This window comes from Bufo gargarizans, chromosome 11, assembly GCF_014858855.1.
Source record: "Bufo gargarizans isolate SCDJY-AF-19 chromosome 11, ASM1485885v1, whole genome shotgun sequence".
In the NCBI taxonomy this organism is placed as follows: Eukaryota; Metazoa; Chordata; class Amphibia; order Anura; family Bufonidae; genus Bufo; species Bufo gargarizans.
The window spans coordinates 76,993,123-77,137,301 of record NC_058090.1 but is presented as its reverse complement, the minus strand read 5'-3'; the positions used below and the strand labels follow the sequence as shown (position 1 = coordinate 77,137,301).

At 45.5% G+C, this 144,179-nt stretch overlaps 5 protein-coding genes across 8 annotated transcripts; 2 read left to right on the top strand and 3 right to left on the bottom strand.

Annotated features, from left to right (window-relative positions):
- Nucleotides 1-34,431: 34,431 nt before the first annotated feature.
- On the bottom strand, nt 34,432-47,758 carry LOC122921703 (zinc finger protein 41-like). Its single transcript, XM_044271882.1, has 5 exons — nt 47,629-47,758; nt 44,922-44,999; nt 43,130-43,256; nt 40,246-40,359; nt 34,432-37,094 (listed from the first exon to the last, which is right to left on the bottom strand). Exons 2-5 carry the CDS (start codon nt 44,982-44,984, stop codon nt 36,196-36,198), a joined length of 1,203 nt encoding a protein of 400 aa, XP_044127817.1. The 5' UTR covers nt 44,985-44,999; nt 47,629-47,758; the 3' UTR covers nt 34,432-36,195.
- Nucleotides 47,759-50,097: 2,339 nt separating this feature from the next.
- On the top strand, nt 50,098-89,826 carry LOC122921918 (acyl-coenzyme A thioesterase THEM4-like). The gene is made up of 7 exons (XM_044272243.1): nt 50,098-50,151; nt 71,070-71,179; nt 71,266-71,428; nt 71,587-71,740; nt 72,198-72,308; nt 86,906-87,030; nt 89,605-89,826. Exons 2-7 carry the CDS (start codon nt 71,081-71,083, stop codon nt 89,628-89,630), a joined length of 678 nt encoding a protein of 225 aa, XP_044128178.1. The 5' UTR covers nt 50,098-50,151; nt 71,070-71,080; the 3' UTR covers nt 89,631-89,826.
- Nucleotides 53,916-74,359, bottom strand: LOC122921917 (intelectin-1-like). Of its 4 annotated transcripts, none has more exons than XM_044272240.1 (8): nt 74,252-74,359; nt 60,106-60,195; nt 59,787-59,954; nt 59,183-59,430; nt 58,462-58,620; nt 57,852-57,972; nt 55,804-55,907; nt 53,916-54,540 (listed from the first exon to the last, which is right to left on the bottom strand). In XM_044272240.1, exons 2-8 carry the CDS (start codon nt 60,173-60,175, stop codon nt 54,388-54,390), a joined length of 1,023 nt encoding a protein of 340 aa, XP_044128175.1. In that variant the 5' UTR covers nt 60,176-60,195; nt 74,252-74,359; the 3' UTR covers nt 53,916-54,387. The 4 variants fall into 4 exon arrangements, with proteins under 4 accessions (XP_044128175.1, XP_044128176.1, XP_044128177.1 ...); XM_044272241.1 differs by having other exon boundaries at nt 74,247-74,341; XM_044272242.1 differs by lacking the exon at nt 74,252-74,359 and adding an exon at nt 74,021-74,227.
- Nucleotides 89,827-92,390: 2,564 nt separating the features above from the next.
- Nucleotides 92,391-93,311, top strand: LOC122921304 (olfactory receptor 998-like). Its single transcript, XM_044271283.1, has one exon. It carries the CDS (start codon nt 92,391-92,393, stop codon nt 93,309-93,311), a length of 921 nt encoding a protein of 306 aa, XP_044127218.1.
- A 9,854-nt stretch (nt 93,312-103,165) lies between these two features.
- Nucleotides 103,166-124,874, bottom strand: STX7 (syntaxin 7). Its single transcript, XM_044271977.1, has 10 exons — nt 124,774-124,874; nt 120,515-120,653; nt 118,471-118,540; nt 115,490-115,580; nt 113,792-113,929; nt 112,419-112,471; nt 110,047-110,143; nt 109,139-109,211; nt 108,680-108,762; nt 103,166-106,002 (listed from the first exon to the last, which is right to left on the bottom strand). Exons 2-10 carry the CDS (start codon nt 120,591-120,593, stop codon nt 105,907-105,909), a joined length of 780 nt encoding a protein of 259 aa, XP_044127912.1. The 5' UTR covers nt 120,594-120,653; nt 124,774-124,874; the 3' UTR covers nt 103,166-105,906.
- Between the last annotated feature and the right edge of the window lie 19,305 nt (nt 124,875-144,179).

Genomic DNA, 144,179 nt, shown 5'->3' with positions numbered 1-144,179 from the left:
AGCACAGCCAGGGGTTAACGTCAGCAGGCCGACTGAAACTGATGTGTTTGGGGGACAGGCCCCACACCACGCAGGAGTTGTGGCGGGGTATAGAACAACAGACCGACGAGTGGTTGCTGCCAGTGAGCCTTAAGCCCAGCCTGGTGGTGTGCGATAATGGGCGAAATCTCGCTGCAGCTCTGGGACTAGCCGGTTTTACGCACATTCCTTGCCTGGTGCATGTGCTGAATTTGGTGGTGCATAAATTAATTCACAACTACCCCGACATGTCAGAGCTGCTGCATAAAGTGCGGGCCGTCTGTGCACGCTTCCGGCGTTCTCATCCTGCTCGGCTGTCTGCTCTACAGCGTAACTTCGGCCTTCACACGCACGGGTGAGTCGCACTGCGGAACAGCACCACTTCACCACCAATGTCTGGGCCTCCATGCGAGGCCTGTGTGCCCTGTTGCGCTGTTTCGAGTACTCCACCAACATGGCCAGTGGCAATGACGCCGTTATCAGCCTTACCATACCACTTCTATGTCTCCTTTAGAAAACACTTAGGGCGATGATGGAAGAGGATGTGGACCAGGACGAGGAGGGGGAAGAGAGGTCATCTCTAACACTTTCAGGCCATTCTTTTAGAAGTGGCTCAGAAAGAGGATTTTTGCAACAGCAGAGGCCAGGTACAAATTTGGCCAGCCAGGGCCCACTACTGGAGGACGGAGGAGGAGGATGAAGCATGTTCACAGTGGGGTGGCATCCAACGCAGCTCGGGCCCATCAGTGGTGTGTGGCTGGGGGGATACGGAGCATGCAGACGATACGCCTCCCACAGAGGACAGCTTGTCCTCACACATGAGCTACTACATGCTGCAGTGCCTGCGCAACGACAGCAGAGTTGCCCACATTTTAACATGTGCTGACTACTGGGTGGCCACCCTGTTGGATCCCCATTACAAAGACAATGTGCCGTCCTTAATTCCCTCACTGGAGCGTGATCGGAAGATGCGCAACTACAGGCGCACAATGGTAGATGCGCTCTTGAGAGCATTCCCGACTGACGCCTAGGGACAAGTGGAAGCACAAGGCGAAGGCAGGGGAGGAGGAAGAGGTCGCCAACGCAGCTGTGTCAGCGCCAGCACCTCAGAAGGCAGGGTTAGCATGGCCGACATGTGGAATAGCTTTGTCACCTCGCCGCAACAACCGACCCCAACTGCTGATATGGAGCGTGTTCGCAGGAGGCAGCATTTGAACAACATGTACCTGCACACACGACTACACGTACTGACTGATGGTTCTGCCCCATTCAATTACTGGGTCTTCAAATTGTCCACATGGCCAGAGCTTGCCCTGTATGCCTTGGAGGTGCTGGCCTGCCCTGCAGCCAGTGTATTATCTGAACGTGTATTCAGCACGGCAGGAGGCATCATTACAGACAAACGCAGCCGCCTGTCCACAGCCAACGTGGACAAGCTCACGTTCATTAAAATGAACCAGGCTTGGATCCCACAAGACTTGTCTATACCTTGTGCAGAATAGACATTTATACCATCATCAAACATACATTCTTGTACTCAAGTCAAGTGCAATGATTCTTTGTTTTATTTTTATTTTTTATTTATCTTAATATTTTGGGGGCTACCTACCCCAATAAAAAATAAAAAAAAACATTGTTGGCTACCTCCTCCATTGCTGCCTCCACCTACAACACCACATTCACCGCCTCCTCATCCTCCGACTCCATATCCACCTCCTTCTCTGAGTTGCAGGTTAATAATTTGTAATTTTTTGTTATTTTATTTTAAGTTATTTCCCTATTGACATTTGTTTGCAGAGCAGTTGTCATGCTCTTAAGCACATTTTACTGCCTTTTACATCCCTCTAGCCTTTTCAAGGACTATTTTAGAGCCATTTTAATGCAAAAAAGCCAATGACAATTTTAGGGCTCTAAATTGAAAAAATTCTTATTTTCAATTGTCGGGTGACATTTTACCATTTTTGGCGTATACAAACCCCTGCTGTGCCTGGGTGACAGGGGCCTAAATCTCTCAAAATCCTCTGTTCTATTACTGGGTGACATGAACCCCCTTTTGCCGTGAATGAACCCCTGCTCTGCATTGCTGACAGGGGCTTAAATCTCTCAAAATCCTCTGTTCTATTGCAAAAATCTCTATGGTAGATAATTGCATACCCTCGTTCCTCGACTGTATGACACCTGAACACCCTATAATAGTGAGGGGACACGACCACCGGCTCCCTACACTAAACACGGAGGGAGTCAGGGTCACCTAGAATCAGGACCACAGGAAAACAGAAATAAAGGAACAGACTTATCTTGTGGATGCAGCAGTAGCAGCTTCTAGCATCAGCACAGTCCAGGAAGTTGTATAAACCGCAAGGTGAGGCAGTATGGGGAGGAGATATATAGGGAGGCAATCACTGCTAAACAAAAGAAGATCATAAGCAAAACAAAAGAAGATCATGCAGGAAGTACTGAAGAACATCTATCAGAACTTCTCAAAAGATCTGGTGGTGACAGTTTTATTTTGTTATATGTCCCAATATTTTGGGGGATACCCCATTTAAAAATAAAAAACAACACAAATCAGTGTTGGCTACCTATTCCTCCTTCACCGCCGCTTCTACCTACACCGCCATGTTAACCTACACCGCCACATCCACCCATCCACCGCCTCCTCAACCCCCTACTCCTAGATCCAGATTGTTATTTTAAATTTTTCTGTATTTTATGTTATTTTAAGTCATTTCCCTATCCACATTTGTTTGCAGAACAGTTGTCATGCTCTTAAGCACATTTTGATGCCTTTTGCAGCCCTCTAACCCTTTCCAGGACTATTTTAGAGCCATTGTAGTGCCCAAAAGTTCAGGTCCCCATTGACTTCAAACTTTTTTTTCAAGTTCAGCCGAACTTTTTTCCGTTTACGGGCCGTTTTTTCCGTTCCGTATACGGTCGTATACGGAACCATTCATTTCAATGGTTCCGCAAAAAAAATAAAAAATGAATGCATTCCGTTTCCGTATTTCCGTTAAAAGATAGAACATGTCCTATTATTGCCAGAAAATCACGTTCCATGGCTCCATTCAAGTCAATGGGTCCGCAAAAAAAACGGAACACATAGGGAAATGCATCCGTATGTCTTCCATATTCGTTCCGTTTTTGCAAAACTATCTATTGAAAATTTTTTGCCCAGACCAATTTTTTCTATGTAAATACTGTATACTGTATATGCCATACAGAAAAACGGAACGGAAAAACTGAACCGAAACGGAAACAAAAAACGGAACAATGGATCCGTGAAAAACAGACTGCAAAACACTGAAAAAGCCATACGGTCATGTGAAAGAGGCCTAACACTCATGTAACAAGCGTAACACTCTAGAGTGTAGCCCCACAGTATGCGGGAGAAGTATACGTAGTATGGCTTGTACTTCCCAACCCCACAGTTATTAGTGGAATGTCGGAGGACGTAATACTTCTACACTCTACAAAAGTCATAGCACTGATAATTTTAGTGTTGGTCTCAGTGCTACTATAGGACATAGACCAAGATGCCTCCTGTAATGCCTGGTGGACACCTTGTCCACTCTCTTCAAACTGCCAGAACAGAGCTAAAAGGCCAGGGCAGCCAAGGAGTATGTCTGTCCAAAGTATACTGCAGCTCACTACGGACAGAGCTAGTTAGCTACTTGAGGCATACTTCCTAGGTGGTAATCTCCCTGCCTGTGTGCCCTCTGCATTTCCGTGTGGTGGTGGACCCGCACTTCATAAGGAGAAGAGCAGATAGCGAGGTAGGTGATTGTCACATAATATCCCCGGTTGCTATCAATGTACTGTGAATATATATATATATATATATATATATATATACAGTACAGACCAAAAGTTTGGACACACCTTCTCATTCAAAGAGATTTCTTTATTTTCATGACTATGAAAATTGTAGATTCACACTGAAGGCATCAAAACTATGAATTAACACATGTGGAATTATATACATAACAAAAAAGTGTGAAACAACTGAAAATATGTCATATTCTAGGTTCTTCAAAGTAGCCACCTTTTGCTTTGAATACTGCTTTGCACACTCTTGGCATTCTCTTCATGAGCTTCAAGAGGTAGTCACCTGAAATGGTCTTCCAACAGTCTTGAAGGAGTTCCTAGAGATGCTTAGCACTTGTTGGCCCTTTTGCCTTCACTCTGCGGTCCAGCTCACCCCAAACCATCTCGATTGGGTTCAGGTCCGGTGACTGTGGAGGCCAGGTCATCTGGCGCAGCACCCCATCACTCTCCTTCATGGTCAAATAGCCTTTACACAGCCTGGAGGTGTGTTTGGGGTCATTGTCCTGTTGAAAAATAAATGATGGACCAACTAAACGCAAACCGGATGGAATAGCATGCCGCTGCAAGATGCTGTGGTAGCCATTCTGGTTCAGTATGCCTTCAATTTTGAATAAATCCCCAACAGTGTCACCAGAAAAGCACCCCCACACCATCACACCTCCTCCTCCATGCTTCACGGTGGGAACCAGGAATGTAGAGTCCATCCGTTCACCAAAGATCTCAAATTTGGACTCATCAGACCAAAGCACAGATTTCCACTGGTCTAATGTTCATTCCTTGTGTTCTTTAGCCCAAACAAGTCTCTTCTGCTTGTTGCCTGTCCTTAGCAGTGGTTTCCTAGCAGATATTCTACCATGGAGGCCTGATTCACACAGTCTCCTCATAACAGTTGTTCAAGAGATGTGTCTGCTGCTAGAACTCTGTGTGGCATTGACCTGGTCTCTAATCTGAGCTGCTGTTAACCTGCGATTTCTGAGGCTGGTGACTCGGATGAACTTATCCTCCGCAGCAGAGGTGACTCTTGGTCTTCCTTTCCTGGGGCGGTCCGCATGTGAGCCAGTTTCTTTGTAGCGCTTGATGGTTTTTGTGACTGCACTTGGGGACACTTTCTAAGTTTTCCCAATTTTTCCGACTGACTGACCTTCATTTCTTAAAGTAATGATGGCCACTCGTTTTTCTTTACTTAGAATTCGTATTATGGCAATAAAAAAGCAGCTAACAGTCTATTCAGTAGGACTATCAGCTGTGTATCCACCTGACTTCTCCACAACGCAACTGATGGTCCCAACCCCATTTATAAGGCAAGAAATCCCACTTATTAAACCTGACAGGGCACACCTGTGAAGTGAAAACCATTTCAGGTGACTACCTCTTGAAGCTCATCAAGAGAATGCCAAGAGTGTGCAAAGCAGTAATCAAATCAAAAGGTGGCTACTTTGAAGAACCTAGAATATGACATATTTTCTGTTGTTTCATACTTTTTTGATTAGTATATAATTCCACATGTGTTAATTCATAGTTTTGATGCCTTTAGTGTGAATCTACAATTTTCATAGTCATGAAAATAAAGAAAACTCTTTGAATGAGAAGGTGTGTCCAAACTTTTGGTCTGTACTGTATATATTGTCCTCAGCTGGCATCCAGTGTATTTTGTTGCAATATACAATCACTGGCTTATTAGCCGCCTCTTTGTCCCCCATACATTTAGTTGCCAATATCAATTGAATGGCAACATTACTCAACAGCGCTACATCTTACCTATGAAGACACCGCGCAGCGGGAGGAGAGGTGAGACACACCTCCGCTGTGATTGGTTGCCCTCAGCGACCGTGCCTACTGAGGGAGGAGTCTCAGCTATTTAGAGTCAGCGGTCGGGCTGCACACCACTCTGTGCAGTGAGCATATTATGTGACAATAACTTACCTCGCTATCTGCTCTGCTCCTGATGAAGTGCGGATCCACCACCGCTCGGAAACGCGCCAATTGGGGACAGTGATGAGAGAGGGCACACAGGCAGGGAGATTACCACCTAGGAAGTATGCCTCAAGTAGCTAACTAGCGCTGTCCATAGTGAGCTGCAGTATAATTTGGACAGACATACTCCTTGTCTGCCCATAGATTTTTTATTTTATTTTTAACGTTCCAATCAGCAGTTCTTTAGAGAAGAAGAAGTCCTCAGCAGAGCCCATATATATTGACCGCATATTATAAACGAAGTTTTGAAACGAATCGGGTTCATAAAGAGCAGCCAGGACCAGATTCGTTCAAGACTAATAGAAATGGTTATTGTTCCATAGGATGGGTGTTTTGGAGGGCATGGGAGCATTTATTAAACTAAATTGGGTTTGCTATCACTACTTTTTTCATAGTCCTCAGGTTTTGATTTATTAAAGGGGTTGTCCATGATTAGAAAAACATGGCTGTTTTTCCCCAGAAAAAGCACCACATGCTGAGTCAGAAATTAACCTTATTATTAGATATGGGGTGGACGGATAGATAGATGATAGATATGATATTACTCCATCAGCCTGTACATCATATACATAGCGCACGTGGATTGTACAGAGCTGTGAGTTGTTTTTGACTTCTATAATTTGCCCAGAAGTGGCCTTGTGCCAAGAAGTTCTCAGCGCCTGCAGCTGACGTCAGCCCTCCCTGCCCACCGGCAGTGTCCTCATTATTTAATACACTAAACATTGTGCTGGCTCAGCATTTTACAACATTAACCTTTCAGGACCGGGCCATTTTTCGCCTTCTTGCCAAGGCCATATTTAGCAAATCTGACCAGTGTCACTTTATGTGGTAACAACTTTAAAACGCTTTGACTTATCCAGGCCGTTCTGAGATTGTTTTCTCCTCACATATTGTACTTCATGACACTGGTAAAATTGAGTCAATAAATTTCCTTTTTTTTTATTTAAAAAAAATACCAAATTTACCAAAAATTTGCAAATTTCAATTTCTCTACTTTTATAATATATATTAACAACTCCAAATATACTTATTACTTTACATTCCCCATATTTCTACTTCATGTTTGGATCATTTTGAAAATGACATTTTATTTTATAGAGACGTTAGAAGGCTTGGGAGTTTAGAAGCAAATCTTAAAATTTTTAAAAACATTTTTCAAACCCCAATTTTTTTAGGACCAGTTCAGTTATGAAGTCACTTTCTGGGGCTTACATGTTAGAAACCACCCATAAATCACCCCATTTTAGAAACTACACCCCTCAAGGTATTTAAAATGATTTTACTAACTTTGTTAACCGTTTAGGTGTTTCACGAGAATTAAATGAAAATGGGAATTCAATTTCAAAATTTCGCTTTTTTTTTTGCAAATTTAAAATTTTTATCTATTTTTTTCTGCAATACATCAAGTATTAACAGCTAAACAAAACCCAAAATCTATTACCCTGAATCTGGACTTTACAGAAACACCCCATGTGTGCTCAAAAACTGATGAATGGGCGCACAGCAGGCTTCAGAGTGGAAGGAGCACCATATGGCTTTTGGAGAGCGGATTTAGCTGGAATGGTAATTGGGAGCTATGTCGAATATGAAGACGACCTGAGGTGGCCCTATAGTAGGAACCCACTCAAAGGTGATTCATGGAATTGGCTGTGAAAATGAAAACAAAGTTTTCCAGAAAAATTTACTTTAGGTCCAAATTTTTCACTTTCACAAAGGGGAAGTAGAGAAAGTGAACCCCCTAATTTTTTGCCCATTTTCTCCTGATTACAGCAATACCCCATATGTGCTTGTATACTGCTATATGGGCGTACCACAGGGGTCAGAAGGAAAGGAGCACCAAATGGCTTCTGGAAGGCAGATTTCAGTGGAATAATTGACAGGTGCCATCTTGCAATTGAGTGGAAACCCCTAAAAAGTGACCCCATTACGGAAACGACCCCCCTCAAGGAATATTTCAAGGTGTGTAGTGAGCACTTTGAGCCATCAGACGTTTTTCGCAGAATTAGGAACTGCTTGACTGTGAAAATGAAAAATTAAAATTTGTTCCAGAAAAAGTTGCTTTACACCCAGATTTTTCACTTTCACAAGGGGTAACAGTACAAAATGCACCCCACATTTTGTTCCCCATTTCCCTCTAAATACGCCAACAACCCATATGTGCTAAAACAATGATGTATGGCGCACAGCAGGGCTCTAGAGTCAAACCGCTAAATATGGATTTTGCTGACTTGATTTGGCAGACATGTATTATAGGTGCCATGTCGCATTAAATAAATTTCTGAGGTCCCCAGAAATAATAAAACCCCAACAAGTGACCTCATTTTGGAAAGAGCACCCTTGTACGAACATTTTAAGTGGTGGAAAGGGCATTTTTCAGCAAACAGGTGTCTCACAGAAGACAGAAATACTGATGAAAGAATTTCAAAGCACACATTTGTAAAAATTAAAAATTACTAGCAGACCTCAATTTCTCACTTTCACATAAGGTTAAAGGAGAAAATGCACCCCAGTATATGTTCCCCATTTTCTCCCATTTTTGCAAAAACCCCAGATGTGCTTATAGCCTGCTGTATGGGCGCATAGCAGGTCTCTAGAGGCAAAGTGCAAAATATGGTTTTTGCAGGCCTGAATAAACAGACATGGATTTTAGCTGCCATGTCGCATTAAATAAATTCCTGAGGTCCCCAGAAATGAAACCCCAAGAAGTGACCCCATTTCGGAAAGAGCACCCCTGTACGATCATTTTAAGGGGTGGAAAGGGCACTTTTGACCTAATAGGTGTTTGACAGAAATGAATATGTAGTGGTTGGTGAAAAGTGGATCTGTAAGCTATGCGGACTAAATCAGAGATATAAGGTGGTAAAACTACAGGGTACATCATTGATGAAATTAAATTAATACTCCATGGATGAGTGGTAGATTCTGAAACACTCCTGAGTGCATAGGCCAGGTTTTTAGGGCAGGTTTCACAGTGGTAAATGGGGTCTTTCCTTATCCCCCTTTTTGAACACACTGCATCTTTTTTGGGTCCTTCTCTTCCTTGCTGTCTGGGAGACTTGACTTGGAAAATGTTGCCTTGGTACAACACGGGCACCGTAACTTCCTGAAGTACGGGACCCTCCCCGGCCTGGGTTTGAAAAATTAGGGCCTTCATATCCACCTCTTGGAACTGAAGGAAAGTTCCTCTGTGGCCTGCAGAATGAAACAGCACATACGCATTGCACATTGCCATCTGTACAATGTGTACGGCCAGATTTCTGTACCACACTTGTTTTTCGTGCGGCACTGTAAGGCTCCATTCACACGTCCGCAAAATGGGTCCGCATCCTGTCCGCAATTTTGCGGAAAGGGTGCGGACCCATTCATTCTCTATGGGGACGGAATGTGCTGTCCGCATCCACATTTGCGGATCCGCACTTCCGCATCCGTGCTTCCGTTTCCGCAAAAAAATAGAACATGTCCTATTCTTGTCCGCAATTGCGGACAAGAACAGGCATATTCTATTATGTCTGCAATGTGCGGTCCGCAAAATGAGGAAAGCACATTGCCGCTTTCCGTGTTTTGCGGATCCGTGTCTCCGTGTATCCGCAAAACACATTGCGGACGTGTGAATACAGCCTAAGGCTTCAGAAGTTGATCTGAAAGTCCAGGTTAAAAACTGGTTTGGGCGTAGTGGTTGTGGTAACTCGTACAGTCACATAATAGACTCACCGTGCAGCATGGCAGCATTGGCGCTATGACAGCCATGCCGGCCGCCAACTCTAATTAGCTAAAACTCCTCCCCTCAGTAGGCGCGGTCGCTGAGGGCAACCAATCGCAGCGGAGGTGTGTCTCACCTTTCCTCCCGCTGTGCAGTGTCCTCATAGGTAAGATGTAGCGCTGTTGAGTAATGTTGCCATTCATTTGATATTAGCAACTAAATGTATGGGGGACATAAAGGCGGCTAATAAGACAGCAATATATATTGCAACAAAATACACTGGACAATATATATATTCACAGTACATTGATAACAACCAGGGATATTATGTGACAATCACCCACCTCGCTATCTGCTCTGCTCCCGATGAAGTGCGGGTCCACCACCGCACGGAAACACGCCAATCGGGGACAGTGATGAGAGAGGGCACACAGGCAGGGAGATTACCACCTAGGAAGTATGCCTCAAGTAGCTAACTAGCGCTGTCCATAGTGAGCTGCAGTATACTTTGGACAGACATACTCCTTGGCTGCCCTGGCCTTTTAGCCCTGTTCTGGCAGTTTGTGGAGAGTGGACAAGGTGTCTGCCAGGCATTACAGGAGGCATCTCGGTCCACGTCCTATAGTAGCACTGAGACCAACACTAAAATTATCAGTGCTACGACTTTTGTAGAGTGTAGAAGTATTACGTCCTCTGACACTCCACTAATAACTGAGGGGTTAGGAAGTACAAGCCATACGACGTATACTTCTCCCGCATACTGTGGGGCTACACTCTAGACTGTTACGCTCGTTACATGAGAGTTAGGCCTTTTTTTTTTTCGTTTACGTTCCGTTTTTTGCATTCCGTATACGGTCCGTATATGGAACCATTCATTTCCATGGGTCTGCAAAAAGAAAACTGAATGTATTCCGTATGCATTCCGTTTCCATATTTCCGTTCCAAGATAGAACTTGTCCTATTATTGTCCGCATAATGGACAAGGATAGTACTGTTCTATTAGGGGCCAGATGTTCCGTTCCGCAAAGAACGGAATGCACACGGATGTCATCCGTGTTTTTTGCGGACCGCAAAATACTGAAAAAGCCATACGGTCGTGTGGTAGTCTTTGATTTCTGTTTTTATCAATTAATATTATAATAAAGATTTATTATTTTATTTCTAACGTTCCAATCAGGCAGTTCTTTAGTTACCGTATATATTGAGGGACGTATACATACATATATTTGTTGAGGATATTGACTTCTTCTTCTCGCCACATTTTGGAGGCCTTTTTTGCCGAGAGTGCAGTTCATTTATCCTTGTTGGTTGCACCTTTTTTTTTTGTCTAAGGCCTCATGCAACTCTATGTATTTTGCAGTCCGTAAAAATTACAGATGACATCCATGTGTATTCCGTATTTAGCGGAACATAACAGCTGGCCCCTAATAGAACAGTACTATCCTTGTCCGTAATGCGGACAATTATAGGACATGTTCTATTTTTTTGCGGAACGGAATACAGAAAAGGAATGCACACGGAGTAACTTCTGGTTTATTTTTGCGGACCCATTGAAAAAAAAACGGAACGGACACGGAAAGAAATTACGTTTGTGTGCATGAGGCCTAATTTTGTGTGTTTTCAGCTGTCTTTATTTTTGAACAAAAATCTCCAGTAGTAAAAAATATCTGCATGTCCTGTGGTTCATATTTTCCATAGACCTTTAGCTTACATCTGGGGTTACGGTTTTTACAAAAAAATTAAATAAAAAAACAGGTGCAAAAAAAGACTTTGGGCAACTTTGGGTTGCTTTGGGCAACTAAGCCAGTTTTCCTTTACACCAGTTTTGATAAACCTCCCCATATGTGTGAACCAACCCTGAAACCTCATTCACACTGCTGTAGCTTGTAGTCCAAAACCAGAGGGAAACCTACTCAAAAAGTATGACGGAGAGATTTGTAACCCTCCTTGCTTTTGGGCCCTGGTTTTGGAAGGACTTTTTATTCTAGTTCTTCCGCTATTTGTAAGATGTTGCTCGTCTTTTCACCACTTTTGCAGATGGAAACCTGTCTACAAAATGTTATATCTAAAATAAATTGCCCTCAGTAGATAGTCATGACTGCTAGATGGAGAGCTCCTCTCTACCATCTTACAAATACCTCAAGGAACCTTACATGAGGTTCACATCCCATAAACATTGCTCCTTCTGACTGAGCCATCATCGTTTTTAAAGAAGACGCACACCTGATCTTCAATTACACCTGATGGACAGAACAAAACCTGGACTGGCATAAGGGAATAGAGACCAACCTTCTCTACTAACTCCAGAAACCAGCCAGCTCTTCCATGAGGGCAACCCAGGAGAAACAACTCATTCTCTGATGAAACGTTTGGGCTCGTCCACACGTAATGGAGTTGCTGCAGATCTTTCCGTCCAGATTTGTGGTGGTCTATAAGAGTACAGCCACATGGTCAGGTTTCTGGATGCAGTTTTGAAAGCCAAAATCAGGAGAACGTATACAGGACAGATACAACTTCTCTTTTTTGAATTCACTCTTGGTTTTGGCTACCAAAACTGCATCCAGAAACCTGACAATGTGGCCAAACCCCAAAGTTCTTCCAGACGCTGTGTAAAAACCCTGTGCAGAAAATGAACTGCTGTCATATTCTGCCTTGGAATGTTTCTGGGTGTGTTGCAAATTTTCCTAATTGAGTTCAATGGGGAAGTCTAAATCCGCAAACATGTTCTGCAGAATTTTAAAGAAAAACAGTAACCCTCAAAATTTTAAAATAAAAAAAATAAAAACACCATGCGCCTCCCCAATCACAGGCTGTAGCAGTTACATAAAATAAGGCGTCATTACTTGAGGCCGGATTCATATTCACTAAAACTGGTCTCATTAGTATGTGCATGAAAATGTGGCACAAGTGAGCTGAATTTTGGCGCACGTCTCCATGAAAGTAGGCAAATTGTGGCGCAACTCACCACTCAAAACAGAGACAGAAAAGTACACCAGCCCTGGGGTGTAGTAGACATTAGGGTGGGTTCACACTAGCGTTATGGAGTCCGTTATGGCTTTCCGTTATAACGGAACATAACGGAATCCATAGGATGGAATGCTCTCCGTCCTAATAGAAGTCTATGGGAATCAAAACAGATCCGTCTGGTTCCCGTTATGCAAGACGTAAAACACTCTGTGTGCTGTCCGCATCCTTTGCTCTGTTCCGTGGCCCCGTAAAAAAATATAGCATGTCCTATTCTTGTCTGTTTTGCGGACAAGAATAGGCATTTCTACAATGGGCCGCCCGTTCCGTAAATTGCGGAAGGCACACGGGTGGCTTCTGTTTTTTGCGGCACCTCCAAGGTGTAAAATAAATTCAGGCTTTATTCATTAGACACGCGACGTTTCGATCCGCTCCCTGGGATCCTTCTCACTGCGAGAAAGATCCCAGGGAGCGGATCGAAACGTCGCGTGTCTGGTGAATAAAGCCTGAATTTATTTTACACCTTGGAGGTGCAGTGGAATTTTTTTCTGCTTATTACCTGAAGGGGGATCGCCTTCTCAGCCGCTGGCACTCCGTCTACACTTGATATATAGCGGTGCTGCCCCAATCTTTTTTTTTTTTTCTGTTTTTTGCGGACCGCGTGTGCATGTAGCCTTAGGATGCCTGCACACATGGTGGATTATGCACGTGTTTTTTTACCCCTAGGGCAGGGATCAGCAACCTTCGGCACTCTAGCTGCTGTGAAACTACAACTCCCAGCATGCTCCTTTCACTTCTGTGGGAGTTCAGAGAACAGCCAAGCAAATGTGCATGATGGGAGATGTAGTTTCACAACATATGGAGTGCCGGAGGTTGGTGATCCCCGCCACGGTTGGAGGTTTACAAACGGGAATTCCGCAGAGATTTCATGGCGGATTTTTGTGCGTTTCCGCACCACATCCACTCTGATAACTGCACAAACAATCGACATTCTGCAGATATCTAAATCCGCATGGCAGGCTGATTTCGAAATGAAAAGAAAAGGCAAAGTGTACATGAGGTTTGTCTAATCCGATTTACTTCGCTGCTCCTGTATTACGCTACGTTTTTTTCTGCATGAAATCCACGCAGAAGAACTGCAAGTAATCCACTACGTATGCAGAGAGCCACTGGGGGATATTTATCAAAACTATTGTAAAGGAAAACTGGTTTAGATGCCCCTAGCAAACAATCAGATCGAACCTTTCATTTTCTAAAGTAGCTCTGGAAAATGAAAGGTGGAATCTGGTTGGTTGCTATGGGCCAGTTTTCCTTGATAAATATCCCCCAGTGGCTTTTGACAGTGGAATTTGGGGCCGAAAAAGCCACCAGCTGCAATGCGAAATCCACCTCCAATGGGACACCATGGTTACAGCCACACCAAGAAAGGACATTGGCCTCGGCTATACACCACGAGCATGACCTTCCTTTGACAACAATAGGAGGCAGGTTCCATGCGTCTGCTGGCGGCTTTTGACCACTTCAAATGCCCCTGTCAAAAGCCACCTTGTGAACATCTCCTTAAAGTGACAAGGTAGTAATGATTGAACCGTAAAGTGACAAGGTAGACCATGGTCGTTGCTTAAAGGGGAAGGAACTGTACGATATTGATATGTGAAACAAGCCTTCATCAGTGTCTTTTGTAGACATTTTTAAATGGTTGTGCAATAATAGAGAGGGGGTGGCAGAACCTTTAAAGTAAAGCTTACTTACCTGCAAGACTCCCAGAGCGGCTGACCCCTGGTGGTGATCATACTTACTGCTGCTCCTGTGATTGGCTGCAGCGGTCACGTCTACTCCCATGAGCGGAAGTTCATTTCAGCATTGAAGGGAGAGAAAGAACTAAGCCCAGGGGCCACAGAAACTGAACCCAGTGGCAGGGACCAGGTAAGTATGATCATTAGCATGGGTCAGCCACTCTAGGAGGTCTGTATTAAGTTTGGATAAGGTGGGTTAATGGGTCCTGCTGGGTCCCTGAAATTCCATTTAACAAGACTGGCAAGGGTTCCAGTAGTCAGACCCCCCACTGATCAAGCTAATATTTCATACCCTACATAGTCTATATGCTATGGTAACAGTTTGTCAATTGTCATTGGGGGGAAAAAAAAGCCCTTGAGATGTCCCTAGAGGACCTTGACACCTTGATAACCCACATCCAAACAATGGAAAATCAGTAATCTGGATAGATGTAATATTTAAAAAACGATTTCGACTGTAAAGTAGACCCAGGACAATTAGTGACACTAAGCCAAGAAGCTCCACCTAGATGACACAGAATTAATCTTCTCATGTTCCTCCAGATTGCTTTAGGGAATGGAACACCCAGGAAAGACTTGAAAGTTAACATAATGATCTATTTGTCTTACAACTGATAACATCCCCATTGTTTCATCACAGAAAGTTTATTTATTTATTTATTCGGGAGAGACTTGACTAGGCTTATCATCTAGGCCACAAATTACAGACCTAACAATCATTAACTTCACACTAATAACACATTCCATAAACAACTGCAGCAAATGTTAAGTTGACTTTCAGCCATAATAATGAGACCTATATGTGAAATTCCTATTTAGGATTGATACGGTATATATACCATTGATAAGATAATCCTTTAATAGTCCTGCCTATGGAAAATTGACAGTGTTACCGCAGCAAAAAGAGTACAAAAACTCCAAAATAAAGGCATTACAGTGACAGTAAAGTACAGATAAAAAGTAAAAATTAAGGGATATTGATATCACAGCTTAAAAAATTCAGTCTCTGGATGGAATGATATCCACAGGAACCCAGTAGGCGATGAGTGCAGTCTATCTCCACTTGGGTCGGTGTTGGTTGTGCAGTCTAACAGCAGCAGAGAGGAATGTCTTCTGATAGTGCTCCTTTTCACACTTGAGGAGAAGCAGTTGGTCACTGACGGTACTGCCCAGTGCTATCACAGTCTTATGCATGGCATGGGAGTTATTCTTCAACATGGAGAACAACTTGGATAATATCCTTCTCTCACCTACCACCTGCACTAGGTCTAGGGGGCCCCCCTAGGACGGAGCTGGCCTTTCTAATCAGTTTGTCAAGTCTCTTCCTGGTTGAGATGCTGCAACCCTAGCAGGCCACACCGAAAAAGATGTCTGATGCCACTGCAGAATTGAAAAAGCCCCTAAGAAGTGCCCACTGCACTCCAAAAAATCTCAGCCTCCTAAGCAGGTAGAGCTTGCTGTGACCCTTTCTGTATAGTGCGTCCATGTTATCTGCCCAGTCCAGCTTATTATTGAGAAGTACACCTAGGTACTTATAAGTGTTCACTATCTAAATGTCCAGTCCTCTGGATGTCCACTGGTTTAGGAGGATGTCTGTGCTTGTGGAAGTCCACCACCATCAGGCTGATTTCACATGAGCGAGTTCAACATTATTTCAGTGTTATACAATACATTCCAGGCCTCTAAGGGGTACATAGCATCATAAATCTATATAATGCTATGCCACCCCTCTGTGCTAGGGAGGTCAGGACGGGTGCTCTCGCTGACCCACTCTGTGAGTTGAATATGTTAAACCCGCTCGTGTGAAATTAGCCTTAGACTTCACAGCATTGATCCTAAGGTGGTTCTGCTGGCACCAATCCACAAATTCCCAGGTCAACTCTCTATTATTTTTTGTCCATTGTCCTACATGGGACTTTAAACTATATGAGATATATGAGGGACACTAATAGGCCCCATTATTGTCTGAGGGATACTTTACTGTGTTAAGGGGGCTAAGGAGGCTTTTTTTTTTTGGACGGGGGGCACTAAGGCAGTGAAGGCAAACCTCCGGCACTCCAGCTGTGGTGAAACTACGACTTCCAGCATGCTCCATCCATTTCTATGGAGTCGTAGTTTTAAGACAGCTGGAGTGCTGGAGGTTAGACATCACAGCACTAAGGAGACATCTTTACGGTGTGGAGGCACAAAGGGCACTGGGCAGAATAGGGTGTAAAATAAGTAGCTGCGACACATGTAGTGCACTGCTAGTGTTGTTGCTCTTTACATTTTTTAAAAGTTAGCGGTACAGAGCTTGCACCCCAGAGTACCTGGCACAAATGTGCTTGGCACAGATCCTCAAGAGCGTGTCTACATATCCTTACCCCAGAGGAACTTCTTTGGTTGATATGTGACTCGAGGGAGAACAACTCTGGTCACATCAGCAGTAAGTTGAACCTAATGCCACACACTACTGTACGTGTGATATCAAGTCCTGCTCATCTGTAGTCCTGTATCCACCTTCTCCCCAAAAAAAAAGCCACTCCTCTCGGTGGGCTATATTTGGTATTACATTTATGTGAATGGGACAGAGCTGCAATACCTCACACAGTCCAAAGTCAAGAGTGGGGCTACCACATTTAAGGCATTTTGTTAATGAATATACACAGCAGCAAAGCCGTCTGTTATCCTTGTTTCTTATTTGTAACCACCTAGATCAATGTCAACTTGGAAATTAATCAAGAGAGGTAGAAGCATTTCATGATCTTTCATTCATACAGAACTAGTTCATACACATAATAAATTTATTGTCACTGGTGTGGCACTTTTAATTAGTTGTGCTCTGTGGTAACATTCACTTTTTTGTACTGGCAGCAAGCCCAAGACCTAACCCAAGTCCTACCAGTCCTATTGTGCCCTCTAGTGCTGCAAAAGACTTCTGAACCTTTAAAAATGAAGCAAAATATATTATGGTAAAAATTAAATGAAAAAAAAAAGAGCAAGTACTTAGTTGAGCATGAGAGAGAGAAAGCTGCTGCCAGGATTGTCTAGCAGCAGTCTATTACCCGGGGGTAGTTAGGAATGTTGAAATCTGACATGGCATGCTTGATCTTTTTTTCTCTCAGGTTGTGCAGTTGTCGAGTTATTGATTTCCCCATACATTAGATAATTGGCCAAACCACCAAAAGTCCAACTTGAGGGGGCTCTCCAGGCTACAAATAATGATGACCTATCCTAGAGGTAGTCTAATACCCGGCACCACCATTGGTCAGCTGTTTATCAGGCTGTACAGTGTAGGAAGTATATGGCAGACAGCCCAGTTGACCATGCAGTGGTCATACTCAACTGAACTAGAGTATACCGGCAACTACACAGTGTATGCAGCCTTCTGCTCCCAACACTTTCCGATGAAACAGCTGGGTGCCTGGTGTCGTTCCACCACCGATCTGATTATGATGACCTATCCTTAGTATAGGTCATCATTATCTGTAGCCAAGAGAAGCCTTTTATAGTGGTTCAGTTTGATTTGGAAAACTAATTTTAAAATATCATGCGTCAATGAAAACCACCCACAAAGAACACCCTCAATCTATCAGCCAGGGTCTCAGCTCACTGTGAAGGACCAGGTATTAAGTGGACAGCTCACTGATGAGAATGGCTATTTGGGTTCACCAATCAGGCAGAATGGAGAACAACCTCATAGAGTTCCTCTTGTTCTGGACGACCAAACGTGTTTGTGTATTACATGGATGGTACATTAGTTTCATTGGACACCCACACAAACTGTTCCTGATATGGACACTAATGACTTCTCTGCCTCTACTAATTCTTCTTAAAGGGGTATTTCAGCCATAAATTTATCACCTCTCCACTAGACAGGTGGTATTAGATTGATGGTATTCGAACTGCTGGAGTGTTTCTGTCACTCCCATAATTTAAATGGAGCAGCATCATGCATGCACGACCATTGCTCCATTCAGACTTCTCCACCACCTCTGGCATGTGATTGAGATAGACTCCAGTCCTCCATTCTAGCCATCGGTGGAGGTGTCAATGTTCAGATACCATCAATCTAAAATGGATCATGCATCCAGTGGAAAGTGTTAAAATATTAGACTGATCCAGTATTATTCTGTATTCTATGACAAGAACAGGGAACAAAACTAGAAAAAAATCTTCTTTTGAGTTTACGATTTCCCATTATTATGTTCAAAGAATTCAGGGCATACCAAATAGAGGTAAAAATATATGTATAATGTGTCCATTGAGAGTCATTCCCGTTTATATGCAGTGACTGCAAAACTATAGCAGAAAAAAAAATTGATGATGAGTAATAAAGCTATAGTCTTGGTGGCTCTGATGTGAACATCTAGATTAAGGTTTCGGAAATTATCACCACTCTTTTGCATCTGCTCCATGTGTCTGTAGATAGATTTCACTATGGTCCCCAGTGATACTAAAGACAGAAGAAAGCCAAAAGAAATAAAAACAACAAAAGCTTCATTGCAAGCAGACACATCTTTTTGGAACGGATGAGGCAGATACATTTTTGGGGGAATCTTTGAGGGTCTCATTTGACCAATGGGTCTCTGACACATCCCAAGAGAAAGTAAGGCTCAATAAGAAGGAAACAAGAACTGATGGAAGAAGAAGCCATATCATCATCTTGGGGAATCTTCTTTGGAGATGCATGTAAAACTGGTGTTGGATATTCACAATTTTGAAGCAAAAAATTACAGATAGCCAAGTGGAAATCCAGATGTTACAAGACATTATTGAAAGACACACAACTGTGCTAACCCTTTGTATTTCATACGTGACCACTAAATTGATAAGTGGTAACTGCAAAATGTAGCCACAAAATTTAAGGACTTCATACAACGAGCTGAAGAAGCTGATGCCACAAATAAGCTTATCCGATGCATTAATGGCCTTGGTTTTCATCCATTCCAGGGAATTTGCAACAAGAATGAATGTGTTGCCAAAAAAGGAGCTTACTAGAAGCAATAATATCAAGGGTTGTTAGCAGAATGATCAGCATATTGGTCCTGTCTGCTTCTGAACCCTTTCACAGAAGCGTCCTTGATGATCCTTGTAGACAGGAGAGAAGATATGTTGTGAGTGAAAATGAAGTTGAGAACGATGCAAAATACTGTCTCTGTGCAACTGGACACCTAGCACTTCTGTTGTGCTTAACACACTCCAGGGCAGTCATGACAAAAAAAAATGAAAATACCCCAAAAAATAATTTAACTGAACAAGATGATGACTAGTAGAGCAGTCAACATATTGGTTATGTCTTGTTCTGACCAATTTAGCAAAAGCATGCAAATGACAGACTGTAAAAGGTCTATAAACAGGACATAAGAATAGACGTCATGGGTGAAAAGTGGTTGTCTTGGAATGGCGAAAAGCAGGAAAGTTGATGGAATAAAAAAAAAAAAAAAAAGATACTCACCTGTTCAACCCTAGTGACTCCGGAGCTGTCAGTCCAGTGGTTCCCTCTTGCCTCGGTTTACTCTTCCCTGCAGCGATTTTAGGGCTATACATGCTTTTGACCACAGCACTCACTGGACTCAGCAGTGATGTTCACATGGATGTACGTGATGTAACATTTGAGTGGGTGGCTGACTCACAAAGTCCGGACAAACTTTAACTTGGAAGCAGCAAGCGACAGAATGTAAGCTCTCAACTTCCCACCCATATCCAAGTATATCACAGGGGTGGAATACTGTTGCCCCATTGGGATGATGGTTGACTAGTGGACCCTAATAAATTACTAGGAGACAGGAGGCAATTGAACACATGCTTACATGTTTCAGTTGTAATGGTTAGACATCTACGTGGCAAAGGCAAAAAGTCTTTATGGACATATTTCTATTACACATTGGTTCAGTACTTCATGACAAGCACGGAGCAACTGATGCTGGCTCTATCTTTTTCCATCTTGGGTTACTTTAGGAAGTGGTCTCAATCACACTTGCCTTGTTACGTGGCACCTGTTTAACATTTGTGGACACCCTCTAGTGCCCCTTGTTACATAACTGGCTATATTTTGCCAGGCTCACTATTAATTTCTGAGTATTATAAGAAGAACGGATGACCCCAAATTATATGGTGTCTAACAAGGGTTCCTTTCCATGTCTCCACATGGTTCTTGGAAAAAGACAAGAGCACCCTAGCTTATTAAGATGTGGTTGCAAATGCCTGACTAATGCAAGGCAACCTCCCATATGTGTAATGTCCAGTTGTTCACATCAAATTGACTCACCTGGGCTCTACCCACCATAAAGGGCCATGGCACTTTGGTAGATCTGGCCTTAGGGCCACTCAACCCTGCATCAAACTGCCCCTGGAGGAGAGTAAACAGCCATCTTTTACAAACATGCAACGACATTCTCACACACAATGAACCCAGTGGCTCACACCTCACCTATTAATGTCCTCACTGCATCACAAGTTAACAGAGACTGGTGGGATGACCGAAGTAGAGATGGGGCAATGAGGAGTTGAGGTTTTTTTTCTTCTCATCAACTTACTTGCTCTGTCATTTTTTTTAATTCCTGGACAACTCATTTAGGAACAATGCAAATTTTTTCTTTATGCAAGTGGACACCTAACACATCTGTTTTGCTTAAGAAGGTATCAAGTCATTCCCTAGCCACGGGATAGGGGATAACTGTTAGATCAATGTAGGTCCCACCACCGACCTCATACCCCGCAGGCACCCCCCTGAAATAAATGCAGCATCAGTTCAGGAATGCAAACTACTGCTCCTTTCAGCTCTATGGGACTGCGGGAGATAGTACAGTTCTTAGCTGATAGAGATGAATAGAAATAAAGTGTGCACTGGGCAAACTGCCGCTCCTTCTTTTCAGGGAGGCTTGCCGAGTATAGGGCCCCATTCTCGTGATCAGTGGGAGTCCAGTGGTAGGACTCCCATCGATCGAGCAGTTACCCCCTATTCTGTGGATATGCGATAACTTGAAATTACTGGAATACCCCTTTAACTTGTGACTCACACTGAAAAGAAAGTATTATTCAAAAATGAGCTCAAGTGAATGGTAAGACGAATTGTCCTTGGCAGAATACTGTTTCTATGAAATTGCAAACCTAACACTTCTATTGTGCTTAACCAAGATCTTCAACCCAAAAACAGACGTTATGGACTAAAAACGAACTCAACTGAGCAATAGGATGAATTGACGTTAGAACGTTCAATGTTTTGGTTCCTTCTGTCCTCTGACCATTTTATAGAAGCATCTTCCTTGACAAAAAAAAATTAGAAAGGTCTACATAGACAGGGCAGAAAATAGTCATCATGAGTGAAAACTGACCTGAGAGCAATGCAAATATAGTCTCTATGTAACTGGACACCTAACACTTTTGTGTTGTCCTTGACTCTTTCACATCAAAAAGAAGGTATTGCCCAAAAATCTACTCAGTTGGTAAATGAGATGAATAGTCGTTGGCAGCTGGTCAACTCACTGGTTCTTTGATTGTTTCTACAAAAGCATTGATGAAGACTGAATAAAATGGTCTATAGACAAGAAAGATAATAGACATGATGTATGAGAAACTGAATTGAGAGCAATGCAAATAATGTCTCTATGTAACCCGACTCCTTACACATCTGCTGTGCTTAACCCATTCCAGGGCATTTAGCTCAAGAAAGAACATACTGTCCGAAAATGAATTCAACTGAGCAATAAGGATGAATTGTCTTTAGTAGGGTGGTCAACATATTGGTTCTGTCTGGTCCTGACTGTGGCCACAGAAGCATCCAAGATCGTAGAAGGTCTATAGAGGAGCAAGCAGTAGACTTGGGGGTAAGCACCGACATCAGAACCATGCAAATACTGTCTCTGTGCATCTGTTCACCTAACCCATCTGTTGTTGTTGACACACAAAAATAAGGTACAGAAACGGACTAGACAAGTTCAGGAGTCCTATAGAAGGTGCCTCTAACCAATCAAGCCTAAACCTAAGTTCAGCTGTGTGACATAATGTGACATTTTAGCTTTACTGTGAAATGGGGGGGGAAATGACCCCATATTGCACTACAGTTAGGCACAATATCTAGTATTCTCAAATGAGTTCATCACTGACTCATGAAAGGCGTTGTCCCCCTAGAAAAACGTATCACCTATCCACTAGAGAGGTGATATGTTTCTGATAATGGGGGTCCAACAGCAAGCAACAAACATGCTGGCTGCTGGGGCACATCCCTCTACTCTTCATCCTGTTTATCCAGTCATAGCCGGTATGTTTGCCATCAGTAGAACTAGGATTAGGATTGTTTTTTCCTCAAGCTGTAGAACAGCATCAAAACACACATCTGCTCCATATAGTGTGATGCCACCATTAATAGTGTGGTGACTCTTCTTTCAAATTGTATATTTTGTCCAGCAGGTGGAAATATCACCAGCAGAGACCTTCTTCCAGTATTGGACCTGCTAAAGTGTCTTGTTAAAATAGTACTCAGAGGCAAGGGCGTAGCTAAAGGCTCATGGGCCCTGGTGCAAGAGTTCCGCTTGGGCCCCCTTCCCTCAGTACCATGATGATTTCTTTCAGCCGCTTGTCTCTGCCGTTTGACAAGCAGACATCTTAGTTTCCTACATTCATCCTTCCATCTTCTCATCACCGCATCCTGCCACCCTCAATACTGTGCCCACTGTGCTCCCCAATACTAAACTGCACAGATAAGGCCCCCTTTAATCATTATTGGCACCTAAAAAATTGTGTCACTAATAGTGTAAACATAATGTCCCCCAAAAATAATTTTGCAATGCTGATAATGTGCCAGGGTACCCTCCACAATAACAGTGCTCCCTAAAGTCCCAACAATATAAATTATCTGCCGTAGTGCACCAACAGTGCCACTAGTAGCAATAATGTCCCCATAAAGCCTATACTAGTAATCATATTCCCCATAGTCTCACAGTAGTAATAATTCTCCTTAAAATGTGTGCCAGTACAAAAAATACCCCTTAGGCATCATGCACACGACCGTTGTGTGCATCCGTGGCCGTTGTGCCGTTTTCCGTTTTTTTTCGCGGACCCATTGACTTTCAATGGGTCCGTGGAAAAATCGGAAAATGCACCGTTTTGCAGCCGAGGCCGTGATCCGTGTATCCTGTCCGTCAAAAAAATAGGACCTGTCCTATTTTTTGGACGGACAACGGTTCACGGACCCATTCAAGTCAATGGGTCCGTGAAAGAACACGGATGCACACAAGATTGGCATCCGTGTCCGTGATCCGTGGCCGTAGGTTGCTTTCATACAGACTGATCCGAAGATCCGTCTGCATAAAAGCTTTTTCTGATCTAAGTTTTCACTTCGTGAAAACTCATTTCTGACAGTATATTCTAACACAGAAGCGTTCCCATGGTGATGGGGACGCTTCTAGTTAGAATACACTGCAAACTTTGTACAAGACTGCCCCCTGCTGCCTGGCAGCACCCGATCTCTTACAGGGGGATATGATAGCACACTTCAGGTGCGGCACCTAAAGGGGTTAATTGTACTATCATATTCCCCTGTAAGAGATCAGGGCTGCCAGGCAGCAGGGGGCAGACCCCCCCCCCTCCCCAGTTTGAATATCGTTGGTGGCACAGTGTGCACCCACCATCACCCCCCCCTCCCTCCCTCTATTGTAATAAATCGTTGGTGGCACAGTGTGCCCCCACCATCGCCCCCCCTCCCTCTCTCTATTGTATTAAATCGTTGGTTGCACAGTGTGCCCCCACCATCGCCCCCCCCTCCCTCCCTCTATTGTATTAAATCATTGGTGGCACAGTGTGCCAACCACCATCGCCCCCCCCCCCTCCCTCTATAGCAGTAACATTGGTGGCAGTGTGCGGTCTCCCATTCCCCCCCCCCCCATCATTGGTGGCAGCGGAGTTCCGATCGGAGTCCCAGTTTAATCGCTGGGGCTCCGATCGGTAACCATGGCAACTAGGAAGCTACTGCAGCCCTGGTTGCCATGGTTACTTAGCAATAGTACAACAGTAGAAGATTCATACTTACCTGCTTGCTGCTGCGATGTCTGTGAACGGCCGGGAGCTCCTCCTACTGGTAAGTGACAGTTCTTTAGCAATGCGCCGCACAGACCTTTCACTTACCAGTAGGAGGAGCTCCCGGCCGGACACAGACATCGCAGCAGCAAGCAGGTAAGTATGAATCTTCTACAATTGTACTATTGCTAAGTAACCATGGCAACCAGGGCTGCAGTAGCGTCCTGGTTGCCATGGTTACCGATCGGAGCCCCAGCGATTAAACTGGGACTCCGATCGGAACTCCGCTGCCACCAATGATGGGGGGGGGGGGAATGGGAGACCGCACACTGCCACCAATGTTACTGCTATAGAGGGAGGGGGGGGGCGATGGTGGTCGGCACACTGTGCCACCAACGATTTAATACAATAGAGGGAGGGGGGGGGCGATGGTGGGCGCACACTGTGCCACCAACGATTTATTACAATAGAGGGAGGGAGGGGGGGCGATGGTGGGCGCACACTGTGCCACCAACGATTTATTACAACTGCCCCCTGCTGCCTGGCAGCCCTGATCTCTTACAGGGGAATATGATAGTACAATTAACCCCTTTAGGTGCCGCACCTGAAGGGGTTAATTGTGCTATCATATCCCCCTGTAAGAGATCGGGTGCTGCCAGGCAGCAGGGGGCAGTCTTGTACAAAGTTTGTAGTGTATTCTAACCTGAAGCGTCCCCATCACCATGGGAACGCCTCTGTGTTAGAATATACTGTCGGATCTGAGGTTCACGAAGTAGCTCATATCCGACAGTATATTCTAACATAGAGGCGTTCCCATGGTGATGGGGACGCTTCAAGTTAAAATATACCATCGGATTGGAGAAAACTCCAATCCGATGGTATAAAAGAACTCCAGACTTTACATTGAAAGTCAATGGGGACGGATCCGTTTGAAATGGCACCATATTGTGTCAACATCAAACGGATCCGTCCCCATTGACTTGCATTGTAATTCAGGACGGATCCGTTTGGCTCCGCACGGCCAGGCGGACACCAAATTTTTTTTTTCATGTCCGTGGATCCTCCAAAAATCAAGGAAGACCCACGGACGAAAAAACGGTCACGGATCACGGATGAGGTCATGGCTACAAAATGGGAAGCCTCACGAGATTAAACAAATACTATGAATGCAGCAGAAGCTTGAAAAGTCTAACAACCCCTACAAAGTGTGCCAGTACAAAAAATGCTCCCTCGTAGTGGCCCCCATAATGTGTGCCAGTACGAGAACATACCCCTTTTATGTGTGATATTCCTGTATCCCAGAAACGTCTGAATATTTTTAATAAAGACCAGTTGAAAAAAAGATTTTTAGCCCAAAATGAGTAAAATGAAATCATAAACTGACCGAAAGGTCTCCAAAGCTTTTCACGTATTATTCATCAGGTTGTAGGAATGGTATATATTTTGCAAAAAACAAGAAAACCTTTCCTTAATGTAATTCAGTTGAGGCCTTCCTGGCTGCTCTTTGAGTAGTTGACCTTGTTGTCTTAGTGTGCGAGACAGGAAGTTCAGTTCTTGGATCTATAGGGCCACATTGTTTCTATCTTCACATCTTGATGGTGCTGTTAGTCTTAGTCCAGGTGCTGATAGTTCTATTACTGGGTGTCATTCATGCTGGTGATGAATGAGGTGTACAGCAGAAATCTTTCTGGACATCACCAGGACCTTTTGGCTCAGACCATACACAATAATAACCAACTGAAAAAAAGAATCTTTTTCAACTCAAAATGCGTAAAATGCATTCATAAATAATGCCCCTGAAGAGATACATATCCTTTAAAGATTATTTTTCACAGGTTATATATCTCACAGTATAAGATAGGTCATCAATATCAAATCATCAGGGGTCCAACACCTGGCATCCCCAACGATCAGCGGTTTTTAGCAACCACCAGAAAGGGTAAATTACTCTTACCGGTAATTGGATTTTCCAATAGCCTCCACAACGGCATTCACAGGAGGGTGTCCCCGCCTCCAGGACAGGAAACAACGAGGAAGCACAGGATTTAAGGAGCCTCCTCCCCTTACCTTACCAGTCAATAAGAGAGGACACAGAAGTGATGCATAACAAATTATATATTATAGTAAACAAATTACATCATTCATTTACATTTAAAGAGGACCTTTCACTACTCTACAAACGAAAAACTAACTATACCTGTGGGCAGAGCGGCGCCCAGGGGTCCCCCTGCACTTACTAGCAAGTCTGGGCGCCGCTCCGTTCGCCCGGTATAGGCTCCGGTGCCTGCGCTCCCTCTGACTATTTTCTTGTAGGAGGCGTGTCCCTTGCTGCACTGCTGGCCAATCGCAGCGCACAGCTCATAGCCAGGCTATGAGCTGTGCGCTGCGATTGGCCAGCAGTGCAGCAAGGGACACGCCTCCTACAAGAAAACAGTCAGAGGGAGCGCAGGCACCGGAGCCTATACCGGGCGAACGGAGCGGCGCCCAGACTTACTAGTAAGTGCAGGGGGACCCCTGGGCGCCGCTCTGCCCACAGGTATAGTTAGTTTTTTGTTTGTAGAGTAGTGAAAGGTCCTCTTTAAAGCTTGGGAGGGAACCCAATGCCGTTGTGGAGGCTATTGGAAAATCCAATTACCGGTAAGAGTAATTTACCCTTTTCCCCGGCGCCTCCACAACGGCATTCACAGGAGGATTAACAGAGTAATCAAAATTAGGGGGGGGGGCCACAATAGATAGGACCTCACGACCAAAGGACAAGTCCTGATCCCTTACTACATCTAGCTTATAGTGCCGAAAAAAAGTCATAGGGTTGGCCAATGTGGCGGCCCTGCAGATCTGTTCCAGAGGGACTGCTTTCGTTTCTGCCCAGGATGAGGCTACTGCCCTTGTAGAATGAGCCTTTAGTACCTCTGGTGGCTGACAGTTCTTGGTAACATAGGCAGAGGATATTATGTTCCTAATCCACCTAGCTATGGTTGATTTGCTAGCCGCTTGCCCCTTATTAGGGCCCTGAAATTGCAAAAAGAGGTGGTCCGATTTTCTAAGCAGTTTAGTGGCTTGAAGGTAAGAAAGGACTGATCTCCTGACGTCCAGATTATGGAGAGTACCCTCCGAATCATTAGAAGGAGACTGGAAAAAAGAAGGTAGGGAGACTTCCTGCTCACGATGAAATCTGGATACCACCTTTGGGAGAAAGGCCGGACAGTGCCTGAGGATTATACGATCATCCAGAATTGTAAGATAGGGAGGCTTGCAAGAGAATGCTTGAATTTCCCCCACTCTTCTGGCAGAGGTTATGGCAACTAAAAAAACCGTCTTCATGGTGAGGAGCCTTAGAGGGATATCATCAATTGGCTCAAACGGAGGAGTAGTGAGAGCAGAAAGAACCAGGCCCAAATCCCAGGGAGGAATCACCGGACGAGGGAGGATCGAAGTTCTTCCTGCCCCCCTCAAAAAACGTTTGATCAGAGGGGAATCTGCTAGTTTTACGTCCAGGAAGGCGCTGAGCGCGGAAATCTGAACCTTTAGAGTTGATGGGCGGAGGCCTTTTTCTAGTCCCGCTTGCAGGAACTGGAGGACCTGAGGAACATCAGGAAAATCTACACTTCCCAAGAAGGACAAAAAAGCATTCCAGGTTCTCAGGTAGATCCGGGAAGTTACGGGTTTCCGGCTTTTGAGCATCGTGGAGATAACTGCGTCCGACAGGCCCTTCCGTTTTAGCAGGAGGCGTTCAGATTCCAGGCCGTCAAACTGAGTTGATTTACACTGGGGTGATTTATTGGTCCCTGGTGGAGTAGGTCCGGGATTGATGGCAGTGTCCAATAAACACCGGCTGACAGTCTGAGCAGGAGTGGAAACCAAGCCCTTCTTGGCCAGAAGGGGGCCACCATAATTACATGGACCCCTTCTTCCTGAGCCTTTACCAGGACTTTTGAAATGAGGCTGAATGGAGGGAAGGCATAAAGGAGCTGTTTTGGCCACGGCCTGGAGAGGGCGTCTAGCCATACCGGATGATCCATTTGCGAGAGGGAACAGAACTTTCTGACCTGCTTGTTGCTTTTGGTGGCGAACAGATCTAACACTGGGGTCCCCCACATTTGGCAGATCTGGCTGAAGACGTGGTGATTTAAGGACCATTCGGCCTCCCTTAAGAGGTGTCGGCTGAGATAATCGGCCACCACATTTTTTTCCCCTTTGATATGTACCGCCGAAAGGGACAGAAGGTTTCTTTCTGCCCAACAAAAAATGCCCTTTGACACTTCCGCCAGTGAGCGACTTCTGGTTCCCCCTTGTTTGTTTATGTACGCCACGACTGTAGTGTTGTCTGTTAATATTTTTACGTGTCTTGGAGAGGGAACTTTGTAAAGGGAAAGGAGAACTCTGTGGACAGCTGACAGCTCTCTTAAATTTGAGGAGGCGTCCTGCATGACTTTTCCCCAGGATCCTTGAACTACCGCTCCTGAAGAATGACCTCCCCACCCTGAGTTGTTGGCGTCTGTTGTAATGACCATGACATCTCTTGGGCGCCAGTGAACCCCTACGCTCAGGTTCCCTTTTACTCTCCACCAAGTTAGTGACTGTTTTACCTGTCTGGGAACGTGAACCTTTCTGTCTAGAGATGAGTTCTTTCCGTCCCATGAAGATAGGAGAAAGGCCTGAAGGACTCTTGTGTGACTCTGGGCCCACCTTACCGACGAGATTGCGGCTGTTAGCAGTCCCAGCACCGTCATGATGTCTCTTATCGAGGACCGACCTTTGCTGGAAAAAAGCGACACTGTCTGGATTAAGTGAGACTGTTTGTCTTGAGGAAGAAAAGACATTAGACGTCTTGAGTCCAACAACACCCCTAAAAACACTTTTTCCTGACTGGGGATAAGGTCTGATTTTTTGGGATTTATTATCCACCCTAGAGTTGTAAGACAGTCCTGGATTTGTTTGAGGCGTGAATGTAGAAGTTGGCGCGACTCCGCAAACACCAGAAAGTCGTCCAGGTATGGGACGATCTGTACCCCCTGAAGGTGAAGGTATTTCATGACGTCTGACATTATTTTTGAAAAAACTCTGGGGGCAGAGGATAGGCCGAAAGGAAGGGCTGTGAACTGAAAATGAGACAATCTTCCCTGATAATAAATTGCGATCCTCAGGAAACACTGGTGCCTGTGGTATATTGGGACGTGGTAGTAAGCGTCCTGAAGGTCGACGGTAGCCATAAAGCAGTCCTGCGGAAGGATCTGAGTGGTAGATTTTATGGTCTCCATTTTGAATCTTTTGTAAACGATGGACCTGTTTAAGGACTTCAAATTTATTATTAGGCGAAAGGAGCCGTTTGGCTTTCTTATCAAAAATATAGGGGAATAGAAGCCTTTGCCGTGTTGTTCTTCCGGAACAGGGATGAGCACTCCTTTGAGGATTAAAGTAGTTATTTCTGACTCTAGGGATGCCTGTTTGTCGGGCTGTTGCCTTTGGTTGATACAAAACAGACTTGGGGGTGGGGAAACAAATTCTAACTTTAGGCCTTCTCTTACGGTACGAGTGACCCAAGGGGAGGCGTGAATTTCTTGCCAGGCGGAGGAGAATTGCTTTAGTCTGCCTCCTACCTGGGTCAGCGTGTCACTGGGTAGGGCGGGTAGAGACTTCTGGCTTAGAAAGGTATCCTCTTCCTCTACCCCTAGAAGGTTGCCATCTTCTTGAGCCGTCCCTTTTACTTTGATCAGATCTTGCCCTTTTTTGAGTTTGAAAGGAGCGTCTCTGTTGGTAATAACGGTTATCAGAGGGGAAACCTTTTTTCCTATCGGAGGCCTTCTCCAGAATGTCGTCCAGAGCGGAGCCAAACAATCTATCCCCCTCACATGGGATGGAGCACAGGCGGTTTTTAGAACCTGCGTCCCCAGTCCATGAACGGAGCCATACCGCCCTACGGGTCGCATTGGCCAGAGCACTGCTTCTTGCAGAGAGTCTAACCAAGTCGGCCGAGGCGTCTGCTAAAAAATTGGATGCTCTTTTCAGGGAGGGAAGGGAGTTTAAGATCTCCTCCCTGGACGTACCCCCTGACAGATTGCTTTCAAGCTGGTCTAGCCAAACCGAGAGGGTTCTGGCCGTACAAGTGGACGCTATGCTGGGGCGCAACATCGCTGCATTTGTCTCCCAGGATTTCCTTAATAGGTTTTCACATTTTTTGTCCATTGGGTCTTTCAGGAGACCCATATCCTCAAAGGGCAGCGAGGATTTTTTTTGAAATACGGGCCACTGGCGCATCTATTCTGGGAGTCTTGTCCCACAAATCAGAGTCAGTTTCTGAAAAGGGGTACTTGCGCTTAAAGGCGGCCGAGACAGTCCACCTTTTATCAGGATCCCTCCATTCCCTGGAAATAAGGGCTTTGATGTTATTGTGGATGGGGAAGAATCTCTTCTTTTTCTCCCCCAAGCCCTGAAAGATTTGATCGTGAAGGGACTGGGTCTCTTTAACATCTTCTAATCCCAGGGTAGATTTAATATCCTTCAGTAGGGACTGTGTTTCCTCGGGAATGCACATAGGCTTCCCTGCGGCCTCCTCAGAGGATAAGGAGACCTGATCATCCTGCAACTCCCCTTCATCCAGATCCACTTGTTCTGATATTTCCAGATTTAGGGAACGGGAAGGCCCAGTTGTCTAGAGTCAGCTGCAGCCTTAATCTCCTCTCTAATGAGGGTTCGCATGGACTCCACGAAGGAAGGGGATTCTTCAGCGATAACCCTTTCAATACATTTAGGGCAGAGGGACTTCTTTGGGTCCGACACCAGGCCCTTACGGCAACCACCACACTTCCTGCGCCCCGAATCCCCTTTGGCTTTAAGCTTCCTGGACTCACTGTCCTAAAGGGAATAAAACAAACTTTATATAGGCCAAAGAGGGACCCGGAGTAAGGGTGGTGAGGGGTCAGTATAGTAAAACTACGGACACCCAGCGTGTAGGGATGGGGGGGGGGGAGAGGTACGGGATCCCCCTGTACATACCTATTGCTAGAAAAGACATAAGGAATAGGGATTACTCCCCCCCCCCGGGAGGAGGCTTACCGGGCTGAGGGCCGAGACAGCGGGATCACCGGAGCGCTTGGACGACTCTCTGTCGCTGGAAGGCATCTCTGCAGATCACCAGCGTAGGTAGGATGAGATGCTTCTTTTTAAATCTCCCGCCGCGCGCAGGAGCGTCCCGCGAGAACCTCTTGCCCAAGGAGATCTCGCTCCGCTGACGTCACCACGCCAGATCCCGCGCGAGTTCCGACGGACTCGCAAGCCCGGGGATGCCTGAAGACAGGGCTTACTCCGCAGGATTGAGGAGGGGAGGCAATGCGTCCCCGGAGTCCCCCAATCCCTGCACCGACCCTCCTGAACAACAGGGAAAGGACCAGGCCGGTGCGGTATCTAATCTCCTGGATACCCCAGGAGCGGCTTCCACGCACGTCCGAGGACAGGAAACGACTGGTAAGGTAAGGGGAGGAGGCTCCTTAAATCCTGTGCTTCCTCGTTGTTTCCTGTCATGGAGGCGGGGACACCCTCCTGTGAATGCCGTTGTGGAGGCGCCGGGGAAAACAAAATGTCCAAAACCAGAAGGACAAAGTGCCATCCACTATGCAGTCAGACCCCCACTGATCTGATGAGGATAGATCAATATCTAAAACTGTGGAAAACCTATTTACTGGGGTGATCCTTATTTTGAGGGCCAATCCCTTTGGCTAAATTTATACTTGGTAGATAATTAGCACCGCAGATTTGGCAGAAAATCGATGTGGAAACTGTGATGAATTGTCATGATCGGCTGTTCGAGAGACATCATCATGGCAGACCAGAGCCAAGGAAGGAAGATTGAGACTGTAGAACTGACATCACATTTTTCAAGAAAATGAATGAGACGCCTGAGATTGCCCATTCATTCTCCATAATCTGTACTATAAACATTAAAAATAACCCCAAAATGCCCATGGGTCCCTCATGTAAACAAATTGTTGTCAAAATTTGATGACAGCTGTCTCCTCTACTGCTCAGGAGCAGAGACGGGAGGTTCTGATGCTTGTTTCTGCACCTGTGCTGAATATTTTCAATGGAGGACACATCCACCAACTTGAGATGCTATGGACTTTATGGCTTGGGGGAGTCCAACTGCTGGGACCTCCAGCAATACTAAAAATAATCATGCCGTGTCCTTTTGCAGAGAAGAGGTTGCCACACAAATAGGTGCTCTCCATGGGCTGCAAAAAGAGCAAAATCTGCCTGGAGTTTGAGCATTCTTCCCGATTTTACATTGGTTTTCTCCACTATCCACTGTGACACAGTGAGAGGTTTGGTCTGGGAAAACCGTTATTTTCCTCCCAGCACGTGCTGCTGGGCTGATTTACAGGCAGGTGAGGTCAAATACCAGACCGGATATTAAATGCCGGTCCGGGTTTTGGCAGCACCTAGCTGTCCTTAAATAGGCAGCTGGGCTCAGAAGCCAGGTCTCTGTGTTGGGAGCCCTGTGTCTGGATAAAGGCTTGCTACCTGTTTGGCGTGAAAATAGGTTGGTGCTGCTATCAGCAAGGACTCTGAGGCAGAATTGCTGCATGGTGTGAATTACCACCAACACCGCAAGGTGACTTTTTGTTTGATTATGACTGTTTGTTTTGTCACTTGCCTAAAGTGTGAATAAAACACTGAACTCTTTGATCCAAAAGAACATGTTGCCTCTATACTGCGTCCACTAATCCTATCTACCAGAGCGTGTTCCCATACAACAAAAATGGTTGAATGGGCTACACGGACACTTCTTGTAGCGCTAATGATTGATTTTAAAGGGGATTTTCCAGGCTTTTAATATCAGAACACCAAGCAGGAAGAGAGACAGGAGACGGCATGGTGCCTTCTCTTGATACAGCTGATTGCTTTGGTTGCCGGGTGTCAAACCCCCGCCGATCTGATATTGATGACCTACTGTATCCTGAGGATAGGTCATCAATATTAAAAGCCTGGAAAAACCCTTTAACTCTTGAGCCACGTGAACCGCATTTATCACTAAATACTTAAAACGATATAAAAAGTCTCAGTGTCCTTGGATGGGCCTGTGTCCACTACTTCAAAACAGCCCCAGGTTGAGACCCATTCTATTTTGGGAACGGTAAGTGTCAGCCTTCAGATCCCCCATAGATGTCACAGCAGAAAAGCACCTTTAGGCCCTGCTTACACATTAAGAAATGCTGTAGATTCTCCATCACCCTTTAAAATGCTGGGGAAAAGAATCCACAGCAAAATCGGCGAATACATGCAAAACATGCACATGTGGCCGTACCCTGTTAAAGGGCTTTGACGATGGTTTGATACTGATGGCCTATCCTCAGGATAGGTCATCAATATCAGATCAGTCCCACACTCGGCACCCCCAACGATCAGCTCTTTCGGGCAGTCGACTGGGAAACTACAGTCAACGGAACCGGAAGCAGAAGGTTCCATCCACTGTCTAACAGTTGTGCCAGAGTACTGCAGCTCAACTCCCATTTTCACATTCCTTTTTCTTTACGATTCTGACAAGAAGTCGGAAACAAAACTACTGTACATGGCAGTCTATAACAGGCAACTGCTGGTAGAAACAACAGATACACAACACGAATCACTGCTGAACCTTCAGGACCCCATATACATAACCTAACTTCCCACTCACGCTGTACAGACGGAGTAGAGTTAAATTTTACATCTTGGAGGCTTTGTACTTCTTGAGTAGTAGCTGAACCTCAAGTTGATGAAGATAGGCTAAATCTATAAGTAATCAAGGCAGCATTCCACCTTTCCTCTTAAAACGATATAAAAAGTCTCAGTGTCCTAGGATAGGGCCTGCTTCATGGGGCACTATATACTCTAATAAAGTATGTATGGGCCTTCACATGACCAGGATGGAGGTTTATCCACTGGAGGTGAACCATGAAGGTTCCTATTGAATGGAGATATTTGCTGCATGCTGTCTGAGTAGGTAAGGTTCTTCTTGATATCAAGAGAGTTGTGCTGTGTGCTCTCCCCCTCCCCTCTCCGAGCATAATGTCACATACAAACAATGTAGGAGCGATTGTCCTGAAGCCACATCCCCCTCCTCCCTGTCTAGACAGAGTTTTTGGTGACCGAGAAGGCTTCTGAAAATGTATAGAGATCATACAGGCATGGACAGGAGAACTAGATTTCGACTTTTATTAACAAGGGAGACCAATCAGCCATAACATTAAGATAATATTGTGGATGCATCCCCCCCAAGACATAAAGATGAGATGCACTGTGTGCCCCGATGCCGTTCTATCATGGCCTTCCTGCTACAGCAGCTCTTCTGTAGGACTGGAGCAGGCAGGCTAGATTTTGCTCCCCGAATGCACCCTGGAGTCTGTCGACAGTCCAGCGGGTGTCCTTTCTTGGACCACTCTGGGTAGGTGCTACCCATTGCGTACTGAAAAAACTTACCAATACCTGTCGATTTGAAGATACTCTGATCCAGTTTTTTAGCCACTGTCTCCTGTCAAAGTCACTCAGATCCTTACGCTTGCCCATTTTTAGAGCATGACTGTTCATTACAGGTTTAGATGGCACCATATTTCGGCTGGAAAAAAAACACATTAAATTTCCAGATTTCCTCTATGAATTTACCACTGTATTACCTTACTTTCTTTTAGAAGTATTACTTTGCAATGAATAGGACATTTTAAATGATTAATATATACATTCAATATAAAAAAATATATATTAAATTAAAAAAAACACCCCTGCTTTTTATCTTTCTGGTCCACTTTCTCCTGCACCGAGTGGTGGACTGACATGTTCTGTAGCTTCCCACTTCTCAGTGCCGACGTCCTGGACACTTTTCATTCACACCTTCAAAATTCTTAAAAGGTATATAACTGTATCTCTCACTAGACAGTAGATAGAGGAATTGCATTACATGCTATTTATTAGTGAAATCACAAGGACTGTGAGTGAGGGCCTACTTTCGATGTAGGAAAGTGAGAGGTTAACAAGAGCTCACCACATTGCACTCCTGGAAGATGCAGGTGCTTGATGGTCACATGGGACAAGCTGATGCCCACCCACAGAAAGCGAAGAGACCAGAGCAGCAGAGAGGTTTTAATTCATGGCATAACCCCGTTAAGGTCATGGCTACAAAATGGGAAGCCTCACGAGATTAAACAAATACTATGAATGCAGCAGAAGCTTGAAAAGTCTACCCTCCTGGCAAAAAAACAGCCATATAACATATATAGATAAGGAAGTGAGCCAGGACTACCAAACAGATGGCCTATGCTAGGATATCAAAAAGTGATCAGTTGGGCTCTAACTCCCGCCAATCAGCTGTTTGAAAGGGCCTCGGCTCTCGAGTGAGAATTACAGCTCTATCAAACAGCTGATCATGGGGTTGTTGAAAGCTGGACCCCCACAGACCTAATATTGATGGCTGAGATCCTAAGGGTGGCTCATCCATTTTGACTTACTGGAAAACCCATTTAATAATTATGGGCAAGAGGGAATTTGGTTGAGCATCGGTGTCATGAAAGTGGTTGTCCACCAAGACAAGATCCTCTTTCTAGAAGCAGGCTCTCCACAAGGAGATGCCAGTACATGCATGTCCCCCTGTAATAACATGGGTATGCCAAGTTATTCAGAACAAGTGCTTTTCTTTTGAGCCCTGGGCAGGGGACTTCCTTATAAGAGGGTACATGGACATGAGACATCCTAAACAAATAGTTGGCGCCAACATGTATTTCATCTCAGTCAGCTTGTCAAGGGTTATAGATGGTATCTCAAGGTCAAAATGTTCTGTCTATGTGGATCGAGCACATAAACGTCTTTAGATACTGCAAGACAATGACAAATATACAACTGAAAAGTAATCCATAATACAGTCTACAATCAGTTTCTCAAGAAACCTGTGTTGGAAGGAGGTCACACAGCTGGGTTTGCAGGACCTCTCATGTGAATGGTCTGATGTCTGACCAAATGTGAACTTCGAGAGAAGGACTTTCCACATTCGGCGCAAGTGAAAGGCCGCTCTCCTGTGTGGACCTTCTGGTGTCTCACCAAATGTGAGCTGTGGCCAAAGCATTTGCCACATTCAGTGCAGAGATACGGCTTCTCCCCAGTGTGGACCCTCTGGTGGATAATGAGATTTGAGCTGCTGATAAACCGTTTACCACAGTCGCTACAGACATATGGCTTCTCCCCCGTGTGGACTCTTTGGTGCATGACCAAGTATGACCCACTGATGAAGCTTTTTAGGCAAATTTTGCAGGTATGAGGTTTTTCTCCTGTATGGGTCCGTCTGTGGACAATGAGGCTGGCATTTTGGGTAAAGCTCTTGCCACACTCTTTGCATGTGTAAGTTTTTGGTTCTGTCGGAGTCCTTTTTGACACAATTTTGTCTGGAGTGTATGAGACATGCTTTCTATGCCGGAGACGGCTGCCAGTATGTTCACCTGTCTGGACTCCATGATGTCTAGTAGGAGTCAGGCTCCTATCGTGTTTGGTTGAGTTATTTTCCTCAGTGTGAGCTGCTTTGTGCACCAGTAAAGCTGCCTGCTCCTCAAAGCAGTCCCCACACTCACTACATGTGTATTCTTTGGGTGCTGGGTTACTCTTGGTCTCCACAGTGTCTGTGTTATCATCCTCATTGGATGGTAGGTCTTCAGTATCTGCTTTGCTCTCCGTTTTACTAGGCCTTGACCCCTCAGCTAAACCGGCTGTATATCTGCCCTGTTTTCTCCGGGCTCTTGATGAAGTTCTCCGTGTATCTGCAGTGGACTGGCTCGGAGAGTGGCACCCATCGTCTTTACCTAAGGGTTCCCCTGGACCAAAGAAAAAAAGATAAAGCCACATTTTTATACTGGTTCTTTACAACTTTTTGGTCAAAACATTTATCTAGAGAAAAATTCATGCCAAGATTACTGCAGAAACAACTGGTAGGCACCTGCTGCCCAAGCAGATGAGATTGTGGGATGCATACGACAAAATGGTGGTAAAATGAGAAGTTGTGCCACTTTCTAACATGGATTGTTAGTCATTTCCTCACTATGTGCAAAGTCTCTGCTTGGAGCACTCTTGCTTACAAACCTTGTCACATAGCTACAGAGAGAGCTTTGACCAGTGGCGTACCTCCAATAGATTTTTTGTAGTGTGGACGTGACTAGAGCTCGAAGAAGGGGGCGCACAATAGGGTATTATTAGAGTAATAGGGGATTATTAATGTTAACCTGAGGAAGGAGACTATAGCCTCCCCGAAACACATTGTTCCTATCCAGTGCGTATTTTAACTAAATAAAGAAGATTTTATATTCAAGATTGTCCATACTGGTTTTGAAGCTCCGGAGCAGGAATCAGTTTTTACGCTCTCGTACCTCCAATAGAGGCAGACCATGCAGCTGCTATAAGGGCCCGTGGGGAAAAGAAGCCTGCAATGGACCAAAGGCACAGATATATAGTATATACAGCAGTGTACTGATATGTGAGGTACGAGGTATAAGAGATGCAATGTATACAGATATATAGTATATACAACAGTGTACTGACATGTGAGATACGAGCTGTAATTTATACCTCATATCAGTACACTGTTGTATATACTATATATCTGTATACATTGCATCTCTTATACCTCGTACCTCACATATCAGTACACTGCTGTATATACTATATATCTGTACACATTGCACCCATTATACCTCATATCTCACATATCAGTACTCTGCTGTATATACTGGCCTGGAACGGGTAGTGGGAGGGGCTATGAATGGGGCAAGGGGGCCCAATTTAGATTCTTTCTATAGGGCTTATTAATTTCTATGTACGCCCCTGGCTTTGAAATTCTGTTACAAGCCAGGTCACGGTGAGTTTTTAATCTCAGGATGATTGTTTTTGTTCACCGACAGCATATACAGCACTGCATTGAAATGTGAGGTATGAGGTATAATATATGCAGTGTGTACAGCTATATAGTATATACAGCAGTGTACTGATATGTGAGGTATAACAGATGCAGTGTGTACAAATATATAGTATATACCAGGCATGGCCAACCTGCGGCTCTCCAGCTGTTGTAAAACTACAACTCCCACCATGCCCTGCTGTAGGCGGATAGCTGTAGACTGTCCGGGCATGATGGGAATTGTAGTTTTGCAACAGCTGGAGAGCCTCAGGTTGGCCATCCCTGGTATATACACAACAGTGTACTGATATGTGAGGTATAATAGATGCAGTGTGTACAGCTATATAGTATATACAGCAGTGTACTGATATGTGAGGTATAATAGATGCAGTGTACAGATACATAGTATATACAGCAGTGTACTGATATGTGAGGTATAATAGATGCAGTGTGTACAGATACATAGTATATACAGCAGTGTACTGATATGTGAGGTATAATAGATGCAGTGTGTACAGATATATAGTATATACAGCAGTGTACTGATATGTGAGGTATAATAGATGCAGTGTACAGATACATAGTATATACAGCAGTGTACTGATATGTGAGGTATAATAGATGCAGTGTGTACAGCTATATAGTATATACAGCAGTGTACTGATATGTGAGGTATAATAGATGCAGTGTGTACAGATATATAGTATATACAGCAGTGTACTGATATGTGAGGTATAATAGATGCAGTGTACAGATACATAGTATATACAGCAGTGTACTGATATGTGAGGTATAATAGATGCAGTGTACAGATACATAGTATATACAGCAGTGTACTGATATGTGAGGTATAATAGATGCAGTGTGTACAGATACATAGTATATACAGCAGTGTACTGATATGTGAGGTATAATAGATGCAGTGTGTACAGGTATATAGTATATACAGCAGTGTACTGATATGTGAGGTATAATAGATGCAGTGTACAGATACATAGTATATACAGCAGTGTACTGATATGTGAGGTATGAGGTATAATAGATGCAGTGTGTACAGATATATAGTATATACAGCAGTGTACTGATATGTGAGGTACGGGGTATAACAGATGCAATGTATACAGATATATAGTATATACAGCAGTGTACTGATATGTGAGGTATGAGGTATAACAGATGCAGTGTGTACAGATATATAGTATATACAGCAGTGTACTGATATGTGAGGTACAGGGTATAACAGATGCAATGTATACAGATATATAGTATATACAGCAGTGTACTGATATGTGAGGTATGAGGTATAACAGATGCAGTGTGTACAGATACATAGTATATACAGCAGTGTACTGATATGTGAGGTACGAGGTATAATAGATGCAGTGTGTACAGATATCAGTACACTGCTGTATATACTATATATCTGTACACACTGCATCTATTATACCTCGTACCTCACATATCAGTACACTGCTGTATATACTATATATCTGTACACACTGCATCTGTTATACCTCATACCTCACATATCAGTACACTGCTGTATATACTATATATCTGTACACACTGCATCTGTTATACCTCATACCTCACATATCAGTACACTGCTGTATATACTATATATGTGAGGTACGAGGTATAATAGATGCAGTGTGTACAGATATATAGTATATACAGCAGTGTACTAACATGTGAGGTACGAAGTATAATAGTGTATAATGCAGTGTGTACAGATATATAGTATATACAGCAGTGTACTGATATGTGAGGTACGAGGTATAAGAAATGCAATGTGTACAGATACATAGTATATACAGCAGTAATTTATACCTCATATCAGTACACTGCTGCATATACTGGCCAGGAACAGGTAGTGGGAGGGGCTATGAATGGGGCATGGGGGCCCAATTTAAATTATTTTTATGGGGTCCAGTGATTTCTATGTACGCCCCTGGCTTTGACATTCTGTTACAAGCCAGGTCACGGTTTCTAACCTCGGGATGATTGTTTTAGTTCACTGACAGAAAGCAGAGATATTGAAAACAGCCAGAAATTGTTGCTGTGCATTTCTATACCTGAGGAGGGCAGGACGCTCCTTTTTCTCCGATGTGTGTACAAGTCACTGCTCACACACAGCTCTTCTCCGCGGTGGATTTTGGGAACCGTCTCTGGCTTCACATACAGGTAACCTGAGAAAACATTAATTAGATGGGGTTTAACTTAGAAACATGGCAAATGCTGCTGTGCCACTGGCAGAGCCCGATTCCCCCTGTGTGAACGGCTAAGCATTGGCGAGATAGAGGCGAGTTGTCTAGGTAGTGCCCAGACGGGCATCCAAAAAAGTGAGGCCCCATTTAGAATTATAACTCCCCGCCTGGTGGTAAGATGTCTGGCGGTGATACTGAGAGTGCAAAGTGAAGGAAAGAATAACTGTTAATCAGCCAGATAATCACTAGATGGCGCCAACCCTCCAAATATAAAACAGACGCTTTAGTGAAACACGAGAGCAAAGAACTAAAGAGATGCATAAACAAACAGGTGAATACATAACTAAACAATCCATACACCCGTGCTGCACCTGCACTAAGACAAACAGAAGGGGCGCATGAACAAATGGTGCTTATTAGCATAAATAATTAACGCTAGGAGGCACACTGTACTTTACGTTTTTATTATTTCATGTTCCTATTATTTTTAGACACTTCACCTTTGCATTAAATTTTGAACACTCTAGTGATTGGGAAATTAAGTGATACAATACAAAAGTGTATTTGGCGCATGCGCGGTCAGTATCGTAGTACCCCAATCTGCGTGCCTGCTGATCAGCTGCTTAATACCAAACACTATACCGCCAGACATTATGACTCCAGATGTCAAACCTCCAGAGACCAGACATTACACATATACTTCCAGACACTAGACGTAACACCTCCAGACAATATACCACCAGACATTAGACCTTCAAACATTATACCTCAAGATGTTACACCTCCAGTGACCAGACATTACCCCACCAAACACTATACCGCCAGACATTATGACTCCAGATGTCAAACCTCCAGAGACCAGACATTACACATATACTTCCAGACACTAGACGTAACACCTCCAGACAATATACCACCAGACATTAGACCTTCAAACATTATACCTCAAGATGTTACACCTCCAGTGACCAGACATTACCCCACCAAACACTATACCGCCAGACATTATGACTCCAGATGTCAAACCTCCAGAGACCAGACATTACACATATACTTCCAGACACTAGACGTAACACCTCCAGACAATATACCACCAGACATTAGACCTTCAAACATTATACCTCAAGATGTTACACCTCCAGTGACCAGACATTACCCCACCAAACACTATACCGCCAGACATTATGACTCCAGATGTCAAACCTCCAGAGACCAGACATTACACATTTAGACATTATACCGCCAGACTTTACACCTCTCAATGTTATACTTCCAAACACTAGACGTAACACCTCCAGGCACTATACCACCAGACATTAGACCTTCAAACATTATACCTCAAGATGTTACACCTCCAGTAACCAGACATTACCCCACCGGGCACTATACCTCCAGACATTACCCCACCGGGCACTATACCTCCAGGCATTACCCCACCGGGCACTATACCTCCAGGCATTACCCCACCGGGCACTATACCTCCAGACATTACCCCACCGGGCACTATACCTCCAGACATTACCCCACCGGGCACTATACCTCCAGACATTACCCCACCGGGCACTATACCTCCAGACATTACCCCACCGGGCACTATACCTCCAGACATTACCCCACCGGGCACTATACCTCCAGACATTACCCCACCGGGCACTATACCTCCAGACATTACCCCACCGGGCACTATACCTCCAGACATTACCCCACCGGGCACTATACCTCCAGACATTACCCCACCGGGCACTATACCTCCAGACATTACCCCACCGGGCACTATACCTCCAGACATTACCCCACCGGGCACTATACCTCCAGACATTACCCCACCGGGCACTATACCTCCAGACATTACCCCACCGGGCACTATACCTCCAGACATTACCCCACCGGGCACTATACCTCCAGACATTACCCCACCGGGCACTATACCTCCAGACATTACCCCACCGGGCACTATACCTCCAGACATTACCCCACCGGGCACTATACCTCCAGACATTACCCCACCGGGCACTATACCTCCAGACATTACCCCACCGGGCACTATACCTCCAGACATTACCCCTGGTATCTAGGCTGGTTCTAGCTTTGTTAGAAGGATATTGTCATGTACTATATGATGTCTGGTATTTATTTTTTACATAAATCATGGAACAACCCCTTTAAGTCTTTTTCAATGTGGGGGTGTAATTTACGATCTAATGGAGTATACTCCTGGTTATAACTTTCTGTCATGACTACATACAAGTGTGCCTCTTTCATGTCCCCATCCGAGGTACAGAATTTTGGAAACATACCATTCTGGTCATTGACAAATGAGCTCAAAAGTTCCCAGTAAGCGGTCCCAAGAATGGCGAGTGCTCAGGGTATCCTCAGTAAACCCTGCCCTATGCCTACTCCTTTGGGTTGATTGATGGTTCCAGTGTTGATCCAGCCTTGTTCTATTAAAACCTTTTGAGAAAATGAAATTTCATGCCTGCCCCACGCAAACCTGTGAGTGGCGCATGCACAGTAGTCTGCCCCCAGGATTGCACGGTGCTGGAACAATACTGGACTCATCAATCGACAAGAAAGGGGATGGCATAAGGCAGGGAGTTTAAGGAGGAGTGCTGGAGCATTTGCCAGGCTTAGGACCACCCACTGGTGAAGCAGAAGTGATAAAAGTTCACGGGGCCGAAAGCCCCCGGTTTCCATATGGTGCCCTCCTCCAAAAAATATAATGAAGGGGTTGCATATTCCTCGTTCATCTCACCTACTAAGTTTGGACGCTGATGAATCTTCGTCTCTGCACTTTTGTAACGCTCCTTTTCACGATCTTCCAAGGAGTCTAGCTCTTCTACTGAGAAGCAGACTGTGGCCTCCTCCGGTTTCATGGTTTCCTGAAAGCAAAACCACAATATATATAATATATAGTGCCACCGTATTCTACAGCGCCATATAATTCAGAGGTACAAATATGTAAGCTGTGCCATGGCACCCTGACATTCTTCACAGAAGTCCCATGGCAATCATAATGCTGGGAGTTGTAGTCTTACTACTGCTGGAGAGGAACTGGATGGAAACCTCTCATTTACACAATAGCAGAGGCTCCCTCATTACACTACTGGCAGCCATTTCTGCTCATCCTGCCCCTCACCCTGGACAAATACTGATGACCTATCCTCAGGACAGGTCATAAATTCCAGCACCAGCACCCTCAACGATCAGCAGTTGTCTTCAGGAGTGGACAGAGCCAGAAGCAGAAGGCACCATCCACTGTAGTGGCCATGCCAGGGTACTGCAGCTCATCTCCCAATAAACAAGTCTGTCACTACACGGTGAAAGATGCCTTCTGGCACCTGACAAAAACAGCTGATCAGCGGGGGTCTTGGGAGTCGGACCCCCACTGATCTGATACTGATGACAAATGGCATCAATACTCTAGACACTGAAGACCCATTTTAAGCTCATTATCCCATTCATTACACTCATAGAGGTCCAGAAAGCTGAGATGTCAGGTGCTGTTTGGTGTGGCTACGATCGGTTCCTGTCGCCTCTGTTTCTGCTATGAAACAGCTCAGGATAAAGGGGTTCTCAGGGATTTACATATTAATGAAGGTTCCTCAGTTTAGGCCATCAATATGATATCAGTGGGGGTCTGACTCCTGTATCCACCAATAATCATCTGTACCAAGTGGCCTCACCTCTCCTTAAGGCCTCTTCACCAGAGCACCAAGGTCTCCTCAATCAGGGAAACCAATCCTTTGTACCAAGAAGCCTCACCTGTCCATAAGGCCTCTTCATCAGAGTACCAAGGTCTCCTCAATCAGGGAAACCAATCCTCTGTACCAAGAAGCCTCACCTGTCCATAAGGCCTCTTCACCAGAGCACCAAGGTCTCCTCAATCAGGGACACCAATCCTCTGTACCAAGAAGCCTCACCTCTCCATAAGGCCTTTTCACCAGAGCACCAAGGTCTCCTCAATCAGGGAAACCAATCCTCTGTACCAAGAAGCCTCACCTGTCCATAAGGCCTCTTCATCAGAGTACCAAGGTCTCCTCAATCAGGGACACCAATCCTCTGTACCAAGAAGCCTCACCTGTCCATAAGGCCTTTTCACCAGAGCACCAATGTGTCATCAATCAGGTAGTCGAATCCCCACGAATCTCATATTGATGGCCCATCCTGAGGACAGGCCTTCAGTATGTAAGTCTCAGAGAACCTCTTTAGGTATACAGGACCCCTGCACACTGATAGGGAATATCGGCACTAATACTTTGCCTGTTTGCTGGAGACCCACATTTTAGTCATTTTTTGGCAAAAAATCCACACATGACAAGTAGTGTCCTCTTTTAGTGGGACCCCGGCAACTATAACTTTCGGCAACACATAAGCTTCATGCCTATGTTTTACCTCCCCTGTAATGAAAGAGGGCATTACCAGGACCAGATGATGTGGGGGCCAGCCTGCAATGGCCACCACCCTGTGTTTCCAGACCCAGACCCCGTGAGACTGAGCTCATTATATTTTAGTGGAATATTCTGATCCTACAGAAGAAGTGTTACCTCCATGGCAGCAGGGGGCGTCCGCTTGACGTCAGAGGCAGCACTCTTATTACATTTCTCCATTAGAACGCCAGGTCCCTTTAAAACAAAAATGCATGCATTACATAGGGAAGGTTACATATTGCTAGTGCCCTGGAGCCACCACTAGGAGGAGCCATTGTAGACAATACATTGCAGTCAGTCACTATAAGGGAGAGGGGTCGGTGCAGTGATCAGAGCTGCTGCCGCAACCTTCATTTTCGGATGCTGGGGGTTGTGTGCCGCATCATACCTGAGAGGTGTCGGATTATCAAATATTCCGGATCATAGAAAACTGTAGTACATGAACGTCCGAATTAACATGACGCCAGCCTGATGCCCCCATAACATTAGCCGGCCTGCACCGGCGCCCCCCATAACAGAGCCGGCCTGCACCGGCGCCCCCCCCATAACAGAGCCGGCTTGCACCGGCGCCCCCCCCATAACAGAGCCGGCTTGCACCGGCGCCCCCCCCATAACAGAGCCGGCTTGCACCGGCGCCCCCCCCATAACAGAGCCGGCTTGCACCGGCGCCCCCCCCATAACAGAGCCGGCCTGCACCGGCGCCCCCCCATAACAGAGCCCGCCTGCACCGGCGCCCCCCATAACAGAGCCCGCCTGCACCGGCGCCCCCCATAACAGAGCCCGCCTGCACCGGCGCCCCCCATAACAGAGCCCGCCTGCACCGGCGCCCCCCATAACAGAGCCCGCCTGCACCGGCGCCCCCCATAACAGAGCCCGCCTGCACCGGCGCCCCCCATAACAGAGCCCGCCTGCACCGGCGCCCCCCATAACAGAGCCCGCCTGCACCGGCGCCCCCCATAACAGAGCCCGCCTGCACCGGCGCCCCCCCATAACAGAGCCGGCCTGCACCGGCGCCCCCCCATAACAGAGCCCGCCTGCACCGGCACCCCCCATAACAGAGCCCGCCTGCACCGGCGCCCCCCATAACAGAGCCCGCCTGCACCAGCGCCCCCATAACAGAGCCGGCCTACACCAGCGCCCCCCCATAACAGAGCCCGCCTGCACCGGCTCCCCCCATAACAGAGCCGGCCTGCACCGGCGCCCCCCCATAACAGAGCCGGCCTGCACCGGCGCCCCCCCATAACAGAGCCGGCCTGCACCGGCGCCCCCATAACAGAGCCGGCCTGCACCTGCGCCCCCATAACAGAGCCGGCCTGCACCTGCGCCCCCATAACAGAGCCGGCCTGCACCAGCGCCCCCATAACAGAGCCGGCCTGCACCAGCGCCCCCATAACAGAGCCGGCCTGCACCAGCGCCCCCATAACAGAGCCGGCCTACACCAGCGCCCCCATAACAGAGCCGGCCTGCACCAGCGCCCCCCCATAACAGAGCCGGCCTGCACCAGCGCCCCCCCATAACAGAGACCGGCCTGCACCAGCGCCCCATAACAGAGCCGGCCTGCACCAGCGCCCCCCCATAACAGAGCCGGCCTGCACCGGCGCCCCCCCCATAACAGAGCCGGCTTGCACCGGCGCCCCCCCCATAACAGAGCCGGCTTGCACCGGCGCCCCCCCCATAACAGAGCCGGCTTGCACCGGCGCCCCCCCCATAACAGAGCCGGCTTGCACCGGCGCCCCCCCCATAACAGAGCCCGCCTGCACCGGCGCCCCCCCATAACAGAGCCCGCCTGCACCGGCGCCCCCCATAACAGAGCCCGCCTGCACCGGCGCCCCCCATAACAGAGCCCGCCTGCACCGGCGCCCCCCATAACAGAGCCCGCCTGCACCGGCGCCCCCCATAACAGAGCCCGCCTGCACCGGCGCCCCCCATAACAGAGCCCGCCTGCACCGGCGCCCCCCATAACAGAGCCCGCCTGCACCGGCGCCCCCCATAACAGAGCCCGCCTGCACCGGCGCCCCCCCATAACAGAGCCGGCCTGCACCGGCGCCCCCCCATAACAGAGCCCGCCTGCACCGGCGCCCCCCATAACAGAGCCCGCCTGCACCGGCGCCCCCCATAACAGAGCCCGCCTGCACCAGCGCCCCCATAACAGAGCCGGCCTACACCAGCGCCCCCCCATAACAGAGCCCGCCTGCACCGGCTCCCCCCATAACAGAGCCGGCCTGCACCGGCGCCCCCCCATAACAGAGCCGGCCTGCACCGGCGCCCCCCCATAACAGAGCCGGCCTGCACCGGCGCCCCCATAACAGAGCCGGCCTGCACCTGCGCCCCCATAACAGAGCCGGCCTGCACCTGCGCCCCCATAACAGAGCCGGCCTGCACCAGCGCCCCCATAACAGAGCCGGCCTGCACCAGCGCCCCCATAACAGAGCCGGCCTGCACCGGCGCCCCCATAACAGAGCCGGCCTACACCAGCGCCCCCATAACAGAGCCGGCCTGCACCAGCGCCCCCCCATAACAGAGCCGGCTTGCACCAGCGCCCCCCCATAACAGAGCAGTCAGAGAAATGTCTTAGCAGAACCCAAGGGGTTAACACCCTGGAGATGAGAGGTGGCCACTGAGATCACAGACGTCACCCTGGAGCTCCTGATACGTTAGATGTGCGAGGGGTTTACAGACAAAGTTCTGACTACAGGAGACGTCGTGTCCCTCACCTGCAGCTCCTGCACCCACCCACCTGTGAGCACCCAGCAGCACCCTATTGTCCCCCCCATATGGACACGTACCTGCCCCCCTCCAGCAGCACTGCCCACACGTCCACTACCTGTGCGACCACCGTGTGCAGCCCCTCAGATGTCTGCAGCCGGGAGCAGGACGCCCGGAAGTCTGCGGAGGCCACCGAATCTCTCCGCCACCGACTGCCAGAGCCCCGAGTCAGGACCTGGAGAAGACGGCGGCCGCGCCTGGGGATTGTAGTTCTACTCTCATAGAGCACACAGCGATCGGGGAAGCAAAGGAACTACCAGTCCCAGGGTGCAGTGCGGCGAAACACGTGACCGGCCTCAGCCCTGTATACTGAATGTGAGGGGGGGGGGGGGGGGGGGGAGAGAAACTTCTATATGTCACTGAGGGCAGGATGGATGATAGATAGATAGATAGATAGATAGATAGATATGAGATAGATAGATGGATAAATATTAGATAGATAGATAGATGATAGATAGATAGATAGATAGATAAATATGAGATAGATAGATAGATATTAGATAGATAGATAGATAGATAGATAGATAGATATGAGATAGATAGATAGATAGATAGATATGAGATAGATAGATACGAGATAGATAGATAATAGATATGAGATAATAGATAGATATAATAGGAGATAGATAATAGATATTACATAGACAGATAGATCCATAGAGCGAACACGGCCATTGAGGTGGTCCCACAGATGCTCATATGTATTTGGGTCTGGGGGATTAGGGGTCCGGGTAGTACCTGGAATTTGCCGATGTAACTTTGTTCTCCAGATGGTAGAGGCTCAGGTTCCAGTCAGACCCCTCACTGATTGTACCCAAAGCGAAGGGACATCTGTAGTGGCGTCGCTAGAGGGGGGCGAGGGGGGGCAATTGCCCCCCCTATGTTGTCCCTTGCCCCCCCGGGTGCCCCCCCGCTGATTCCCCAGAGTGAATACTAATGAGCGCTTCCATTATGGAAGCGCTCATTAGTACCGAAGGACCAGGAAGTGGTGAACGCTCTGTACTCACCACTTCCTGGTCCTCGGCTGTCGGCTGTGCAGGGCTGCGCACAGCGTGAGGGCGCTCTGTGACCTCACGCTGTGCGCGCCAGTTTAGAGCACAGTCGACTGAGGAGAAAATGGCAGGCGGCGTCCGTCCAGGAACAGGAGAGGTAAGTGTTTTTATTTTTTATTTTATAAAAAATGTGGCTGCTGGGGGCATTATGGGGGCTAATAGGAGGCATATAAGGGCTAATTGGAGCCATATGGGGCATTTGGAGGCATATTTGGGGGCTAATAGGAGGCATATGGGGGCTAATTGGAGGCATATATGGGGGCTAATTGGAGGCATATTTGGGGCTAATTGGAGGCATATTTGGGGCTAATTGGAGGCATATTTGGGGCTAATTGGAGGCATATTTGGGGCTAATAGGAGGCATATGGGGCTAATAGGAGGCATATGGGGCTGATAGGAGGCATATGGGGCTGATAGGAGGCATATGGGGGCTAATTGGAGGCATATGGGGGCTAATTGGAGGCCTATGGGGGCCTATGGGGCTAATAGGAGGCATATGGGGGCTAATTGGAGGCATATGGGGGCTAATTGGAGGCATATGGGGGCTAATTGGAGGCATATGGGGCTAATTGGAGGCATATGGGGCTAATTGGAGGCATATGGGGGCTAATTGGAGGCATATGGGGGCTAATAGGAGGCATATGGGGGCTAATTGGAGGCATATGGGGGCTAATTGGAGGCAAATGGGGGCATATGGGGCTAATAGGAGGCATATGGGGGCTGATAGGAGGCATATGGGGGCTGATAGGAGGCATATGGGGGCTAATAGGAGGCATATGGGGGCTAATAGGAGGCATATGGGGGCTAATAGGAGGCATATGGGGGCTAATAGGAGGCATATGGGGGCTAATAGGAGGCATATCGGGGCTAATTGGAGGCATATGGGGGCATATGGGGCTAATAGGAGGCATATGGGGGCTAATAGGAGGCATATGGGGGCTAATAGGAGGCATATAGGGGCTAATAGGAGGCATATGGGGGCTAATAGGAGGCATATGGGGGCTAATAGGAGGCATATGGGGGCTAATTGGAGGCATATGGGGGCATATGGGGGCTAATAGGAGGCATATGGGGGCTAATAGGCATATGGGGGCTAATTGGAGGCATATGGGGGCTAATAGGAGGCATATGGGGGCTAATTGGAGGCATATGGGGGCTAATAAGAGGCATATGGGGGCTAATAAGAGGCATAATGGGGCTAATAAGAGGCATAATGGGGACTAATAAGAGGCATAATGGCTGATATGGGGGCTAATGAGGCATAAGGGCTGATATGGGGGCTAATGAGGCATAAGGGCTGATATGGGAGCTAATGAGGCATAAGGGCTGATATGGGGGCTGATATGAGAGGCATAATGAGGGCTAATGAGAGGCATAATGTGTCATCCACAGATGCCCCCATAACAGTGTGTCTTCCACAGATCCACCATAACAGTGTGCCTGTGCACTGACGAGAGACAGAAAGAAGGGGAAAGAATACGTGGAAGCAAGCAGAGGACGGCACAGCAGACGACTGAGTAGCTTCTTTTGTAAGTAAATTGCTTTATTATAACTGTATCCCTGCATATCGCAATTCACTCGTATTTTGTAATCTTATTGATATATACTTATTTTGTTTGTGCCCCCCCATTTTTGACTGTGGTATCTTTGTGCCCCCCCTATATATTGTTCCTAGAGTCGCCACTGGACATCTGTGTAGGACACCCTGAGATCTTCACGGACTCATTTTTCTCTCTAGTCTCTTTGCTTTTTAAAAATTCTTTATTAAAGGGGTATTTGTGTCTGGGACACGGGTGATATGCCACCAATGTCAGATAGGTGCACGTCTCACCCATGAGACCTGGTCATAGCTCCAGAATGGGTCCCCAAAAGTGAAGGAGAGCACACCGCACAAGTGCGACCACCCTCCACTAATCACCATGGCAGTGCTGGCTCCGTCCTCTAGCGGTGAGGTGGTCGCCCGTGCTCAGTGCACTCTACCGTCACCGATACGGGACTTCTGAAAATAGCCAGCGCTCTCTAAACTAGAACTCCCAGAGCAATACACGGAGAGCACGTAGCACATGCGCAGTCTGCTCTCCTGCACTTTTCTGCACCGTTCTGCAGATAGGTCCCACTATCTCACATTGATGGCCTATCCTATCCTGACAAAACTATATGTGAGCAAAAACATCATAAAGTCATAGGAAAGGGTTATTGTCAGCAGTGATGTCACAGTATAGAAATAATGTGCATGGTGATGTCACAGTATAGGAATGATGTGTACGGTGATGTCACAGTATAGAAATAATGTGCATGGTGATGTCACAGTATAGGAATGATGTGTACGGTGATGTCACAGTATAGGAATGATGTGTACGGTGATGTCACAGTATAGGAATGATGTGTACGGTGATGTCACAGTATAGGAATAATGTGCATGATGATGTCACAGTATAGGAATGATGTGCACGGTGATGTCACAGTATAGGAATGATGTGCACGGTGATGTCACAGTATAGGAATGATGTGCACGGTGATGTCACAGTATAGGAATGATGTGTACGGTGATGTCACAGTATAGAAATAATGTGCATGGTGATGTCACAGTATAGGAATGATGTGCATGGTGATGTCACAGTATAGGAATGATGTGTACGGTGATGTCACAGTATAGGAATAATGTGCATGATGATGTCACAGTATAGGAATGATGTGCACGGTGATGTCACAGTATAGGAATGATGTGCACGGTGATGTCACAGTATAGGAATGATGTGCACGGTGATGTCACAGTATAGGAATGATGTGTACGGTGATGTCACAGTATAGAAATAATGTGCATGGTGATGTCACAGTATAGGAATGATGTGCACGGTGATGTCACAGTATAGGAATGATGTGCACGGTGATGTCACAGTATAGGAATGAGGTGCACGGTGATGTCACAGTATAAGAATGATGTGCATGGTGATGTCACAGTATAGGAATGATGTGCATGGTGATGTCACAGTATAGGAATAATGTGCATGATGATGTCACAGTATAGGAATGATGTGCATGGTGATGTCACAGTATAGGAATAATGTGCATGATGATGTCACAGTATAGGAATGATGTGCATGGTGATGTCACAGTATAGGAATAATGTACATGGTGATGTCACAGTATAGGAATGATGTGTATGGTGATGTCACAGTATAGGAATGATGTGCACGGTGATGTCACAGTATAGGAATGATGTGCATGGTGATGTCACAGTATAGGAATGATGTGTATGGTGATGTCACAGTATAGGAATGATGTGCACGGTGATGTCACAGTATAGGAATGATGTGCATGATGATGTCACAGTATAGGAATGATGTGTATGGTGATGTCACAGTATAGGAATGATGTGCACGGTGATGTCACAGTATAGGAATGATGTACATGGTGATGTCACAGTATAGGAATGATGTGCATGGTGATGTCACAGTATAGGAATGATGTGCATGGTGATGTCACAGTATAGGAATGATGTGCATGGTGATGTCACAGTATAGGAATGATGTGCACGGTGATGTCACAGTATAGGAATGATGTGCAAAGTGCATGATGATGTCACAGTATAGGAAAGATGTGCATGGTGATGTCACAGTATAGGAATAATGTGCACGGTGATGTCACAGTATAGGCGCATGGTGATGTCACAGAGCAGAAATAATAAATGTTAGATGCCATAGCCAAATGTTAAGGGCCACAGTGATGTCACAGTGCAGGGGCAAAAGCTCCACATCATAATACAAGAATAATGCACACAGTAATATCACAATACACATATAATAATCACAACACCATAAGACAAGGGTTATGTAAACTGTAATGATGTCATATTACATAGATAAACAGCATCATATCAGAATAATGACACAGCACATGAGAATAAACAGCAACGTGACAGTAAATGTATAATGCATACAGTGATGTCACAGAACATAGGAAATAAACATAGTGATGTCACTGTACATAGGAAATAAACATAGTGATGTCACAGTACACAGGAAATAAACATAGTGATGTCACTGTACACAGGAAATAAACATAGTGATGTCACAGTACACAGGAAATAAACATAGTGATGTCACTGTACATAGGAAATAAACACAGTGATGTCACTGTACATAGGAAATAAACACAGTGATGTCACTGTACATAGGAAATAAACACAGTGATGTCACTGTACATAGGAAATAAACATAGTGATGTCACTGTACATAGGAAATAAACACAGTGATGTCACTGTACATAGGAAATAAACACAGTGATGTCACAGTACATAGGAAATAAACATAGTGATGTCACTGTACATAAGAAATAAACATAGTGATGTCACTGTACACAGGAAATAAACACAGTGATGTCACTGTACATAAGAAATAAACATAGTGATGTCACTGTACATAGGAAATAAACACAGTGATGTCACTGTACATAGGAAATAAACATAGTGATGTCACTGTACATAGGAAATAAACAGTGATGTCACTGTACATAGGAAATAAACACAGTGATGTCACAGTATATAGGAAATAAACACAGTGATGTCACTGTACATAGGAAATAAACATAGTGATGTCACTGTACATAAGAAATAAACATAGTGATGTCACTGTACATAAGAAATAAACATAGTGATGTCACTGTACATAGGAAATAAACATAGTGATGTCACTGTAGATAGGAAATAAACATAGTGATGTCACTGTACATATGAAATAAGGTGATGTCACTGTAAAGGAATAAAGTCTTAGTGCATTTAAAAAATAAGGCACCGATATTAGTGTTGGGTACGAATATTCGAATTGCGAATATTAATTGTGAATAATCGGCACTTCGAGAATTCGCGAATATTTAGAAAATAGTGATATATATTCGTATTTTTGAATATTCTAGATTTTTTTCCATCAGTAACCTCCCTTCTTGCTTGTGGACCAATGAGAAGGCTGCAATGTCTTTGTCAAAGCTTAGCAACATCCCTAGCAACCAATAGGAAAGCTGCCTCCCCCTTACTATATAAGAACCTCCCCAGCAGAAATTTCTTGCAGTTCTGAGACAGACAGCGGTGTTATTGCCGTGCTCTGTGCTTTCCACTCTACATTAGATAGCTCATATATATATATATAATACAGATAGTCGGTGTAGGTTATATCCTGATAAGTGTAGCTGATATGTTCTGCTGTCCATACATACATGCAGACCTGCTAAAATGTGAAGTTTCACGCATTGCGCCAAAATATTTGCATCATTAGTGCCGATTTCGCAATCGCGAATATATCGGAGCACTCTAACTGCATATAAAGCTATTGTAATGTTCTGCCGTGCCAACCATTGTCTCCAGTCTCAGGAAACTTCTAGCAGCTTGGAAAATGTAGCAAAAGTGACCCACGCCTGTACTGCGCGCGCTTTACGCAAATATTACGTAGCCGATTTTCACAATCAAGAAAATAATCTTGAATCCTTGATTCCGCGAATATATGACTAATATTCTACAAAATATTGCAAATTCGAATATTGCCCCTGCTGCTCACCACTGATAGGATATATGTCCTCTGCACCCGGTGGATATAAGCCTGTTCAGAGAAGACTACAACCACTATGAGCTCTAACAACTATCACTGAGCGAAGACAAGGCCCTAAAATATAACCTTTAATACAGACATTAAAAGATCGAACAAGCCCCAGACATAGATAGTGATAAGATAATACACACATGACTACGAGCTTGGGCAGTAATCTTTAGATGACTAACGGTAGAAGACCAGGACGGCCGCGTCTGTTATTTCTTTGCTGGAACTCCATCCGGTATGTGTGCCATATCCATCCCAGTCATAAGAAGTGAAGTCTCCGCATTGTCTGGTGAGCCCCTCGCCTACATATCCTCCCCCTCCAATACAATGCTGCAACAATAAAAACAATCACACTTACTTCTGAGATACTTAGTCACCATACCCTGGAGAAACGTTCACATCTGGAACTGCAGAGCCTTCGTAACTATACCTACATATGGAAACCTCAGCAGCTGGACCATGCTGCCTGCATGTACATAATAGTAAAGTCATCCAAACCTGATGATTCAGAGGATTGTCCATCTATCTTATGTGTATGGTGGTGTGCCAATTGTTCACCAATAGACAATGTCAGGAGAAAGTAGGTTCTCCATGTTCCCCAGCTGTTGCAAAAGTACAGCCCCCAGCATTGACCACTGCTGTACATGATAGCTGGACAAAGCTGATGGCCAGGAAAACTACGAAATCAACCCTGGTGACCATGTTTTGATCAAGCCAAAACCGGCCAAGGGCTTTCACCCATTGTCAAATGCATGGAGCAAGAAGCTATCTCTAAATGCCGGTGTTGACAAATGGCAGGAAAAGTCTAAGGCATATTGGTACACTATAGACTTTTTCCAGGGTTCGGGTGCCCACAAAGAGGGCTCAGCCATAGGTGCGCCACCACTGGTCTAGGCCGTAAATCTCAAGAGCTGGGAATCTAAGTTACTGGAAAACCTATAATAGGTCATAGGCTTGTAGCCTTCTTAATGTCTGTTGAGGGTGATCAAAGGTACGCATCATGTTTCAAGTTCCTGCTGTAGTGTCTGTGTATGGGTTGATATCCTTCTTGTATCCAGTTTTTATATCTATCCCATGGATCAATGTGGAGCTGTCTGGGTCTTCACGCTATACATTTTGGGAGGGTGGTAGATCTGCTATACCAGGAATGGCCAACCTGCGGCTCTCCAGCTCTTAAATAACTAAAACAACCAGCATGCAAAGACTGCCTACAGCAGGGCATGGTGGGAATTGTAGTTTTACAACATCTGGACAGCTGCAGGTTGGCCATCTCTGTGCTATATCTTGTAAACACAGGTTTTTGGCTATTTTTGAGTTTACTGGTTTAGTCTTTAGGTTTATTAGGGTTTTATGTAGTCTGCAGAGTTGGATTTCTCTTGTTTGGACTGTTGCAGTTTTCTAGTTTATTTATATTATTTTTGAGTTATATCCATGGTTGTGTCTGTATATTGCAGAATGAGCATGGCATCTAGGGACCCGTGCAGGGGACCTGCCCTTGTGTCACTGCTAGGGGCCTTACAAGCTAAATTAGCGCAAATATACAGTGGAATCTACATAGTATGTAAAGAAAAAGTAAAAAAATATGCTACATACTTGTTCTGCATCACAGCCGGTCACCTTCATTCCAGGGCAGAGCGCCAGGGCAGCCCCCTCGTTGTTGATGGCACGGAATTGAATGAAGCCAGCAATAAATTGCGCTGTGAATATAACACACTATCATTCAACAAGATCTGCTTAGTTCCTTCGTTGAACCCTAATGTCATGGTCTTACCTTCTTGCTGTTCTCCTTCGTTTGACATGTGCTGGCGGCCATCTTGGTTTCTGGGTTTCTTGTAGCCTCCCACCCTGCGGCTTCTCCTTCCCACTGGGAGGAGCTGGATGCCTAGCTCATATATATAGGAGGTCTGTGGCTTCAGTTCCCTGCTTGGTCCTCCTGTGTTCACATGCTTCTAAGACTGCTGCTGCTTCTGGTTCCTGATCCTGGCTTCGTCTGACTACCCTTCTAGTTCCTGATCCTGGCTTCGTCTGACTACCCTTCTGGTTCCTGATCCTGGCTTCGTCTGACTACCCTGCTGGTTCCTGATCCTGGCTTCGTCTGACTACCCTTCTGGTTCCTGACTTCTGGCTTCGCAAGACCCTGCTTCGGTTTAGCCATCCGCTTGGACTTTTGCCTTACAGCTTTATTTTCAATAAAGCCTTCTTATTCCCACCTATCTCTTGTTGTACGTCTGGTTCATGGTTCCATGACACCTAAGCTTAGAGTTATGTCAAGAAGACCAGCCATGGCCACGTAGACATTTTTTGAGGCATAAAGAATTGATATGAAGTTGCTATCCATGAATGACCAGAGAGATTCACTGACTTCTACATGAATACATTTATCACACCTTTAGGCAGTCTACTACCATATAATTATGGTTGCCAGTGGGCACATACGGGCCTCAGTGGAGCTTTTGAGAAGATATTTCCTTATATGAGACATGTGTTCCTCTCCATTATCATATCATCCAGTGTGACTTTGAACCAGGTGGGGTTTCTCGGCTGTAGATTGTGACCACCGTGTGGCTCTGAAACCTACAGGCTTCTGACCAATTAACCTCCACCCATCAAGTGCCTAGGATTCAATGGCGCAGTCCCAGATTCGATGAGACCCCAATTCATATCACTGTCCTCTTCTGCCCTACTATTTTTCATTGACTGCAGAGGTTGGCACCAAGAGCTTGGATGCACAAATGTATGTTGTTATCAGTAGAGCAGAAAGAAGGGAAATATGTTATATTATAGGATCGGTGTCTGGGGCGCTAGCATGGGCACTATTGTTGATGAAGATAATTAGTGTGGTCACTGTTTTGTGGCATATTCAGATGTCGGGCACAATAATGTCCTATTTGGATGTCATTACTAAGTTGGTACTTCTGATTGGCCTAAACTACATGTGCACCATGTATTGTGAAATACTGTACATTGTAAGTCCTAGGCTTGGAAAGCTCTCTGATACCTACAATGTGGAACAGCAGCGGCATCATGTCACAGCAATAGCCACCGCTGCTTCACTCACCAGTCCTGGGTTTCTGTATCCCAGTGGAGCGGACCTGTCTCCTGCTCTACCCTTCCCGGTGGGCCTAACGGGGTCGCTCTGTTCCGCCACTGCTTGCCAGCTAGGCCTCTCTTCCTGTGCCCGTAGGGTGCGTGCATATTCCCATCAGCTTTTAAATGGCTAGTACGGCTGGCTACCTTGGGGTACTTAAGGGAGGGTGCCTGAGCAATAGATTTACTAGTCTGTTAGTATCCTGCTAAGGTGTCTGTTCTGTTGCCCATGTACTCACTGTGTTCTGGTATATTGTATTCTGACCCTTCGCTTCCAAAAATGAGGGTCCTGTCTGCAGGTAGCCATTATTATGGCTACCTATGGGTAGCTAGCTGGACAAAACATGGAGTGTGTAAAAATAAAGTTCTATTGTCTGTGCAATAGGCTACATAGGATAGGTTCATACTGTAGATCCATGCTAATCACATTTGCACATCTTTACCAAACCAACAGAAAACATTCACCTTAGCATCAATGACACATTTGTAGAAAAGTATATTTGTGTGATTTTACATGCTTGTTAGGCAAACAGTAAGACATTTAAAAAGTTTACCTCTTCCATTGGGTGAGTAAAACTTGGCTGTCTTTTCGGCATATCCATAGTCATATACTATGGGAATAGCTGGTCCATTATGTTGTAAACAGGTCCCTGCTTTGAATGTTACTGGGTATTTCTAAGGAATAATAGAAGTAAACATTATGTGACAGTGTACAACATACAAGAAAATAGGGATCAACTGATCCTTCCACCATTAGATCTTTGTCTAACATGATACAGTTCATTCCTGTGTAGAAACTATACATCTGCAAGAAAATTGCTCATCATGGTGTCTTATGTTGAATAACCTTCACCAAACATCTACCTCAAAGTATTTACTCATCTCTACTCTCGGTTGAACTTGGAAAATTTAAAGGCTACTAAACCCAGAGCAGGACCTCTCCAAGCCAACTAGCTAAATTTTTGGAGATTTTGTAACGTTATTTCCATAGAGCTAGTTTTCATCCTGACAGATAAGGTCCTGCTTTATGTCCACCCCAGTGATCTCCTACCATTGTCAGACCTTCTAGATTTAACAGTTGTTAATTTGAATAGAATATGTAATTAATAGAGTGCATGATGGAGATTGAGCTGTCTCAGGAAAGAATTATTGGGCAAATGTTACCTTGTATAAAAAGAATAAGTTTCCACCTTCATGCTCTAGGAAGCCAGTGTCTGTCCGATACCTCTGTAATGATGAGTGCCTCCATAACTCTAGTGGGGTATCATTAGGCACATGCCAGACACTCACATCTTTGGTGAAGATGTCATAATATCCAGGGTTCTGGGGATTCAATAGGAAATTCATTATTACAAATTACATACACAGGTTGCTACTTATTCAGAGGAATGGATAGGAATGTATAGAGACCTACACAAAGGCCTTTGCCTGATGACTCTTAATCCGTGAAGCTTAAACCATTATGATCCTTGATCCATCTTTACATTATAATCATCCTTGATCCATGGACCTTACACCATGAGAGCCCTTGATCCATGAAGCTTGCACTATGATGATCCCTGATCATCCTTTCACCATGATGAACCTTGATCCATGAACCTTACATCATGATGACACTTGCTCTACGATCCTTATACCATAATAAACCTTTTGTCTATGAACCTTGGTTTTATAATAATTCTAGATGGCACTAGAAAGTTAAAGTTAGCCAATCTTGCAAACCTAAGCTTTGGATCATGTGGAACACAATACTATACTATTTTGAAATGTTTACATACCAGTAAAAGTCATTGTAAAAAAAGTTTTGTAACTAGAAACACATGCAATGCTTGCCCCCTCGTGAGGCATCATAGTTTCTACGGTGAAACAAATTCAGCTACCATACCTTGTAATCATCACTTGTGGCTCCTTCTGGTGTCCCAAACGTAGCGTAATTATCCCAGTTACCCTCACCCTTTGGATTGTTTGCATTATTCCCTTGTTGACTTGTCCAGCGATCTCCCAAAGTACATTTACCATGTATATTATTCTCATGAATGCTTGCCACTAAAGTCCAACCTCCACCATTAGTTGTCATGTCACAGAACGTCTGGTAGGTCATTCCATTTTTTGTGGTCAAAGTATAGATTCCATCTATGGGATAAAAATTAGATCAGTGTATGATTGATTCATTTTGTATCTAGCAAGGCTGTACATACCATACAGGCAGACCATGCAGCTGCTATGGGACCTTTGAAGGACGGGAGCCCTGTCCTGGTTGGTCCCATCCTGTTTGGGACCCACCTGAGTAGCTGAATTGGTAGCAATCAAGATGGGAGATTGATCTAGGGGTCACAGAACGGAGGCTGAAGGACCCCAACACCATGCCCTTCACTATAATGTTGGACCAAATTTTGATAGTTGTTCTGGGGACACTTCTTTGTAAGCATCTAGCTTCTAGTTTGCCTGTAACATGCTGTAAATCACATATTATTGGAATGGATTTTCACCTTTGACATCATTAAAGGCATCTCGGATCTCTTTACAGCTTCTATATTTGATAGCATGTTCACGGCTCTCACTGTAATTATCAATCTTATATGTAGATTTCTTATCATCTCCCCAGCAGGACAGTAGATTCAGGATCTTCTCTTTCTTTGATGACACAGATGTGTCTTCTACACAAAAAACAAGGATAAAAATGTATGTAGTCCTAAGTACAAAAAGTTGCCTATACCAAGCCGGTAGAATGCATTTTTATGAAGTTAACCATGCAAAACTGTTTCATAAGTTTATATTATGATAGTTTCTATAGAAAGATCTACTCACTGCAAAAGGAGGTGTCTTCTGTAAGAGCCAAGGGTACTAGTATCTGCAGCAACATCAGCTGAATCAACATCTTGATCCTAAGACGACAACCTGGAATAAGATGGAACGAGATAACGCAAGGGTTGCTAACCTATGGTCCCCCAGTTATGATTAGACTACCCAGCATATAGATATTAAACTAGTTTTAACTTTTCTTCTACTCAACACTCCCCCTAATACAGTTTGTATGACCTACTGAGGGGTGTGACAACTATTCTCAGCTTAATCTTGCTCTGGAAAACTGGTTGTCACTGTTCAACCCATTTAGGCATTGGTCACACCAACAAAATTTAATCTCACTGCTTTGCCAGTACTGGCTAGTACATCCCTGCATTCACATCCCGGTACATTAGAGACCCCTTAAGCGCCTGTAAAGTAATAGTACATGGTGCTATTGTAAACAAAGGCTTCAATATATCCATCAGCATCCCCCACAACACCATGGTGGCCAACAGTCCTGAATTTGCAGGCACTGTCCCTAATTTTCGGAGACAGTCCGGGCTAATTCAGGCTGTCGTTGGCCAAAAATAGATAGGTCTTATGTAAGATCCACCCAGAAGTGGGCATGCCAAGGGCAGGGTTTAAATGCCTTGAATTTACTAACTTCAAGTATTCAACACAATTACAAAGCACCCATGGTTGTTATAGTAGCAGGGGACTAACAAAAGCCTCCCAGGACCCTGCCCTCACTATGTGCCTATTAGTCCCCGCCTTAGGCTGGGCCTAATAGATTGCCTGTCAAATATATGCCAGTGTATCATAAAAGTAATCAAACCATTGGTCTCCTAGGTGGGACATACAAAGTAAAATAAAACTGTATGATTGACAACTACCCAGGAGGCACCAGTGCAAAGCACCGAAGAATCAGGCAAAACTAGTCAGTGACAGGCTGAAGTCAGGGCAAATGGAGTATGTGCAGTAAACGGTCTGAGGTCAGGGCAGGAAGTGAAGGCTCAATACAGAGGTCAGGCACAAGTAAAGTCAGGCAGTGGAGGGTCAATATCCAGAAAACGGACATAAGTCGGTACACAAGCAGACAAATGAATAAAGCACACCTTAGCAAGAACTAGCACACTAGGAATCTCTTGTTCAGGCACTTACAAGGTGGCCAGCTATTGGCTGGTGTGGATTAGGATGCGCACGCTCAGGCGTTTTATGAGCAAGAGTAAGTATGCGCTCTACATGCAAAGGAGGAGGAGGAGAGGCTTTGCTGCGTGGAGTGACAGAGCAACCCCAGTAGCCGGACCTGGTGGAAAGAAGGGAATAACAAAATGCAGGTCCGTGCCACCGGGTCACAGACCAGGACAGGTAAGCAGAACAAATGTAGCCCGCAGCTGCCACTGTAACGAATTTCAATCGTGCAAAAAATAGAAACCACAAAAACAATTATATACATTTGGTTTTGCAACATACCATAAAGTAAAGTCTTATTATTTTTTTTCAATGCAGTTAACAGTGTAAAAATCTGGAAAAACAATGGAGGAATAGAGATTTTACGGAACATACCCCAACCACCCACACTTGTAAAAAATAAGAGCAGATACAGACTGTGTGTAAGCCATACAACCACATTACTAGGGCCATCTCTATAGACCTTATTTAGTCTCCTGTCCAGCCTGGCCCGTAACACCTAAGCTTGGTGTTTAGGACTCATGTTCTTACCCATTATGCTCCCCTTCCTCCTTGCTTCAAGCTCAGTCTGGATAAATATGAACAGCGAGGGTTTATCTTGCAGCAAATGATATTTAAATTACGCTGTAGACACGTCATCCTTAAAATATTTTGAGAGAGGTTGTGCGTATCTCATGAATTCAGAGCAGATGTTAAGACCACCCATTGCTATCTGGAGGGTGGAGGCAAAGAGAGGGAAAGGTACTGGGATTTAAGTGGTGAGTCACAACCTAAGCTGTAAGACACTGCTGGAAAGCACAGTGATATGGGCACTATTACGGCCACCAAAATGCATTGCCATAGAACAGTATGGTGCCGCTAAGGGTGTGGCCTCCTGGGTTCAAAATGACCAAGGGCAACATCTTCACAGAGTTTGGATGTTCTTCACATGTTTGTGTGGGTTTCCTCAATTTTCTTCCCACTCTTGAATTGTTCCCAAGGTTCTGCGTGGAGGAGAAACTATTGTGAGGGGATAGAGACTAATGTGAGTGATGGCAATCTGCGCTGTGGAATATGTTGGCACTGTGTGAACAAAGACCAGGTTAGCAAGAAGCAGGGGACAGATGTTGAAGGAGTTGTCCATTGCCGTAGGATGACAGCTTACCACTAGTGATGGACGATCAAATGTTTGCGAACCGCAAGTTTGGAGCCTAGAAAATGTTTATTTTAGGCCACGGGGGTACGGGCCTTAAAAATTAGACATTCACCTGACATGAAAGAAATTCTGATTAAGTGGCTCAAGGCATTGGCAGATCCAGGGGGAGGGGGGTATCTATGTGGGGCAGTCTATAGGGGCATTTTATACTGCCACATTATGAAGGGCACAGTGGGGACGGGGGAGGAGCACTATGTGGGCATCTTCTGGGTGCACTATATAGGACGGGGAGGAGCACTATGGGGGCATCTTCTGGGGGCACTATATAGGATGGGAGAAGCACTGTGGGGGCATCTTGGGGCACTATATAGGACTATTTTATACTGGCACAAATTATAGGGGCACTATGGGCACCTTAGCTCAACTGGGGGCACTAAGTGTTTTTTGTAGTGGCACACAGTAGGGGTCATTGGATCACATGAGGGCACTTTGGGGACATTGACTCTACTGGGGGCACTAACAGGAGGTTTTTAGTTTTTTTTACTGCCACACAACGGAGCATTTTTTGTACTGGCGCACATTATAAGGGGGCTTTATTACAACTGGGGGACTATGGGAGCATTATTACTTCTGGGACACAAATAATGTTGGGGGCACTGTAGGAGCACTATTACTACTGCAAGTGCACTCTGGCACAGAATTATTACTATTGTTGGGATTTTGGGGAGCACTATTACTGTGGGGGCGCCCTGGCACAGTATCAGCTTAGCACAGTTATTTTGGGGGGACATTATGGTTACACTATTAGTGTCAGGGGCACTATTTGCTGGGTGCAGTTATTTTCTTAGAGCATTGTGTTCCAATAATTATTGAAGGGGACTCTATCTGTGTGTAACTAGTATTTTCAGGGGGTTTATCTTTTTCTACAGTATAGTTTTGGGGGGCACAGCGTCTCAGTATTGGGGGTGCATGATGGTATGTTGAGAAGGTGGAAGGAAAAGTAGGAAACTAAGATGTCTGTCAAACTCTGCAGAGATGAGAGATGGCTGAAATAAATCATCATGGTGGTCTGGTCTGAATGGAAAAGATGAAGAAAGAGAACATCTACATCAAAGGAGACGTCACTGGATGTTAGAGGTATGGGCGTGATATATGGGTGGGGCTGTGTGTGGGTGTGGCTTGAGGGTGTGTGGGGACACAGGGAAGTGCCCCTCCCGAGACCAGACTCTGGATCCGCCACTAGCTCGAGGTACATTATGCGGTCAATGGATAAAAATGTTACTGTAGGCCACTGGACTACAGGCCCCAAACTTTAGGCATTCACCGGACAGAAAAGATCAAGTGATTATGTGGCCGTAGGTATATTACACTGTCAATGGATATCAATTTTACTGCAGGCCAGTACAAATACAGGTTAAATACATATGTTTAAAAGAACAAAAAATATAAATTTGGTTTAAAAACATGGCTAACAAAATCCCCCCTCTTGAAATAAAAACCTATTGATAATAGTTGAAATTCGATAACACATTGTCGTCACTGGTGTTGAATTCCTCTGAGGCCCCAACAATTATTCATTCACTGTACAGAAAAGAACAAGTAAGTATGTGGCTGGAGGTAGATTACATGGTCATTGAATATCAATTTTACTGCAGGCCAGTGTATTACAGGCCCAAAAAATGATGCATTCACCGTACAGAAAAGATCAAGTGATTATGTGGCTGGAGGTCTATTAGACGGTCAATGGATATCAATTTTACTGAAGGCCAGTTCAAATACAGGTCAAAAACAGATGTTTAAAAGAACTGAAAATATAACATGGCTAACGAAATCCTCCCTCTTGAAAAAAAGCCTAATGATAATAGTTGAAACACGTGGTCGTCACAGGTGTTAAATTCCTCCGAGGCCAAAAACATTAGGCATTCACCGGACAGAAAAGGCCTTTTATGCCGCTGTATTTACCTAAGACAGGGACTATTCTTTGTTCTGGGTGGTGGCGGATATTTCTGGGCTGTCATGAGGAAATTCAATTATACGTGGTCGTCACATGTGTTGAATTCCTCCGAGATCCATGCCTCATTCGTTTTTAGAAATGTGAGGTAGTCCACACTGTCGCGAGCTAGGCGAGTGCGCTTATTGGTCACGATCCCTCCTGCTGCGCTGAACGTCCTTTCGGACAGGACACTGGACGAGGGGCAAGCCAAGAGTTCCAGCTCTGGCCACAGGTCAAGCCTGCACACCCAGTAGTCCAGGGGTTCCTCGCTTCTCAGAGCATCCACATCGTCCGTTATTCCGATGTAGTCGGACACCTGTCAGTCTAGGCGTTCCTAAAGCTGAATCCGGGGGTCGGCTGTCGATGGGTTGGCTGCAAGAATGATCTCATATCCGAAGTAACCAACACATCTTCAAACCGCCCTCTTCTTGCATGTGCCGTTGGATTGGTACCCGTAACTGTTTCTCTGTGAGTGGAAATTCCTCTGCCAGCACCTGCAAAAGCAGAATGCAGCATTTCTCGAAGCAAGGCCTGGAAGTACTGCATTCTGCCTTCTGTAATGCTGGTACCATGTCCGCCACTTTGTGTTTGTACCGGGGGTCTAAGTACATTGCCACCCAGCACTGGTCCTTGCCCTTTATGCTTTTTATACGGGGGTCCCTCTTCAAACACTGGAGCATGAAGGCCCCCATTTGCACTAAACTGGAAGCAGTGGAGTGGCCTGGCTCCTGCTCATCGTTCAGGATAATGTCAACCACCGATCTCCTCCCCCCAGCCACGGACAACACCAGCGATCCGCAAAAAGTTTAAAGCATGCTCTTCTTGCTACTCCTCCGCCCCGTCACCATCCTCCTCTGACTCCTCTTCAGACTTCTGTTGACTTGTCTCAGATGAAGTAGACCCCCCTGGGAATTCATCCAGCATTGCGACTTCCTCATCTTCCTGCTCCTCGACGGCTTGATCAATGACAAGACGCAATGCACGCTCCAGAAAGAAGGCGTAAGGTACGATGTCACTGATGGCTCCCTGGCTGCGACTGACCAGTTTGGTGATCTCATCAAATGGCCGCAGAAGCCACTGGCGCGGTGAAAAAAAACAAGCTCTCCAGAACCTGTCCTGCCACAGAGTTCATACAGGTAGTCGTTAACTGCACGTTTCTGTTGGAGCAGCCTATCAAGCATGTACAAGGTGGAGTTCCATCGCGTCAGGCAGTCACAAATCAGACATCCGACGGGCAGGCGGTGTCGCCGCTGAATGTCAGCAAGGAGAGCCATGGCTGTGTAAAATCTAAAATGGCCAGAGATTTTTCCTGGCCTGCCGCAAGACGTCCTGGACCCCGGGGTATTTGGCAACGAATTGCTGAACGACTAAGTTCAGGACACGTGCCATGCACGGCACATGTGTCATTTTGCCATGTTTCAGCGAGGTCAGCAGATTGGCACCGTTGTCACACACCACTTTACCAACTGTAAAATTGAGTGGGGTTAGCCACTGATCGGTCTGTGACTGCAAAGCTGAAAGGAGTGCAGGACCGGTGTGGCTCTTGGCTTACAGGCACAACACCCACAGCACAGCATGGCAACGTCTCACCTGGCACGTCGAATAGGTTCTGGGGAGCTTGGGGGGGGGGGGACGCAGCAGAAGAGGCGGTAGCAGTAGAAAAGGAGGAGTCAGCCGAGGAGGAGACGGAGGATGGAGTAGAAGGAGGAGAAGAAGAGGCAGGCCTGTATGCAATCCGTGGCGGTAACACCAAATCCACATGCATGCTTGACGGCCGTCAGAAGGTTCACCCAGTGGGCAGTAAAAGTTATGTACCTTCCTTGCCCATGTTTGCTAGACCACGTGTCTGTGGTCAGATGTATCTTGGCACCGACACTGTGATAACTTCACTTGCTGCTGAACATGGCCATATAGCCCCGGGATACCCTTCTGGGAGAAATATTTCCTTACGGGGACCTTCCATTGCGGTGTGCCAATGGCCACAAATTTTCTAAAGGCTTCCGAGTCCACCAATTTATTTGGCAGTAGTTGGGGGGCTAGCAGTTCCGACAAGCCAGCGGTCAGCCATTGGGCAAGAGGGTTATCCGGCGTCATCAACTTTTTATGCTCGAACATTGGGCCACGGAAGCCTGCCTTTTTCCAGATGAACGCCGGCACGATGGATGGTGGAGTGGAGGACAAATGGGAGGAGAGAGGAGAAGAGGCAGGACGTGAAGCGCCGGGAGTGTGGCTTTGTGGGTTCTGACGGTGTTGCTCCCACTGAGCTCGGTGATGGGAGGCCAGGTGCCTTCTTAAAGGGAACCTGTCAGCGGGATTTTGTGTATAGAGCTGAGGACATGGCCGCTAGCACATCCGCAATACCCAGTCCCCATAGCTCTGTGTGCTTTTATTGTGTAAAAAAAAGATATGATACATATGCAAATTAACCTGAGATGAGTCCTGTATGTGAGATGAGTCAGGGACATCTAGCAACCCATGTCCTCAGCTCTATACCCAAAATCCCGGTGACAGGTTCCCTTTAAGGCGGTCATCCCTAGGTGAGTGTTGGACTTACCGTGACTTATGCGTTGACAGCACAGGCTGCAGATGGCAACACTATTATCAGCAGAGGACACGTTAAAAAAAGCCCGCACTGCGGAGCCATGTGCCACAGTCCTGGGAGCGCCAGATGTGACCGTGCATGCTGGATGTTTCGTTCCAGATACATTAGCAGTCTGCTTTTTGCCTCCTGTGCACTGTAAGTTCTGCCTGCTTCTCCTCCCTATCTGCTGCTCCGTCTCTCCCTTTGAACTCCCCTCCTCTTCCTCTCTTGTTGGCACCCACGTGAGGTCCATCGACACGTCATCATCGTCACCTTCACCACCACTAACCACTGACATTAGAGATCTCGGAGTAGGCAGCAACAGCGGGGACCACCCTCCTTGGGCTGATCTGGGTACTGTCGTCAGACTGCTGGGTGGCGACCGTTGATACCTCGAATGCCAGGACCACTAATGATCCTAATAGCTGGGATCCAGAGTTCCCCATCTAAATGGAAGGGTGGTCATCAGTGATAGTCAGTTCGCAGTGTTCGCCAGTGAACACATGCGGGCTGCCATCTTTAGTAAGGTAGACTCACCCATCCGGCGATGCACAGGTAAGCCTTTACCTGTGCCTGTGCCGCGAGCCGGTCTGAAATCAAATGCAGTCACCGGTAGCAGGCAGAACTGACCATCACTGATGACCACCACTCCATTCAGATGGGGAACTCTGGATCCCAGCTATTAAGATCATTAGTGGTCCTGGCATTTGGGTCCCACCAATAACACTCATCCCTTGTGATGTGGATAGATGGTACAACAGCTTCAAGGTTTGTAGTTTGTAACCATGGAGACACATAGGTCTGCATAGGACTACATACATAAAATTACAGGTCATCAGTATCAGGCTAACTCCTGGGCCTGAAATCCCCACCGATCAGTTGTGCCATGAGCTCCTCCTAGGCCGAGACGTCATTTGATGTCACATGGCTTAGTTGCAGCTCAGTGAAGAGGCCTGACTAAAATGCCAAGCACAGCCAGTATACAATGTACGACGCTGCGCTTGGTATGCTGTGAGGAGGCTGAAGTGCTCAGCAGTCCACCCCATCCTCTTCAAACCACTGATCTGCAGGGAAGTCGGGTGTCGGAGAGATATTGATGAAATATGGGGCTCCTGGAAACTGCTTTAATATTACTGATGTGGGATTTTAGTATATATGAATGTATTATATGTTTATTATTAGTCTCATATGGGTTAAAACTGAAGCTCATAGCCACTTAGACCACAGACTCCCATGTGGCCACCAGCAGAACAGCCATAGTCCTCCTACCATGGCTTGCAATCCACGACTAAGAGGATATGACACTTACATGATCCTAATCTTCATAAAGCTCTAGCTGGCAATCATCATTCCTGTCAGTCCTACAAGGTAAGCAGGATCAGACCTATAGACCTCCTGTCACTGCAGAAGCTGCTACCTGGCAGTAAGTAAGTGATTATGCTTTATCATACGTTTTCTATGCAGTATTTTCATTATTTTCCTATCTATGTGATATACAATGTACCCACATGCCTTGTACAGCAGTAGACAGAGTCCTTACAGTTGTCCTGTCTTATGGTGCCTCGGTAAAGAACCGCAATCGACCCTACAATGTCTATAATGTGTTATACCTCCATAATAGGATGGCGTATGGCACAATATACTGTATTATACAATTATAGGTCCATAGAGGTACAGTATGGACATAAGCAGACTATGTACGCCGTATTATACTCTATAAGCACTGTGCTTGGGGGCCATATTATGCTTCTCATGGTTCTTTGATCTCTGATGATTTGTTAAGGACCTAATTTTAAAGCAGGAACATCCTCGGGTCATCAGAGATTCCATAAATGCATGTGCAAATACTGTCAAATGAAATTTTGCCATTCTGATCACCACTTGGGGGTCAGGTTGGAAATTTGCTGATTATGAGGTTTGCAAATTTTAAAGGAGTTTGTCCCATTAGGGTAATTTAATGTCATAAATATCTGATCGATGCGGGTTAGGGTTAGGGTCGGACTTGCATCTACCTAAACAATGGGGCCTCACAGTAAATGGAGTCCAAGGTGCGCATGCACAGCTTTCTCCATTCATTGGTATGGGACTTCTGAACATAGCCGAGTACTGGCTTGCTAGTTTCAGCAGTCCCATAGTGCTGAATTGAAAGGTGGCCATGCAGGCGTGGTGTCCTCACCATTCACTTCTATGGGACTTCCAAAAATAGCCAAGCCCAATTACTCAGCTGTTTTTCGAAAGCCCATAGCATTGAATCAGGAAATGGCTGTGCTTGCAAAACGTGCTCGTCATTTATGGTGGGGCCCCGTTTATGACCTAGGTGCAGGTCCCTGAGGTGGAACCGTCACCTATCAGACAAATTTTGGCATATCTTATTGATGGGAATACCCCTTTAAAAGGAGTTTTTCATGAAGACAACACCTATCCATATGCACTAGTAGGGAATATAGATGTTCCCCACTCTGGACACCCCTCCATGAGGCAACATGGAAAGCTGCTTTGTAAGAGTGGCCCCTATTCTGGCAGACTTAAGCAGTCCTTGTATTACAAGGATGGCCATTCATCAGGTAGGCCGTCTTGTGATACTACATTTGCCATGCAGAGGAATGCCTGGTCAGACACACCTTTTACTTTCAAAATTAGCTGTTTGCTGGGGGTGCGGATCCCCTGGAGACACATTTTGAGAGGTGGTTGTCTCTGATGAGATGTCATCCTCAAACTTCCATTAATCAGCATCCTCTCCCTTTCCCTGGCTGGGCCGATGGACCTGTCTCCTTTCTTTTTTTTCACAGTACTAACCATGTATGTAAGTTATGTTGCATTGGTCTGAGAGACGGCCTGATGCAAACTAAGTCTAGTGCTGAAGTTTAGCCGATCAGTGTTAGGCTTTTATCACTCCAGGTAGCAGGTTATTTCTGTGTTCAGGCCTCCATCACTCTGCACTGGCTCCTCTCACTGAGGAGAATAAGGTTGGCGAGCCACAGGTGAGCATGAGCTATGGGTTGGAGACCACTGCCTCATGGCATAACTGTATTTGTTCATATTCTGCAGAACTGTACAGAGATTGTCCTCACTCACATCAGAACCTGACACCATTGAGGCTCACCATCTAAATTCCATATCAACCTATTTGTATGTTTTTGAGTGTAGAAGAAACCTATAAAAACACAAGGAAAATGTACAAATTCTATGTAAATGCCTTTGGTCGGATTCAAACCCAGGACACTAGTGTGGTAAAGCAACGGTGCTAATTAACCACTGAAGATTCAGTTATGGCCCCTCTTTCTCTAATTTTCTCAAGCTAATACAAGTTACATTTTGAAAGTTCCTCCTATGCTAAATGATCACAGTAGTATCAAGACCTTTGTCCTTCTAGTGAACATGACCCTAGTGTGTTATGAATACCACAATATTCATGGTGTCTGAATAATTTTAAGGTTGTTATACCACTTTGCCAGTCATGAAGCCATTGGAATCACAAGGTTCGTTTGACTCATTTGGTCATTCGGCCTATTAGAAACTAGTCATAGACATTAGACTAGCAATTTCCCATGGCATTGTCTCTTTCATGTTGACCCTAGTTCACTCTTTGATGGACCAAATAAAGATACTATCTTTACCCACAACCTGTGGACACTGTGCACTCATTGGAAAGTATATTTTCATCATAAAAATAATCAATTTGATATTCCAATTGTGTCAGTGATAGACAATCTCAAAATGCAACTAATAAATATGAGATGTTCATTTCAAGGTTCAGACCAATATAGTAAGATGTCTGTTTCCTGAATACCACAATATTCATGGTGTCTGAATAATTTGAGGTTGTTATACCACTTTGCCAGTCATGACATTGGAATCCCAAGGTCCATTTGACTTATTTAGTCATTCGGCCTATGAGAAACTAGTAATAGACACTAGACTAGCGATTTCCAATGGTATTGTCTCTTTCGTGTTGACCCTCGTTCACTCTTTGGTTGCAGTCTCATCGCCCCTTGCACGTAGAGCACAGTTCAGAACTGTCCAGAATTGATTGTCATGGATGGATATGAAGATGTAGACTTTATTTTCTATTTTATTACTAACAGGGGTAATAACTATGCTAAGAGGATGTGGCAGGTTCATCCACAAGGCCAAGGTTCTGTGTGATCTCCCCATTCAGCTGCCAGGAACCACCACCTCTTCCTACTACTTCTCCGTGAGTAATGGTCGTGATACACACAAAAGCTCCCTGGCACCAAAATATAACCTTTGAAATTATACTGGCTTCTTACTTTCTTCCAGGTCAGACGGCAATGTCCTACTGAGGAACTGCGAGATTTTGCATTGCCTAATGCCACATGGAGCCAGAGCCTGAAGGATCTATACAACAAATTCATGGACCTCAGCAAACATGGCAGCTGGAGACGGATCCCTTCCCACAACACCATTGCTCATCATTTAGAAGGTGGGGATGTTTGGAAATGTGTCTAAAGGATGGAGCCCCAGAGCAATTTTAATACCTAGGGTTTGACCCTTTGGAAGAGTTTAAAGAAACAGTTGGTCTTTGCTTCTGATTCATCATTCATGGTATTTTCCTAGCTCACTTTTGCCATTCATTTGCAGGTGACCCTCTTGCAACTGGGATAGACAAACGGATGTTCCTCAGAAACTTAGACGATGATGGTCTCGGATTTGAGTACTGCATGTTTTATAACAAGGATGAGAGGAGAATGGTCTGTCTTTTCCAGCCTGGCCCCTACCTTGAAGGCCCCCCAGGGTAAACTATTAAATATCAAAAATATATAAAAACTTCTTTTAAAGGTCTTATACAAGAATTCAAAAATATGGCTGCTTTCTTTGAGAAACAGAATCACACCTTTCCATGGGTTGTATCTGGCATTACAACTCCGCTCCATGATTGGGGTTGAGCTGCTATACCGCACACAACCTGTGGAAGAATGTTCCTCTACAAACCCTTTAAAGCGATGGCCCTCTTTGATGGGCCCCCCCACTCATGCCTTGCACTAGACATTATGTAGTATATCAGCGGTGTTCGGGCCGTTCCTTTAAAGCACTTTGTAGGATCACTTATAATTTATTTGAGTAGCTACAATGCCACAATACCACCTATATATGAGATTGTCTACCTTCCATGCAGGCACCTGACTGTTCTGAGACCTATGGATAGAGCCTTTTTCACCGGCCTCCCATTAAACTGTAATATTCTCTTACAGGTATGCCCATGGAGGCTGCATTGCCACCATTATTGACAGTACAGCTGGAGCAGGAGCCGTATATACATGTGGTAGCGTCATGACAGCTAATCTCAACATCACCTACCACAAGTAGGTAATAGGCTGGATAGATTGATGGATGGATGGAGAAATAGATAATGAGATGGACAGATCAGCAGCAGCAGATCTAGAGCGCAGGGACAGAAGGCAAGGCAAGATGAGATGTCTTGCCTTGTCAATTTGCAGATATATAACAGTAATGATTTCTTGGCATTAGTATTACCTATAAAATAAAGAAATATATCATGTTATCAGCATGGTCAACAATACCAGGCACTATGCCTGATTTGGTAGGGTTGATCATGCTGACAGGGCTGCTTTAACTGACTAAAACTCACCTGTGATGTCACAGCTGCTTATTTGACCGAAATTAGCTATAATGTCAGAGCTGCTCCTCACTAAAACCCATTTACTGTATGATGTCACAGCTGCTTACCTGACTGACACTAGCTATGATGTCACAGCTGCTTTCCTGACTGACACTGGCTGTGATGTCACAGCTGCTTTCCTGACTGACACTACCTGTGATGTCACAGCTGCTTACCTGACTGACACTAGCTGTGATGTCACAGCTGCTTACCTGACTGACACTAGCTGTGATGTCACAGCTGCTTTCCTGACTGACACTAGCTGTGATGTCACAGCTGCTTACCTGACTGGCACTAGCTGTGATGTCACAGGTGCTTACCTGACTGACACTAGCTATGATGTCACAGCTACTTTCCTGACTGACACTACCTGTGATGTAACAGCTGCTTTCCTGACTGACACTAGCTGTGATGTCACAGCTGCTTTCCTGACTGACACTAGCTATGATGTCACAGCTGCTTTCCTGACTGACACTAACTGTGATGTCACAGCTGCTTACCTGACTGACACTAGCTATGATGTCACAGCTGCTTACCTGACTGACACTAGCTGTGATGTCACAGCTGCTTTCCTGACTGACACTAGCTGTGATGTCACAGCTGCTTACCTGACTGACACTAGCTGTGATGTCACAGCTGCTTTCCTGACTGACACTAGCTGTGATGTCACAGCTGCTTTCCTGACTGACACTAGCTGTGATGTCACAGCTGCTTTCCTGACTGACACTAGCTGTGATGTCACAGCTGCTTTCCTGACTGACACTACCTGTGATGTCACAGCTGCTTTCCTGACTGACACTAGCTGTGATGTCACAGCTGCTTTCCTGACTGACACTAGCTGTGATGTCACAGCTGCTTACCTGACTGACACTAGCTGTGATGTCACAGCTGCTTTCCTGACTGACACTACCTGTGATGTCACAGCTGCTTACCTGACTCACACTAGCTGTGATGTCACAGCTGCTTTCCTGACTGACACTACCTGTGATGTCACAGCTGCTTACCTGACTCACACTAGCTGTGATGTCACAGCTGCTTACCTGACTGACACTAGCTGTGATGTCACAGCTGCTTACCTGACTGACACTAGCTGTGATGTCACAGCTGCTTTCCTGACTGACACTAGCTATGATGTCACAGCTGCTTTTCTGACTGACACTAGCTGTGATGTCACAGCTGCTTTCCTGACTGACACTAGCTGTGATGTCACAGCTGCTTTCCTGACTGACACTAGCTGTGATGTCACAGCTGCTTTTCTGACTGACACTAGCTGTGATGTCACAGCTGTTTTCCTGACTAAAATTAGCTGTGATGTCAGAGCTGCTCCTCACTAAAACCCATTTACTGTATGCTGCTTACCTGACTGAAAGTAGATGTGATGTCACAGCTACTTACCTGACTTAAGTTAGCTGTGATGTCACCAGGACTGTCTTTAACGCAGGGCAAAAGGGCAGTTGCCCTGGGCCCAGTTGCTCATGGTGGGCCCAAGGCAGCTGCCTCTTGAGCCCCGCTGGCCACTGCCCACAAGTCTGTACCAGTACATGGGCGTTGTAGTGTGTGTAACAAGAGCCATAGAGGCAGCTCACTAGCGCTTGTAATGATAAAAGCGGCAGCCATTTACCGCACCCTCAGCACCGCAGCCAGTCACACGCAGGGCTCTGCTTCTGAGGGGATTCTTCAGCCTCCACAAACTATCCGTCAAGACTGGGAATTTACAACAAGGAAGTGAGCAAGAAGAGAAATGACAGCCCGGACAGCCAATCGGAGACAAGGAAGGGTTGTGAGAACCAATGGAGGAGCAGAAGGGGCGGGTGGGAAAGTCCCAACTTGTAACAGAACGGAGAAGTATGCACATTGGACTGAGGAGTGTGTGTATGTCCTGTGTGTACTGAGGAGTGTGTATATAGCTGTCCTGTGTGTACTGTATCCTATGTATATAGCTGTCCTGTGTGTACTGTATCCTAAGTATATAGCTGTCCTGTGTGTACTGAGAAGTGTGTATATAGCTGTCCTGTGTGGACTGTATCATATGTATATAGCTGTCCTGTGTGTACTGAGGAGTGTGTGTAGCTGTCCTGTGTGTACTGTATCTTATGTGTATAGCTGTCCTGTGTGTACTGAGGAGTGTGTGTAGCTGTCCTGTGTGTACTGAGGAGTGTGTGTAGCTGTCCTGTGTGTACTGAGGAGTGTGTGTAGCTGTCCTGTGTGTACTGAGGAGTGTGTGTATATGTCCTGTGTGTACTGAGGAGTGTGTGTAGCCGTCCTGTGTGGACTGAGGAGTGTGTATAGCTGTCCTGTGTGTACTGAGGAGTGTGTGTAGCTGTCCTGTGTGTACTGAGGAGTGTGTGTAGCTGTCCTGTGTGTACTGAGGAGTGTGTATATGTCCTGTGTGTACTGAGGAGTGTGTATATAGCTGTCCTGTGTGTACTGAGGAGTGTGTATATGTCCTGTGTGTACTGAGGAGTGTGTAGCTGTCCTGTGTGTACTGAGGAGTGTGTATATAGCTGTCCTGTGTGTACTGTATCCTATGTGTATAGCTGTCCTGTGTGTACTGAGGAGTGTGTATATAGCTGTCCTGTGTGTACTGTATCCTATGTATGTAGCTGTCCTGTGTGTACTGTATCTTATGTGTATAGCTGTCCTGTGTGTACTGAGGAGTGTGTATATAGCTGTCCTGTGTGTACTGTATCCTATGTGTATAGCTGTCCTGTGTGTACTGAGGAGTGTGTGTAGCTGTCCTGTGTGTACTTAGGAGTGTGTGTAGCTGTCCTGTGTGTACTGAGGAGTGTGTGTAGCTGTCCTGTGTGTACTTAGGAGTGTGTATAGCTGTCCTGTGTGTACTGAGGAGTGTGTAGCTGTCCTGTGTGTACTGTATCATATGTGTATATAGCTGTCCTGTGTGTACTGAGGAGTGTGTGTATATGTCCTGTGTGTACTGAGGAGTGTGTGTAGCTGTCCTGTGTGTACTGAGGAGTGTGTGTATATGTCCTGTGTGCACTGAGGAGTGTGTATAGCTGTCCTGTGTGTACTGAGGAGTGTGTATAGCTGTCCTGTGTGTATTGAGGAGTGTGTATATGTCTTGTGTGAACTGAGGAGTGTGTATAGCTGTCCTGTGTGTACAGAGGAGTGTGTATAGCTGTCCTGTGTGTACTGAGGAGTGTGTATAGCTGTCCTGTGTGTATTGAGGAGTGTGTATATGTCCTGTGTGTACTGAGGAGTGTGTAGCTGTCCTGTGTGGACTGAAGAGTGTGTAGCTGTCCTGTGTGTACTGTATCATATGTATATAGCTGTCCTGTGTGTACTGAGGAGTGTGTATAGCTGTCCTGTGTGTACTGAAGAGTGTGTAGCTGTCCTGTGTGAACTGTATCCTATGTATATAGCTGTCCTGTGTGTACTGAGAAGTGTGTGTAGCTGTCCTGTGTGTACTGAGGAGTGTGTATAGCTGTCCTGTGTGGACTGTGTCATATGTATATAGCTGTCCTGTGTGTACTGGGGAGTGTGTATATAGCTGTCCTGTGTGTACTGAGGAGTGTGTATATGTCCTGTGTGTACTGTATCATATGTATATAGCTGTCCTGTGTGTACTGAGGAGTGCGTATAGCTGTCCTGTGTGGACTGTATCCTATGTATATAGCTCTCCTGTGTGTATTGAGAAGTGTGTGTAGCTGTCCTGTGTGTACTGAGGAGTGTGTGTATATGTCCTGTGTGTACTGAGGAGTGTGTGTAGCTGGCCTGTGTGTACTGAGGAGTGTGTGTAGCTGGCCTGTGTGTACTGAGGAGTGTGTGTAGCGGTCCTGTGTGTACTGAGGAGTGTGTGTATATGTCCTGTGTGTACTGAGGAGTGTGTGTATATGTCCTGTGTGTACTGAGGAGTGTGTGTAGCTGTCCTGTGTGGACTGAGTGTGTATATGTCCTGTGTGAACTGAGGAGTGTGTGTATATGTCCTGTGTGTACTGAGGAGTGTGTGTAGCTGTCCTGTGTGTATTGAGGAGTGTGTATATGTCCTGTGTGAACTGAGGAGTGTGTGTATATGTCCTGTGTGTACTGAGGAGTGTGTGTAGCTGTCCTGTGTGGACTGAGTGTGTATATGTCCTGTGGGAACTGAGGAGTGTGTGTATATGTCCTGTGTGGACTGAGCAGTGTGTGTAGCTGTCCTGTGTGTACTGAGGAGTGTGTGTAGCTGTTCTGTGTGTACTGAGGAGCGTGTATATGTCCTGTGTGTACTGAGGAGTGTGTGTAGCTGTCCTGTGTGGACTGAGGAGTGTGTATAGCTGTCCTGTGTGGACTGAGGAGTGTGTATATGTCACGGCTGAGGATGGGGAACACGCTCAGCCGTGCGATGCCAGGAGATGGATGGTCAATGCAAGGGCAGGACAGGAATCAGGGAGCAGATCACCTCCTATCAATCCCTAATTCTGACCCTGTCTCCTAGCCGTATGAGCCAACCCTGATGGTAGGAGGGCTCATACACCGGAACCTTATATTCCTGCTAGCCCTCAGGGTGGCCCTGGACTAGGAGCAGGGTAAGACTAACTGTTCCTCCTAGATACGGACGAACAGGAGTCTCACTGGCCAAGCTATAAAGAAAGGGGAAACATGAAGCTATGACCACAAGGGTGGCCCCCACTGGCAGATGGTATAAGAGACCAGGAGGGTGCCTCCAGCTTACTACAAGGCTGGAGTACCCCTCAGCTTCTGAAACACAGCTATATAGGCACAAGTAGCCACACCCACACACAGACACACCCAGTGCACACACACTAGGAAGGAAGTTAACCCTTCCAACACAAGGCAAGGGAAGACGGCCACTTAAAGGGGAAGTACACACATAAACACACACTTCACCTGTTGCCGCGGGCAACGGCATGCATAGCAACCATTTCCTGGGGATCAGCCAGAAGGCCGAGACACAGCCACCACATGCATACAACACCAAACGTAGTCACGGGCAACCAAGTGAAGGAAAGTGTCACAACGCACACCATAGGCCGTGACAGTATATGTCCTGTGTGTACTGAGCAGTCTGTGTAGCTGTCCTGTGTGGACTGAGCAGTGTGTGTAGCTGTCCTGTGTGGACTGAGCAGTGTGTGTAGCTGTCCTGTGTGGACTGAAGAGTGTGTGTAGCTGTCCTGTGTGTACTGAGGAGTGTGTATATATCCTGTGTGTACTGAGGAGTGTGTGTAGCTGTCCTGTGTGGACAGAGGAGTGTGTATAGCTGTCCTGTGTGTACTGAGGAGTGTGTGTAGCTGTCCTGTGTGTACTGAGGAGTGTGTGTATATGTCCTGTGTGTACTGAGGAGTGTGTGTATATGTCCTGTGTGTACTGAGGAGTGTGTGTAGCTGTCCTGTGTGTACTGAGGAGTGTGTGTAGCTGTCCTGTGTGGACAGAGGAGTGTGTGTAGCTGTCCTGTGTGTACTGAGGAGTGTGTGTATATGTCCTGTGTGTACTGAGGAGTGTGTATATGTCCTGTGTGTACTGAGGAGTGTGTGTAGCTGTTCTGTGTGTACTGAGGAGTGTGTGTAGCTGTCCTGTGTGTACTGAGGAGTGTGTGTAGCTGTCCTGTGTGTACTGAGAAGTGTGTGTAGCTGTCCTGTGTGTACTGAGGAGTGTGTGTAGCTGTCCTGTGTGTACTGAGGAGTGTGTGTAGCTGTCCTGTGTGTACTGAGGAGTGTGTGTAGCTGTCCTGTGTGTACTGAGGAGTGTGTGTATATGTCCTGTGTGTACTGAGGAGTGTGTGTAGCTGTCCTGTGTGTACTGAGGAGTGTGTATATGTCCTGTGTGTACTGAGGAGTGTGTGTATATGTCCTGTGTGGACAGAGGAGTGTGTATAGCTGTCCTGTGTGTACTGAGGAGTGTGTGTATATGTCCTGTGTGTACTGAGGAGTGTGTGTAGCTGGCCTGTGTGTACTGAGGAGTGTGTGTAGCGGTCCTGTGTGTACTGAGGAGTGTGTGTATATGTCCTGTGTGTACTGAGGAGTGTGTGTATATGTCCTGTGTGTACTGAGGAGTGTGTGTAGCGGTCCTGTGTGTACTGAGGAGTGTGTGTATATGTCCTGTGTGAACTGAGGAGTGTGTGTATATGTCCTGTGTGTACTGAGGAGTGTGTGTAGCTGTCCTGTGTGTATTGAGGAGTGTGTATATGTCCTGTGTGAACTGAGGAGTGTGTGTATATGTCCTGTGTGTACTGAGGTGTGTGTGTAGCTGTCCTGTGTGGACTGAGTGTGTATATGTCCTGTGGGAACTGAGGAGTGTGTGTATATGTCCTGTGTGGACTGAGCAGTGTGTGTAGCTGTCCTGTGTGTACTGAGGAGTGTGTGTAGCTGTTCTGTGTGTACTGAGGAGCGTGTATATGTCCTGTGTGTACTGAGGAGTGTGTGTAGCTGTCCTGTGTGGACTGAGGAGTGTGTATAGCTGTCCTGTGTGGACTGAGGAGTGTGTATATGTCACGGCTGAGGATGGGGAACACGCTCAGCCGTGCGATGCCAGGAGATGGATGGTCAATGCAAGGGCAGGACAGGAATCAGGGAGCAGATCACCTCCTATCAATCCCTAATTCTGACCCTGTCTCCTAGCCGTATGAGCCAACCCTGATGGTAGGAGGGCTCATACACCGGAACCTTATATTCCTGCTAGCCCTCAGGGTGGCCCTGGACTAGGAGCAGGGTAAGACTAACTGTTCCTCCTAGATACGGACGAACAGGAGTCTCACTGGCCAAGCTATAAAGAAAGGGGAAACATGAAGCTATGACCACAAGGGTGGCCCCCACTGGCAGATGGTATAAGAGACCAGGAGGGTGCCTCCAGCTTACTACAAGGCTGGAGTACCCCTCAGCTTCTGAAACACAGCTATATAGGCACAAGTAGCCACACCCACACACAGACACACCCAGTGCACACACACTAGGAAGGAAGTTAACCCTTCCAACACAAGGCAAGGGAAGACGGCCACTTAAAGGGGAAGTACACACATAAACACACACTTCACCTGTTGCCGCGGGCAACGGCATGCATAGCAACCATTTCCTGGGGATCAGCCAGAAGGCCGAGACACAGCCACCACATGCATACAACACCAAACGTAGTCACGGGCAACCAAGTGAAGGAAAGTGTCACAACGCACACCATAGGCCGTGACAGTATATGTCCTGTGTGTACTGAGCAGTCTGTGTAGCTGTCCTGTGTGTACTGAGGAGTGTGTGTATATGTCCTGTGTGTACTGAGGAGTGTGTGTATATGTCCTGTGTGTACTGAGGAGTGTGTGTATAAGTCCTGTGTGTACTGAGGAGTGTGTGTAGCTGTCCTGTGTGTACTGAGGAGTGTGTGTAGCTGTCCTGTGTGTACTGAGGAGTGTGTATATGTCCTGTGTGTACTGAGGAGTGTGTGTAGCTGTTCTGTGTGTACTGAGGAGTGTGTGTAGCTGTCCTGTGTGTACTGAGGAGTGTGTGTAGCTGTCCTGTGTGTACTGAGAAGTGTGTGTAGCTGTCCTGTGTGTACTGAGGAGTGTGTGTAGCTGTCCTGTGTGTACTGAGGAGTGTGTGTAGCTGTCCTGTGTGTACTGAGGAGTGTGTGTAGCTGTCCTGTGTGTACTGAGGAGTGTGTGTATATGTCCTGTGTGTACTGAGGAGTGTGTGTAGCTGTCCTGTGTGAACTGAGGAGTGTGTGTATATGTCCTGTGTGGACAGAGGAGTGTGTATAGCTGTCCTGTGTGTACTGAGGAGTGTGTGTATATGTCCTGTGTGTACTGAGGAGTGTGTGTATATGTCCTGTGTGTACTGAGGAGTGTGTGTATATGTCCTGTGTGTACTGAGGAGTGTGTGTATATGTCCTGTGTGTACTGAGGAGTGTGTGTAGCTGTCCTGTGTGTACTTAGGAGTGTGTGTAGCTGTCCTGTGTGTACTGAGGAGTGTGTGTAGCTGTCCTGTGTGTACTGAGGAGTGTGTGTAGCTGTCCTGTGTGTACTGAGGAGTGTGTGTATATGTCCTGTGTGTACTGAGGAGTGTGTGTATATGTCCTGTGTGTACTGAGGAGTGTGTGTAGCTGTCCTGTGTGGACTGAGGAGTGTGTGTAGCTGTCCTGTGTGGACAGAGGTGTGTGTGTAGCTGTCCTGTGTGTAATGAGGAGTGTGTGTATATGTCCTGTGTGTACTGAGGAGTGTGTGTATATGTCCTGTGTGTACTGAGGAGTGTGTGTATATGTCCTGTGTGTACTGAGGAGTGTGTGTAGCTGTCCTGTGTGTACTGAGGAGTGTGTATATGTCCTGTGTGTACTGAGGAGTGTGTGTATATGTCCTGTGTGGACAGAGGAGTGTGTATAGCTGTCCTGTGTGTACTGAGGAGTGTGTGTATATGTCCTGTGTGGACTGAGGAGTGTGTGTATATGTCCTGTGTGTACTGAGGAGTGTGTGTATATGTCCTGTGTGTACTGAGGAGTGTGTGTAGCTGTCCTGTGTGTACTGAGGAGTGTTGTGTAGCTGTCCTGTGTGTACTGAGGAGTGTGTGTAGCTGTCCTGTGTGTACTGAGGAGTGTGTGTAGCTGTCCTGTGTGTACTGAGGAGTGTGTGTATATGTCCTGTGTGTACTGAGGAGTGTGTGTAGCTGTCCTGTGTGGACTGAGGAGTGTGTGTAGCTGTCCTGTGTGGACAGAGGAGTGTGTATAGCTGTCCTGTGTGTACTGAGGAGTGTGTGTATATGTCCTGTGTGTACTGAGGAGTGTGTGTATATGTCCTGTGTGTACTGAGGAGTGTGTGTATATGTCCTGTGTGTACTGAGGAGTGTGTGTATATGTCCTGTGTGTACTGAGGAGTGTGTGTAGCTGTCCTGTGTGTACTGAGGAGTGTGTGTAGCTGTCCTGTGTGTACTGAGGAGTGTGTGTAGCTGTCCTGTGTGTACTGAGGAGTGTGTGTATATGTCCTGTGTGTACTGAGGAGTGTGTGTATATGTCCTGTGTGTACTGAGGAGTGTGTGTAGCTGTCCTGTGTGTATTGAGGAGAGTGTGTATATGTCCTGTGTGTACTGAGGAGTGTGTGTATATGTCCTGTGTGGACTGAGGAGTGTGTGTAGCTGTCCTGTGTGGACTGAGGAGTGTGTGTAGCTGTCCTGTGTGTACTGAGGAGTGTGTGTATATGTCCTGTGTGTACTGAGGAGTGTGTGTATATGTCCTGTGTGGACTGAGGAGTGTGTGTATATGTCCTGTGTGGACTGAGGAGTGTATATAGCTGTCCTGTGTGGACTGAGGAGTGTGTATATGTCCTGTGTGGACTGAGGAGTGTATATAGCTGTCCTGTGTGGACTGAGGAGTGTGTATAGCTGTTCTGTGTGGACAGAGGAGTGTGTGTAGCTGTCCTGTGTGGACTGAGGAGTGTATGTAGCTGTCCTGTGTGTACTGAGGAGTGTGTATAGCTGTTCTGTGTGGACTGAGGAGTGTGTGTATATGTCCTGTGTGTACTGAGGAGTGTGTGTAGCTGTCCTGTGTGTACTGAGGAGTGTGTGTATCTGTCCTGTGTGGACTGAGGAGTGTGTGTAGCCGTCCTGTGTGGACTGAGGAGTGTGTGTAGCTGTCCTGTGTGTACTGAGGAGTGTGTGTAGCTGTCCTGTGTGTACTGAGGAGTGTGTGTATATGTCCTGTGTGTACTGAGGAGTGTGTATAGCTGTCCTGTGTGGACTGAGGAGTGTGTGTATATGTCCTGTGTGTACTGAGGAGTGTGTGTATATGTCCTGTGTGTACTGAGGAGTGTGTGTAGCTGTCCTGTGTGTACTGAGGAGTGTATGTCCTGTGTGTACTGAGGAGTGTGTGTATATGTCCTGTGTGGACAGAGGAGTGTGTATAGCTGTCCTGTGTGTACTGAGGAGTGTGTGTATATGTCCTGTGTGTACTGAGGAGTGTGTGTATATGTCCTGTGTGTACTGAGGAGTGTGTGTATATGTCCTGTGTGTACTGAGGAGTGTGTGTATAAGTCCTGTGTGTACTGAGGAGTGTGTGTAGCTGTCCTGTGTGTACTGAGGAGTGTGTGTAGCTGTCCTGTGTGTACTGAGGAGTGTGTGTAGCTGTCCTGTGTGTACTGAGGAGTGTGTGTAGCTGTCCTGTGTGTACTGAGGAGTGTGTGTAGCTGTCCTGTGTGTACTGAGGAGTGTGTGTATATGTCCTGTGTGTACTGAGGAGTGTGTGTATATGTCCTGTGTGGACTGAGGAGTGTGTGTAGCTGTCCTGTGTGGACTGAGGAGTGTGTGTATATGTCCTGTGTGTACTGAGGAGTGTGTGTATATGTCCTGTGTGTACTGAGGAGTGTGTGTATATGTCCTGTGTGGACTGAGGAGTGTGTGTATATGTCCTGTGTGGACTGAGGAGTGTATATAGCTGTCCTGTGTGGACTGAGGAGTGTGTATATGTCCTGTGTGGACTGAGGAGTGTATATAGCTGTCCTGTGTGGACTGAGGAGTGTGTATATGTCCTGTGTGGACTGAGGAGTGTATATAGCTGTCCTGTGTGGACTGAGGAGTGTGTATAGCTGTTCTGTGTGGACAGAGGAGTGTGTGTAGCTGTCCTGTGTGGACTGAGGAGTGTATATAGCTGTCCTGTGTGGACTGAGGAGTGTGTATAGCTGTTCTGTGTGGACTGAGGAGTGTGTGTATATGTCCTGTGTGTACTGAGGAGTGTGTGTATATGTCCTGTGTGGACTGAGGAGTGTGTGTAGCCGTCCTGTGTGGACTGAGGAGTGTGTGTAGCTGTCCTGTGTGTACTGAGGAGTGTGTGTATATGTCCTGTGTGTACTGAGGAGTGTGTGTATATGTCCTGTGTGTACTGAGGAGTGTGTGTATATGTCCTGTGTGTACTGAGGAGTGTGTGTAGCTGTCCTGTGTGTACTGAGGAGTGTGTGTAGCTGTCCAGTGTGTACTGAGGAGTGTGTGTAGCCATCCTGTGTGGACTGAGGAGTGTGTGTAGCTGTCCTGTGTGTACTGAGGAGTGTGTGTAGCCGTCCAGTGTGTACTGAGGAGTGTGTGTAGCTGTCCTGTGTGGACTGAGGAGTGTGTGTAGCCGTCCTGTGTGTACTGAGGAGTGTGTATAGCTGTCCTGTGTGTACTGAGGAGTGTGTGTATATGTCCTGTGTGTACTGAGGAGTGTGTGTAGCTGTTCTGTGTGTACTGAGGAGTGTGTGTAGCCGTCCAGTGTGTACTGAGGAGTGTGTGTATATGTCCTGTGTGGACTGAGGAGTGTATATAGCTGTCCTGTGTGTACTGAGGAGTGTGTGTATAGCTGTTCTGTGTGGACTGAGGAGTGTGTGTATATGTCCTGTGTGTACTGAGGAGTGTGTGTAGCTGTCCTGTGTGGACTGAGGAGTGTGTGTAGCCGTCCTGTGTGTACTGAGGAGTGTGTATAGCTGTCCTGTGTGTACTGAGGAGTGTGTGTATATGTCCTGTGTGTACTGAGGAGTGTGTGTAGCTGTTCTGTGTGTACTGAGGAGTGTGTGTAGCCGTCCAGTGTGTACTGAGGAGTGTGTGTATATGTCCTGTGTGGACTGAGGAGTGTATATAGCTGTCCTGTGTGTACTGAGGAGTGTGTGTATAGCTGTCCTGTGTGTACTGAGGAGTGTGTGTAGCTGTCCAGTGTGTACTGAGGAGTGTGTGTAGCCATCCTGTGTGGACTGAGGAGTGTGTGTAGCTGTCCTGTGTGTACTGAGGAGTGTGTGTAGCCGTCCAGTGTGTACTGAGGAGTGTGTGTAGCCGTCCTGTGTGGACTGAGGGGTGTGTGTAGCCGTCCTGTGTGTACTGAGGAGTGTGTATAGCTGTCCTGTGTGTACTGAGGAGTGTGTGTAGCTGTCCTGTGTGTACTGAGGAGTGTGTGTAGCTGTCCTGTGTGTACTGAGGAGTGTGTGTATATGTCCTGTGTGTACTGAGGAGTGTGTGTATATGTCCTGTGTGTACTGAGGAGTGTGTGTAGCTGTCCTGTGTGTACTGAGGAGTGTGTGTATATGTCCTGTGTGTACTGAGGAGTGTGTGTATATGTCCTGTGTGGACTGAGGAGTGTGTGTAGCTGTCCTGTGTGGACTGAGGAGTGTGTGTATATGTCCTGTGTGTACTGAGGAGTGTGTGTATATGTCCTGTGTGTACTGAGGAGTGTGTGTATATGTCCTGTGTGGACTGAGGAGTGTGTGTATATGTCCTGTGTGGACTGAGGAGTGTATATAGCTGTCCTGTGTGGACTGAGGAGTGTGTATATGTCCTGTGTGGACTGAGGAGTGTATATAGCTGTCCTGTGTGGACTGAGGAGTGTGTATATGTCCTGTGTGGACTGAGGAGTGTATATAGCTGTCCTGTGTGGACTGAGGAGTGTGTATAGCTGTTCTGTGTGGACAGAGGAGTGTGTGTAGCTGTCCTGTGTGGACTGAGGAGTGTATATAGCTGTCCTGTGTGGACTGAGGAGTGTGTATAGCTGTTCTGTGTGGACTGAGGAGTGTGTGTATATGTCCTGTGTGTACTGAGGAGTGTGTGTATATGTCCTGTGTGGACTGAGGAGTGTGTGTAGCCGTCCTGTGTGGACTGAGGAGTGTGTGTAGCTGTCCTGTGTGTACTGAGGAGTGTGTGTATATGTCCTGTGTGTACTGAGGAGTGTGTGTATATGTCCTGTGTGTACTGAGGAGTGTGTGTATATGTCCTGTGTGTACTGAGGAGTGTGTGTAGCTGTCCTGTGTGTACTGAGGAGTGTGTGTAGCTGTCCAGTGTGTACTGAGGAGTGTGTGTAGCCATCCTGTGTGGACTGAGGAGTGTGTGTAGCTGTCCTGTGTGTACTGAGGAGTGTGTGTAGCCGTCCAGTGTGTACTGAGGAGTGTGTGTAGCTGTCCTGTGTGGACTGAGGAGTGTGTGTAGCCGTCCTGTGTGTACTGAGGAGTGTGTATAGCTGCCCTGTGTGTACTGAGGAGTGTGTGTATATGTCCTGTGTGTACTGAGGAGTGTGTGTAGCTGTTCTGTGTGTACTGAGGAGTGTGTGTAGCCGTCCAGTGTGTACTGAGGAGTGTGTGTATATGTCCTGTGTGGACTGAGGAGTGTATATAGCTGTCCTGTGTGTACTGAGGAGTGTGTGTATAGCTGTTCTGTGTGGACTGAGGAGTGTGTGTATATGTCCTGTGTGTACTGAGGAGTGTGTGTAGCCGTCCTGTGTGGACTGAGGAGTGTGTGTAGCCGTCCTGTGTGTACTGAGGAGTGTGTATAGCTGTTCTGTGTGTACTGAGGAGTGTGTATAGCTGTTCTGTGTGGACTGAGGAGTGTGTGTAGCCGTCCTGTGTGGACTGAGGAGTGTGTATAGCTGTTCTGTGTGTACTGAGGAGTGTGTATAGCTGTTCTGTGTGTACTGAGGAGTGTGTATAGCTGTTCTGTGTGGACTGAGGAGTGTGTATAGCTGTTCTGTGTGTACTGAGTGTACTATATTGGCATCAAAATTCACCTGACAGGTTCCCTTCCCATCCATGTCCTATTTTTGTCCGTTTTGCTGACAAGTGTAGCCATTTTCATAAGAGACCCAGAAAAGTGCGGGATGCACACGGCAGGTATCCGTAGTTTGTGGACCGCAAAATACATATGGTCGTGTGCATGCAGCCTTATGTTAAGGTGACCGAGATCTTGAGCAAAACGCTCGGTCACTTACTTGGATTAACCCATTTTGCTAAAATCTATTTCCAGCAGCTCCAGTACGAGCCAAACACTGAAGTCCACTCTATATATTGCACAAGCTTAGGAGTCCTCATATTCATGTTCTCTTGACAAGAGTCCTGACTCTTTCAGCCATTGATTGATATAGGAAGAAAGCTGTCAGTCCACGTCAGGGAGTGGGCAGAACTGGGTCAGTCTGGGCTGTCATCTGGGTCTGTGCCACCATCCTGGCTCACTCACAATGATATGGAACCCGTGAAAGGGTTTGTGTTGTAGATGGTCCAGAGCATCACAATGCTGGAAAGAAGTGCTGAACTAGCTCTGGTTGACCTTAATTCTGAGCATCATGGGGTCTCAGTAGCCAAACCCCAACAATAGGTAAGTAACGGCATGTCACGTACTATGGTGGAAAAGCCTTTTTGAGTTGGTCATTATCACCGCAAATGTGAACGTATTGAGAGAAGTTAGGTAGTCTTTTAGGGAAGAGGGTTTGGTGCACATTGGTGCTTGGCAACCTGAATCACTGCCCCGCCTTAGGATCCATTTTTACATCATTCCCTGTGACTTATAGAAACCATGTGGCCATTGAACCATTCTTGGCAAGGAGACTCCATTTATTCTGGTTATGTTTTGTTTGCAGGCCCATACCCCTAGGGTGCACCTTGTTTGTGGACAGTCATGTGGACAGAATTGAAAGACGGAAGGTGTACTCAAGCTGTCAGATCCAAAGTCATGATGGTGCAACACTTCATGCAGAGGCCACAGGTGAATAACCAGAATACGGATGTTCCCTCTGTAATTCTACATCTAAGCATACTTCTCTTACAGTGGTCATTTTTATTCCTTGGTTGTTAATCCTACTTCTACAGTTTAACCAGTTCTACCATATTAGTACACTTATTAGGCCTTATCATAGGCATTGTCTTATAGTTTCCCTCTCCGGTTTACACGGACAGGCATAATCCAGTGAAATACAGAAGTATTGCAGTGTATTATAACAGTGATAAGAGTATCATTTGTTCAAGGCTCCCTAGGACTAAAAGAAAAAAAGGAAAAATAAATGCTAAAAAGATATTTGCAAAAAAAAAAAGACAAATATAAATATTTTTTTTTTAAAGATCACCTTTACCCATATCAACTCCTTTATTTATTGGGAAAGACATACAAACTTAAAACAAACTATATACAGACAGGTCCATAAATATTGGGGCATCGACACAATTCTAACATTTTTGGCTCTATACACCACCACAATGGATTTGAAAAAAAAAACGAACAAGTTGTGCTTTAACTGCAGACTGTCAGCTTTAATTTGAGGGTATTTACATCCAAATCAGGTGAACGGTGTAGGAATTACAACACTTTGCATATGTGCCTCCCACTTGTTAAGGGACCAAAAGTAATGAGACAGAATAATAATCATAAATCAAACTTTCACTTTTTAATACTTGGTTGCAAATGATTTGCAGTAAATTACAGCCTGAAGTCTGGAACGCATAGACATCACCAGACGCTGGTCTCATCCCTGGTGATGCTCTGCCAGGCCTCTACTGCAACTGTCTTCAGTTCCTGCTTGTTCTTGGGGCATTTTCCCTTTAGTTTTGTCTTCAGCAAGTGAAATGCACGCTCAATCGGATTCAGGACAGGTGATTGACTTGGCCATTGCATAACATTCCACTTCTTTCCCTTAAACTCTTTGGTTGCTTTTGCAGTATGCTTTGGGTCATTGTCCATCTGCACTGTGAAGCGCCGTCCAATGAGTTCTGAAGCATTTGGCTGAATATGGGCAGATAATATTGCCCGAAACACTTCAGAATTCATCCTGCTGCTTTTGTCAGCAGTCACATCATCAATAAATACAAGAGAACCAGTTACATTGGCAGCCATACATGCCCACACCATGACACTACCACCACCATGCTTCACTGATGAGGTGGTATGCTTAGGATCATGAGCAGTTCCTTTCCTTCTCCATACTCTTCTCTTCCCATCACTCTGGTACACGTTGATCTTGGTCTCATCTGTCCATAGGATGTTGTTCCAGAACTGTGAAGGCTTTTTTAGATCTCGTTTGGCAAACTCTAATCTGGCCTTCCTGTTTTTGAGGCTCACCAATGGTTTACATCTTGTGGTGAACGCTCTGTATTCACTCTGGTGAAGTCTTCTCTTGATTGTTGACTTTGACACACATACACCTACCTCCTGGAGAGTATTCTTGATCTGGCCAACTGTTGTGTTTTCTTCACCAGGGAAATAATTCTTCGGTCATCCACCGCAGTTGTTTTCCATGGTCTTCCGGGTCTTTTGGTGTTGCTGAGCTCACTGGTGCGTTCCTTCTTTTTAAGAAGGTTCCAAACAGTTGTTTTGGCCACACCTAATGTTTTTGCTATCTATCTGATGGGTTTGTTTTGTGTTTTTTCAGCCTAATGATGGCTTGCTTCACTGATACTGACAGCTCTTTGGGTCTCATCTTGTGAGTTGACAGCAACAGATTCCAAATGCAAATAGCACACTTGAAATGAACTCTGGACTTTTTATCTTCTCATTGTAATTGCTATAATGAGGGAATAACACACACCTGCCATGGGACAGCTGAGAAGCCAATTGTCCCTTAACAAGTGGGAGGCACACATGCAAACTGTTGTAATTTCTACACCGCTCACCTGATTTCGATGTAAATACCCTCACATTAAAGCTGACAGTCTGCAGTTAAAGGATATCTTGTTCGTTTCATTTCAAATCCATTGTGGTGGTGTATAGAGCCAAAAATGTTAGAATTGTGTCAATGTCCCAATATTTATGGACCTGACTGTACATAATTTGTATTATCAGAAATTCTGCAAAAACAATGCCAGATTTGCTACCAAAAAATGAAATTAAAGTGATCAAAAACTCATATATACCCCAAAAAGGTAGCAATGATAAAATAAACTTGGCTCTTATAATTTGGCAAAACAAAACAAATAAAGTAATAATTGTGCAAAACTAATAAAATGTAGAAAAAACCCAAAGAATAAAGTTAACATCTCATTTATACTACTGGACAATGCTATAAAGAGGGAAAAAAGGCAAAAAGAATTGTGGAATTGATTGATTTTGTTATATTGTATGTGCCTCAAAATTGTGCCATGGAAAAATACAACTTGGCCCACAGAAAACAAACCTTAATATAGCTATAGTGACAAAAAGGAAAAAAAAGTATTGTTAGATGTGTTGGCTTGACCTTCTATTTGTGGGGCTTAAAAGTTTGGTACTTTGGTCCTAATGGCCTATTCATTAATATAATATTTGGTTCCCATTGTGTTCTACAGTCCATAGCCTCTTTGTTTTTCTTAACAGCTCTCTTTATAAAGCCGAACCAATGAGTGGGAACAACTGAGAACAGATCATCCATGGCGGTCCATGAGCCTGGCCAACCAATAGAAAATGCACAAAGTGGTCTACAGAATCTATATGTACCTTTGACTTCATGGCAGCTGGAAACCACTAATAAACATAGAAGATGCTGTGCTATAGATGTCTGATTTTAATTTTTTATACTAATTGTGGGATAACCCCTTTAAATAATAATAATGATGATAAATGGATCAGATGCTAGTTTTTGAATGTGAATTGAAATAATTATAGTTCATCAGATGACTTCAAGTAATTCCATTTTGAAGACCCTTTTCAGGTCCAGTCTTCCCAGAAGGTGAGCCTGTTCCTCTTCTGTCATTTTCTCTCCTAAATTCTAGAAACACCGCACACACTACATTTAGCTCATACAGTTGTGAAAAGGTCTTTTTTTTATATAAATCTATTGTGAGAGGTGGACAGATTATGATTTATTGGAATTTTATGGATGGGATCAGAGTCAGGGCATGGAACAAATGTTTGGACCATTGCTTGGTAGCAGATCTTCAGACCCTGTGATGATTGTGGCATGTGGTGATACCACCAGGAGCCAACAGTATTCCGATCCACTGACAAGGAGATGGCTACTTAGTATATTGAAGTGGGCAGCAGGATGACAAGTGGCCATATTGCCTGCCTACTATTGTTATCATAGGAGAATAAAATCTCAAAATGATTACAATGTTGTCTAATTAGATGTCTATGTTTTTCCCTTGTCCTTATAACGACACAAGAGACCCCGGTGGTAATTCCCATTGCAACCCTAAATCCCTAATGTATTGTATAGAACTATATATAACACTGTAGATGCACAGAACAAGCCGTATCTATATACAGTCCTGACACTTTATACTACTTAAAGATGTCAAGTCACATCTTTAACCTTCTACCTTTGATTCATTGGCAAAACTTACGTCCTACTTATGCAGCTCTACTTGGGGACTTCACGTACAGCTACCTACCTCATTACACTAGAACATTTTAAGTTGGAAGCCAAATCTCAATGTGTAGTTTTTACACTAGAATTGTGAGTATCTTTCTCATATCAACACCATGTACAAGGTTTATGGAGGCTTTGAAATTGGATACGTACATTGGATAGTATGGGTTGATTGACTTGGGATTTCTCCTTCCATACTGCAAAGGTGGCACAGGCCCTTGGTTCTAAATGGGGGCACTGGCTGGTGTGTAATTTTTCAGGCCGAAGCTGAGATATGACAGGTTGTTTGTACATATCCTTCCACTAGAAAGCAGTTATTTTTTTTTTTTACTACATGTGGTCTAATTTTTCTACAGATATAATGCCAGTTTCACATGCCTGACCGTGTGATGGAAAATAGGGTCCATTTGATGGCTGCATTGCAAGGACCGACCACGGCTTGGCTGACCTGAATTTGCTGCATCATAGTGATCTATGAGTTCCAGCCTGACCATGGGTCTACTGTCCCGTATGTACAGCATCATGTGAGTACAGGACAGTAGACCCGCGGTCGGGCTGGAACTCATAACATTGTAGACCACTATGGTGCAGTGAGCTCGGGTCAGCTAATCCATGGTTAGTCTCCGAAGAGCCATCTGCACACACTTCTGTAAAGCTGGTATAACACAGCACTTAATTTTGAGGGTTTTTTTTTGCGGAATTCAAAAAGAGGAAAATTACATTTCGCCATTTTTACTTTCATAGGTCGTTCTCTAAAAAACTTTTTTCATGAGCTGATGCATAGGATAATGATCAGGAACACACCATTCATTCACAAATATTGGCTGATTGTTGAGTCGCAGTAGAGCTGCATTTACATGCCGCAATCATCCCCTCTGTATGGGAACAAATGGTCACTATTACGATCATTCATCCTCATTCAGATTGTTTGTGGGCAGCACAGCCATGTCTACACAGGGCAATGTGCTGACGACAAACAATGTTTTTATTACTTTATTTCAATTTTTTTTGTCCAACACAAAGCTTTTACCCTAATGCATTGTAATAATTATGTCTTCTAATGCATAACTGCTTTCACAAAACAGTTCTGAGGGCCTTTATCAGCACTGGCCACCATTGCAATCACTATCGGCAGAGATGACAAGCGGTAGTTTGTGATGGCAACATCGTAAGTGCTAAATGGCTGAGATCAAAGTTCTGCTGTGTCTACGTAACACAAATACTCAGCCCTGGCAGAAGGGTTAATGAGCTGCTCTATAATACCGTATGTCAGAGGAACTTACCAATCTGATTTATGGGCTCCAGAGGGTGAAACCCACACCTATCACATTGCCCATTGTCAGTTATCTATAGAGAAGTTGGCATTCATTCCTACAAGCTGTTGAATTTTCTGTCATCCAAGATGGATGCACTACTTCTCAGACTGTGCATCGGTAGCCCTATACACTTCCTCCTTGTCAAGCACTGCTCTTGGATTGGCCAGCACTTTTTACTTGAGCAGTGCTGACCAATGCAAGGTCAGCAGGAAGTACCATCAGGTAGTCTGAGAAGCTGAGTGGCCATCTTGAATGGCAGAAGAGGAGCCTAGTAATGATCAGATCTGCAGCTAAAAAGATGAACAGGAGGTCACCAGGTAAGTGTTCTGTTTGTTCCCCAGTTAATGTGCCTTTTATTTTTCTTGAACAGAAGAGTTGATTTAAGCTATAATTCTATGATGTTATAGTCTATTATGACACCCTATCTAAGAAGCTAATATTTGCTAATGGCATTTCTTCCAGGTACAGCCACATCCATGAGTGCAAACAACCAAACAGCTGTTTTAGAGTTCCTCCTGTTGGGATTCAGAAACCTTCATGCGTTTAAGTTTCTATTATTCACATTGCTCCTCCTAGTGTATGTTGTATCATTGTGTGGTAACCTCCTGATTGTGACTTTGGTTCTATTCAGTAGCCTTCTCCGGTCTCCTATGTACTTTTTCCTCAGTCATTTGTCCTTTTGTGACACTGTGTTCTCTACCAACATCTTGCCAAAGATGCTTCAGGTCATAATACATGAAGGCAGTACATTGTCCGTGGCGGGCTGCATTGCTCAGTATCATGTTTTTGGTTTCTCAGCAACCACAGAGTCATTTCTTCTTACAGTGATGTCCTATGATCGATATTTGGCCATATGTCATCCATTACGGTACAGTGCAATAATGAGTTTAAGTCTTCGAGTTCTTCTTGTGGCTTCTTCGTGGTTACTAAGTTTGGTGATGACCCTGACTTCACTTATCCTCATATGTAGGCTACAATTCTGTGGACCCAATGTGATTGACCATTTCTTTTGTGATGTTGCTCCTCTTTTGGAACTCTCTTGCTCAGACACATCTCTTGTAAAAATTGAAATGTATGTATGCTCTGTCCCCATAGTACTGTTTCCATTTCTGTTCATAATAGGAAGTTACATCTCCATCTTCTTGAGTATAGTACGGATTTCGTCTACCTGCGGAAGGCAGAAAGCTTTTTCCACCTGTAGTTCACATTTAACTGTAGTATCCTTGTATTATGGGACACTATTCACCGTATACGTAGTACCTACCAGCATTTCATCACTGCACCTTAATAAGATCTTGTCCCTTTTATACACTGTGGTCACACCCTTGTTTAATCCCATTGTATACAGTCTAAGAAACCAGGAGATTAAATCCACACTGGAGGTCCAACTGTTTTGAAGACACACGTATTAAAGGGGTATCTCCTATCTACACTATTAGAACGGGGGTCTTACCTCTGACCTCCACTGATCACGAGAACAGGTAACCAATTCCCCTCCGAAATGAACCATGTGGAAGGTCGAGCATGCACACTGCCACTTCTTCTATAGGCTTTCCAGAGACAGCCAAGCACAGTGCTCGAACTGCCACTCTGTTCATTTCAGCAGTAGGACCCCCACATAACTAATAGTTATCCCCAATCCTGTGGATAGGTAATAACATTTAAGAACCTGAACACCCCTTTACGTATTCAATACTATCAAGGACCTGGAGGTGACTACTACTTTTACACCTCTTATAGTTACCCTCATGATTGAACACTTAGGCTCCACATTGAGTTGGGCATACACATAACTACCAGCCGAAAGCTACCAATTTCGATCCTCCCATATAAATGTATGCTCGGCTAGAATCGGCAGGTTTGGCCAACATGAGATTATGAGTAAGGACACCTGACTGGTTGAAACACGTAGACCTGCTGAGTGCTGGATGCCACAACTTTTTTGTTTGGCCGAGATAGATCTAATGTTAGTTAGCTGTTATCCAGCAGATATTCCTCCACCATCCTCCGCATACATATGCATGCTCAGTTTGGGCAAGCAGGTGCATGTTCCAAATAGACAGAGTGGAGAAAGCGGCTGCCAAATACCTCTGGCAACAACTTATCACCCTAATGGCCAATTTACACGACCATGTATTTCTGTGTAACATAAAAATGGACATGGTTGTGTGAATGGGCTCTAAGGGATCAGGCATGTTGAACTCCAACTGCCCAATTCTTCTCTCTCCTGACATCTGGGGAAGAGTTATGAGGCCCTCCATATATATTAGATGTTCGGCAGGTCCCACGTGAAGCAAGTTATGGTTATATACATCCAAAGGTCATGGCCACCTTTACATAGGAAATTATTAATTCTCCATGTACATGCTACATCAACAAGAATGTTCATCTGCTAACCAAAAAAAAAGTGTTTAATAAATTGAATGATATGGACCCAAAATCCAGAAGTGAGATTATTCATTACCAGTGAAAGAGACTGTTCTTTAAAAGAAATCCCAAAAGACCCATAACTGTATTTTCCATCGATACAGCTGTGTATGCATTGCACTTAGCTCCTGTGCCAGCCATCATACAACACCCTTGGACATGTTGCAAACATGTACAGCATCTGGCCTGGTCTCAGTTTGTATTCATTAGGAATGCTGGATACCATAGGATGGAGAAATGTAGCCTATTACGCTATTCTAAAGCTTTTTGTGAGGTATATAGATGTCCACCAATGTGTTAAAATGTCCCTTGTGGTAGCATGGGAATTGATTGAAAAATAGATATAATATTCAATGTTATTTGCTCCCTGGATGATTGCATTGTTTGAGCAGTATATGAAACACCATGAGGGGTCGTATTACATACTGCATGGACAGAGAGCCATGGGAAAGAGAGACAGATAGAGTAGTAGTGTGAAGTGTGAACTGGAAGGTGCTGCAGATTCCAGCATGTAGTTAGCTAGCAGTTGAGGTGAGTGATACTAGCCATAAAAGGTGCACCACCTCTGGGCCTAGATATGGGAATGTCACAGCTGGGCATCACAGAAGAGTTCAGGCCAGAGTAAGACCCTACAAGCTGAGAGCACCCAAGGCCTGGATAACACCTAGCCTGTGCTCTAGACCAGCCAGCCTACCACAAATGTTTGGAGACACTACATAGTGTGCACGCTGATTGCGATGATGGAGACACCCAACTTAAAAGAGCCTATTAACAGCTGTCCATGCTGTGGCAAGTAAGAAAGTGATGCAATCTGCAGATGGCCTTCTTCACAACTTCCATCTTGAGTAGAGTCCAGCTAAAGTGGCTGTGCCTATATTACAGCACAATCCCCTTTTGTTATAATGGTTACCCTGCAATTAGCTGGTGAAAGGTTGTCCCCAATCAGCTATCATCTGTGGGTGGATCTGTCAGCAACTATTCAATTTCTCTAAAGCGCTACCACAGGGAAAATTAAGCATTACACAGCATTCATTTAAATGAATCCATACTGGTATTTTTGATGGAGGTCCTGGATATTTTTGAAGGGGGCACTAAGGGTATGAGTTCATATTCATACTGATATTTTCAAAGGGGGCACTGAGACTACGAGTTCATATCCATACTGGTATTTTTAGAGGGGGCACTGAGACTGAGTTCATATCCATACTAGTATTTTTGAAGTGGGCACTGAGACTATGAGTTCATATCCATACTAGTATTTTTGAAGTGGGCACTGAGACTATGAGTTCATATCCATACTGGTATTTTTAAAGGGGTCCCTGGATTTTTACCTAACAAAGTATTTTTGAAGGAGGCCTGAGACTATGATTTCATATCGATGCTGGTATTTTTAAAGGGGGCCTGGATTTCTACCCTACCTGATATTTTTGAAGGGGGCACTGAGGCAATGAGTTCATAACCATCTATGCTAGTATGTTTGACCAGGACACTTAGGCTTTAGATTCATATCCATCTTGTTTGCCAAATTTAAAGTGGTTCTGCGTTCTACCACTGGTTTTGCTCAAGCAAATGTAGTGTAGTGTAAGTATTAAGTTAAAGCAATTGTATGGGTTATAAAAAGAAAAGGTCTGCCTTAATTTTGGAAACAGAGCGCCACTCTTGTCCATAGGCTGTGTCCGGCATTGAAGCTCAGCCCATCAATTTGACAGCAATACCAGAAACAAACCATGAATTAACTGTACGAGTAGCGGGTGCATATTCATTCCCTCTCCACCACTAGGGACATGTACACGTGACATACGGGAAAATATCCACTGGCATTGGGAATAAAAGGTTAAGGAACAAGAAGAAACCAATGTGGATAAATAGAACTGTGAAGAAGGCAATAAATAACAAAAAGAAAGCATTTAAAATCACTAAAACAGAAGGGTAGGAGGAAGCAATGAAAAACTATAAGGAAAAAAATAGAATATGTAAAAAACAAATAAAAGCCGCCAAACTAGAGACCGAGAGATTAATTGCCAAAGAGAGTAAAACTAACCCTAAAATGTTCTTCAATTATATAAATAGTAAAGGAGTATAAATCTGAAGGTGTCGGACCTCTACAGAGCAATGAGGGGGGAGTTGCAGAGAGCGACGAGGAGAAAGCAAAGCTATTAAATATTTTTTTTCTCCACTGTATTCACTAAGGAAAATAAACTGTCAGATGAGATGGAGAATCTAAATGTAAATTCCCCATTTAAAGTGCCCTGTCTGACCCAGGAAGAAGTACAACAGCGACTTAAAAAGATTAAAATAGACAAATCGCCAGGACCGGATGGCATACACCCCCGTATCCTAAGAGAATTAAGTAATGTCATAACCAGACCCTTATTTCTGATATTTAAAAACTGTATACTGATAGGGAGTGTTCCACAGGATTGGCGCATAGCAAATGTGGTGCAATATTCAAAAAGGGTCCAAAAACAGAGCCTGGAAACTATAGGCCGGTAAGTTTAACATCTGTTGTGGGTAAACTGTTTGAAGGTTAGGTTTTCTGAGAGATGCTATCTTGGAGGATCTCAATGAAAACAAGCAAATAACGCCATATCAGCATGGCTTTATGAGGGATCGGTCATGCCAAACTAATTTAATCCGTTTCTATGAGGAGGTAAGTTCTAGACTTGACAGAGGCGAAACAATTGATGTTGTATATCTGGACTTCCCCAAAGCATTTGACACTGTACCACCTAAAAGGTTAGTATATAAAATGAGAATGCTCGGACTGAAAGAAAATGTCTGTATGTGGGTAAGTAACTGGCTCAATGATAGAAAACAGAGGGTGGTTATTAGTGGTACACACTCAGATTGGGTCACTGTCACTAGTGGGGTACCTCCAGGGTCAGTATTGGGCCTTATTCAATATATGTATTAATGATCTTGTAGAAGGCTTGCACAGTAAAATACAATTTTCGCAGATGACACTAAACTGTGTAAAGTAATTAACACTGAAAAGGACAGTATACTACTACAGAGCGATCTGGATAGATTGGAGGCTTGGGCGGATAAGTGGCAGATGAGGTTTAACACTGACAAATGTAAGGTTATTGTCACGGATGATGTTGCAGAAAACAAGAAAGTAACAAATAAAGATCCGACTGACTTGATCCCAAACTAAGGAACAAAAGGGTGAGCCCTATTAAAGCCCTATAGCTCTCCCTGACTGCTCAGCCCATGCAAAGATCTCTGTGATAGAAAGTTGCATGTCCACGTACCTAGACTGAGTGACACCTGAAAAACCTATAATAGTGAGGGGAAACGACCACCGGCTCCCTGCACTTAATACGGAGGGAGTCAGGGTCACCTAGAATCAAGCCAACAGGAAAACACAAATAAAGGGATAAACTTATCTGAGAAACCAGCAGTAGCCAACTTCGAGCAATGAGCACAATCCAGGAAGTAGTATAAACCGCAAAGTGAAGCAGTATGGGAGGGGATACAAAGGGAGGCAATCACTGCTAATAGATGACAGCTGGAAGAGGGAGAAGAGATGTCAAAGCGAAACCAAAACAAAAGAACATCATGCAGGAGGTACTGAAAAACCTCTGTCAGAACTTCTCAGAGATCTGGCGGTGACAGTTATGCACATGGGAAGGAATAATGCAAGTCACCTGTACATACTAAATGGTAAAACACTCGGTAACACTGACATGGAAAAGGATCTAGGAATCTTAATAAACAGCAAATTCAGCTGCAAAAACCAGTGTCAGGCAGCTGCTGCCAAGGCCAATAAGATAATGGGTTGCATTTAAAGGGGCATAGATGCCCATGATGAGAACATAGTCCTACCACTTTACAAATCACTAGTCAGACCACACATGGAGTACTGTGTACAGTTCTGGGCTCCTTTGAACAAGGCAGACATAGCAGAGCTGGAGAGGGTACAGAGGAGGGCAACTAAAGTAATAACTGGAATGGGGGACTACAGTACCCTGAAAGATTATCAACATTAGGGTTATTCACGAGGGGAGATCAGGGGAGATCTAATTACTATGTATAAATATATCAGGGATCAGTACAGAGATCTCTCCCATCATCTATTTATCCCCAGGACTGTGACTGTGACGAGGGGACATCCTCTGCGTCTGGAGGAAAGAAGGTTTGTACACAGACATAGAAGAGGATTCTTTACGGTAAGAGCAGTGAGACTATGGAACTCTCTGCCTGAGGTGGTGGTGATGGCGAGTACAATAAAGGAATTCAAGAGGGGCCTGGATGTATTTCTGGAGTGTAATAATATTACAGGCTATAGCTACTAGAGAGGGGTCGTTGGTCCAGGGAGTTATTCTGATTGCCTGATTGGAGTCGGGAAGGAATTTTTTCCCCCTTAAGTGCGGAAAATTGTCTTCTACCTCAGGTTTTTTTTTTTGCCTTCCTCTGGATCAACTTGCAGGATAACAGGCCGAACTGGATGGACAAAGTCTCTTTTTCGGCCTTATGTACTTATGTTACTATGTATTGGTTACTGATGAGATGTATCCACACACATATGAATTAACAGTTTATTAGTTGTAGCTCCATAGATATCACATTGATTCACCTTCATAATACAATGCAAGTCTACTAAAACGCAAAACCCAGATGGTAAAATATACAGTCTCAATGCATTTTATACTTCACAGAATCTTACATGTACATTAATCAGGTTACATGTGCCAGTATCAGGTTACCATATACACCAGACATAAGACATTGCCATGGTCTATCATGTTAGATGCAGATAGAGGGCAATTTTAAGGGTGACCTATAGGATTAGCCATCACAAAATGTTTGCAAGGGAAGAGAAGAACATGCCCAGGTTTCTCCATCCTCCCATAAACTATCCATCTGGGGCCTCCTATTGTACATTCTTTGTGGGAGTTTATCAAACCCTAAAAATGAATTAATCGGATGAGAGGTAGATTAGAAACATATAAAGGGGTAGTTCCCTTAGGACAAGCCCTTTTTCTTAGAAGGGGCCCCATAACCATGTGCTCTATTTCTCTCCAGCGCCACCACAGGTGAAAAGAAGCATTACAAAAGGTGTCCACTGATATCAGAGGGCTGTTTGTGGTGGATCCTCCAGAGAAAGAGAGGAGCTCTTCGTAGCCACTCTCCGTTCAGGTCCTGAATGTGGAAATCAGAATGTCTGGGCTGCATATCCTAGTTATCACTAGGCGGCATAATAGAGGTGTATACAATATTTTGTAGTATAGTAGAGGCTGAGACCCAGCCTATAGAAATGAGTGGCACTATTTGTAGAAAAAATAGCCCTTTTTCTAATCTCTTACATCGCCTTTAAGGCTGAGAATGAAGCATTTTCCTGGAGGGAAGATTTCAGAGTGTGTATAGAAAAAAACTTATACAGGCTCCACAGCAGCTCATGGCTACCACTGCTTGAGACCTGTATAATGATCGCTATAGGTCTCAGAGGCTGTAGGGACTAGGTAAGTATCATTTTAGGAGTAAGTGTGCTTCACCTGGGAAAGAAAAGTCACTTTACATACAGTAGCAAGTGATTTTTGCTTTTTACAGCTGGTGCTCAGATTTCTACAGCACACCATGTGGTTAGGAGTGGTAGTGCAGGTAAAATTTACCAATAGTTAGTATGCACCCAGATAATCTCATTTTTGTTTGGAGTGTGTTTAACTGATAAAATAAAAATACTGACCCCTGAAAATACACCCCAATTGTGCTTAAAACCAATACTTTTAGCTGAAATTAGAAAAAAAGAGTCAGCTTTTTCCAGACGCAGCCCCGTTTTCAGGTCATGTGCTTTTCTATATCATTATTATAGAGATGGCATATTATAAGGTAACACCCCATCAGGCCGATTATCTCATCACACAATAGACGTCAGACTACACATCAAATTTACATTACAGTTTTACATTTTTTTTTCAAGTTTACAAAACTGTGACTCCATTACAAATCTTCACAGCATTTTCTAGTCTAAAAAAAACACTGATGTCTCCAGACAGAAAAAAAAAAAGTCTCAGAGGCACATGGGCTACAAAGGTGCGCTAATCTCATCTATGCAGAACTTCGTTACAGTGTTCTAGTTCATATTAGCTTTAGGGCAGTAAGTATGACCACAAGTAGGTTGCTATTTACAGTGTATTGCTTAGTGATTTAGATGTACATGATCGCTTTATACGATATTCAAAAATATTCCTTATGAGTAGTAGGGACTTTTGTAGCGTGACTTTTCAGTTTTAACTATGGAGCTAAAGCTGCAGTCCAGAAGAATATTTTGAGTTGCATGAAATCTAGCCGACTCCTGTGGACTGCAGCAGTTTTTTAAAGGGGTTCTGCACTTTGTTTAAACTGATGATCTATCCTCTGGATAGATCATCAGCATCTGATCGGCGGGGGTCCGACACCCGGGACCCCCACCGATCAGCTGTCTGAGAAGGCAGCACCGCGGCCTTCTCACTGTTTACCGCCGGGCTGAGTGACGTCACGACTAGTATCAATGGCCTGGGCGCGGCTAAGCTACGTTCTCTTGAATGGAGCTTAGCCGCGCCCAGGCCAGTTGATACAAGTCGTGACGTCACTCGGCCGGCGGTAAACAGTGAGAAGGCCGCGGCGCTGCTGCCTTCTGAAACAGCTGATTGGCGGGGGTCCCGGGTGTCGGATCCCCGCCGATCAGATGCTGATGAGCTATCCAGAGGATAGATCATCAGTTTAAACAAAGTGCAGAACCCCTTTAAGTGTTTGGACAAGTGTCTAAGGTCCCTTTCACACGTGCATGATGCGAACGCATTGCGCCCCCGCTGAATCCGGACCCAATTATTTCAATGGGTCTGTGTAAACAAGTGTTGGTTTTCACGAATCAGCGTGAAAATCGCAGCATGTTCTATATTCTGCGTTTTTCGCGCAACGCCGACCCCATAGGGGCTGCGTGAAGCAAGTGCGGATGCGATGCGTTTTTCACGGATGGTTGCTAAGAGATGTTTGTATACCTTCAGGTTTTTTTTAATCACGCGTGTGCAAACCGCATTGAACCCGCGCGATAAAAACTGAACGCGATCGCATACTAAACTGAATGAACTTGCTATCGAAATCGCGCATTTTTCATTGAACGCTCACGCTCGTCTGCAAGGGGCTTAAAGGGGTAAGTGTCTGATCAGCAATGGTTTGACCCCACCGACCATGAGAACTGGGCCCCTTGTGTTCCCCGTTGAATGGAAAAGTGGTCGCAGCCGATCCGTTCCTCTACGAGAAATAGCCAAGGGCAGGTACTGTGGATGGATGCTTGACAAGTGAATCCGCCAGGACAGCAAATACGCTATAAGTACAGGACCTGGTAAATATTAAGATCTACTGGGTGGATTCAGAGATATAATAGATGCACTATATTAAATCTGAGATTATGGGGGAGATTTATTTAAATGGTGTAAAGTAGAACTGGCTTAGTTGCCCATAGCAACCAGATTCCTCCTTGGAGTCGTGAAAAACGAATAGTGGAATCTCATTGGTTGCTATGGGCAACTAAGCCAGTTCTACTTTACACCAGTTTGATAAATGTCCATCTATGTTTTTATATTTTGTGATAAACCCGGTCCAAAGTTGCTTAAGAATAAAAAGATTAAGACAGATTTGGCACAATAAGGCTAAACACATGGAAGGAGCTTTCCGATGTGCTCACTGTCGCCCCCTGTAGAATGAAATACTATAAGGAATAGGGGAAGCGACACCAGCTTTGTCCACATTTCTGATCTTAGGTAGTAGTTGTCACTTTTCACGCCCATTCATCCCTTGGCCTACAAACGTTCATTATCTTTACAATACTGCCAAAAATATGGAAGCATTGAAACTCCATGGATTGTGTTTCCAATGCTGAGCAGCCACACACAAGGCTGAGGTCACCATGCACCAGTCCCAAGAGTCACACCTTCAGATGACTGGTGAAGGCCAGGAGAAAGCTTGGTGCTTCAATGTTTAGAGAGGAATCATTTAGCTGGATTTATATGGTTTGGATTGGACCACATAGTTCCAAAGTTTGATGGTTATTACCACATGACCAAAAATAAGGCCGCATAATGAGAATCAGACGGTCTGTGCAATCAAAGGATCAGATAGGATCAACTGAAACCCAATTTCTGGAAAATGTGTTTGGAGAGGTTTCAAAAATTTTATTGATTGTTCACTTGAAGTTGTGACATGTATTTGGCAATCAGAAGAGACATATTGTGAGCACAGTACAATGTACATGCATGAAGCACGTGCCGAGTTATCGTCCTGGCAATGAATCACTTCATTTACTGGAAACTATTTTTGACGTCTGCAAAGACCAAAAAGTTTAGGTTTGCTATAGATTTGAAGCCTTGGTAATGGTTAGAGACAATGGCGGAGTTATCTGGGCCCCAAGCGTTGAAAATTAGGTTCTCCTCAAATGCATTTTGGTAAGGAACCCTATCATTTGTTTATGAGGGAGTGCTTTCACTGATCAAAGGACCGTAGGTTCCCTCAGACTAAGGCCTCCTGCACAGGACCGTATGGCTTTTCCAGCATTTTGCGATCCGCAAAAAATACGGATGACGTGAGCGGAGCAGTTGGACCCTGATAGAACAGTACTACCCTTGTCCGTTATGCGGACAATAATAGGACATGTTCTATCTTTGAACGGAAAAAAACGGAAATACGGAAACTGAAGGCCTTCCGTTTCTTTTGCGGAACCATTGAAATGAATGGTTCTGTATACGGAACGCAAAAAACGGAATGTAAGCGGAAAGTGCAAGAGGCCTAAGTGCACTTCTGCGGCAGGGGTCCCGGTCGAATCCGGCAAAGAAAAAGGACAAAATACCCTCAGACACAACCTTTAATGGTTAGTTCAACCCCCCATGGCTTACAGCCCAGCAGTATTGTTGGCACCTGTAAAAAATTTATTTTTAGGACAGATTTAAAAAAAATTCAGCACAACTCACTGCCTGACAGGCTCTAAAATGATGGGAGTTTTCTTTTTGACAAGGGTTAGTACAGGAGAAGACAAAATAATTCACAGAAGGTTCACCAGCACACAATGTAGGATTGGCATACAGATATGGCCTCATTTTTGGAGACACTTGGGTAACTCCTACCACTCCCACAATTCACCTGGAACCCACCACGAACACTCGCTATGTAGCAGTGGTATAATCACGAGGTGTTTGGCAGGTATGACCTATGGGGTGGACAAAACTGGGGCCTGAAGGGACATGCTGCTTCTTTAATAAACACCATACACCATTAGCGTAGAAAATCTACATCTTGTGGACTAGATTTCTGGAAAGCATGTCACCCAAATCAAGTTCTGATGCTGGATTACCAGGAGAATGTCCCATGGTCCAGCATTCTTAGGGAGTGAACTTTTCCAAGTTCAAGGTGTTTTTTCTAATTACACCCCCACTCCGCGGGACATGTCAAGGTAAGCATACTTACCCTGCTCCCCAACCGACTCTGTGGGTCCTAGGCTGTCTTCTCTGGACTTCTGGTCCCCACATGTAAAACTCCTGCATGGATGGGGTCACATGCTCTGCTGCAACCAATGACTGGCTGCAGTAGTAATGTCTCCCTAAGCTGCTTGAGAACAAGTCACCGCTGTGGCTGTGACCCTGCCATTCAGGAGGGTTTACCTGTGATGACCTGAAGTCTGGAGAAGATAGCCCAGGGACCCATGTAGCCCAAGCCAAGAAAGAGCTTGGGGTAAAGTAAAAAATACACTGAAGTTGGAGAACCTCTTTAAGATCATCAGATCAATGGTAGAAAGCGTTGGAAAACACTTTACCCCTGTAAACCCTATAACAAAACGAACACCCAACAGTCCAGAAAACCAATATTCTGGCATCTCAAGGAACAGGATGGACCCCTACATTTTATCACGCTGTATATGGAATTGTTTAAGTTTACATTACAATTTCTAATAAATAACTATACCTCAAGCAAAATTAAAAGAAAATGCCCTCAAAATTCATGAACATAGAGAAAATCCCCTATTTTTGCCCTTTTTTTATATGAAAGACCCAAGACCAGTCAATGGCCAATCTGCCTCAGTTATCCAATAGGACAGGAACAGGGGATAATTATCTGGCCTAGTAAAGCTGGGTGGGAACCAGTGCGGGAGTGTCTCGTATTTGGCACAGTATCATGGAAGCTATATTCAGTTTGTGTACTTTTATATTACTTTTTAATACACAGGATATTACTTTTAACATCATTTTGGCATAATTTAACACCTCATATTTCAACGGAAGGTTTATTTAAAGGGGATTTTCTTCAGAAATAAAAATTGATCCACAAAGTGTTAGACATAAAAAAATAAACTATTCTGACACCGGTCTGATCCCCACTGCTCTTCACTTCCCGTTACTGGCTCGACAAGCTGAAAACGCCTGGAAAGGCCTGATCAGCCGATCACAGACCATAGCAATGCCCCGCCTCCGCCAGCGAATGGTTGAGTCTTCAGCATACTGAGCAGGAACCGGGTAGTGATGAACGGCGGAGACCAGAGCAGCGTCGGAACAGCAGTGGTGGAGCGAGTACGGTTCATTTCTTAGTTTCTAACCCTTTATGGCCCAAATGCTTATTTTTTTTTATTTTTTTTTTACATTTTAATGGAAAAACCCCTTTAAAGGGGATGTTCACCCTTCATTCACTTCAGCCCACATGGTCACAAATAAGCTGAACATTTCTTGTACACTAAATCTATGTCCGCTCATAACTTCCCTTGGAGCAGGGGTCAACAACCTCCAAAAACTACAACTCTCGGCATGCGTCCCTGCTTGAATACTCTCAGAACTCCCATAGAAGTGAACAGAGCATGCTGGGAGTTGTAGCTTCACAACAGCTGGTGTGCCGGAGGTTGCTGATCCCTGCCATAGAGGAAGGGCACACAACTGCCAAGGGGAATAGGTCCAGCTGTAAACTGCTTCTGATGCAGAAGTCACTAGAGGGAGCTTACAGCATTCAGATGCCATTGAGTGCTAGCTCCCTCTAGTGGCGACTGTATATAACCAGAATTCTATTATTTGTCAAAAACAGAGCTACTCCACATTAATATATTATACAAGTACTGAGCATACTAAACTTGAGAGAGTTCTAAGTGGTGACTGGTGCTCATTTTGAGTTTTGCTACGGGCTCCTATATTTTTGGTGTACAACAAAGCCTACAAATCTCTATGTAGACTGAGGCCGGCTGTACGGAAAAGCGCTTAGGTAGTTAAACCTTTAGCCGTGTGGGTGCAAATGACCAAAAGGTGAACATCCCTTTAAATAGAATGGCACACAGTATACACTATAATCCAATGAATAATCTAAGTTCTCTTCTAATATTGATAGTGCAAGTGCTTGGTACAATGTGTATGGAGCCTACACTGCATACTGTGCACGGGAGAACATGGCGGTGTCTTCTCGGGTCAGTTGTAGTAAATCCCCCATGCCCTGTGACATAGAGATTACACATACACGTTGTATTCTTCATCTTCATCGTGGAAGCCATCTCTCCAATGATTAGCATTAACAGTTTGGAATATAAAGACAAAAAGTACTTGGAGGATATTATTCTTCCTAATTTCGGGTGGCCGCCCAGATAATCAGTGCCAGAATGACAATTAGTATTATGACCACAAAGATGATAATGCACATCTTCTTCCGGGACTTGCGCTAGAAGAGAAAGGAAAAGAAAGGGAGGTGAGAAGATGGGAAGCGAGGGTGTGCTCCATGGCATATCACATTAGGATGTTCCTGCTAGGTGAATAACCTTAAAGGGGTTGTCCGGCCTGGGACCCACACCTATCTCTAAACCGGAGCCCACCGGAGCAGCTGCCCTCCAGCCACTTCTATGGGAGTGTCGAAAATAGCCGGCTATTTTCAGAAGTTCTACTGGAATGAATGGGAAGCTGGTCCCAGACATTGGGGGGAATATCCTACAAATATGCCCCCAATGTATGAGCTGACACAACCCCTTCAAAGAAATACTGAGGGGCGTTTACTTCTAACGCCACTATGGTGGGGTAAAGAAAGTTGAAAATGGTGGCCGTCCAGCAGCGGGTAACACTCCATGCTTCAGCGCCCAGCATGAGGCGAGCGGCTCCGATTTTTATAGTTTAGAGCAGAGGTCAGCAACTTTCGGCACTCCGGGTGTGGTGAAACTGCAACTCCCAGCATGCACACTTGCTTGGCTGTTCTCACAACTCCCATAGAAGTGTGTGGAGCGTGCTGGGAGTTGTAGTTTTACAACAGCTGGAGTGCCGGAGGTTGCTGATCCCTGGTTTAGAGCATGCGTTTGCTATATAATTCTATTAGCGCATGTGGAAATTGTATTATATTTATTTAATGATTTAGTGTATATTTTGCTATGTTGGTCCTATTTATATAGACTGGCTTATCTAGGCTGTATGATCTAATGTAAAGTGTATGGGGCACAAATCATCATAGTAACGATCGTTCGTCCCTCTAACAGTTTTGAGGCTGTTTCGACGAGCGCTGGATGACGTGTTTCATCATCTATCGGTTCCCAGTTCTGATGGGTACTTTGTAAGTCAATGCCTCGTTCACAAAGTGATGAGTTTCAGCTCACCCAATGATATCATCTGCAGAGAGGTCTGTCTTTTTGCACCTCATCAGCACACTTGTAAATGGCGCATCAAAGGCAGGCAGTTTTCATCCTTTTGGATGAGTTATATTTGCCAAAAATATGAACTGACCAATCTCAACTTTAAATTGGTGATTGCTATGAATCTAGTCAGGTGCTTTGTAGTCAATAGGGAAGTACAGATATTATCGGCCGATATTCAGGATTTTGTACGGTATCGGTATTGGCATCTAACCTTGCCGATAATGCGCATAAAGCGAATACTAGTGAGCGCTTCCATTATGGAAGGGTGCACTAGTATGCATTGGGTCCCAGGAGCAGGGGATGAAGCGCAGTAAGCGCTTCCGATACTCACCCTCCCTGGTCTTCTTTGATGGGGCCCGCGCTGCACTGTCCTGACCCCGTACAGCGTCAGGACGTAGTGCGCGCAATATGACCTCCGGGCCGGAGAATACAGGGGAGCTAGACGCCGGACCCAGAGATGAAGAGGAGCTGCGGCGCAGGACAGGTGAGGAGTTTTTTTTTTTATTCATCTGAGGTCTGATAGGGGTTAATAATAAAGGTCTGATCTGAGGTCTGATAGGGGTTAATAAAGGGCTGATCTGAGGTCGGATAGGGGTTAATAAAGGGCTGATCTGAGGTCGGATAGGGGTTAATAAAGGGCTGATCTGAGGTCGGATAGGGGTTAATAAAGGGCTGATCTGAGGTCTGATAGGGGTTAATAAAGGGCTGATCTGAGGTCGGATAGGGGTTAATAAAGGGCTGATCTGAGGTCGGATAGGGGTTAATAAAGGGCTGATCTGAGGTCGGATAGGGGTTAATAAAGGGCTGATCTGAGGTCGGATAGGGGTTAATAAAGGGCTGATCTGAGATCTGATAGGGGTTAATAAAGGGCTGATCTGAGATCTGATAGGGGTTAATAAAGGGCTGATCTAAGGTCTGATAGTGGTTAATAAAGGGCTGATCTAAGGTCTGATAGTGGTTAATAAAGTCCGTGAGAAGGGGGTGGGGGAATGGTGTCGAAATTGGCATTTGGCACTAGTATATTATAAATTGACTACCAACTAAGGGCTTTATTAATTTATAATTTACATTTATAATATACTAGTGCCAAATGCAAATTTCCACCACCTCAGTGTATGCCAACTAATATAATAAACATCGGTATAAATTATCGGCTATCGGCCTGAAAGTTCACAGGTTATCGGTATCGGCTCTAAAAAAAAAATCAATATCGGTCGATCCCTAGTAGACAACACGTGAGATGCCGTTAACTAAGGAGCTCTGTCCCAGTGACGTAACTGAATAATGGGATCTAGTCCATAGAATAGGCCCCATAACATGGTTGACTGAGTATAAGTCAGAAAAATACTAAAGGGGTTGTGCAGCCATTAATATTCAGGATAAGTCATCGATACCTGATCGGCAGGTGTCAGACACCTGACACCCCCACCGATCAGCTGTGACACTGCGTCTCGTCTCCAGTCTGAGCCATGGCGTAGTGTAATTAAAAGTATCCGCTCCATTCACCTGAACAGAGAGAGTACTTGTATTACACTGCACTTCCGAGATGAAGTGCAGTGTAATGAAGAGAAAGCAGCACTCGCATGGAGAACCACCTCCTCTTCAAACAGCTGATCGGTGGGTGGAGTGGGTGTCGGACCCCCACCGATCTGATATTGATGCCTTACCCTGAAGATAGGTCTTCAATATATACTGCCTGCACAACCCCTTTAACTTTCTTACCTGGTACTCCGCTGCTCGGGCCAGCTGCTGGTTGGCTTGCTGAACGTGCACCTCGGAGCTTTCTACGTTGGCCTCTATGCTGTCTGTGTGATAAGGACACAACACCCATTATTTTACTGACAGATCACTAATAACAGGTCAAAACCTAAGACTGGAAATAGAATAAATAATATTTCACAATAAAGAAAAACACTAAAAAGGCACAAAAATTAAGTATTTCAGCTCTTCATCCTTTAACTTAAATTTTGATTTTCCCGGAGCCGTAACTTTTTTATTTTTCTGTTCACAACATTAATTTCCAGGTTAAATCCACAAAATGTGTAACACACACACACGTCCGGTATCCGTGTTTTGCGGGATCCGCAATTTTGGGACCGCAAAACACATACGGTCATCTGAATGTAGCCTAAGAGACATAATATGCGCTAGTCATGTGGCCCCACATGCTCAACTACTTACCAATCATTTCTCCTTGCTCATGGACCATCATACCCAAGTCTTTAAAGATTTCATTGATGCCTCTGATGTCCTCCTGTAAATTAGGAGTTGATTGATATATTAGTACGTGGTATATGCAAAGAACACTAAGGGTGAGAGTTATCACCTCTCTGTGCGCCAGAAAAGTGCCCTTTTTACGCCGCCCTCGCGGCACATAGGATATCAAAACCGGTGCAGAAAGTGCAATTCCCCATCTCTGCCGGCCAACCGACTCCATTTAACGTGTACTGTGCACTTTATGGAGGATTTCATGACCGGAGTCCTTAATAGGCCTCGCTTATCAAAACTGGCCACACCCACAGCAACCAATCACAGCTCAGCTTTCATTTCTTAAACTGCTCTGAAAAAATGAAAGCTAAGCTCTGATTAGTTGCTATGGGCAAAGACAGTCTTAAATGCCATAGCAAAAAATCTATTTCTTTTTTACTTCTTTTAGACGGTTTTATAAAGAGTCTGTCACATGAAAGAACCCTTTAAAGGGGTTTTTCCACAATGCAAACAAGATAGTTGCTAAGTATCTGATCAGCGGGGGTCTGATCGATGGGATCCCCACCAATCACAAGGTCGGGGGGCCCGCGTCCCTGCCGAAACAAGAGGCAGGGGATAAGTATCTGAACAGTGGGAGGGTATGACTTCTGCGACACCCACCAATCTCAATCTCATAGTTGCCAGCTGTCCTTAAGTTGCCAGGACTGTCCCTGATTTTCAGAGACCTGTTCCCAGAAATTTTGGGCTAGGCTCAAAAATGGGCAGGGTTTACTCAGATGGGGGGGGGGTCCCCAGGGGCAGGGCTTATATTCCCAGTGTTAAATCCCTGTGTTCTAGTAGGGCACAAGGACGGGGGCTGACATTTCCAGTATAGGACAAACCTCCAGCTGATTGATGGCGGTCTCCCGTTCTTCTATGAGCCGCAGATCTTCCTCTGTGATCAGCTCCTCCTGCATCACTGCCTGCGGCTGACTCTCGCTGAAATACAAAAAGGGTCATCAGATGTGTAGAGATCACGTGCCCCTCCACCATTATTATTAACCCTCTTCCTGTGCAGAACAGTGACATCTGCAACTGAAGAAACCATTTACAAAGTGCCCCCATAACAGGGCAGCCTACAACAGTGCCCCCATAATACTGTCAGCCTGCAACAGTGCCCCCATAATACTGGCAGCCTGCAACAGTGCCCCCATAATACTGGCAGCCTGCAACAGTGCCCCCATAATACTGGCAGCCTGCAACAGTGCCCCCATAATACTGGCAGCCTGCAACAGTGCCCCCATAATAGGGCAGCCTGCAACAGTGCCCCATAATACTGGCAGCCTGCAACAGTGCCCCCATAATACTGGCAGCCTGCAACAGTGCCCCCATAATACTGGCAGCCTGCAACAGTGCCCCCATAATACTGGCAGCCTGCAACAGTGCCCCCATAATACTGGCAGCCTGCAACAGTGCCCCCATAATACTGGCAGCCTGCAACAGTGCCCCCATAATACTGGCAGCCTGCAACAGTGCCCCCATAATACTGGCAGCCTGCAACAGTGCCCCCATAATACTGGCAGCCTGCAACAGTGCCCCCATAATACTGGCAGCCTGCAACAGTGCCCCCATAATACTGGCAGCCTGCAACAGTGCCCCCATAATACTGGCAGCCTGCAACAGTGCCCCCATAATACTGGCAGCCTGCAACAGTGCCCCCATAATACTGGCAGCCTGCAACAGTGCCCCCATAACAGAGGTGCCAGAAGAAGTTGTCTGCAGTCAAGAAATCCACAAGGCACAATAGAAATGCTTAAAAGACATGAGTCAAACTTGAAAGTTATCCCCCATCCACAGGATAGGAGATAAGTACCTGCCTGGCGGAGGTCCGACCATGTGGGACCCTCACAGGTGCCTAGAGCAGGAGTGCCATTCCCTTGTGTGAATGGAGCAGCAGGATGAGCCTCACCATTCGTTCTCTATGGGACGGCTGGAGACCAGCGAGTACAATGCTTCACTGGCCGTCCCATAGAGAATGGCTGGAGCGGCAGGACCCATGCTTGACCTGCTGTTCCCTTCAAAAGGGGAAACGACACCCCTTCTCAGGATTGGTGTTCAGACCCCACCAATCAGATAGTTATCCCTTATCCTGTGGACAGGAGATGACTTTTAAACGTCACACCCCCATTCAACTGTGGTTCTTCTTTTCTGCAGCCAGTTGTGCCCTGATTGGCAGACATTTATCTCCTATCACGATAACAGGGGCCTCCCCATTTCAGCGGAGCGGTGGTCACACACGCTCCCTGCTGCTCCATTCATTCTGTATGGGACTGCTGGAGATAGGTGAGCAGAAGCACCCGGCTACTTCCAGAAGTCCCATAGGTTTGGATAGGTGGCAGACCACACGTGTGACCAGCACTCCATTCATATTAGCAAACACAGGGCCCCTGTTCTTGTGATCGCCATCGGCTTCAGTGGTCCGAAACCGGACGATCAGACAACACTTCTTAGGCCTCCTGCACACGAACGTCCCCCCCCCCCCCGTTTACTTTCCGTGTTTTGCGTTCAGTATACGGAACCATTCTTTTCAATGGATCAGCAAAAAAAACCGGAAGGTACTCCGTATGCCTTCCGTTTCTGTATTTCCTTTCTAAACATAGAACATGTCCTATTATTGTCCGCATAACGGACAAGGATAGTACTGTTCTATTAGGGGCCAGATGTTCCGTTCCGCAAAAAACGGAATGCACACGGATGTCAAACGTATTTTTTTATACTAAAAAAGCCATACGGTCGTGTGCAGGAGGCCTTAAAGGGAGAGAGAATTCACTGCCTCAGCTGAATATAATAATACCTATCACATAGCGATTTGTTGCTTTGTTTTATAATAAAACAACTTTAATCCATATGCAAATGAGCAGGTAAGTGCACCTCGGACGGGCCCAAACCGCTCTGTGCACCCTTGCCCCTCCTGCTTCCTCTGCCAGCCCCTCCCCCTTATTGATTGACAGGGCCAGGTTCCTGCATAGTCATCTCACCAGGCCCGGAGAGGGAGGGGCTGGCAGAGAAAGTAGGAGAGGCTTGGGCCCGCCCTCGGTGCACTTAACTGCTCATTTGCATATGGATGAAAAGTACTTTTTCTCCAGAATGAACTAATAAATTGCTAAGTGTCAGCTGAGCTAGCCCTACGAGGCACAGTGACCCGCTCTGCTATATCCATAACATCACATAATATAGTGCAAATATAAAAATATTCAAAATTAGAAACCCTTACTTTTCCCAGTTGACCAAAGAGCCATCCCTAATCCCATCATCTGGTGCTCCACCCTAGAAAATAATAAAATGGTCATTTCGGAAGGAATAACAGATTATACTGTATAACAAAGACATACCGGTACAAGGTGCGAGGTCTGGATAATCGAAACCACAACTGGTGCCTAAAAAGTTAGCGCTGGACTAACCTAGAGGAGCATGGACGCTCACTATATATAGGCATCTCATTATATGTCAGAGCAGTCAAGGTGTAGTAATACTTCCACCCCTAGGCGTCACTCTTGAGTCACAGTACCGGTGAACCCCCTCCATTTCTATAAGTCTTAAAGGGGAGAGAATGGACTCTCCTTCACGATCATGCGTTTCCCATTCAAACATACGGGCATAGTATAACGCAAGAGATGCTGGAGTAGAAATGGAGTGGTGGTCCTCAAGATTAACCCTGGCCATAGATGCTAATCGCCGGTGGGTCGACCTATCCAAACAGGGTTCACAGGATATACCCCTAGATACCTAGAGTGAAACTTTCTACTTGATCTTCTCTAAATTATACACAAATGGATGCAATTCCATGACCACATCAGTTCATGAAGGTACAAATTCACCAATGATCTCTTCATGTATGGAAATCTCAGGGGGCTCCTCGAACATGATTACTCTGCAGGATAAAGATTCTGCACCCAGTGTCTGGAGATAAAAAATGTAATGTTGTCTAGGCTGATTGCTGAGAATACCTGCTGTGAACACTAGGGGAAGCTTATGTGGCTACTTTGGAAGAGGGGGCGAGAAAACAGGAGTACTAGGGGCATAGTGGACATTGCTGTGACTACCATTAAAGAGGTTGTCCCACTGTAAGAAAGTATCCCTTAACTACGACTAATGAATGGAGATGTGACCGATGGGACCTCCACCAATCACAAGCATGAGGTGATGGAGTGTGCAGGAGCGGCGATCCCTTTCTATAGGTAGGTGAGCACTTTACTCGGCTTCTCTTCAATGGAACAGTAGTACTCATGCGTCACCACCGTTCCATTCATTCTAGGGACTCTGGCACCTCATTCTTGTGATCAGTGGGGGTCTCAGTGGTCGGACCCCACCAATCAGTGTGGATAACAAATTTGTTCTTCTTAAGAACAGAGTGGTATGTAAGGCCAGGCTTGCACACCCCTGGTTGTATGCGTTTTCTGGGAGGTTATCAGTCTGGATCCACCCAACGCCGGTTGCTGGCTCATCATTTTTGGAGAAGACTCCCAGACAAGATTTCTCCCCTCTTACACCAGGACCTCTATACTTTCCACTACTTGTACTGCTATTCTGTAACCTTACAGATACGTATCAGCATCCAGGCTTGAACTATCGGGGCTACAAACCTACCGATACTCTGGAGCCAGCCCGGACCCTGGCCACAAAGTCCTTCTCCTTTTCTGCAGCCAGGCGTTGAATCTTCTGAAAGTTGGTCAGGGCAGAGGAGAACTCGTTCAGCAGCCTGTCCTTCTGTAGCTTTCTCTGTCTCTGGAAAAGAATAAGAACTGGAAAGTTGCATTGCTGTTACCAGAAAGTGAAAGACATTCTAGAGTGAAGCGTTGGTTCTTGGAGACCCATAGCACGCTCTTCATTCTCTGCGAGGCACTGTTCTTCAGATAGGGACAGGTTCCCTGAGATAGGACCTGCATCTATAGATATGCAATAAATGTTCATTTAAACCTTTTACGGCGTTAAAAAGTCACAAATTATGGCCCATGCCATATCTGCGCTATCATTTGTGACTTTTTGCACTACTTGCCCATGTTCGAAGCTCATGAGAAAAGGGGTGGGGCTTGGCTGGTAATAGACACGGCTTCCCCGATCAGACAGACTTTTCTGGAGCACAGAGGGCCGAGATCTGCCTAGTTTATGAAGAGGCATGCCCACATCACTCTCCAGCGGATAGGGGATCAAGACTGCCAGCCTTGATGAATCTCCCCTAATGGCATATCATGTGCAGGGAACATCATGTATCTTCTTGAACCTGTGGGGTCAGAGGCCGAACTCCAACATGGCCGCTCGCTGTAAATACACGGCTCTGCTTCCTCCTCCCTGATGGATGAGGTGTGGGCAGTGTGGTATGCGAAGTCTACTCCTTCACCAAACTCACGCTTATAACTCATCTCCGCTGACCAAACAAGTCACTTTTAGCGTTGAAACGAACCCACAGTGGGGCACACTGTACAATAAATGGGGTGCACCCTTTTTTTTTTTTAACTCCTTACCTCACTTCTTTTGCTAAGCCACCTCCCTTTCCTAGACAATGTCTACGGAGGGGGAAGATTTTGACATCTCCCGCACCTCGTCATAAATTACGTGCACACCACCGGCAGTCCTTGTGCCAGAGTGAAATCTATGGCAGATTGGAGCTGCTGTAGATTTCGGTCTTCATCTGTGTCTACAAACAGGCGCAAATGAAGAAAAATAAGTGGCAAACCCGCTGGCACCGACCACTCCCTTGCCCACACCCCCTTTCCAGAAAGTGGCAATGGCGGCGCTGAAACGCCACAGTTCGTCAGGGGGTTAGCGCAGGGAGATGATAAATAATCAGCGGGTGCCTGTTGTTGTACAGATTAGACACCTGCCAGCAGAGTCTGTGACCGGAGCCCACGATCCCCTCCAATGCAATAGTCAAGTGCAACGACGCCACGTGAGTGCACATTTGGAGGGAGGGGACTCCCCCGACCTCTGTTCATGGCAGCCAGAAGCCTTGTGTAGGTTCCCTGGCCTGCCATAGTAAACTTCCTATTAAGCCCTGGCAGGGCTTATTAGTGATTTTGCCAGAGACTGCAATAGCAAACCACTGCAGTCTATGGAATATAGAATATATCCTAACTTTCGCTGTATTTTTGCGGTGCACATGGTCGACGCCCGTGTTTGGCGGATCTGCAGCTAGCAGTCCACGATACGGGCACGGCCGTCCCACGGTCGTGTGAATGCGGCCTAAATATGGAGGAGAGTTGATCAGATGTAATATTAGGTGACGCAATTTAGACATGGAAAACATCACGGTCACGACCGTACGACATCCTGACGACTATAAAGTACCTGATCGCTGTCGGAAGGGAGCGACGAGAAGTCCTTGAGACATTTGTCCGTGTCTTTGGCAAGCTTGTTCACATATTGTATCTTCTGCTGCCTGGAAAACACAAAAACGGAGAAAAGTCATAGACATTACGAATGTCTATAGATAAGATCACAAACCGTGAGGAATAATCATCATCATCATCATCATCATCAATATTAATACACAGAAAAGGCAAGCTGCTTGTGGACCTTCTGACATTGGGCATGAGGTCACACCTCTATAGAAGCAGCTGAGATGCCTCCATAGTAAAACTAGTCTCATTTTTTTTTCTAGCGACCACCTCCTCCCACCACTCCGTGTAACATGTCTCCATTAGATTATGTTCCATGGTTCCACGCTGCTTTCCATTCCACTTTGGAAGTCCCATAGCGATGAACGGAAAGCTCAGTGCAAGCGCGGCTGCTGCTCTATTCTCCACAGCGGTGAAAGGAGGGCCGTCGCCCATGCGCAGCCTTTCTCTGTTTTCTGGAGACAGGAGCAGGTCCCAGAGGTGGGACTCACACCTATCTGACATTGATGGCATGAGACAAACCCTTCAAAGCGATTATTGAGGAATATTGTGTAAGCCCCTTTTCTGCGCCCAAAACAGCTGTGACCAATTGAGGAATGGACTCCTCAAGAAAGTATTCCTATGGTATCTGGCATCTAGACGTTGGAAGCAGATCCTTTAAGTCCTGTAAGTTGTGAGATGTAGCCCCCGTGGATACGATTTGTTTTTCCAGCACGTTCCACAGATGTCAATCAGATTGAGATCTGGAGAATTTGGAGGCCAAGTCACCACCATGATCTCTTTGTCATGTTCCTCAAACATTTTTTTCTCAGTGTGGCAGGTTGCAATATCCTGCTGAAAGAGGCCATTGCCATTAGGGGACACCGCTGCCCAGAAGGGGGTGTGCAAGTCAGTATAATGGTCGTGTTGCTGGTACATGCCAAAGTACCTTTCACATGAATGCCAGGAACTAAGATTTCCCAGCAGAACATTTCCTGCCTCCACATCCTTGTGCCATCTATGACGTAAATGCAACCGGTAGCCACAGGATGCAAACAGTGAATCTCCAGATCAGACCGCCTTCTTCCACTGCTCCATGTTCTGATGTTCACGTGCACACTGTAGACCCTTTGGGTAGTAGACATTGGCACTCTGACCCATCTGAGACTACTCAACCCCATACACATCAAGCGGTGATGCCCTGACATCTTTCTATCATCGCCAGCAGTCGCTCCTTCAGTAAATCGATGCTACAGCAGCCATTCTGTGGGATCGGACCAGCGTTCACTCTCTGCTTTTGGCATCAGCTCCTCCACACTTCCCATTACAAAAGGAGCAGGAAAGTACCTGAGTTCATAGCAGGTTTACGTGGACACTCCAGGGTCAGATAGATAAGCACAGTAGACATTGGGGGAAGTGTATTATGAGACGACTTTTATAAAACAGTTCTGCTTTGAGTTTACACCGGCGAAAGGTGCGCCAAATTTTGGCAGTCTGCAACACTTTTTTTTTTTGCAGATCCTGACACAGCAAATCCTGTAGAACCAAGGGGTTCATCTCCTGACCTTCTCCATGTTCGGCTAGAGAATAAGTGAAGAGACGGGGTCTAGCCAAGGGATGGGGCTTAATCCTTCTGTCCTATGGGGGAGGCTCCTGCTCCAGTTTTAAAGCTTGTCACCGGACAGTGAGGAGGAGGGAAGGGTCACGGATGTACCTGTGATAGGTGCCAGGAGATCAGTGAGACTGGCAACACGTGGTTTGATCTGTTTCTGGTGATGGCCACATTCCTTGCCTCAGGTGTTGCTTATGTGGTCATTTATCCTTCCCTATTTATTGTGGCTTCTCCCACTATACTGTGCGGTTTATAGCTTCAGTCTGGTTTTAGATTGCTGGTGTTTGGATCTCGGCAGAGTTCCGGTGCTTCCATTGCCTTTTGAAGTTATGTGTCTTCTTTCCCTTTTGTTTATTGTTTAGGTTTCTTGTGTTGCTCTTTTCCTTGTCATTTGTGTTTAGGCCTGAGGGAGACTCCTGTTCGTCCTACCGTTTGGAGGAACAGGTTGTCTCTTGTCCTGACATTAGTACCAGGCTCCTAAGGGGGGATTTGGGACTTCAGGTTCCTGTGTATGAACTCACCTACCTCTGAGTTCAGTTCATACTTGCAGTCAGTCAGGACTTGGAATTAGGGTTTCTCTAGGAGGTGACCTGCTCCTTTCCCTAGTTTCCAGGACTTTCCCATCACCCCTTTCCCTCCTACTGTTCCGGTGTGGGTTTCCCTCCCATACATGAAACGTGACAGGAGGACACTGCTAATCTCCTATGACAGACAGGGAACATTGCGGGGTATTCCGATCTGGGACATTTATGGCACGGAAATAGGATATGCCATAAATGTCCGATAAGTACGGGACCCTGCTCCTATCTCCAGAGCATAGCCCGTTCACTGCAGAGCCCCATTATTGAGACAGGAGCAAGTCATGCACCTATCAGACATTTGAGGCATATCCTATTTCTATGCCATTAATGTCCCAGATCGGGATACCCCTTTAGTTGTAACATAAGGCAAAACAGGACCCAAGAGAAAGGATGAGATGAAAGGAAAAAGGTTTGGAAAGTTTTTTTTTTGGTTTTTTTTCTGTATTTAGTACTCTTTTAAGAGGTTGTACAGTTTACTACATGGATGTTCTCTCTGATCCCTGTGGAAGCACATCCAACTACTGCAGCACATTACTCTTCCCTGCTGCAGAGCATCCTCCCCTCTCTCATATAGAGTATATTATACAGTATGACTCAGACCCAGTCACTGCTGTGTCAAAGAGACGACCGACTGATGACATCACCAGCACGCCAAGGCCTTCTCGTAGAGTTCCAGTTTCCCCATTTTACAACTGCTCAGACCTAACAGCTCTGTCCACAGCAGCGAGGGGTTCTGTGTGACCCGATATCAGTACTCACAACTGGTTCTGTAGCTCGGCTGTGTCTTGTACGGTCCCCAGCTGATTCACTATCCTCTGTATCTCGGCAGCTGCACGGCAAAGAAAAAAATTATGGTTAGAAATCTGACACACAAAAAAATCCAAAATCAGAAACTGCTTTCTATTGAAGTTTATGAAAGTTCTTCCTGTCCGGTTACTAAGGACCGACCCTTAGGCCCCTTGCACACGGGCGTCACGGATTTGGTCCGTTCACGTAACGCATTGCACCCGCGCGGAAAACTCTCCCGTGTGAAAGAGGCCTTATTATTACACTAGTAGAGGTCCAACTCTCAGCACACCCACTGTGGAACTGGCCTCTTCACTATTTCTATTGGCCCCCCTGTTTGTCCCATTCTAGTGAAGGGACTGAGATGCAATACCGTGCGCCTCCACTACCAAACGTATGGTGCTGTGACACTAGAGCAGCGGCTTCAATCAGCTGATCAGCGGGAATGCCATCTCATAATGGTGGCCTATTCTTAGAGGGGGTGTCCAGGAAATATGTAGGATCATGAAACCCACTTTGCACACAGCTTTAACTTTCTTACTGCAAGGTCCAAACTTTGATCATGCGACCCCCGTCCACTGCTGCCGCCAACGTCACGTCCATCACTGAACAATTCTCTCTTCCAATCTAGCGAGAAACTCTGAGTGCATCCACGGAAACAGTCCACTAGCCTGTGCATGCTCCGGGACTGGGGGCTGGATGACATCACGGCTCGCTAACCCGTGCAAATCAGTTAACCTCTGCGCCCAGAACCTCTGCTTGGGAGAAGAGCTCACCGATGGACGTAACACTGGTGCACGCGCCATGTGGAGAAGTGGTGGATCGGAGTTTGGATCTTGCAGTAGTGGTGCAGGTGCCCCTGCCCTGCCGTAAGAAAATGGAGAGATCGGAGGCAATGCAGAAGATCTGAGCAGCGTGGAGCAGGTATGAATGAATCTTCCGTTTCAGGAGGCAGGCTGCGGGAAATTGCTTAAATATCGTAATTAGCGGAAAGCCATTTTAAAGTGGTCCTCCAGGAACATGGCTACCAGCAACTTGTCCTAGAATGTAAAGAGGACTGGTTACCACTACTTGCAGATCTGCCTAGGAGAGCCTCACTACACATGATGTGATCCTGCCTACACAATAGGTCATCATGGCTGAGCAGCCTAACAGGAACACTCACCAATGTGTCAGAGCTTAGTCTCCAGTGAGGTCCCATGCCCTCTCCCTCTTGGGGAGCTCTGCAAGTGGAGCAACGAGTCCTCCTCACATTCTAGGACAGGTTGCTGGCCGCCATGTTACATTAATCCCAAAGAACCCCTTTCAATAGAGGTTAATATTGATGACATAATCTCAGGATAGGTCACCAATATATGATGTGTGGGGGGTCAGACACCTGGCTCTTACATCGATCAGCTGTTTGAATGGGCCTTGGCACGCTGGTGACTACTGCAGCCTCATCGCCGCTTACCAAGCATAGCGCCATACATTGAATAATGGCTGAGCTTGGTATTGCAGCTCAGCCCCATTGAATTGAATAGGACTAAGCTGCACACAGGCCACATAACCGATGAATGTGACATCACTGGCCTAGGAAGAGGCCACGGCACTCCGTCTCTTCAAACAGCTGATCAATGGGGGTGCCAGGAGTCCGACCCCTGTATATCAGATAGTGATGATCTATTATACCATATTAAACACCCGGAAAACAGGTAATAACAAAATGACTGCATGTTCCTGGGCTGAAAAGGAGTTATTCCAAAATAAAGCAACCATCTCCTGCTCCACCTGCATATAATACTGGTAATATCAAAAACTCCTTCTTTTTGCTACTTTCTCCTGCATGCAAGGGTGGCAGAACAGGAAGTCTACAAGGTGGGGCTTCAGCCAATAGCTGCAGAGCCGGAAGTGATGTCAGAGAAGCTTCAGCCAATGGCTGCAGAGCAGGACGTGATGTCAGAGAAGGCACTGCCCTGTAACATGCAGCAGTAGGTGTTCATTTATGCAACATAAAAGTAGGACAGGAATGACATACAGGCTTGTGTTATCCTCAGGATGTTGGCGGAGATAGTCTGTGCCAGCTGTGCTGGGTCGCGGGTGGTATTATAGGCCATGGCTGTGGTTGATTGGCAATTCTGTTCTCATCCGAAGTGTTCAGGTCGATGCTCTAACACCTTGAAGACAAAAAATATATATAAAGTACAGAAGTTCCCAAGTCCAAAGTTCATTTGTGGTTATAACAATGCTCGTTAAACAGCACCAGCTAAATTGTCGCTAAAATCTGCTAATGTGCAGGTGCAAAAATATATACCCCCTCTCTGTAACATCTACACCACACGTAAGAATCAATTGATGGACACAAATCCTAATCATTGACCACTGGGCGATCATCACCTTCACCACAAAGATACTGGTCATTAGCTGATCCGTTGCCTAATGGAGATTGTTCTATGGGGGCCATATAAGAGAGACCTCTGATGATACACTTACACAATCACATTGCGGTTGCACAGTTCCATTTCTCCTGATCATCTTTGAGATGTTTCTACACCTTGATTGGAGTCCACTTGTGGTAAATTCCTTTGATTGGACATAATTTGGAAAGATACAACCTTGTCTATATAAGATCTCAGAGCTGACAATGCATATGATGCAAAAACCAAGCCATGAGGAGGAAAGAACTGTCTGTAGAGCTCAAAAACAGGATTGTGTGGCTCCATGGATCTGAAGAAGGGGAGAAAAACATTTCTGCTGCACTAAAAGTTCCCAAAAGCTGTGTCTTCCATAATTCTTAAATGGAAGATGTTTGGAACAACGAGGAATCTTCCTAGAGTTGGCCGTCCCACCAAACTAAGTATGGTAATCAGTGGAGAAGGCACTTGTCTTTTTGTCCACAATATGTCCCCACTTCTCCTCCTCCTCTATTAGGACTCCACAGACAGGGCTCCCTTCTTCCTATAGCATATAACTTATTTTTTGCTGCCTCCAGACAAAGATCTTCTTAGAATTTAGATTCCATTAGTCACACCACTCCATGGAAGCAGGAAGCCAGCCAGGACAGGGAAGAGGACAGAGAGGACTACTGGACAGAATCCATATTAGAATAACACGCCCAGCTTTATACCATATAACAAGATATCGATGTGTTCCATTACATATCAGTAAAAAACAACCCTGGAGCTCACCTCATACCTGGTCTCACCTTTATAGCTTCATCAAGGACACTCCTTAAAGGGGTTGGCCAGTTTCCTATATTGATGACCTAACCTCTGTCTCCTTAGGGAACACACTTGCTAATCCTTCCCCTGTCAATGGCTAAGAGCCCCTGGGTATTTAAGGCACCCTCTCAAGGGAGATGGCGCCTGAGCTTCTAGGTTCCTTGGTGACCAGCAAATGTGTACTCAATTCTGGTGTCTCAGCTTCTGTGATTTGCCTGCCTTATATCCTGTGTGTTTATCCAGCGTGTCTCCACGCCTGACCCGCCCTGCATGTGTTATCTGGCACTTTCAGTTTGAGCCTGCTAGTCTATCCTGTGTCTACATATATCTACACTTCCAGTTTGTGTCCTGGACCTCACAACCAGCATTCAAGTCTAAGTGACTGTTCAGACCACACCTGCAGTTATTCAGAGCTCCTGATGCTTTCTCCAGTCCAAGACCCCAGTAGGTCAACTGCCAGTTATACTTGGACTGTCCCAGGAGGTAGCGGTCTGGTTGCTCCCCTGCGGCGAAGTCCAGATCCCTACACAGGGGTTAAAGGGTGAACACCAGGGCAGTGCCAGAATAACACACTTAGGGTTTAGCCCAAAGACAAACCGGTTAGTTGGCACAGTGGGTCCACACACTCACCAGCACAATCAAAAATCTCATCAAAACTGCATAGTTTTGAACAAAGCTCAAACAAAACCTATAGAAAACAATTAAGGTCCAGATCCCCACTTAACCCCTCAAGTGCCATAGTAACTATGTCATATATAAATTCAATTTATGTGACAACAAACCCCCGCTCAACCTTGTATATCCACACTCCTTTAAAGGTAGGTTCACACGTGAGTTCACATATCTGGTAGGCTGGTTTAATACCACTGATGAGCGGAGCTCCAGACACACTTCTGGCCACGCTTCACCAGAAACTACCCTGAATTCTGAGAAGATCAAAAACTTGATGTGGAAGTTTTATGCTATAAGAAGAAGTAGGCCCTATTTGTGGAGTCCTGGAGGAGAAGAGGGGACATATTGTGGACAATCTTGAAGTACCCTATGGTACAAGTGACTTTTTAATTCCGGGACCAAGAAGATTCAACTTTTTGGCCTTAATTCTAAGTGTCATGTTTGGAGAAAACCAGGCACTGCCCAATACCATCCTTATAGTGAAGCATGGTGGTGGCAACATCATGCTGTGGGGGTGTTTTTCAGGGGCTGGGACAGGTGACTGGTCAGGGTTGAGGAAAAGCTGAATGGAGCAAAGTACAGAGATATTCATAAAGAAAACCTGATCCAGAATACCTTAGGTTGGGCTGAAGGTTCACCTTCCAACAAGACAATAATCCTAAGCACACAGCCAAGACAACACAGGAGAGGCTTAGGGACAACCCTGTGAATGTTCTTGAGTGGCCCAGCCAGAGCCTTGACTTGAACCTTCTCTGGAGAGACATGTCTGTCCACCGACGGTCGCCACCCAACCTGACAGAGCATGAGAGGATCTCCAGAGAAGAACTTCACAAAATCCCCAGATTCAGGTGTGTAAACCTTGTGGAACCATCCCCAAGAAGACCAGAAGCTGTAATGACTGCCAAAGGGGCTTCAACTAAGTCCTGAGTAAAGGACCTGAAGACTTCAGATTGCAGTCAATGCAAGATTTTCGTTTCTCCTTTTCAAAATATTAGCGAAGATTTAGAGCTTTCTGTTCTCACTTTCTCATTATGTGAGTTATGTGATTTTATTTTATCACAAGACCACAACATAACAAAATGTGAAAAAAAGGAAAGGGTCTGAGGACTTTCAGAAAGCAGGGGTCCCCACTGACCCCTAGAGCAGAGATCCCATGTTCCCGTCCTGATGGAGCAGCAGGCTGGGCATGCCCCCATTCATTCTCTATGGGACTGCCAGAGAGGACCAGCGGTGGTCAAGGTTCATGGGATCTCCTGACACCGGCTCTGCTATGTCTGTGTTCAGTGAAGCAAAACCTTACCGTAAATCTATTCATGGCAGAGAAAAGAGGAACCAAAACTGCCTGTGTGCGCTACCGTACGTACAGTGCCCATAGAGCCAGCGAAACGCATTGTGCCACTTCCTGCCACAGAGAGGCCGCCCCCTTCTGGCAGATTTTGCAATGACAACTGCCAGGAGTGCCATGTGGCCCCTGACAGCTGTCACCATTTGGGAAGTGCAGGGTTAAATGGTCCGCTGACCGTACGAGAAGGCCACTCCACAGATGTAGCAGTGCCGAGTATGTCTTCGATCTATAGTGACTACATAGTCTGCAAAGTCTCATCCATTAATGATGAGAGCTCTCAGCAGTTCGGACCACCATATATGCTCTGACCACCCCCACCGTTCCCAGAGGACTTCCTCGCCCTGTAGCGTACACTTACCAGGGCTCCACCACCGTCTGACAACCCAGTGAAGTCTGACAACCCTGTTATAGGCTTCCTTTATGCAAATATACAGCAAAGGGTGGGACTGACTGATGTGTAGGAGGGTGCAGTGTCGGGGGGCTCCGTCCTCAGCGCTGGTTTTGGGTGGAGGGGGCTACCCCATCGCTGACGGACAGCGCAACAGATATGGGTTTGTATTGTGGCGGCTACCGACAGAAAGTGCCGCCATAGTGGTTCAGTATATGTACGTGACTTAGTGCCAGGTGCTGCCAAATCCAACCGCAAACCCAGGACTGGCACAGCCCTGACCCTGGCGAGTACCAGGATAAGATGGCGACAACCAACTTGGCACCCAGGGTCCTGCACAGGGACTGGGGCATTGTGCCCTTCAGGACCCTGGCAAAGCTGGGTGACAGTCACCCTGTGGGTGCTGCCCTGGCAGAACAGGCTCTGTGTGGTACTACAAGCCCCAGCATGCACATGACTGGGCTGGGATAAAAGGAGAACCCCCCCTCCTGCCGGTCACATGACCACTGTTCCCTCTGATTTCCTGACTTCACCGGGAGAACAACACAGTCACGTGACCCGGTGGCAGCCGTCAGCTTGGAGCCCCCCTCAGGGTGGTGGTGCCATGGTGTGGTCATGTGACCCTGGTGGTACCCGCCGGTGGCCCGGGTGCCCCCTCCTCCGCCCCGTACCTGTCTCCGGCGGCCTCCGTCTGCTCCCTCCCTGCTGACGGGCAGCGCAGACTCAGTCCTGCCGGGGAGGAGGAGCCGCCAGCAGCAGCAGCTGATCTCCTCACCCCGGTGCAGGCTGGGTGCCCGTCTCTGGGGTGCTAGGGTGACACCCATTGGGGTGGGGGGAGTCAATGTTTTGATAATGCCAGGGGAGGGGGGGGGGGGGGTATAAAAGGGAGATATAGGAATAAACGACTTAAAGGGTGTGTCCTGTCGTATGCTCTACTAGTTGCTATGGCAACAACAGTGTGGAGCAGGAACAATTCCTCGAGAGCTCTGCTTGCTGTCAGCCAGTGGATATCTACTGGTTGCTATGGCAACGACAGTGAGGAACAGAAACAATTCCTCGAGAGCTCTGCTTGCTGTCAGCCAGTGGATATCTACTGGTTGCTATGGCAACGACAGTGAGGAACAGAAACAATTCCTCAAGAGCTCTGCTTGCTGTCAGCCAGTGAAAATCTGGTTGCTATGGCAACAACAGCAGGAAACAGTGTGGAAAAGAAACAATTCCCCAAGAGCTCTGCTTGCTGTCAGCCAGTGGAAATATTCCAACCTGTCTTGACCATGTTTCTCCAGTAATAGTACACAGTCAGCAGCTCTGCTCTTAGGGAGATAGTAGTAGTGGCCACCACCCAGCTTTCCCAGGAATGGATAGAACAAGGGGCTAACTAAAGTCAGATTTATAACAGAACGACGAGAGCGGACGGGGACCCTGCCAACATGTCCACTCATCTAAGGGAAACGCTTAAAGGGTCTGTCTTATGAAGACATCTGCTATTCATATGGTCTGATAGGGCACATGGGCAACATAGAGCGGGTGTGTGTTGGGCATATAGTCATCATAGCAGGGTTGTCCAGGGCATATAGTCATCACATAGGGGGTGTCCAGGGCATATAGTCATCATAGAGGGGGTCTGCAGGGCATATAGTCATCACAGAGTAGGTGTCCAGGGCATATAGTCATCATAGAGGGGGTGGGGGTGTCCAGACCATATAGTCATCATAAGGGGGTCTGCAGGGCATATAGTCATCATAAGGGGGTCTGCAGGGCATATAGTCAGCATTGAGGGGGTGGGGGTGTCCAGACCATATAGTCATCATAGATGAGGTGTCCAGGACATATAGTCATCATAGACGTAGTGTCCAGAGCATATATTCATCATAGAGGAGGTGTCCAGAGCATATATTCATCATAGCAGGGGTGTCAAGACCATATAGTCATTATAGAGGGGGTGTCCAGAGCTTATAATTATCGTAGAGGGGGTGTCCAGGGCATATAGTCTTCATAAGGGGGTCTGCAGGGCATATAGTCAGCATAGAGGGGGTGGGGGTGTCCAGACCATATAGTCATCATAGACGTAGTGTCCAGAGCATATAGTCATCATAGAGGGGGTGTCCAGAGCTTATATTCATCATAGAGGAGGTGTCCAGAACATATATTCATCATAGCGGGGGTGTCAAGACCATATAGCCATCATAGATGGGGTGTCCAGAGCTTATAATTATCGTAGAGGGGGTGTCCAGACCATATAGTCATCATAGACGGAGTGTCCAGGACATATAGTCATCATAGATGGAGTGTCCAGGGCATATAGTCATCATAAGGGGGTCTGCAGGGCATATAGTCAGCATAGAGGGGGTGGGGGTGTCCAGACCATATAGTCATCATAGACGTAGTGTCCAGAGCTTATAGTCATCATAGAGGGGGTGTCCAGAGCTTATAGTCATCATAGAGGGAGTGTCCAAAGCTTATAGTCATCATAGACAGAGTGTCCAGAGCATATATTCATCATAGAGGGGGTGTCCAGGGCATATAGTCATCATAGAGGGGGTGTCCAGAGCATATAGTCATCATAGAGAGGGTGTAAAGACCATATAGTCATCATAGAGGGGGTGTCCAGAGCTTATAGTTATCATAGAGGGGTGTCCAGACCATATAGTCATCATAGACGGAGTGTCCAGGACATATAGTCATCATAGACGGAGTGTCCAGACCATATAGTCATCCTAGAGGGGGTGTCCAGAGCTTATAGTCATCATAGAGGGGGTGTCGTGAGCTTATAGTCATCATAGACGGAGTGTCCAGAGCTTATAGTCATCATAGACGGAGTGTCCAGACCATATAGTCATCATAGAGGGCGTGCCCAGGACATATAGTCATCATAAAGGGGGGGTGTCCAGGGCATATAGTCATCATAGAGGGCGTGTCCAGGGCATATAGTCATCACAGAGGGGGTGTCCAGGACATATAATCATCATAGAGGGGGTGTCCAGACCATATAGTCATCATAGAGGGAGTGTCCAGACCATATAGTCATCATAGAGGAGGTGTCCAGGACATATAGTCATCATAGAGGGGTTGTCCAGGACATATAATCATCATAGAGGGGGTGTCCAGACCATATAGTCATCATAGAGGAGGTGTCCAGGACATATAGTCATCATAGAGGGGGTGTCCAGGACATATAGTCATCATAAAGTGGGTATCCAGACCATATTCTTCAGGGAGATCATGTCAAACAAATCTTATAGATTTTTTTGACTGGGTGACTAAAATAATAGACGGTGGAGGTGCAGTAGACATCGCATATCTAGATTTTAGTACGGCTTTTGACACTGTCCCACATAGAAGACTTATCAATAAACTGCAGTCATTGAGCATGGACTCCCATATTGTTGAGTGGATAAGGCAGTGGCTGAGTGACAGACAACAGAGGGTTGTAGTCAATGGAGAACATTCAAAACAAGGTAATGTTACCAGTGGGGTTCCACAGGGATCTGTACTGGGACCAATTTTGTTTAATATCTTCATAAGTGATATTGCAAAAGGCCTCGATGGTAAGGTTTGTCTTTTTGCTGATGACACAAAGATATGTAACAGGGTTGATGTTCCTGGAGGGAAACGCCAAATGGAAAAGGACTTAGGAAAACTAGAAGAATGGTCAGAACTCTGGCAACTGAAATTTAATGTGGATAAGTGCAAGATAATGCACCTGGGGCGTAAAAACCCAAGGGCAGAATATAGAATATTCGACACAGTCCTGACCTCAGTATCTGAGGAAAGGGATTTAGGAGTAATTATTTCAGAAGACTTAAAGGTGGGAAGACAATGTAATAAAGCAGCACGAAATGCAAGCAGAATGCTTGGATGTATAGGGAGAGGTATAAGCAGTAGAAAGAGTGAAGTGCTTATGCCGCTCTACAGAACACTGGTGAGACCTCACTTGGAGTATTGTGCGCAGTACTGGAGGCCATATCTCCAGAAGGATATAGATACTCTAGAGAGAGTTCAGAGAAGAGCTACTAAACTAGTACATGGATTGCAGGATAAAACTTACCAGGAAAGGTTAAAAGACCTTAATATGTATAGCTTGGAAGAAAGAAGAGACCGAGGGGATATGATAGAAACTGCTAAATACATAAAGGGAATCAACTCGGTAAAGGAGGAGAGCATATTTAAAAGAAGAAAAACTACCACAAGAGGACACAGTTTTAAATTAGAGGGGCAAAGGTTTAAAAGTAATATAAGGAAGTATTACTTTACTGAGAGGGTAGTGGATGCATGGAATAGCCTTCCTGCAGAAGTGGTAGCTGCAAATACAGTGAAGGAGTTTAAGCATGCATGGGATAGGCATAAGGCCATCCTTCATATAAGATAGGGCCGGGGCTATTCATAGGATTCAGATATATTGGGCAGACTAGATGGGCCAAATGGTTCTTATCTGCTGACACATTCTATGTTTCTATGTTTCTATATTGTCATCATAGAGGGGGTGTCCAAAGCATATAGTCATCATAGAGGGGGTGTCCAGGGCATGTAGTCATCATAGAGGGGGTTTCCAGACCATATAGTCATCATAGAGGAGGTGTCCAGAGCTTATAGTCATCATAGACGGCGTGTCCAGAGCTTATAGTCATCATAGAGAAGGTGTCCAGAGCCTATAGTCATCATAGACGGAGTGTCCAGAGCTTATAGTCATCATAGAGGAGGTGTCCAGAGCCTATAGTCATCATAGACGGAGTGTCCAGAGCTTATAGTCATCATGGAGGGGGTGCCCAGACTGTATAGTCATCATAGAGGGGGTGTTCAGACAATATAGTCATCATAGATGAAGCCAGTTTACTGGCAAAACAACGTCGGGAGGAGGCAGCTGTGGGATCCACACGCATCTTGGGGTATTTATTGCTACTAACTTCCACACATAGCCTGTTACCCTGCCTTATTATTGGAGCTCTACGTCTGGGGCTTGTATTATTTCATGTCGGCTTTCTGTGTGTTTTTTTCTGTAATTCTGTGTGCCGACCCCTCAGCCCCCTCTAGGGCTTTTTTTGTTCCTCACTGAAGGTTTCCCCCTATCTTATGGGCATCAGTCACTCTCATAGCAGGCCACAGTGCTGGGAAGCCCAGGAAGTCTCTCCCTATTATGAGTTCATAATGTAGATTTGTGGCGACAGCCACCTCATGGGTTCATCTACCGGCCACCGTAGTTAGAGACACCAGCGTGGTGGGGTCGTTTTTTAAGTCTCCGTGGATGCACATCACCCCGACTTTCCGGCCAGTATACTCAGGGGACCGCACCAGGGTAGCCCTTACTAGGTTCACCAGACTCCCTGAGTCCAGCAGAACCTCCACCGGAGTGTCTCCCACTTCCACCTGGCACAAATGATCTAGAGACTCTGGGGTATCTGTTGCACACAGCCTCCTGGCATATAGCGACTGACTGTAGCCATAGTTAGTGTCAATGGGCTCAACCCAATGGGGAAAATCAGCCGTTTCATGGCCAGGCTCCTGACACCGCCGGCAGACTATCGGAGCCAGGTCTGCCATGGGTACACCCCGGGCAGGTTTTATCAGCTCAAATCTCCGGGCCTGGGGTAGAGATTTCCGGGGTTTGCCAACCCCCCTCCTGACTGAAACCTCCTTTAAATTCCTGGTAGCTTCATAGCGTTCCACCAGGTCCACCATCTCAAGGGCATTGCCAGGAAACACCTGACTGATCCAGTGCTTGAGAGAGTATGGCAAAGCCCTCCAGAACATATCGGCTAACAGACAATCCAGCATAGCAGTGGGACTCAGCACGTCAGACTGTAGCCATTTTTGCAAGAGGTGAAGTAAGTTATAATACTGGGGTCTTGCAGGCCCAGCTGGGCCCGGACCAACACATTCACCCCCAGTATTGCCAGAATCTCACCTTTGACTTTCTAGTAGTCGGCTGCTTGATCGTCCGGCAAGTTGAAATACACCCGCTGGGGATCGGATGCCAGGAACGGAGCGACGACCTCAGCCAACTGGTCACTGGGTAGCTTTTACCTGATGGCCACTTTCTCGTACATCGCCAGCTAGGTTTCGATGTCATCTGCGGGGGTCATCTTAGGAATCGCAGCACGGACTGCTTTCCGGGCAACGTGGATGCTCGGTGTTGTCCCTGCTGTCTGCAAAGCCATCACGTGTTGTAGAAGCAACTAATTGGTCTCCTCCTGCTGCTTATTAGCCTCGCGTTACTGCAGGTTTGTCTCTTTCTGCTGCAGTTTAGCCTCCAGGAGGGCCTTCACAACAGCCTCCATTTTGTTGTGGGGAAATGGTTGTAAAAATAGCTGGTTTAATGTATGACATACAACCGTGCCTGAAAAATACAGAAACAACAACAAAAAAAAAATCGGCATTCACGCGACCTCACTGTTCATGCACGCATTCTCCACCAATTGTGGGGTTTCGCTCTGGTAGACAGGATTAGCAGACGCAGTATAGAGCCAACAAAAAGTTCTTTGGATCAAACAGTTCAGTGTTTTATTCACACTTTAGGCAAGTGACAAAACAAGCAGTCATAATCAAACAAAAAGTCACCAGGTGTTGGTGGTAATTCACGCCATGCGGCAATTCTGCCTCATAGAGTCCTTGCTGATAGCAACACCAACCTGTTTTCACGCCAAACAGGTAGCAAGCCTTCATCCAGGCACAAGGCTCCCAGATCCCAACACAGAGACCTGGCTTCTGAGCCCAGCTGCCTATTTAAGGACAGCCAGTGCTGCTAAAACCCGGACCGGCACTTAAAATCCGGTCCGGTATTTTACCTCACCTGGCTGTAAATCAGCCCAGCAGCACATGCTGGGAGTAATAATACCTGTTTTCCCAGACAAAACCTCTCACTGTGTCATGCCATCAAAAAAATTAGGGGTGAGGGTCTTCTTCTGAGCTGACCCTCTAAAACATTAGGGGCGAGGGCCTGCTGCAGATCTGACCATCTAAAAAATTAGGGCTGAGGGTCTGCTACTGAGCTGACCATCTAAAACATTAGGGGTGAGTGTCTGCTGCTGATCTAACTCTCTAAAACATTAGGGGTGAGGGTCTGCTGCTGAGCTGACATCTAAAACATTAGGGGTGAGGGCCTGCTGCTGATCTGACTATCTAAAAAATTAGGGCTGAGGGTCTGCTGCTGAGCTGACCATCTAAAAACTTAGGGGGTGAGGGTCTGCTGCTTATCTGACCTTCTAAAACATTAGGGGTGAGGGCCTGCTGCTGATCTGACTATCTAAAAAATTAGGGCTGAGGGTCTGCTGCTGAGCTGACCATCTAAAAAATTAGGGGTGAGGGTCAGCTGCTTATCTGACCTTCTAAAACATTAGGGGTGAGGGTCTGCTGCTGAGCTGACCATCTAAAACATTAGGGGCGAGGGCAGCCTAATAAGCATGTTGATATGATGGAGGAGGAGGACGAGAAAAGGAAGATTGAACCATAGACCCTTTTTGTGTTGGAAGGGGTGCATAGGAATACAGTGTATTCAATACACCATAAAAGCCACATTTAAAGTGACTTTTTGTTCAGCCGCTTTCCTCTGGTGGAGTAGAGAAATCAGGGGCAATCCAGGCCTTGTTCATTTTGATAAGAGTCAACCTGTCAGCATTTTCAGTTGGCAGGCGGATGCGCTGATCAGTTATTATGCCTCCAGCAGCACTAAATACCCGCTCTGAAAAAACGCTGGCGGCAGGGCAGGCCAGCACCTCCAAGGTGTAGAGCGCCAGTTCGTGTCTCGTGTCCAGCTTGGACACCCAATAGTTGTAAGGCACAGAGGGATCACTGAGGACGCTGACACGGTCTGCTACGTACTCCTTCACAATCTTCCAAAACGTTTCCCTCCTTGTGACACTAGGCCACTCATCAGGGTGAGGGTGCTGGCGGGGTGTCATGAAACTGTCCCAGGCCTTGGAGAGTGTTGCCCCGCCTCTGTTGGAATTGCTGTGTGTTACCCTCATCTCCTCGGTTGGCCAAGGAACTATGTACTCTGCTGCCAGCGTTGTCAGCTGGAAATTTTTGGAGCAATTTTTCCACAAGGACCTTCTGGTATTTCACCATTTTGCTAGTCCTCTCCACCACAGGAATGAGAGATGAGAAGTTCTCTTTGTAGCGGGGGTCGAGAAGGGTGAACAACCAGTAATCGGTGTTAGCCAAAATGCATATAACGCAAGGGTTACGGGAAAGGCAGCATAACAAAGTCAGCCATGTGTGCCAGTCCCAACAGACAAGACTTCGCTGTCCTCGTCAGGAGGATGACTCTCAATCTCCTCATCCTCTTCCTCCTCTTCGGCCCATCCACGCTGAACAGATGGAAAAAAACTGCTATGGGTACTACCCTCTGTAGCGGAGTCAACCGTCTCCAGCTCCTCCTTATCATCATCATCATCCAATTCGCGCTGAGAAGACGAACTGAGGGTGGTCTGGCTATCACCCTGTGTACTGTCTTCCCCCATTTCCACATCTTTCACATGCAAAGCGTCCGCCTTAATTGTGAGCAGCGAGCATTTAAGTATACACAGAAGTGGGATGGTTATGCTGATAATAGCCTTATCGCCGCTCACCATCTGTGTTGATTTCTCAAAGTTTCTTAAAACCTCACAGAGGTCAGACATCTATGCCTACTCCTCGCTTGTGAAGAGCGGAAGCTGACTGGAAAGGCGACGACCATGTTGCAGCTGGTATTCCACTACTGCCCCCTGCTGCTCACAAAGCCTGGCCAACATGTGGAATGTCGAGTTCTGGGGTGTGCTCCCGTCGCACAACAGTTCGTGAGCTGGCAATTGTAAGCGCTGCTGCAGCGTTGACAGACCGGCGAAAGCTGTCGATGACTCGCGGAAATGGGAGCACACATGGCGCATGTTCACCAGTAGCTCAGGCAAATTGGGGTAGGTTTTGAGAAACCGCTGAACCACTAAGTTGAAGACGTGGGCTAGGCATGGGATGTGTGTGAGCTTCCCGAGCTCCAATGCCACCACCAAGTTCCGGCCATTATCAGACACAACCATGCCTGGTTGAGTGGCGACAGCAAGGGAGATTTCCGCAAGGGTGTGCTCCGAGAAACAGTTGCGGGCTTGTTTGGTGTGGCCCTCCTCCCCCCTTTTGCGACCCCACTGCCTCTTCCAGCCTGTTGCGGTGCTGCGGATCCCTCCCCCTCTGTACTGCTGTCCTCGCTCGGCTTGCCACCTTCCCAGGTTGGTTCAGTGACTTCATCGTCCACCACCTGCTTTTCCACTTCCTCACTCTGCTCATCCTCCTGACTTGTTGACCTAACAACAACCTCAGTTGTGTCTCATCCTCATCATCAACCTCTTGAGAAACTAATTGTGGTTGACTTATTGGCAACTGTGTCTCATCATCATCATCATCCACCTTGTGAAACACTAATTGCTGTTCCCCACCGTCTGTGGATGCTCAAGAGTTTGGGAATCAGGGCACAAGATCTCATGTCCCTCTTCAAGCGGGCTTGTCCATGGTTGGAGGAAGGAGGATCAGGGTGAGGATTGTGTTGACCAGACTCTTGGCTATTAAACTGGACTTGGTGGAAGACAGGGTGGTGCTTAACCGACTGAAAGCATTACCTGCTGCAATCCTACCGACCACCTGGTCGCACTGGTCTGATTTCGAGAGCGTTGTCCTGCGCCACCCTGCAAACTGGGACATGAAGCTAGGTATCGTGGATTTTTTTTTCTTGTGCTCTGGCAGCAGGCACAGTTTTCAACGCACCCAGGGCCACGGCCTCTGGGTGCACCATCAGCATCATGGCCACTTCACTGTCCGTTACTGCTCGTCTTCTTCATATTAAATGTTACATATGCTTGAAAGTATGTCACAAGTACAGTAGCGTAGGATTTGTAAGCGTATGCGACAAAAAATGAAAAACATTATTTGTGATGTGGAAACGTTACACAGGAGATATACCGCAGATAATGTCGCTGATGTCAGCAGCGGCTAATAAAAAATTACAGGGAATGTCACAGGTATTTGGGATGTGGAAATGTTACACAGGAGAAATACTGCAGATAATGTCGCTGATGTCAACAGTGGCTAATAATAAATTACAGGGAATGTCACAGGTATTTGGGATGCGCACACGTTACACTTGAGAAATCCCGCAGATAATGTCGCTGATGTCAGCAGCAGCTAATAAAAAATTACAGGGAATGTCACAGGTATTTGGGATGTGGAAACGTTACACAGGAGATGTAACGCAGATAATGTCACTGTCCGCAGCGGACACTATCTACGGAAAAAGCACACTGGATATCACAGATATTTTGGGGATGCGCACACGTTACACAGGAGATGTAACGCAGGTAATGTCGCTGTCTGCAGCGGACTAACTATTGCACGCTATTTAGTTCAGGATGCGCTAAAAATAGATATTGCTGCCACACACAACAATAGTCCTTAAAAGGAGTTTTGGGTCTCTGACAAGTTTTTAAACTTAAAAAAAAAATAAAAATTCTCTCCCTACACTATTTTTCCCTTCCTCAGCACAGCTCTCCCTGACAAACACTGAGCCGAACACGTGTCATCGGGTGCTATATAGCACCCAATGAATCTTTCTGGCTAGCCAATCACTGTAATTCCAGTAACCAACATGGCTACGACATTACAGTGAAAGGTAGTACTTACCTGCACGTTTATTGGCTGCGTAGCAGGCAACAAACGTGCGGGGAGGAGACTGGAGCATTGCTCTCGAGCACATGTGGTATTCAGCCGAATACCGCCATGTGCCAAGCATCGAGATGCTCGAGCCAAACTGGTGTTCGGCCGAGCATGCTCGATCAACACTAGTCTAGAGCCAAGTTTTTGGTCTTGAGCAATTTTTACATCTTACTTATAGCACTGAAAGCTTTGCATTCTGCAATTTCGCAATATAGGTATAGTTTAAAGTGGTTCACCAGGCTTTGGAGAAGATCCTCCTGTGTGCTGTGGAGTAAAGATGGGCTGCTCAGTACTTAACTCGCCATACTGCCACTGATTCCACTTTCTCTGTTGCGCTCACATGATGTCAGGACTGGATGCTCTTCTGCTCAAGTCCTGACCAGATATATTCCGTATTCTTCCTGTTCAGCTACATACTCAGGCACTATGAAGTGGTAAGTGCTGAGCAGACTATCTTACCTCCACAGGTCAGCACACTGGAGGATTTTTGCCAAAGCCCAGGGAAACCCTTTAAGTTATTTACAAGTTTATTACAAGTTAATAAACTGCCTTTAATCTCAGTGTCCTACAAAGTGTCCTTAATCATCATGTCATTCTGGGGAAATATTTACTGTATTTTTCACCCCACAAAATGCATTTTTTCCCCCCAAAGTGTCTTAATAATGGAAGAGATCTTATATGGCCCAATAAACCTTGGCCCCAACTTCCAAGAAGGTACCTTCAACTTAATGTTTCTTGTGGACAGCCACACAGAATCACCCACTCTCAGGTCCAGACCACTCATACGTCTCTTGTCAGCCATACGTTTATACTTTTTGCCCATTTATTTAAATTGTTTTAAATTTCCCGCTAAATAGATGACAACGAAGAGGAAAATCTTTCCTCTTCCGGTATACGAGAAGTCTCAGTACCAGGAAATGTGCCACACTGCGGATGCAACCCATATGCGCCGAAAAACAGCAACTTATCAGTTGACTCCTGCCTACGGTTATTTATGGCAAATTTGTGGATCAAAATTAATATATAAAACAGCATTAGTAATATGGGTAATGTATTTTTTCATTGCCTCCTTGTGGCACCCATTCACAGTGCACCCATGATATAACCACATTGTACATGATTGATCCTGATCAAAACTCAATTGAAGGTCATTTTATTTAAAGTGGGCCCATCACAGACAGATCTAAAAACGATGGGTATCTTTTCATTTATGAGTCTTTGAAATTCTGGATTTCCATTTATTATACATTTCTCCAAGTTTTGATAAAACATCTAAAGGGGTTTTCCTATTCAAGAGCTATTCTTAGGACAGGTCATCAATATCAGATTGGAGATTTCACAACTCCCACACCCTGGCAATCAGCTGTTTGAAGAGGTCGTGGTGCTTAGGAAAGGATAAACCAAGCACAGTGCTGTAAATTGTATAGTGGCTGTGCTCAATCCCATTCACTGGAATAGGACTGAGCTTCAGGCCATATGACCGTTGGACGTGATATCACTAGCCAAGGAAGAAGCCATGGCACTTATCCAAGTCCCAAGGCCCTTTCCAACAGCTGATCGGCTGGGATGCCAGGAGTTGGACCTCCACCAATGAAAAAATTATAACCTATCCTGAGGATAGCTCACCAATATTTAACTCCCAGAAAACCCTTTAACAAATACATCATTTTCATCTCATTTTGTGAGTTAATTTCGTTAACGCTTTTCTGAATTCTTTGTTCCTCATACTGTATAACATTGGATTAATGAATGGTGTTAGAACTGTATATAACAGAGACTTCCATTTATTTTCATAAAGAGAATCACCCGTTTTGGTGAAAACATATATAGTGACCAAAGCACCATAGTGGGTGCTGACAGTTGCCAGATGGGAGCTACAAGTGGAGAAAGCCTTCTTTTTTCCAGCAGTCGTAGTAATCTTGAAGATGGTTATAAAAATACATATATAGGATCCAAGAACAAACAAAAACGGAAGAAATATGAGCAAAACAGAAATCGTAAAGTCTTGCCATCTTATTATTTCTGTGTTTGATGAAGAGAGTTTGAGGAAAGGAGCAAAATCACAAAAGAAGTGGTCAATGATGTTCGAACTGCAAAAATGTAACTGGAATATTAGAAGAAATTCACACGGAATGAGGAGAAACCCAGCCGCCCAGGACCAGAAAGCCAGCTGAAAACAAAGTTTAGGGTTCATGACCGAACAATAATGAAGAGGATGGCAGATGGCCATGTATCTATCCAAGGACATAGCGGCAAGGATGACAGATTGAGTGTATATGCAAATGCAGTGAACATAGTATTGCACAAAGCACCCAGTTGTGGTTATGTGTCCACCTTCCATGAGAATAATATACAACATATTGGGTACAATGTTGGATGTGAACAAAAGGTCCACAAGTGCCAAGTGCTTTAGCAGGTAAAACATAGGAACCTGCAGACGGCGATTCGTGGACACGAGTGTAACAATGAGTATATTTCCAGCCAATATGATCATGTAAACTAAAAATACCAGAGTAAAAAGTAGAGCCTTGAGCTTGTAAACACTCCTGAATCCAAGAAGTAGGAACTGGGTAACAGTGGTCTCATTCTGTTGACACATAGCTATGAAAGTTTAAAAAGTTTAAAGATCCTCCAGACCTGTAAAAGTAATTGGAAATCATTATTGGAAGCTTCAAATATCACTGCAGTTGCAACTAAACTGGAAGTTATTTGAATGAATAATTTAAAACAAGATAACATTTGGCTCCACAAGCCTCAAATCCATGGACTACTTCCAGTGTCCTCCAATCTAATGGAAGTGCCTGAAACTTTTCTGCAGCTTTCCTAGCTTCCTCCATGGTCACAAAGACACCAACTAATGTCCATCTACAGGAGCATCCCAAAAATTAAAATATCTTCGAAAAGTTAATTCATTTCAGTCAGTAATTCAGTTCACAAAGTGAACCTTATACATTATATGAATTCTATTTCAAGCGGTTATTTCTTTTAACGTGGAAGATTTTAGCTTACAGCTAAGGATAACCCAAAAGTCAGTATCTCAGAAAATTTTAATATTTTATAAGACAAATTAAAAAAATATTTTTAATGCAGACATGTTGGCCTACTGAATAGTATGTACAGTATATGCACTCAATACTTCGTCGGGGCTCCTTTTGTATGAAATACTGCATCAATGTGGTGTGGCACTGCTTTCATAGTGGCCTTCAGCTTGTCTGCATTGTTGGGTCTGGTGTCTCTCATCCTCCTCATGATAATACTCCATAGATTTTCTATGGTGTTTAGGTCAGATGAGTTTGCTGGCCAATCAAGCACAGTGATGTCATGGTTATTCAACCAGGTATTTGTACTTTTGGCAGTGTGGGTAGGTGCCAAGTCCTGCTGGAAAATGAAATCAGCATCTCCACAAAGCTTGTCAGCAGAGAGGATCATGAAGTGCTCTAAAATCTCCTGGTAGATGGTTATGCTGGACTTGATATACTGCAGTTGACTAACGCTAGCAGATGAAATAGCTCCCCAAACCATCACTGACCGTGGAAACTTCACATTGGACCTCAAGAATCTTCCTCTTCAACCATCTTCCACATTGCATCTCTGCTCGTCCTCCCTCTGTTACCTTGATTTCCAAATTAAATGCAAAAATTACTCTCATCTGAAAACAGGACTTTGGACCACTGAGCAACAGTTCAGTCATTTTTCTCCTTAGCCCAGGTAAGATGCTTCTGATGCCTCTGGTGTCTCTGGGTCATGAGTGACACAAGGAATGCAACAGTTGTAGCCCATGTCCTGGATACATCTGTATGTAGTGGCTCTTGACTCCAGATGCAGTCCACTCCTTCTGAATCCCCCCAAATTCTTGAATGGCCTTTTATCGACAATCCTTTTAAGTCTGCGATTATTCCTGTTGCTTGTTCACCTTTTTCTACCACACATTTTCCTTCTACTCAACTTTCCATTTACTGTATATGCTTGGATACGGCACTCTGTAAACAGCCATCTTGACATCAATGACCTTTTGTGGCTTACTCTCCTTGTGGAGGGTGTCAATGACTGTCTTCTGGACAACTGTCAAGTCAGTATCTTCTCTATGATTGTGTAGCCTACTGAACCAGACTGAGGGACTATTTAAAAGCTTAGGAAACCTTTGTAGGTATTCTGAGTTGATTAGCTGTTTAGAGTGTGACAATAGTCTACAACGAGTCTACAATATTGAACATTTTCACAATATTCTAATTTTCTTAGATACTGACTTAGGGTTTTTATTAGCTGTGAGCCATAATCAACAACATTAATAGAAATAAACACTTGAAATAGTTTTACTCTTTGAACTTAATTACTAAAATAAATCAAATAAATAAAAAATATGTTTTTGATGAACCTAGCAGCATAAAACTGGTGACAGATTCCATTTAAATTAATGAAAGACAAATTATGTTGAATCTTTTCCCATAAAACTAAGCATCAATCTGCTCAGCTCCTCCTGCTCTATAACATGCTGTCTATAGAATACATTGCACTTTCATGGTGACAGATTCCCTTTAAGTCACTCATTCCTCTTTTTGCCTCACCAATGTTTTTGCCTTCACTGGTTAATCGTTGCCTGATCTCCTTACACCACAAAATGAAGCTTTCTCCTGGCTCCTCCATACAAGTCTTTACTCATCCATGCAGAACAGCCCAGATGCAGCTTCCATTCTAAACATAATGTTTTTCCTCATCTGATTACCTCTTTTGTCTTCTTAGTGCCACCCTACACTCTCCATTTCTTCAACAGCAACTTTAAAACTCATCAATAAATCATCAATATAACATTTATGTTACATATGCTGCATGAATAATTGTTAGCGGCAAACAAAATATTTTGATGCAAGGGCACCAAATCTCAAACCTATTTTCAACATACCAACTATACAACACAGATTCAGAGAAACACAGAAAGGAAAAAAGTTTACAAAAGTAAGCCAGATTAGCCCCTTCCTACTCTTCACACAGTCTGGTAGTTAAATTTAAGTGTCGTAATAGTATGTCATGGACATGGCGATGGCTCGGGCTCAGGAGCTCTGCCCATGGCATTGCTTGCAGGTGTGACCTGTATTATGCAACAGACAATAAATGATTAAGATTTTTATTTTTGAAAACATTTTTACTTTTTAGCATTCTTCTCACACCTGCCTTTTGCACAGTACTGTATATGGTATCCAATTATTCAACCCACATGGTGAACGCCGTAAAATAAAAAATAAAATTATCAAAAGGTTCCATGTATTCTAAAACTGTAGCACATCCTGCAAAATGGGCCCTCACACAGCTATATCAGCTGAAACATAAAAAATGGCTATGAAGACTAATAAAGAGGTTTACTAAAGGCTCCTACAGACTCAAATTACTAAAAAATAAACTTACCTTTAAGATTCTGTACTGTTCCTGTGTCACCAGTCACCAAGATCATCAACCACTTTTATGTCATTGTCGTGCAATGATTAGTCATGAACATCCTCGTCACGTTGTGTGACCACAGCAGATAATCGCTGGCTGCTTCGGTGGCCACACAATGGACAACACGTCACTGAAGTAGCCAGCAATTGGCTGCCGAGGTCAAAAGACTCAGCGCCGGAAGACAAATCATTGCTCAGTAGAGGACTCCCTTATTATAATTTTTTTTATTATTACCAGTCTGTGTTAATATTGCTCTACTAAGTGGGCTTCTTATTAAGTGGAGTTAAAGAAAAGGAGTTTAAGACAAGAAGCAGGAAACTAAGGTTGGATATAATTTTCTTGTGTGTTGTTGGCTTAATTCTAGGTAGTCCTTCAACTACAGCAGACAGGGTCTAATTCTAAATCATACTTACTGTTTTACCTTTTTACTGTTGTAATCCCCATTTAGTATGTGTTGCACAATTGACAACGCAGTCCAGTGCACATCTTGCATGGTGTATGCAGTCCTGGAACAGCCGTTCGAGGGTGTATATCTTTGTTCAAGATGTGAGCAAATTACTCGTTTGGAATCACAAATCAAGTCTCTAAACGGGCAAGTTGCAACATTGAGAGGCATTGACAATTTGCAAAAGAGTTTGCTTCTCACCGAGCAAGCACTCTTTGGAGAAGATGAGAGGGAGGGTGACAGAGAGGAGGCTGAGGAAAGTGAGGTAACTAGCTGGGTGACAGTTAGAAAGCGGGGTAGAGGGAAGAGTGCCAGGGAGGCTAGCCCTGATCTGACACACCCCAACAAGTTTGCACATTTGGCAGATGAGGGGCATGTCAGTCCAGGGACGGCACTGCTGCAGCCGGACACTTCCTCTGCCAGTCAGGGGAATGCCAGCTCCGGTAAGCAGGGAACCAGGAGAGCAGGGCAGGCCAGACAGGTGCTGGTAGTGGGAGACTCCATTATTAGGGGAACAGATAGGGAAATCTGTCACAAAGACCGTGATCGCCGAACAGTGTGCTGTCTTCCTGGCGCTAGAGTTCGACACATCGCAGATCGGGTTGACAGATTACTGGGAGGGGCTGGAGACGATCCAGCGGTCATGGTCCATATCAGAACCAATGACAAAGTTAGAGGTAGGTGGAGAGTCCTAAAAATGATTTCAGGGATTTAGGTCAAAAGCTTAGGGCAATGACCTCAAAGGTAGTATTTTCCGAAATACTGCCTGTACCACGGGCCACACAAGAAAGGCAGCGGGAGATTAGGGAGATTAACAAGTGGCTCAAGAACTGGTGTAGGAAGGAGGGGTTTGGGTTCCTGGAGAACTGGACCGACTTCTCTATCGGCTACAGGCTCTATCGTAGGGACGGGCTGCACCTCAATGGGGAAGGGGCAGCTGTGCTGGGGAGAAAGATGGCTAGAAGGTTGGAGGAGTGTTTAAACTAGGGACTGGGGGGGGGAATTACATTATAGGAGGGGAAGATAGTGCAGATAGAGACCGGGGGCAAGATAGTGGGACTGGGGAAGGAATGGAAGGAGGGACTAGAACAGTTCAGAAGGAAAGGTGTAGGGTAAAAAATATACATAAACCTCTCAAATGTATGTATACTAATGCCAGAAGCCTGACTAATTAAACTGGGGAGCTGGAATTAGTGATGTGTGAGGAGGACTATGACATAGTGGGAATAACTGAGACATGGCTGGATGATAGCTATGACTGGGCAGTTAATGTACAGGGTTACAGCCTGTTTAGAAAGGATCGTCAAAACCGGAGAGGGGGAGGGGTCTGCCTTTATGTAAAGTCCTGTCTAAAGCCCACACTCCGGGAAGATATAAGTGAGGGACATGAACATGTGGAGTCACTGTGGGTAGAGATACATGGAGCTAAAAACAATAATAAATTACTAATAGGAGTTTATTATAAACCACCTAATATACCAGAGTCCACAGAAAATCTACTACTAAACGAGATAGACGAGGCGGCAAATCATAATGAGGTGGTTATTATGGGGGACCTTAACTACCCAGATATAGACTGGGAAACTGAAACTTGTATATCTCATAAAGGAAACAGGTTCTTGGCAATAATCAAAGACAATTACCTCTCCCAACTGGTTCAGGACCCGACTAGAGGGACGGCCATACTGGACTTAGTATTAACCAATAGGCCTGACAGAACAACAGATGTGCAGGTTGGGGGACACCTGGGAAATAGTGACCATAAAGTAATAACCTTCCAATTATCATTCAAAAGAGCGTTTCTACAGGGAGGAACAAAAATACCAAACTTCAAAAAAGCTAAATTTAGCCAACTAAGAGAGGCCATAGGCCTAACTAACTGGGACAAAGTCCTCAAAAATAAAAATACAGCCACAAAATGGGATATCTTTAAAAGCATCCTAAAATCTCATTGTGAGAGGTACATACCGTATGGGAAGAAAGGTTAAGGAACAAAAAGAAACCAATGTGGATAAATAGAACTGTAAAGAAAGCAATAAATGACAAAAAGAAAGCATATAAATCACTAAAACAGGAGGGTAGCACGGAAGCACTGAAAAACTATAAGGAAAAAAATAGAACATGTAAAATAGAAATAAAAGCGGCCAAACTAGAGACCGAGAGATTAATTGCCAAAGAGAGTAAAACTAACCCTAAAATGTTCTTCAATTATATAAATGTTAAAAAGTATAAATCTGAAGGTGTCGGACCTTTAGAGAATAAGGAGGGGGGAGTCGCAGAGAGCGACGAGGAGAAAGCAAAGCTGTTAAATATTTTTTTTCTCAGATGATATGCAGAATGTAAAAATAAATTCCCTATTAAAAGTGTCCTGTCTGACCCAGGAAGAAGTACATCAGCGACTTAAAAAGACTAAAATAGACAAATCGCCAGGACCGGATGGCATAAAGCCCCCGTATCCTAAGGGAATTAAGTAATGTCATAGCCAGACCCTTATTTCTGATATTTGTGGACTCTATACTGAATTGAATGTCCAACAGGATTGGCGCATGGCAAATGTGGTGCTAATATTCAAAAAGGGTCCAAAAACAGAGCCTGGAAACTATAGGCCGGTAAGTTTAACATCTGTTGTGGGTAAACTGTTTGAAGGTTTTCTGAGAGATGCTATTTTAGAGCATCTCCACGCAAAATAAGCAAATAACGTCATATCAGCATGGCTTTGTGAGGGATCGGTCATGCTAAACTAATTTAATCAGTTTCTATGAGGTGGTAAGTTCTAGACTTGACAGCGGCGAATTAATGGATGTCGTATATCTGGACTTCTCCAAAGCATTTGACACTGAACCACATAAAAGGTTAGTATATAAAATGAGAATGCTCGGACTGGGAGAAAACATCTGTATGTGGGTAAGTAACTGGCTCAATGATAGAAAACAAAGGGTGGTTATTAACGGTACACACTCAGATTGGGTCACTAGTGGGGTACCTCAGGGGTCAGTATTGGGCCCTATTCTCTTTAATATATTTATTAATGATCTTGTGGAAGGCTTGCATAGTAAAGTATCAATTTTCGCAGATGATACTAAACTTTGTAAAGTAGATAACACTGAAGAGGACAATATACTACTACAGAGCGATCTGGATAGATTGGAGGCTTGGGCAGATAAGGGGCAGATGAGGTTTAACACTGACAAATGTAAAGTTATGCACATGGGAAGGAATAATGCAAGTCACCCGTACATACTAAATGGTAAAACACTCGGTAACACTGACATGGAAAAGGATCTAGGAATTTTAGTAAACAGCAAACTAAGCTGCAAAAAACAGTGTCAGGAAGCTGCTGCCAAGGCCAATAAGATAATGAGTTGCATCAAAAGGGGCATAGATGCCCGTGATGAGAACATAGTCCTACCACTTTACAAATCGCTAGTCAGACCACACATGGAGTACTGTGTACAGTTCTGGGCTCCTGAAAACAAGGCAGACATAGCAGAGCTGGAGAGGGTGCAGAGGAGTGCAACTAAAGTAATA

Bases quoted from the DNA above. Each gene is read 5' to 3' on its own strand.
- LOC122921703 (XM_044271882.1), bottom strand. From the start codon at position 44,984: ATGGAGAAATGTAATAAGAGTGCTGCCTCTGACGTCAAGCGGACGCCC. The intron at 40,360-43,129 runs GTGAGATGAACG...ATGTTTTCTCAG, and splicing joins TCAGCGTCCAAACTTAGTAG to GTTACCTGTATGTGAAGCCA. The intron at 37,095-40,245 runs GTATAGAAATGC...TCTTTGGTCCAG, and splicing joins GAGCGTCCTGCCCTCCTCAG to GGGAACCCTTAGGTAAAGAC.
- LOC122921917 (XM_044272239.1), bottom strand. The intron at 58,621-59,182 runs GTATGGTAGCTG...TTGAATCCCCAG, and splicing joins CCACAAGTGATGATTACAAG to AACCCTGGATATTATGACAT. The intron at 54,541-55,803 runs GTATGTAGCATA...TTATTGTTGCAG, and splicing joins CCGGCTGTGATGCAGAACAA to CATTGTATTGGAGGGGGAGG.
- LOC122921918 (XM_044272243.1), top strand. From the start codon at position 71,081: ATGCTAAGAGGATGTGGCAGGTTCATCCACAAGGCCAAGGTTCTGTGT. The intron at 71,429-71,586 runs GTGGGGATGTTT...ATTCATTTGCAG, and splicing joins CATTGCTCATCATTTAGAAG to GTGACCCTCTTGCAACTGGG. The intron at 71,741-72,197 runs GTAAACTATTAA...ATTCTCTTACAG, and splicing joins TACCTTGAAGGCCCCCCAGG to GTATGCCCATGGAGGCTGCA.
- LOC122921304 (XM_044271283.1), top strand. From the start codon at position 92,391: ATGAGTGCAAACAACCAAACAGCTGTTTTAGAGTTCCTCCTGTTGGGA.
- STX7 (XM_044271977.1), bottom strand. From the start codon at position 120,593: ATGGCCTATAATACCACCCGCGACCCAGCACAGCTGGCACAGACTATC. The intron at 112,472-113,791 runs GTAGGTTTGTAG...ATTATTTTCTAG, and splicing joins GGGCTGGCTCCAGAGTATCG to GGTGGAGCACCAGATGATGG. The intron at 108,763-109,138 runs GTAAGTAGTTGA...CTTATCACACAG, and splicing joins TGAGCAAGGAGAAATGATTG to ACAGCATAGAGGCCAACGTA.